General features: G+C 52.4%; 16 protein-coding genes across 22 annotated transcripts in view; 10 read left to right on the forward strand and 6 right to left on the reverse strand.

Moving 5' to 3' along the window:
• The window catches only part of LOC137903231 (ephrin-A3-like), a 20,805-nt gene extending 17,278 nt beyond the window's left edge, over positions 1 to 3,527 (reverse strand). Inside the window, 1 exon segment of the mRNA XM_068747372.1 lies at positions 3,418 to 3,527. Coding sequence (XP_068603473.1) covers positions 3,418 to 3,527 — 110 coding nt within the window.
• A 31,207-nt stretch (positions 3,528 to 34,734) lies between these two features.
• Positions 34,735 to 35,550, reverse strand: cks1b (CDC28 protein kinase regulatory subunit 1B). The gene is made up of 3 exons (XM_068747308.1): positions 35,492 to 35,550; positions 35,209 to 35,336; positions 34,735 to 34,784 (listed from the first exon to the last, which is right to left on the reverse strand). Exons 1-3 carry the CDS (start codon positions 35,548 to 35,550, stop codon positions 34,735 to 34,737), a joined length of 237 nt encoding a protein of 78 aa, XP_068603409.1.
• Positions 35,551 to 36,753: 1,203 nt separating this feature from the next.
• On the forward strand, positions 36,754 to 42,864 carry pbxip1a (pre-B-cell leukemia homeobox interacting protein 1a). The gene is made up of 10 exons (XM_068746990.1): positions 36,754 to 37,017; positions 37,661 to 37,789; positions 38,148 to 38,232; positions 38,312 to 38,367; positions 38,498 to 38,999; positions 39,364 to 39,606; positions 40,128 to 40,171; positions 40,298 to 40,393; positions 40,464 to 40,644; positions 40,732 to 42,864. The coding sequence occupies exons 2-10, from the start codon at positions 37,718 to 37,720 to the stop codon at positions 41,616 to 41,618; spliced, it is 2,166 nt and encodes a 721-aa protein (XP_068603091.1). The 5' UTR covers positions 36,754 to 37,017; positions 37,661 to 37,717; the 3' UTR covers positions 41,619 to 42,864.
• Positions 42,865 to 42,971: 107 nt separating this feature from the next.
• LOC137903375 (protein S100-A13-like) lies at positions 42,972 to 44,065 on the forward strand. The gene is made up of 2 exons (XM_068747526.1): positions 42,972 to 43,306; positions 43,931 to 44,065. The coding sequence occupies exons 1-2, from the start codon at positions 43,124 to 43,126 to the stop codon at positions 44,063 to 44,065; spliced, it is 318 nt and encodes a 105-aa protein (XP_068603627.1). The 5' UTR covers positions 42,972 to 43,123.
• Positions 44,066 to 44,877: 812 nt separating this feature from the next.
• On the forward strand, positions 44,878 to 48,990 carry s100u (S100 calcium binding protein U). The gene is made up of 3 exons (XM_068747100.1): positions 44,878 to 44,961; positions 46,745 to 46,875; positions 47,086 to 48,990. Exons 2-3 carry the CDS (start codon positions 46,756 to 46,758, stop codon positions 48,097 to 48,099), a joined length of 1,134 nt encoding a protein of 377 aa, XP_068603201.1. The 5' UTR covers positions 44,878 to 44,961; positions 46,745 to 46,755; the 3' UTR covers positions 48,100 to 48,990.
• Positions 48,991 to 51,899: 2,909 nt separating this feature from the next.
• s100s (S100 calcium binding protein S) lies at positions 51,900 to 52,770 on the forward strand. Its single transcript, XM_068746983.1, has 3 exons — positions 51,900 to 51,913; positions 52,210 to 52,363; positions 52,573 to 52,770. Exons 1-3 carry the CDS (start codon positions 51,900 to 51,902, stop codon positions 52,768 to 52,770), a joined length of 366 nt encoding a protein of 121 aa, XP_068603084.1.
• Positions 52,771 to 55,910: 3,140 nt separating this feature from the next.
• On the reverse strand, positions 55,911 to 57,500 carry LOC137903376 (SH2 domain-containing adapter protein E-like). Its single transcript, XM_068747528.1, has 4 exons — positions 57,380 to 57,500; positions 56,847 to 57,027; positions 56,636 to 56,755; positions 55,911 to 56,178 (listed from the first exon to the last, which is right to left on the reverse strand). Exons 1-4 carry the CDS (start codon positions 57,498 to 57,500, stop codon positions 55,911 to 55,913), a joined length of 690 nt encoding a protein of 229 aa, XP_068603629.1.
• Positions 57,501 to 58,286: 786 nt separating this feature from the next.
• pygo2 (pygopus homolog 2 (Drosophila)) lies at positions 58,287 to 61,662 on the forward strand. Its single transcript, XM_068747439.1, is given in 6 exon segments — positions 58,287 to 58,418; positions 59,251 to 59,305; positions 59,755 to 59,807; positions 59,894 to 60,389; positions 60,392 to 60,468; positions 60,470 to 61,662. Coding segments are annotated over 5 exon segments (1,764 nt in total). The 5' UTR covers positions 58,287 to 58,418; positions 59,251 to 59,253; the 3' UTR covers positions 61,556 to 61,662.
• Positions 61,663 to 63,663: 2,001 nt separating this feature from the next.
• On the forward strand, positions 63,664 to 76,006 carry cgnb (cingulin b). Its single transcript, XM_068747120.1, has 21 exons — positions 63,664 to 63,698; positions 66,353 to 67,326; positions 67,395 to 67,480; positions 67,559 to 67,616; positions 69,382 to 69,476; positions 69,551 to 69,683; positions 69,782 to 69,994; positions 70,868 to 71,016; positions 71,405 to 71,431; positions 71,847 to 71,958; positions 72,134 to 72,334; positions 72,405 to 72,503; positions 72,818 to 73,075; positions 73,154 to 73,324; positions 73,411 to 73,572; positions 73,657 to 73,746; positions 73,810 to 73,893; positions 73,970 to 74,088; positions 74,385 to 74,493; positions 74,965 to 75,128; positions 75,303 to 76,006. Exons 2-21 carry the CDS (start codon positions 66,379 to 66,381, stop codon positions 75,415 to 75,417), a joined length of 3,393 nt encoding a protein of 1,130 aa, XP_068603221.1. The 5' UTR covers positions 63,664 to 63,698; positions 66,353 to 66,378; the 3' UTR covers positions 75,418 to 76,006.
• Positions 76,007 to 78,003: 1,997 nt separating this feature from the next.
• Positions 78,004 to 84,449, forward strand: tuft1b (tuftelin 1b). The gene is made up of 10 exons (XM_068746965.1): positions 78,004 to 78,042; positions 81,951 to 82,025; positions 82,134 to 82,196; positions 82,285 to 82,359; positions 82,703 to 82,813; positions 82,964 to 83,187; positions 83,359 to 83,464; positions 83,887 to 83,970; positions 84,140 to 84,234; positions 84,317 to 84,449. Exons 1-10 carry the CDS (start codon positions 78,004 to 78,006, stop codon positions 84,387 to 84,389), a joined length of 945 nt encoding a protein of 314 aa, XP_068603066.1. The 3' UTR covers positions 84,390 to 84,449.
• Positions 84,450 to 85,739: 1,290 nt separating this feature from the next.
• On the reverse strand, positions 85,740 to 87,453 carry LOC137902866 (protein C1orf43-like). 2 transcript variants are annotated; one of them, XM_068746962.1, is made up of 7 exons: positions 87,100 to 87,453; positions 86,911 to 87,012; positions 86,716 to 86,824; positions 86,576 to 86,629; positions 86,313 to 86,479; positions 86,176 to 86,234; positions 85,740 to 85,957 (listed from the first exon to the last, which is right to left on the reverse strand). In XM_068746962.1, the coding sequence occupies exons 1-7, from the start codon at positions 87,160 to 87,162 to the stop codon at positions 85,750 to 85,752; spliced, it is 762 nt and encodes a 253-aa protein (XP_068603063.1). In that variant the 5' UTR covers positions 87,163 to 87,453; the 3' UTR covers positions 85,740 to 85,749. The 2 variants fall into 2 exon arrangements, with proteins under 2 accessions (XP_068603063.1, XP_068603062.1); XM_068746961.1 differs by having other exon boundaries at positions 86,313 to 86,629.
• Positions 87,454 to 88,438: 985 nt separating this feature from the next.
• On the forward strand, positions 88,439 to 105,155 carry ubap2l (ubiquitin associated protein 2-like). 5 transcript variants are annotated; one of them, XM_068746904.1, is made up of 30 exons: positions 88,439 to 88,480; positions 89,772 to 89,909; positions 90,625 to 90,702; positions 91,443 to 91,553; positions 92,006 to 92,180; positions 92,267 to 92,368; positions 92,534 to 92,579; positions 94,702 to 94,746; positions 95,469 to 95,578; positions 95,774 to 95,833; positions 95,930 to 95,982; positions 96,090 to 96,175; positions 96,409 to 96,586; positions 96,720 to 96,918; positions 97,022 to 97,329; positions 97,411 to 97,583; positions 98,323 to 98,449; positions 98,770 to 98,809; positions 98,929 to 99,118; positions 99,241 to 99,307; positions 99,508 to 99,811; positions 100,018 to 100,106; positions 100,177 to 100,230; positions 100,306 to 100,387; positions 100,886 to 101,103; positions 101,196 to 101,301; positions 102,063 to 102,188; positions 103,078 to 103,145; positions 103,238 to 103,435; positions 103,796 to 105,155. In XM_068746904.1, the coding sequence occupies exons 2-30, from the start codon at positions 89,814 to 89,816 to the stop codon at positions 103,889 to 103,891; spliced, it is 3,585 nt and encodes a 1,194-aa protein (XP_068603005.1). In that variant the 5' UTR covers positions 88,439 to 88,480; positions 89,772 to 89,813; the 3' UTR covers positions 103,892 to 105,155. The 5 variants fall into 5 exon arrangements, with proteins under 5 accessions (XP_068603005.1, XP_068603001.1, XP_068603003.1 ...); XM_068746900.1 differs by having other exon boundaries at positions 98,734 to 98,809; positions 100,177 to 100,387; XM_068746902.1 differs by having other exon boundaries at positions 100,177 to 100,387.
• Positions 105,156 to 105,318: 163 nt separating this feature from the next.
• Positions 105,319 to 107,301, forward strand: hax1 (HCLS1 associated protein X-1). 2 transcript variants are annotated; one of them, XM_068746907.1, is made up of 7 exons: positions 105,319 to 105,620; positions 105,889 to 106,112; positions 106,220 to 106,428; positions 106,511 to 106,574; positions 106,647 to 106,762; positions 106,906 to 107,026; positions 107,086 to 107,301. In XM_068746907.1, the coding sequence occupies exons 1-7, from the start codon at positions 105,556 to 105,558 to the stop codon at positions 107,157 to 107,159; spliced, it is 873 nt and encodes a 290-aa protein (XP_068603008.1). In that variant the 5' UTR covers positions 105,319 to 105,555; the 3' UTR covers positions 107,160 to 107,301. The 2 variants fall into 2 exon arrangements, with proteins under 2 accessions (XP_068603008.1, XP_068603009.1); XM_068746908.1 differs by having other exon boundaries at positions 105,326 to 105,620; positions 106,906 to 107,011.
• Positions 107,302 to 109,092: 1,791 nt separating this feature from the next.
• On the forward strand, positions 109,093 to 111,445 carry aqp10b (aquaporin 10b). Its single transcript, XM_068746909.1, has 6 exons — positions 109,093 to 109,167; positions 109,555 to 109,681; positions 109,751 to 109,888; positions 110,154 to 110,272; positions 110,341 to 110,558; positions 110,638 to 111,445. Exons 1-6 carry the CDS (start codon positions 109,093 to 109,095, stop codon positions 110,834 to 110,836), a joined length of 876 nt encoding a protein of 291 aa, XP_068603010.1. The 3' UTR covers positions 110,837 to 111,445.
• Positions 111,446 to 111,966: 521 nt separating this feature from the next.
• On the reverse strand, positions 111,967 to 117,756 carry znf687b (zinc finger protein 687b). Its single transcript, XM_068746906.1, has 9 exons — positions 115,488 to 117,756; positions 114,700 to 114,968; positions 114,442 to 114,626; positions 113,968 to 114,144; positions 113,699 to 113,861; positions 113,244 to 113,591; positions 113,032 to 113,132; positions 112,726 to 112,813; positions 111,967 to 112,641 (listed from the first exon to the last, which is right to left on the reverse strand). The coding sequence occupies exons 1-9, from the start codon at positions 117,751 to 117,753 to the stop codon at positions 112,024 to 112,026; spliced, it is 4,215 nt and encodes a 1,404-aa protein (XP_068603007.1). The 5' UTR covers positions 117,754 to 117,756; the 3' UTR covers positions 111,967 to 112,023.
• Positions 117,757 to 118,634: 878 nt separating this feature from the next.
• On the reverse strand, positions 118,635 to 121,611 carry LOC137902921 (26S proteasome non-ATPase regulatory subunit 4). Its single transcript, XM_068747026.1, has 10 exons — positions 121,502 to 121,611; positions 120,822 to 120,962; positions 120,602 to 120,716; positions 120,422 to 120,508; positions 120,232 to 120,300; positions 119,889 to 120,104; positions 119,622 to 119,730; positions 119,399 to 119,530; positions 119,241 to 119,293; positions 118,635 to 119,170 (listed from the first exon to the last, which is right to left on the reverse strand). Exons 1-10 carry the CDS (start codon positions 121,525 to 121,527, stop codon positions 119,000 to 119,002), a joined length of 1,119 nt encoding a protein of 372 aa, XP_068603127.1. The 5' UTR covers positions 121,528 to 121,611; the 3' UTR covers positions 118,635 to 118,999.
• Positions 121,612 to 122,434: the final 823 nt, after the last annotated feature.

A 122,434-nucleotide genomic window follows, 5' to 3' on the forward strand; every position in this document is an offset into this window, starting at 1 on the left:
TTGAATCCACGTCCAACGCCTCGGCCTCCACGGAGCGCTTTCCTGACAATCCTCCGATAATCAATCCTCCAGCACGCCGTTCCAAGGCAACAGTCGAGGAGCTGAGCCCCCCCCCCCCCACGCATCACAGCGATTTCCTGACCACCTTGAAATCCAATTAAAAATGCATTTGGACATCGATCGCCCGACGCACACAGATTGATCGTTACTCACAGAGCGGCCTCGTTGCATTTTTGTTCAGCCTGTTCGTTCACCTTCGGCCCATCGGCCACCACATAAATGCATTGATCAGCGCGCCCAGCCGTAGCCGTGGCATCCGTTCCACTGCAGATCCACGCCTTCTGAAGCCAGGTGAAAGCACCAATACTGACAAAAGTATAAGGAATATAAAAACACACACGTGTACCCAAGCACCTTAAATGGCTGCAAATTAGAGGTAGCGAGAGAGGGAGCAGATTTGCACCCTTAAATAAGTGTTATTCACACATTCTCACCGGGTGAACGCTGCACGCTATCTGAAGCCGTTTGAAGCGCCCGTGTGGTCGGATGAACGGCGCTGCAGGCGGACGGAGGGGGGCAGGTGGACGCCGGCGCTCACATCAGCACAGATCAACTCCCGCCAGCGTCATCGCTGAAGAACAAAGAACCCGCCTTCCTGACCTCATCAGTCTCTCGCCTGCAGACGGATCGCTCCACGTTCCCCGCGTTCCGTCCGTCTCTCAATGACGCCCACCCGCATCCCCACAGCAACACTCTTCACACATTCTTTCCCTTCGTCTCTTTACAGATTTTGTCTTCTCCATCACTCGCTGTCTGTGGTAATTAACGGGAAAAACAAAAACAGTTCCTCGTCTTCACCCGAACCATCACCCTCCAGCGTCCCTCCCCTCCAGACCCCCTCATCCAAACAGAGGGGTCGCAGTCGAAATGGTTCTCGAGGAAATGAGACGCGTCATCGTCAAGCCGTCAGCGGATCGCTTCCGTTCTGCCCCGGATAATTACCCCAGCAGGCGGGTCTCTCACTCCCACAGCACATTTCTTTCCTTGCTGGAAATCCGATCGGATTCCTGGATTTCCCAGGCGTCCTTTGAAATCGTTAAAGCAGCTCTATAGAGCGATCAAAGGGAGACAGATCTGACCTCGAAGAATAAATGAAAACATCACAAAAAGTGCAAAAACATCCAGTAACATTTTCATTTACATTAAATCAGTTTATTTTAAATATATCTTTTATATTGTAATTTGCAAATATATATAACATCTGTGCATTTCTTTGAGCAGAGAGGGAGGGGCTACTTGACCACTCCCCCTCCACCCCCACACAAAGTGGAGGGGCGGGGCCAAGAGGGGATTGGGCCTAAAATATCCTGCAACTTTCCCTGTGGGATTTCAGAATTCCCTGCCCCCCCCCCCCCCAAACAGGTTAATGAGCCTGTTGAGCAGGACAGCACCGCCGGGCCGCCGCGCCACAACACCCCCCGGGGACGCTCTTGGTCACAGCAATCATTTATCTCCTAGCACGATGATGGCGTCCTGGGGGCCGGGCCGGGGGGGGTAGTTTTCCATCATGTGGTCAGAGGAAACACGAGGCAAGAGAACATTCCAACACGCGGCGCGGTCAAAGGAACGCCAATTTAGCAAAGGGATGTGCGTTCCACGCTCCGCTCAGGTGTCCTGCGACGTCAGAGGCCGTTGTTGAGGCGCCGTGATTTAAGGACGGGGGTGGGAGAGTGAATGAAAGCCGGGGCGCCGTTTTGATCATGCCGACATGCGGCCTGCCATGAGGCCAAACGCCTAATGGCAGGAGGTGGCAGGAGTAACGGGGCGCTGCCCGTGGGCGGACGAGGCTACCGCGGTGCCCCCCGTTAGTCCTGCCTGGGTGCAAGATGTCCCCCCCCCCCCCCCTCTAATTGGCAGATGGCCTCAGATGTGAGACGATTTAATGGCCCGTGTGTGTTTTTCCCCGCCTCAGCCAGCCATTAGCAGAGACATCTGTAACGAGTTGGCCTGGCGCTCTGCTGAGAGCAAGCCAGAGCCACGCTTTCTAATGGGGGGGGGGGGCGTGATGGACTTGGGCCGTTATCAAAGCACTCGGAGCGATCGCTTTTGAGTTATGATAATGGAGACATCTTGTTTCAAATTGTCCGCGTCGGCGGGAAGAGCTCAAAGACATCGTTTGTGTTGTTTACCGCGGAGAAGCTGCGAGGAATCAAACGCTCCCCGACTGGGTCGCCAGAGGAAGACGCTCCCCGACTGGGTCGCCAGAGCAGGACGCTCCCCGACTGGGTCGCCAGAGCAGGACGCTCCCCGACTGGGTCGCCAGAGCAAGACGCTCCATGGGACGCCAGAGCAGGACGCTCCCCGTCTGGTATTAGGCTCCGAAGCGATCTCATCTGCACCAATCGCTGCCTCCGAGGGGAAAACAGGAAGCCTTTGACGGGCGTTCGACACCGAGGGACCCTGGTCTCCGGCTCCATTTCCACACCCCCCTCCCCGACGGCCGGATGAAGGCGTGAGCGAGGCCTTCAGCGGGTTCCATGCGGTGGGGGAAGCGTCAGGAAGCCCAAGGCCTTCTGCAGCCTGATGACCATCAGCATTCCTGCCGTCGCCGCCGAGGATTCGGCCGCTTCCTGCAAACTGGGTCAGTTCCTGCATTATTTAGGAGATTTGTATCTCACTGTGGAGGAAGAGGAGGAAGAGGAGGATCGGAGCATGCAGGCGTGGAGACCCACACCTGCACTTCCTCTCTCTCTCTCTCTCTCTCACACACACAGTATTTTGAAGCCATTAATATCAGCACATATTTGTCTTTTAAACGCATAAATCCCAACTTAAAGGCAGAAAGATCATCGACTATCTGCGTACGCTCAGCTGAGACCAGTGGAGGTGAATGAGGGACCAGGAGCAGATAGGGGAGGGGGGGGGGGGGGTATAAGAATGGATTTACTGTCGGCTAAGACAAAGGCAGCAGAATCCTCATCGATCTCTGCCCCCACAGCCAGCCGGCTTCAGGTGGGCAAGGGCGGGGGGGCGCTCACCTGAGGGAAGCCACCTCCCCCTTTGTGGGTGGAGTGGGTGCAGGTGCGTGATTCACGGTGTGATGGCGATGAACTAAACATGGGTACGCAGAGCAGCGCAGCGCTCTGGGGGCCCCAGCTGGGACGCAGCGCCAGAGGAACGCCCCCTGCTGGGATGCACGCTCAGAATGACTTCAGGGACCAACGGAAGCGCTTCAACCAAACAGCTGTTGATCGCATCCGGTTCCGTTTTGCAAGGACTTGCAAACTGCAGAAAGCGCGTCGCGCCGCTGCAGCGGACGAACAGCAAGACGCGACAAGTCAAGAGGAGCGGAGCGGAGCGGCGGAGCGGTGCGGCGCGGCGGACAGGTGAGGCGGACGTGCAGGTGCGGCCACTTACTGCAGGTTCGAGCTGTTCCAGTACACCGCGTGCCGGTCGTTGCCTCCCGATAGACGCACGCTTGTCAGCGCCAGCGCGACGAGGCTGAGGGAAAACGCCGACAGAGCCATAATCCCGCAGCAGGTCCCGGTTCCGGTTCCCCGTCTTCCTTCCGTTCTGCACCGGGCGGCGTGTCGTTCACAACATCCCAGAGGTCAGCAACGCGCGTCTAAGTTCCCGGCTGCCTCTGCGGGGCGTCTCGGAGCTTCTCCTCGCCGGTTACGCGCTCATGCGCGACGAGACCCGCTTGGACATCTTCCCTCGCTCCGAATCTGATGCGCACTTTTCCGTCACGAGTTTTGAGATTCGGCTTCCGCCGGAGAGGAGCGCTGACAGCCGAGGTCGGTGCGTGTCGGTGCGTGTTGGTGCGCGTCGGTGCGCGTCGGTGCGCGTCGCCGCTCCTCCGCTGGATGCTGTGGTACCCGCCGCTCCTCTCATCAGCAGCAGCAGCAGCCACGCGCTGCGCACCCAACGCCACGAGAGCCCGCCCTCTGATGGAGGGGGCGGGGCGTCACGTGCCCGTATATTCTGCAGCAATTTGTTCCTCGACGTCTCAGTTGTACACTTGCGTTTTGACCTCCTGTACATTTAATATTAGAGATATCCGCGTGTTCTGTCTTTAATACCCGAGGAGGCAGATCCAGTTGAAATCGGTGTAAACTTTCACAACAAAATGATTCTGTTTTAGGACACTTTCAATAATATCTCTGTTTTTGCTGGCCTTCACCAAGATGCTGAGGAATTCGTAGTCCTTGTATCTGAAAGTGTGCTTTTTGTGAATAACTTCTGAATGAGAATCCAATTGCTGAAGGTTTGTTAGTTAAGGAATCTAAAAATATAGACAACATAAATGTAGGAGAGCAATTTTAGGTGTAAATCACAATATAGTGCGACTGAGGCGCTTGGCGGAGGTCTGCGCTCTCAGAGTGTTCACAGAGCTGAGGCTGCTAGCGGCTGCTAGCGGCTGCTAGCTGCTTTTAAATCTTCCAGCTGTAGGTAGCACACATAGCATCTGTTTAGCATCACACCCACACCCGTCCTGCTGCCGGTACGGCGTCGTGCTTGTTTTATACAGATGTTGACTGAACAGGGCACAGATGCCATTATACCATGCTGGAAGGCGGCCCGATGCCGCACTGGGCGGCCCGCGGACCGGAAGCCGAGGCGTGATCGTTGGGATTGTTATGGGCAGAAAATGAAGAAGTACGGGTTTGACGCTGACACCCAATCATCTCCAGCTAATGCATTTCTGACTCTGGCGACGGACTTTTTTTTATTTTTAGCGTGAAGACACTTTACTTTCCCATCTTTGGTGGGCTGTCCAAAACGGATTTTTTAAAAAAGTATTAAAAAGCTGCTATGAAATGACGATTTCATTAAAATTAATGTTAGATTATTGTAATCATTAAATGCTAGATTCGCCATTCAATAGGGGTCACAGTTAGAATTTAGAATCGTATTAAAATCCTGAAATTAATGCAGCCATGGAAACCCCTTAGTCATAGAAATAGCACCTGTGTGTGGGTAATTCTGTGTGTGTGTGTGAATGCACACCCGTGTTTAACACTGAAATACAGAATGTGGGGGTGACTTTAATTAACCTATTTAATTTGGCCACTGGTGGTTTGACTCTATCTGTCCTAACGGCAGCCTGCAGTGTTCACAGCTCAGTTCATTCCAAATATTAAGCATTCGCCTCAGTTTGATTAACTCTGCCAATTTCATTTCTCGTAATGGCGCCCCCTTTTTGGAGGGGCTATCTGTGATATTCACACCCACAAACACGCTCCCAGTCGCTGCTGGTGAGACTTTAGCCGGGCGACCCCAACATTAATCCCAATGACCTCCAGTGATGAACAAATGTTCATTACACTTCTGCGATGAGTCCATGAAGGTCAGACTCCCGCCGGGGAGAAGGTCTGCCGCCTGCTTCCTCCATCGCCTCACCGCTTTACTCTCTGTTGTTTTTGTCACTGATGACGCCTCTCTTGAGTGCCCTCAGGCCTGTTGCCGTGGCGACGTGAGTAAAGGGGTGGATGAAAGAGCAAGCATTATGCCTCCCCCCCCCTGTCCAACTCTCCCTCTGTCTGTCCTGGCACCTTTCCGCATGACTCCACCGGATCACATCCGTCCATCCGATAACATTTGCCATCCTTTTTTCTCCGAGCTTCCCCGGAGGAAAATAGAGCGTATAGAGAGCGTATTCTAATATGTTCTAATGAACGGATCATCGCTCACTTCCTGTTGTGCGCGGCGAAAATGCAGTTCCAATGAAAGAGGGACGGGGAAAAAGAAGAAGTGACATTTCATATGTTTCCTGCACCTCAGCCCGCGGAGCATGTTTATGATGCGTCGTGTGCAGGAGTGTGTATTTGTGCGTGTGTGTCCGAGTGAAGCTTCCCAAATATACAGAACACATGAATTTTTGTACCTTTGCACCATGTGATGCGCCGATCCGAACCCTGGCGCTGGTGCAATAGCAGTAACCGACTCGTTACCCTGACTATGGCTCCCTTTGTGATTAATTCATGAACCGCAGCTGTGGGGCATATTGATTATTCCGATCATTTGTTATCATCAATCAGCCTCAACACCTTCATATATCCTTGTTTACTCCATATCGATTTCCTACCGACTTCATTCCCAGCGTAAGCAATATTCCAGCGCGAGACATGTTGATTTCTTCTTCGGTGGTGCTTCTTGGTTCTTCCTCCGTCCGGCTTCTGTCTGTGATTTCTCACATTTTCATCGCCCATTTGTTCCTCTTTTCTCTACGTCTCATTTTGGAATCTTTTCATCTTTAAAATTAACGGATTAAAAGAAGGTTTTCTCTCATTGACTTGTTTGTCCGGTGGCTCTGTCGGTAAACAAGATTAATCGGGTCATCTGCCGAAATGTCAAACTTTGAATATAAATCAAATGTGACAGAAGTACCGACAACAGAAGAAGAGCGCAAGCCATCCTCATCCTCATTACCTCACTTCTTCCATTTGGGTTTCAATTTGCATTTATAGAGTCCCCTTTAACCCTTTATTCTCCAAGCAACCAGGGGATGGATAAGAAGTTGAGAGGACGAGCTAGAAAATCCTGAATGCACAGATAGATGGAGGTAGGCGGAGTTCTGACATAAAGAGGCAGGTAGAGAAGGTTAAAGAAGACTTAAATGACATGTTGAGGGCGAAGATGCAGAAGGAGGCATGGCGCTATTAGCTAAATGGAAGACAGGCCTACAGTGTTTTTTTTTGTAATGGCATGGTGCTGAGGAGAGTGCTGGCCTGAGCTTCAGGTGGGCATCCATCGTTTCGTCCCCTCGGGCGCGGTGCTTAACCTGTCTCGCTTCAGTGAGTACCCAGCTGTGCAAATGGCTAATGTGATTGTGAAGATATAAGCCCAGGATAATGGCATCTGCCAAGCAATCAAGGACAATGTTCCTCTGCGTCGCGCCGTGATGAAAGGGCACGCCGGCAAGTGGGTGTCGGGATAAGGGCTGAGTGTTTAGGGAGAGGAGGGAGGTGCTGGTAAATGGTCATACAGGACGAAGGGGTGGAAGGAGCAAGGAAATGAAATGATATTCAGAGTGAGCCGGACTGAATTAAGGGCGTCGTACTTCTTAATAAATCCAGATGTGGTTGTAATATGAAGGATTGGAAAGCAAGCAGGAATAAACAGCAGATTTCCTTTTCTTTTATTAGAGGCCTTGAGCTGCTTCATATATTATACCCGGTTATGAATGTTATATTGTGCTATTTCTTACTATATTCACTGACTTAATGCTTGTAAAATTGAAATGATAAGTTATGTGTGCAGACGTGTACAGGTACTAAACGTTAGTGTCACGATCACTGAACATGTAAATCCCAGCGTCACTAGACTCACGGAGAATGATCATAGAGCATCAGGCGTCTGAGCCTCGTCCTGATGTTCCTCCTTTGTTTGTGTTGTTTGTTGTCCTGGAACTGGTGGCAACGACGCAGCGTTAGCAGTGGTGAAACGTATCATAGGGTCACATCTTAGCGGACGACCATGTTTTAGTAGAAGGAATGATGAGAACTATTCTGTTCGGTGAAACTTTATTCAGACAAGAAAGTTAAATTCCTTTCTGGTTTTCACGGCGGAAGCTAAGCTATAATTCTTTATGAACTTTTATGTCTATTTGTGGAGCACCAAGCTCATACAGCTTTACAACAAATGATTTGCGTGCACAAAGAGAAGAGAAAAAGTGGAATATAAATTAAATCTAAACTTTATAGACTGAACCTTATTGGCTTAGAAGGCAAACAAAAAAAACAGCCTCCACCTGGGATGCCAGGGGGCATACAGAGGTTTGGGAGAGTGGCTGGGTGTCGAATGGTAGAAAATGATGTTCTGACAATCAGACGGCGTTACATGGGGGGTGCCGAGAATAGATGCACGCTCAACGGAATGAAATATTGAGGAGAGGAGAGGGAAACAAAGGCGGAGCAGCGTGTGTCTGATGAGCAAAAAAAAAAAAAGGATGGCGGTTATAAAGAATATTTTTACAGCCGAAGCTAAAACAGAAACGCGCTGCAGGATTTAATATAATATAAGAGAGGTGGGAGGAGAGGCTGCAGCGAAAGACACATGGCAGCAGAAGGGGATTACATCGCTTCTGTTTCACTCAGATGAAGCAGAGAGCTTAGGAAACATGAAGCCCGAATGTCGTGGGTTTTATACTACAACACGTTAAATCGTGTTTCAGCCACATGAGAAATGCCTTTCATACAAGTTGGAACATGAAAGGCAACTGTCGTCGTCTCTCGGAAAACGAGGCGCTGAATGTTTTATAGCAGAGTGCCAATTAAAAATGCATACGTGAGCCTGATGCAAAGACATCGAGCGTGGGCCGGGACCGGTCTAGGATGCTAAAGGGTCTGTTCTTGTGAAGCTCAGAGGGGAAACAAAGAACAGCCGGGTCAATAAACAGGCGGAAATCAGCAGCCCAGACCGACCACACGACGAGCATCGATCCAGGAAGCATCTCACTGTAGTCATAAAGGATGGCTTCTCTCCTCATCCTCGCCTTCCTCCTCCCCGAGCCAAGACGGTGTCGCAGAGATGCTTTAATTGGCTGGAAGGCGGACGTCCGCCCGCCTCTCATTCCTTCCGGGCTAGCGTAACGACGTTCTCCGGGATGCAAAGATTTCGCTTTGCATTTCATCACTGCTAACGATGCTAACAGGAAGATGACGGAGCAAAGATGAGTGGCTGGCAGAGTGAGTCGCTGCCAACGGAAGAGTCGGGCGGAAGAGTCGGAGCCTCGGAGGCTGGACGGATCCTGCCTGTAGCGGGAGAACGGTTGTTATTATTAGCATGTAAACGGCTTTAAAACGCGCCTTTCAGGGCGGATCAATGTTTGACCACTTAGCCCTCACGTCCTCGTGATCCCATGTCTCCATATACAGACGTCGTTCGTCGATAATCCCATCCATCCGTCCGTCATCCAGAAATACATTAAGTATTTGTAAACCCGCCGCTCCTTCGCACCGGTGGCCATTTTTGTTTCCCGGGGCTCCTCCGTAAATGTTAGGTCAAAAGTTCACACTGAAATAATGGCGTATGCGACCTTTTTCTCGCCGACCAGACGATATTGCTCCTGAGGAATTGGAGCGTTTTGGATGAGAGGGTGGAGGAGGAGCAGGCCAAATCAAAGCCCCGAGGAGGAGTGGAAATGTCACATCACCACTGGAGCAAGTCCTGCCACGGGCATCGACCTTTACCTTGGGAAAAAGAAACGCAGCGGAGCGTTTGTGGCTTCGCATCAGCCAATGGGAACTCAGAAAGACAAGCTGGTTGTGGACGGTGACTCGGCGAGACACAAATTCCCTGAGTCATGATTTCACTGGGACTCAGTTCTGACGACGGTCCAAACCACAAACCGTTCTCATCGCCGCAGACTGTCTCATTCCTGTCCTCATCAGCAGATGGAGTTTTCCCATCTGGTGCCGAGCCGAGTCCAAGCGATCCATTATTCCGTGGAAACAATCACGCCGTCTCTCTCTCTCATTGTCTTTATGCGCCATGTTGCAAACTCCATCTGGTATTTGCATGTTCAAGAAAGAGCGAGGCATTATTTCCAAACACAATTTACCGTCCTTGCAAATTCCAGCGCAGATGTCGGCGAATGATCCGAGCTTATCCCCCAAAATCCGATTGATTGGGAAATGAGACTTCGGTCCTGGTCGTCTTGTATCTGTAGAGTTCCACAGCGACACATGGCAGACCGCCCTGAAATTCACACTCAACACTCCCATCATGAGTCACACGGAGGCTTTGGACCAATCCCAGCCAGCGATGCCAAAGCTCGCCCTCGTTGGGTCACTGTGTCAGCCCTGACCGTCTGCAGGGACGAAGGAGATGACTGACCTCATGAGCCGTTTGAATAGTCGCCATACTGTCTGGCGCGTGTGTGTTTCTGTGTGTGTGTGTGTGTGTGTGCGCGTCAGTGGGATTGACAGGAGGAGCAGATGCGTCCGAGACAAGCTAACATTATTGTCACCGACCCGCTAAGTACCGTTTTTGCTTCTTGTCTTTCGTTTCTGTCCCTGTTTTGAGTTTGATTTCTGGATGACGGTAGATTACGTGTTTCATTCAAATAGATTACGAACTTAATCCTCTTTTTCTGGTTTCATACCTTGCCCCCCCCCCCCCATCAGCTGATGCGAGCGCTATTTCGGTCGGCCTCACACTCTGTGCTGTAAGCGCTTGTCCAAAGGCCAGGAGCGGCGTCTCAGAGGAGCAATGCTAGTCAGCAGTCCGGCGAGGAGGAGTAATGAGCCGAGCAATCTCCGTGACACACAGCTGACGCTGTCGCACATGGTGTTGAACAAGCCTCGGGAGAGACTTTGAGTAAAGCATAATCTGCTTTAAAGCTCAGTGTGGCCAGATGTGCGGCAGCCATCTTGGGAATCCTGCGTCCTCCTCGTTTCTATTTCCTCCGGTCTCTGAGGAGGAGCGTGGACAAGGGCGACACTCCGGCAGAGACGTTGGACTTTCTTGTTCTAATTTCTGATTTAGCGCTCTGCCAGATTGAATTCCTTGCGGCTCGATGTGATTCTTTAAAAGCTGAGACGGAAAGCAAACGGATTGAAACCCCCGGAGAAGTCGTTTCTAGTTTCCTTAATGTTGAAGATGCCTCATTATTGGTGGTGATGTGACTTTCATCAAAGCAGCTTATTGTGATCATCGGTGGTCGATAGCGGAGACGGGGGTCCGTCTCCGCCGAGGACACGGCCGTGCTGTGCTATTGATTTGGCTGCTAAGAGGTGCTTGTGTTGCAAAGGGCACGCATCAGACTCTTCCATTAAGGTAATTATGCTTGCCGTTGCCTTTTGCACACCTTTCTAGCCCACTGGATGAATAAAATTGCAAATAATTAAGCTGCTCTTTGTGTTTATATATATATTTATTTATCTTCCGAGCTCAAGAAACTGAGCAGCTCTGGGCAGGTGACATTAGAGGAAACGAATCTCAGCAGGGAAACGAGAGCATCTTGATAAACTAGCTTCAGGTGGCGACCATTTTGTTTCGTGTGGGAACTTAATTGAGTATTTAAAGCGACTTATTTGCTGCAGATAAGATGTTCGGCGGAATAATGAATGCAGCCAGTTTGCGTTTTACTCGCCGCTTCCCTTGAAGCTGACACGGCGCCCTCTGAACGCACGCCGCTTGTCGTCCTCTTCCACCCTTTCATTAGACGCACCCAGGGCCTCCTCGGAGGACCCGTTTCGCCCGAGAACCGTTCGGTATTAGCATTTTCAAAAGGGCAATCGAGTCAGTGCGTCAGAAAACAGGGAAAGGTCAGCGGGTTTCCTGCAGCATAAAAGCTCCGCCCTCTATCGAGCTCTTACCTCGCCGCCACAGATCGGCTCGGGCCAAATTGAAAGATGGCCCATTGTTCTCCCCGGTGACATTAAGACGGTCATTTAGCACTTCGGTCGGTCTGAACAAGGTCTCTTTCGCCCAAAATGCAGCTGCAGAGAAGTCAGTGGAACACGGTGGCACGATCCGCAGACCCCCCCCCCCCAGACAATTAATGGGCTCGGCTGTGACGTGACTGCCAACGAAGCTCTGGGGTGAGCCGGCATGCAGGGTCGGGAACGGGCCGAGAGCGAGGGGTGCGTCCTGTGGAGCAAAGCCAGCGAGGGCTCCCACGGACGCCGTCGGGGAGACGTGTCGACACGGTTGAGTTAGCTAAGCTTGCAGATCCAGAGGGGGGGGGGGGGGCATGGGGAGGAGAGGCAGCCCCCCGGGGAGCTGCACGAGTCTTGGCCGTGGATAAAAGCGCCGCCTCGCAGGAGCCGATATCTCCGAGTACCCCGGGCTTGACCTTGGCGAGCACGGCCTCGCCGCCTACCCGTCTGGTGGTTTCAAACACGGGGAATTCCATAGCTAATGCTTGAAACAAATGGGGTTAATCATTCCACGCAGCAAGATTCACGCACTTCACGCTCGTTTGGATGCTTCGGCCGTTTCACGTTCGTGTACAATAGAAACATTCGAGGTCCGTTTAGAGCAGTGAGTTTGTTTTTATGCGATGATGTAAGTATAAAGAGCCGGTCCGACGGTTTAGACACGAATAACTTCCACCAATGAATCCTCTATTATTAATATGAAGCTTTAAATTTTTACATTTCTGTAAAAACACATTCCTGCTGGTGTGTATTGGAAAAGAGTGATGTCATGAACCAATCAGAATTCAGCAGCATCACAAACAAAAAGCTGCGCACCTTTCCGTCCGGTCAAAATGGACCAACCACAGTTGAGTCGAGCGGCTGCTGCGTTCGGTTGCCGTCAGAATTATTTGGATCGCTTCCTGTTTGTTTTACTTCCATTTCCCTCAGTGCAGCTTTTTGTCTTCTTGGGCTTTGGGTTTGTGCGGATTTGATCCCTTCCTGATTGGAAAGCTCGATGAGTTTCCTGAATCTCACTCGGGTTGTTTTCGTTTCTCCCTCCTCCTCCTCCTCCTCCTCCTCCTGCCTGTCATTGGCTCTCAGGCTACAAACAACAACCGAATGTCTTTCCACCTGCTCCTCTCATCATCAGCGTGTTATCATCGCCTGAACACTCTTTCTCGCTCATTGCCTCCCCCCCAATCTCCCTTCACCTGTCCCTCCTCCTCCTATTCTCCCCTCTGTCTGTTTCTCATCATCTTCTCTCCCTTTATTCCCCTTGTCCTTTTTTGCCTGAGCGGCATGTGGTGAGCAGGTAAATAAATCACGAAGCCGCTCTGGAGGAGATAACGAGGCAACGGGGGATTCTGCTCCTTCTGCAGATGTGTGCAGATGCTTCGCCCCGGAGCCTCGTGGAGACATGATGTGTCTCCACCGGACATCTGCCACGCCCCGAGGAAGACACGTGGACTCTATGCAGTCGCTCTGCGTAAACACCATTGTCATATATTTTGCATTAGATTGAGACTCTTCTTCGGATTCGACCGAAATGTCTTCGTCGTCTCCCGACGGGAGTTCAGGGAGGTTAAGGGATGGGAAGAGCGCGTCCAGGGGTGACGTGTCTGTCCCAGTGATTTGAATCCTGAGACAATCACCAACACGTAAAGGCCCAATTACGCTCTCTGACAAGAGGAAGAAAGAGACCAAACTGTGGCGTGAGGGTAATGAAGAGAAAACTCCACTAATGAGAAAAAGAGACGCTGACGGAGGGAGAGAGGGAGAGAGAGAGGGTTGCCGTGGTGACAGACGGAGGAGCAGAGTTCAAGAACAGCAAAAGACTCTGAGGAGGACTTTTAACTCGCAATTAATTTCCCGCTTTGGTAAAACGGTTATTGTCGTCGCAAGAAGGAGACGGCGAGCTTCCGTTCGGAAGAGGAGACCCAGACGCCGTCCTCGAACGCCACTAAGAAGCAGCTCGGTGGCTCGGTGACTCGGTGGCTCGGTGGCTCGGTGGCTCGGTGGCTCGGTGGCTCGATGGCTCGGTGGCTCGGTGGCTCTGTGACTCGGTGGCTCGGTGGCTCGGTGACTCGATGGCTCGGTGGCTCGGTGGCTCGGTGGCTCGGTGACTAGGTGGCTCGGTGGCTCGGTGACTCGGTGGCTCGGTGGCTCGATGGCTCGGTGACTCGGTGGCTCGGTGGCTCGATGGCTCGGTGGCTCGGTGGCTCGGTGGCTCGGTGGCTCGGTGGCTCGATGGCTCGGTGACTAGGTGACTCGGTGGCTCGGTGACTCGGTGGCTCGATGGCTCGGTGACTAGGTGACTCGGTGACTCGGTGGCTCGGTGGCTCGGTGACTAGGTGACTCGGTGGCTCGATGGCTCGGTGACTAGGTGACTCGGTGGCTCGATGGCTCGGTGACTAGGTGACTCGGTGGCTCGGTGACTCGGTGGCTCGGTGGCTCGGTGGCTCGGTGACTCGACCACAGTCCGGGGGGGGAGAGATCAATGAGAGGAAATCCTGTCACAGTTTGCTGTGATTGCATTATGCTGTTATAATTAATGCTGGGCTGGGCCTCCAGTATGAGAAGGCTGTAATTATAGCCATTGCGTGCGTGCGTGTGCGTGCGTGTGCGTGGCTGTGCTTCCTCCCTGCTGCTCGGGCAGGTGAGGATTAGCTCAGCTAAATGCTCCACGGCGTCGAGACAATGGCTGATTCATTCAAACACCGCCAAAGCAAATGGGAGCTCAATTAAGGGAATCAATTAGGATTTAGGCAGGAATGCAGCACATTTAATTAAATGTGTTTATTATTTATGTCATGGAAAAAGTCTGTGGGGGGGGGGGGGAGGCTGGCGGTGGCACGAACTCTGCGCACTTTCACGGTAAAATAGCTTTGCTGTCATTAGCAGTGATGGGGAGTTTAGAGGAAGCCCTCAGCCAGCCCCCCCCCCCCCCCCCCCCCCCCGCTTCTAAACACATTTATGATCCCTGCAATGCGACAGAGGGAACCGAATCCACACGAATTCATTCCTTTAAAGTTCCGCTTGGCGACGTTTTATGAGCTCCTACACAAATCATGTGAGATGAGTTGCCACTAAAACATTCCTTATATATTACTGCGCCTCCTCGCCAGGAGGAGGGAAGGCTAGGAGCACAGCGAGCGCCCCCCCCCCCCCCAGGATGGAGCGGCACATCGTTAAAGGGCAGAGCAACGCGCAAACATGTCATCGATGTCATGGCGGCGCGTCCCACTGTCTGGCGTGGGGGGGGGATGTAACCAACCAGGCGGCGTTGTAACGCGGTGCGGGGGGGTTCTCTCTCTGCATGGACCTCTAGTTATTCCAGGCCCGTTATGAAGTCAGCTGCTGTTTCTTCTTCTTCTTCTTCTTACATTTGCAGATGAATTGGACAAAACGCAATTGGCATGAAATCACAGTGAAATTTGATGCCAGAAATGCGTTATATTCCCCTTAAACTTGGCAAACATCGTTATGTTCTTGACAAGCGCCCTCAATCAGACGGCGAGGGCTTTGTTTTTGTCTCTTTATGCATTCATTATTTTGATGTTTTAATATCGACGACAGAAAAAAGAGAAAAATCGAGCACAGACTGACGAGACAACGGAGAACAATTTGAACCGCGGAATGTTTCGGACGTGAACTCGACGTGTTGCGTCCAACGCGCTCGCCGCTCCGCCTCCCCGTGGACGGCGTCACGACTTGACTCGTCTGAACGTTCTGAAACGCTGGCGGCGTGAAAGTTTGATTAAAACTGGATTGACAGACTTCTAGGACGAGGTAAACGCGATCGAGGAGCCCGTAATTACAATCACCGATGAAGATCTGTCCGTCACAAAAAACAGCCCGACGTGAGAAAGCCGCTCGTCCCAGGCTAATTTATGCTAATTGTGTTTTTGCTGAATGCAGTGCAGGACTAGCTTTATAAAGATAAATCTGACTTTCCTGACTGTTTAAACGCTCGGAGCTGGCGGCGGTAAGTTGCACCGTTACGTAAAGCCAACCCTTCGGCGTGCATTAGCCCCCCCCTCCAGCCCTGAACCCGGTAGGAGTAAAACTGTAGCCTCAGCAGCACTTTGCTTTGAGTGGAGTAATGACGTCCATATGTCCATTGTCTCCCCAGCAGGATGCGAGCATGCGTCCGCCCTCCATTAGACCTTCATGGGGGGGGGGGGGGGGGGCGGAAAGGCAACCCACGGGTTTCATTTCCTTTACGCTTTACAGCGACACGCCAACGCAAAAGGGATTCTAAAGACGAACCCGACAGTGATTTATCGTAGCAGAAACGGAGTGTGGCGCCCGCAGCCCGACAAGAATGGAAGCCCTGCGGGATTGGAAACACCTTGATTGGGGGGGGGTGTTGAATGGAACCCATCTGAGTATTCGAGTAAATTAGGTATTAATTCTGTGCAGCGAGAAGTTGACGGCGGCCGGCAGAGAAATTAACAAAGTAATGAGGTTTTTGGACAAAAGGAAAGACGAGAACGGAGAAACGGGCGGAGAGGAAAGGGAGTCATAAACAGCACTTATAAACACGTTTCTATAGTAACCGGCTGGTAATCTTGCTAGGAGCAGGGGGGGGGCCACCGTTTACCGGCGTGGCTGGAATCAGGCTGGCTGCGGGTTCAGAATTCAAGGCTGAAATGAAAGAAAGAGCTGCAGCGCTCTTTATTTCCTCCGGGCGCCATGATCCCATGATTGGTCTGTAGTTCGACTCCGCTGGAGGAGGCTTTCCATCCCCTCGTTTTACTGCGGGCTGCCGCCGCCGTTCCTCGGCAGCTTCAGGCGATGGAGGCTGAGGCTGAACACGGAACGCAGAGGCCGGCCCTCCGCGCCTGCAGCCCGTTGATACGGCAAATCAGCAGCCATTAGCTGTGCGTGTGTGTGTGTGTGTGTGTGTGTGCGTGTGTGTGTGTGTGTGTGTGTGTGTGTGTGTGTGTGTCTTACACCGTTAAAGTGCTGCTGACCCAGCTGAAATGGTTTCTAATGTAGTGTAAACAGAAGTTCTTTATGTGTCTTTGTCTCCCTAGAACACACACACACACACACACACTCACACACACACACTCACACTCACACACACACACTCACACACACACCTACACACACACACTCACACACACACCTACACACACACACTCACACACATATTGTGTAATTAGCCATGAAGGCGTGGGTGGGAACGTATCAAAGGATGCACACTGGACAATTGAAATAAGTACACCTATTACGTGTACACATCGCCGCGCACATGCAGGTTGGTGTGTGTGTGTGTGTGTGTGTGTGGGTGTGGGTGTGTAAGTGTGTGTGTGTGTGTGTGTGTGTGAGAGAGAGACATTCAGACAAGGAGAGAGGTTTTTAATTTCCCTTCAAATTCATGACAACTCCCATCGACCGGGAGTACTTTGCCGGGAGCGGAGGCTCCGTTGCTTTACGCTCAACCTCCATTTGCAAAGCCGGGGTAAAGAGAATCTGGTAAAGCTTCACCCCCCCCCCCCTCCTCCTCGTCTTCCTCGGCTCCCCTCTGTCTTTCCTGACAGGACTGCAGATAAGACCGGAGCGGTAACAATAAGACGGCGGTCTCATGCAGCCCTCGGTGTCAGCGGAGACCCAAGGGGGGCGTGTGTGGGGGGGACCCCCCCGAGGGAGCAGATAAATAACTCGACTCCTCGGACGACACGCAGACGCAGGATTAATCAGGAGCTGATCAGCAGCTGATCAGCAGCTGATCAGCAGCTGATCAGCAGCTCCTCCACGGCTGCAGGAGCTGCGTTGTTGCACTGCTGGTCCTCGCCATTCATTCAGGCAAATATTCAGACTGAATACCCCCCCCCCCCCCCCCACACACACACCAGCATGCAGCAACACTCGCAGCATTCGTCTCGCCATACGGCCGCCTTTCTGAGTGAAGCTGCAGCCATGCGGCCTCAGGCGAGATTTACAAACGGCGCTGAAACGGCTAATGACATACCCCCCCCCCGGCCCAGGTCCACATTCCTCGCCTTCCCCACTTCCTGCTCTGCATCCTCTTTACTTCCTCTCTCTCTCAGAGACAGATCTACTCTGCGGGGAACCCTCAAGGCAACACGCAGAGAACTGAATGCCAAGTCTGCATCAGCGATGCATGTAGATACACACGCGTGGAAACAGAGGGACTTATGGGGATTACGGCCGTAAAAAAAAAAGCCCCGACAAGTACACAACAGGCGCGAAGAAATAAAAAGACGAGAGGGGAATGTAATGATCTCTGAGAAAAAGGTATTAAATCACGCAGGGTGCCGTGAACGCGTCATTAATGCGTTCTCTCAAGAACAATCAAACTTGCTTTATGGCCGCGCTGCTTTATTTATTCGTTTGTTGTTTCTTTCGCACACATTTCTAACCATTCCGCCACCGATGCCGGTATTTCTTCCCCACGTCTCTAAAAAGCGGATTAAGGGCGGCAAATTCATAACACTTTATCAGAGAGCCCCCCCCCCCCGTAAAAGCAGCGAAGCCGAAAATAAGAAATCCTCCAAATAAACGGAGGTGAAGGATCCAGACGAGGATTCATTGGACCTGACGGCAAACGCTTGTCCGTTTTATCGCCGATAAACAAGCACGGGGGGGTTGGTGCAGCTGATCCCAGGGCTGAGAAATGTTTCACTGAGGCAACGCTGGGAGCCTGCCCACCTGACCCCTGATCAGCTGGTCCAGCTGCAAACCTTTGCATGTCTGTCCTGCTGGGATTAGTCGCAGACGCGATGGGGATGAAGTCGGTCGCATCCTGCAGGGAGGGGGCTACGTGTGCGGGTCACATGGTGTGTGTTCCGTCCATCTTTAAATGGAAGTATGACCCGACCCCTCCTTCAACCCTAACCCTACAAGGGGAATGGGACGCCCCTCGTCTTATCTTCGCTGGATCGGTTCCATTCTGGTTCTGATAATGATCCCAGACCGGAACGTAGCCATCTTTCATTTACGCAGCCTCTATTCCCAAAGATTCTGGGATGTTTCTCCTCCTCCGTTTTGATCCTGCGTCTGCAAACACAGCTTCACATTGAGGAGGAGGAGGAGGAGGATTCCAGCACCACTGACGGAGGTATAAGGAGGAGGGTGGATGTTTTATGTCCTTTTTTAACTTGTATTAACCTCCTTCCATCCGAGATGCCCCCCCCCCCCCCATGACCGAGGGCCTCTTTTATAGTCGGGGTGGCAGCTCCATATTGAGCCGAGGAATCAACTATAAAGAAGCAGTTCATAATAAGTGACGTGCAATCGAAGCAAAGGGAAGGAGGGATGCAGGAGGAGGAGGAGGAGGAGGAGTGAGAGGTTTAAAACGATGCGCCAGCAGCTGCCTGCTGGAACGAGCCCTCGGCATCCCGCTCCTCTCCGGCGGGGACGGCTTGGAGTGAAGCCACGGGCCTCTCATCCTCCATCTTCTCCCTTCATTTATCCCTTCACTCAAATATCTTCTTTCTTTTCCCCTTTTCCCCCAACCTCTCTCTCTCCCTGTTGGGATGTCATTACACTGGATGTGAATATCGCCTTGCTGCTGGTCACACTTGTGTACTGATGCCGCCTATATGTTTATCACCCCCCCCCCCCCCCCCCCGTTCTGTTGGAGCTGTCGGCATCGTCCACTTTGTTTGGTCTCCCGTTGTTCCTCCGTCGCCGTCGGGATTAAGGCCTCGTAATGAAGAGCAAAGGGAGCGAGGCGGACCCCGAGGTCGGGTCAGAACAGAACTCAAATGGGTCAACGCGGTGCGGAATGTTCGGCTGGTGATTCGACGAGCTCGTTCTCCGGGATTGTTCTCTGTCGGTCGCTGCAACGAGCCCAGCGAGCCTCGCTGAGGAGCCAGTCAGCGCGCGTGCACGGCGATGTGCGTGCGTGTGCACGCTGTAAAGCAACACGGGGCGATGCAACACGCACCCGGGGGGGGCGTCATCTAACGGTTTAGATGCCACATCCTCGGAATACCATTTCATCCGTTAGTGGGAATCTCTACAGACGAAAAAGACGAGGGACATAAATGTAGCTGATTCCCATTAGACATCCTTCAACCGCACCTAAAGGTGCCGGAAAAGCCCCACAAGCCCCCAAAGTCAGGTGCAGCCCTAATAAATACGGAGCCCCCCCCGCGCGGAGCAACGGTCCACTTTAAGTGCACATTTTCCCATCGTTATTGGCAGAATAATTAAGTCCCTGAAACCATCTGTGCAGGTAAAGAGGACAGGATGTCCAAGAGGACTGTGAGAGGGAGGGGGGGGGGGCGCTAAAAAGGGGGTGAGAGAGACGGTGCAAGTAAAAGATGGAGGGAAAAGCGGAGTGGAAGAGACGACCTCATTAGTATCGCAGTGGAGGCGCCGGAATCAGGTTCACCGAAGACGTCTTCTTCTGGTCTCCTCGGGTCCACCACCGTTTAGCGCCGGCGTGCACGGACGCCCGCGTGCGTGTGCACGTGCGCCGCATCATCCCTCAGCGTGGAGGACAAACGCCATCTTGGCCGCAAACCCGCCGGTCTGCCTCTGTCCACGGCAACGGTGCAAACTGTCTGCAGACACCGCTGACCGCGTGAAATCGGTTTGCCGCTGCGCCGCCATGTTTGTCTGCTGTTCCGTTCTTCCTCCCGGGCTCGCCCCCCCCCCCCCCCCCTCCGTCCAGCTCGAGTCTGCAAGCTGGCGTCCAGATGACTCGCTCCACCATTAAATACCAATTGGGCTGTGATTATGGCTGTAACCATAGCAACAGAAGGTGGAAACGGGTGCAAACCGATTTGGTGGAAGAGAGAATGTCACACCTCCCTTATCCTCCGTCTGCACCGAGCTGAGCTGCGGCCTCGCCAGAGAGACGGACGCCGTCCCACGGAAGCTCGTGTGGCGTTTCCATCTTAGCTCCATATGCTAAACCACAGGCTTTACGAGACGCTATTATTCCTCAGCTTTTCATAAGACGGATTGATGAGAAAAAAACGCTTCATCCAATCTGCGCCGCTTTCTCACAGTTTGGGAGATCTCATTGTTCACGTAATCCAATTTCTGCAGCAGCAAAGTAATCTTGGCGTTATTTTGGTCCGTGACACATAATCTGCATTTCCCTTTTATGAGACTTTATTGAACAACGTCAGCCTCGTGGTCCCCCCCCCCCCCCCCCCCCCGGCTGCCGTGATCCGATTCCGAGGCGTCTTCTCTCGGAGCGAAGGCATTAACCCCCGCAATAAAGACGGGGAGACGGAATCACCAGGGGTGGAAACGCATCGTAGTGGGTGGGGAAGGTAGGCAACAGGCTTCAGCTCCCACAACATCAAGGGAATCCCAGGGGGGGAGGCAAGCCGGGTCGGTGGGGGCCCGCAGGGAGGGATGGAATACATTACTGTCAATCCACGGCGGCGTCCGGATACTCACAGGGCTTGGAACTGATGGAGAGAGAGGAGATGGCAGGACCGCTAGCGGGTGGGGGGGTGGGGGGGGGCGTGTGTTAGCGTGCACTATAGGAAGTCCCACGGGTAAGGGTCTATTGGGTTAGTCATTCTCATTCTCAGGTGTTCAAATGAGACTTTGAGTCAAACTGGCATCCGGTTCAACGCGGCCAGCGAAGGAAGCAATCAAAAATAAAACCCGCCCTGGCCAATAGGCTGCAGCCCCCCCCCCCCCCCTCCCGCCAAATCCCAGCCGACGCCGGATGAGCAGCGGCGGGAAATGAATGAATGAAAACGTTGAACAGCGTAATAATCCACCCCAAGACCTGTAAAAAAAAAACTTTGATGCTAAAATATTAGCATCGTGTTTGATGGGTGAGAACGCTGATCTTAGATCCGACCTTTAAACGACGGAGGAAAACGTCTGAGCAGCTGTTTGAGATAGTAAAACTATCATTTCATTACAAACTCATTTTAATGTTAAAAGGTGAGCCGAGGCTGCCGGACCACGCCGACGTCCTTCTGCAGCTATTATTAGCACAAAGGAAATGAATATGGGCCTTGAAAGGAATGGGATTAGTTCCTTATTAATTCTGCTCTTTGCAAATATTAGCCAGATCCGACCGTCCCCGGCCGCTTCGGGTTATTAAACTGCCCGTTGAGGACATCCGTCTCCTCTGATCGCTGCAAGCTGCCTGCAAAGACGGTCCTTTTGTGTAGCAATTACACGTCTGAGATGTCCTAAGTGCAAAGACGAATGTTCCCTCATCTTCTCGAACCCGGTGTTCTGCTGCCGGGACCGAGGAGGAAGGCCAAAGGTCAGGACGGATGAGGCCGAGGAGAGGGAGTGTGGCGTGTTCGACACAGATCGGGGTGCAGCGACTGTGAAAGCGTTTAAATAAACTCCGAGAGGAGAGGAGAGGAGAGGAGAGGAGAGGAGGGAGGGAGGTGTTTGGGATTAGACTCTGAGGTGGAGGCTTTTCGGAAGGTGCCGCTAATGAAGATGAGTTGTGGCCGCTATTAAAGCTGGCAAACTAGAGAGACGGACAGTAAGTGGCTGAGGAGACGGGATGGATGGAGACGGGCGGGGCGGCGGCCGGAGGGGGGGGGCGACGCCTCTGGGAACGCTGCGGCCGCACAACAACAGAAACGCCGTTTACCTCCTGGTAATGACCGCGTTCGGTCCGGCCGGCGCTGCTTCCTGCGAGGAGCCAGTGGCACGACTCCACGGGGATCCGGCAGACCTATTTCCACCAACCGACATTCAGACAAACAAATGGCAGCTCAGCAGCAAGTCTGAGCGGGCGTCGTCGTCGGGTGCGGGCGGGGCAGATGGGCGTTGTCGTCGGGGTTGGGTCCGGAGCAGGCGGGGCAGAAACGGCCCCGCCCCGTCTGGATTCCTCTCACGCAGCCACGGAGAACGGCCGCCGGCGTTTAGGTGTGACACAAACGGGACGCTGCTTGCTCGCTTTAAACGTTATTCTTTTTCACGGCACTAATCAGAGGCTCGGACGATGTTTGTAGCATCGTCTTCATTTTTAAACGCCGTTTCTCCATCGTGTGTTTGCACACACTAAACACAACAAGCGTGGGACGATTGGGCTTTAATCAGCCGAATGTTTAACGGAACGGTCATTCACACACAGTGCACCTGCACGTGTGTGTGCGCGTGTGTGTGTGTGTGTGTGTGTGTGCGTGTGTGCGTGTGTGCGTGTGTGTGTGTGTGTGCGTGTGTGTGCGTGTGTGCGTGTGTGCGTGTGCGTGTGTATGTGTGTGTGTGTGCGCGCGCGCGTGCGTGTGTGTGTATGTGTGTGTGCATGTGTGTGTGTGCGTGCGTGCGTGTGTGCGTGTGTGTGTGCGTGTGCGTGTGTATGTGTGTGTGTGTGCGCGCGCGTGCGTGTGTGTGTATGTGTGTGTGCATGTGTGTGTGTGTGTGTGTGCGTGTATGTGTGTGTGTGTGTGTGTGTGTGTGTGTGTGTGTGTGTGTGTGTGTGCGTGTGTGCGTGTGTGCGTGTGTGCGTGTGTGCGTGTGTGTGTGTGTGCGTGTGTGCGTGTGTGCGTGTGTGCGTGTGCGTGTGTGTGTGTGTGCGCGTGTGTGCGTGTGTGCGTGTGTGTGTGTGTGTGTGTGTGCGCATTGCTTCCACGTCCGACCAAAGGTCAGCAGCTCAACTGTCACGTTTGTCCCGTCACAGCATCTGCTCCGTCTAACAACAAGGGTGTGAGATTCAAGCTCCGCCGACGACGCCCCCAAACCGCCCCCCCGCCCCGGCGTGGGCGGCGAGCGAGCCGGGACCAGAGTGACAGGCCCTGGTTGATGAATGGCAGCCAACACGGAGCCAAGGGGCCATGAAGAACGCCACAGGGATGGAGGTGAGGGAGCGTAACTCCTCCTCTAGATCGCATCCCCATCTTTCTCTGTCCTCCTTCTGTTTCGTGTTCCTCCCTTTCTCTCCGTCTCCTTCGCCGCTGCTTGCTCCACCGCTCCGCTGGCTCCGGGGCGACGCTGTCCGTTCCCCTCGCTCGCTCTGCGATGGAGGGACGCCTTGAGGAGCGAAGGGGCGATGATGCCACGGAGGCCTTCAAGGAAACACGACCTTCCATCGCTCCGTTGCTAAAGGGCCAATTCACCCAAATCACTCCCTAAACTCGTGACATGAAGAGGGAGCCCCCCCCCCCCCCCCTGCAGGGAAAGGTTCGCTTTCAGGGGATCAAAGGTCGTCATGGTGTTAGAACTGTGATCCGGGCGGCGTCAATCTGCTGATCAGACACTTTGGCTGTTGTAGGTTAGCTGTGTGTAAACACAGTGTGTGTGTGTGTGTGTGTGTGTGTGTGTGTGTGTGTGTGTGTTATTCACGCTTTTCACACCTTAGTGAGCCGGTTCTTCAGGATTGAACTAATTAGTCTCGCTAATCTGGTCAATTTAGCCACTCTGCTTCCTCCTCGGGGGTTTCAGCCGCTGGAAATCATGCTAACGCTCTCCTGCTCGATGCATCGAGCGAGGAGGCGCGAGGAAGAGGAGAGGCAGAGGGGTTCTGTGATGGGGGGGGGGGTGCGGCCTTCACATGTTCAATATCATAATGGTGCATTGCATCTCTGAGCGCGCCGGGGGGGGCGAGCGAGCTCCACCTGAGGTCAGAGAGAGTGTTATCATTTAGCTGTGAGAGAAGCATCTGGTTTAATTGCTGCTGCAGCGGCTACACGGGGGTTACCAGGGGTTACCAGGGGTTACCAGGGGTCATCCGCAATGCGAAGCGGCGCCGCTCTAACCGTGCATCACCGCCCAACGCCGGGTTATCGATCTCCGGGCCTCGTTTACATCCAATAGGCTGTGCAGTTATTAGAGCTCTAATGGCGATCTGAAATCTGCATCTGGATCTGCGGCGTGATGTGTGGTCCGTTCCCATGACGACCCCGCCTCATTAGACCGTGACGCCTGTGCAGCGAGCGCAACTTCAATCTCGCATAATTAGCTCCTACCTTTAATTAAGGCGCCTCTCGTGGGAGAACTTGCAAAATGGCAGGGTGTTCAAATACTTCCTGTCTTCACTGTAAATACTTCTGGGTACACGTTGGTGTAATTCTTCTGTAAATACTTCTGGGTTACACGTTGGTGTAATTCTTCTGTAAATACTTCTGGGTACACGTTGGTATATTTCTTCGTGGCGATGAAAAGCCGTCTGCGTTCGAGCGATCCAACCGCTCTATAGATAAAGTGGAAGCCATGCTAACCATGCTAACGATGACGTTGACGTTCTTTTCGTAGCGGGCGTTAGCTGAGACGCCTCATCTCTCATTTCGTAGCGGGCGTTAGCTGAGACGCCTCCTCTCTCACGCCGCTGCTCTTCGGGACGCACAGACGAGTCCGTTCATCAAAGCACGGCGCGGCGGAACGACCGCTTAATTGAGACGCAGAGCGGTCGTCTCGGACCGAACGCGCTAACGCCACATCGACCGCGAGCCATTGTTTGTGTCACATTTGACTGAGCGTGATCAATTCTGCCCTGGCACTTTGATTGATCACCAATATGCTGTCTCATGTATCGATTAGGGCTATGGTTAGAATAATGGCGCCGTGTTAAATTGGATGAAGAACACGTTGAGCCGCCCCCCCCCCCCCTGGAGGTCTTTGTGCTCAGTTCTTTTTTCCAGATATTTCCTGAACCTCCTCGGACTTCCATCTCTCCGCTGGCATCTGTTCCTCCTCTCCCTCCAATAAGCCCGTTTCCCTCTTGGCCTCCGTCTCTCCCTTCTGCCCTTCATCCTCTCCTCCTTTGCTCGTTATCCCTCCTTCCTCAACTTCTTGACTTGTCATTTCTCCGAGGCTTCTCCCAGATCTCCTCTGCGCGTCTGTGAATTGTCTCCGTCCCCCCGTCCCCCCGTCCCCCCTGTGCTGCCAGACTCCTCACGCCATCCATCTCTGTCTCTCACCTGCGTCTCCCCACTCCCCTCATCCATCGCTCCTGCTCTCTTTTTCATATCCTCTGAGCTTTGCCTCTTCTACTCCGTGTTGCATGTCATGGCAACCATGTTTCTCCTTGACCCAGTACAGAGAAAACACACGTACACATATCCCGTTCTGGGAATCTTAGCCCATTCCTTATGGATGAAGGCCCCCATTTCTGGAATATTCCTGCGTCTACCTGCTGCAGCTACGTCTTTCAATTCCCATCAAAGATGGTACAGGGGAGGCCACTCTAGAACAATCCCGGAGTTCTTCTGGACTCTGAGGTCTGCTTCCGGTCATCGTTCAGTTCGGAATGTTTTCTCCTAGGATATCTTGATGCCTGGCAGAATCCAGGATCAATGACAAAGATAAGGCTATTGAATTTACATATTTGACATCATTGCATGGGGGAGCTGGATGAAGGCATGCACAACAGTGCCCCCCCCCCCCCCCCTCCCTCCCTCCTCCACGGAGCAGGGCCAATTAGAGAACATCTCATGTTCTTTCTCGGCTCAACCAAGACACTCTCCAGGGCCGCTAATTAAACACAAACGTTCCCTTTCTGTCTCGTCCTCTCTCTCTCTCTCTCTCTCTCTCTCCCTGCACTGACACCTCGCCCCATCTGACTCTCATCCTTTCATCCCTCGCCCTCTTTGCCTGTTTGTCACGGCGGCGGTTTGATATTCACACCGGGACAGTCGATCTCTGCCGGGCGCCAGACTTGTTATCTCTTAGGCTGATGCTAACCACGCGGCCTTTGACCTCCGCCACGGAAGCCGGCGTCTGACAGCGCTGCTTCTTTTTAACAGCGTTCCTCTGCGGACGCCGCTGCCTGCTGTCTCTGTAACTGCCCTGCTTTCGCCGTTGTTCTCTTCCGGCTCATCACTTCCTCCGACTACGTCTTATTTAAACTTCCACCTGTCTTGTCAACGTGTCCGTCGTTCCTCTTGGCGTGTAATTAAAATATATGATGGCTTTCATCCAGATACGATCCTCTCGTGCCGTTTATTCCCACCAAGCAAGGCTATTTTTTACCCTTTTTTTGGCTGCTTTGCGAAGCCTCTAATAACCAGGGAGCTAGTTAGCAGCGTTCCTCGCCATTCTATTTATTCCTCTCGTATCTGCATGACTTTGAAGAGAACTTTGGACGCCGCAAATGGGGTGTTATTGCATCACCCCCCCCCCTCCCCCCCTCCATGTTAAAGGCTCCCCCGGATGCCCCCATAAAAGGGGAGAAGTGTCTCGCAAGCAAATCCTTCATTTTTAAAACCGGACGAGGAAAAAGCCGGAGACGGCGGTTGTGAGTCCGTGAAGGCGATTAGCCACGATGTTCGGTCACGCTAGTTAGCATGCTAACATGTAACGGAAGGAAACGCACGTCGGCGACACGTTTCCAGTCTTCAGTGGATTCTACAGCTGCAGTCAGTTTTTATTTGCCTCTGCATCATGACTGGCTGTGTGAGACATCCACTAAATATACACGTCCCAGTGGGCGGGGCCGAGGCTGAGGGGGGGGGGTTTGTTCTGAGTCTCACTTTATCAACAATAGATTGATACGCAGTTTTGTTTTCGTGATTCCAGCCCGATCGCCCGAGCAAAACTAATCCTGACTAAACTCCCAGGATTCCTCCCATCCGACTCCCCCCTTTCTCTCGCGCCGCCATGTTCTGTCATTCCTGAAGTGGCACTAATCCTCCCCTCTTTCCTCTTCTTCTTCTTCTCGTCTTTCCTCCCCTTCGTGTTTTTATGATCTGTCGTTACCGGAGCAAAACTAATCTCGCCCTCCTCCTCCTCATCATCTTCCTCTTTTCCGTGCTGACTTCCCTTCCTCCTCGCCTTCTCTCTCTTCCCCCCCCCCAACCAGGCTCTCACTTCCTCTTCTGACACCATCATTTTACTCACCTCACGCTATAAATGTATTTGCCTCCCTCCCGGCTCCGCCTCTCTACAAGTTATCCTGACAGACAAGCCTGAGGGCAAAGCTGGCGCCATGTTCTTAAAGCATCTTAAATAAAGGTCTGACGCTTTGTATTTAAGAGCTGCACTAGAATGAAGCTGCGCCTCATGATAGTCTTCCTCCCTGTTTCAAACAGACAGTACAGCAGGCGTAAACCCACATACCTCACATTTACACACACACGCACACACACACGCACGCACGCACGCACGCACGCACGTCAACCATCATTTATTTGTGTTACGGCCCCGCCATTTCAGCTGCATCCCGGAGTCCTCTGAGGAAGAGGAAGAGGAAGAGCGGTCGTGGCGAGAGCACGCCGCTGTCAGCTCGTCCTTCACAGCTCTGCAGCAGCCGCGTAATTACGGCGCCATCAGAGGCTTTCTCGGGCCCTCGGCCGCCGACGGCACATGAAAAGACCTCAATTAAGCAATTATCTTTAAAGGTGGGCGCCTAATTCAGTCATTCCAGCTCCAAAGAAGTATCGAGAAGGAGCCCACATCTGGCTGACGGCTAATTCAGGAAGTGTGGCTGAAAGCATTAAGGCTCGGACAAAAACGGAGCGGGCTTGTCATCACGGGATGCTCGGAAGGTCGCCATGGCTGCTGGGAAACCGCGGATTTCATCTCGCTGTGCGTTCCTCTCTTTGGATTGGTTAATCCCTGGACTTGTGTGGAAGAGTCGTCTTTAAGCGCCGCTGTTGTTTTTTACAATTCGTTCTGTTGCTCTTTGTCTTCGTCTTCGTCTTCGTCTTCGTCTTCGTCTTCGTCTTCGTCTTCGTCTTTGTCTTCGTCTTCATCCACCTGGTAAACACAACCCTCTTCAATCAGCACGCCACGTTGGCGGTTCTAATTCAGACGGAGAAATTGTTGCTCCAGCTTTCTCCCGGCTGATCATTTCTATCTTCAGATCTGCACATTTAGGCCCAATCTAAATCCCCCCCCCCCCCCCCCCCCACGCAGACTCAAAATGGAGGGATAGAGGAAACTTCCCAGGATGCTTTCCGAACAGAGACGGCGTGAATGAAATATCGCTAAAGAAAAGAATTACATAAATGTCGAGTATCTTCACAGTAACGCATGAGAAATGGGAATATCTGACTCGGTGCCATTTAGAATGAGGCTCCCCTGCGGTTTGGAACAAGCAGCAGTTTGTGTTATTTCCACTGTTCAAGAACTGGAACGTCTTTGAGGGACGCCCGAGCAAACCAGGAATCTGATCCAGTTTCCTGCTGTGGGAACGCCTGAGAACCATAAAGCAAACGGTCCATCGATGATGTGAGGAAGTGGCGTCCCAGAAACGGCTGCAACGAGTCCGACCGGGTTACAAAGGAGACCTGGGATTGGCCCCGAGGCTCCATCACTCGGCCCGAATCGTGTGCCTCGTCTTTTGGAAGTCTCTGCTGTTCTGCTTTGTCCGCCGCTTCCTGTCCGCGTCGATCACACAGCCGGTCCCTCGCCTGCCCCGCCGGGGCGGCGAAGTGATGAACGCCACCGGCTTTGTGCCTCTTCACTTCAGGATATACGAGGAAGCAACCCCTTCTGTGTTTTCCTGAAGTATATTCGAATATTAAGAAGAGACTGGAGACGTCTGTCTCCCCGTCCGCCGCGCCGAATGTCTTTTTACTCCGCCTCTCCCTGGCAATAACCAACGCGATGATGGGCAGACATGCTGCCATGCATTATTCATCCTGTGTCTGATTACCCGCTGCCATTTGACAACCATCACACTCCGATGTGTTTGGATTTTAAGCAGAAAGGAAGTCTGTCCGAAGGGAGGATGAGCAGCCTCACGAGCAGGCGATGATGGATCCACCGTGATGGATCCAACGTGATGGATCCACTGTGATGGATCCTCCGTGATGGATCCACCGTGATGGATCCACCGTGATGGATCCACCGTGATGGATCCTCCGTGATGGATCCACCGTGATGGATCCTCCGTGATGGATCCACCGTGATGGATCCACCGTGATGGATCCACTGTGATGGATCCTCCGTGATGGATCCACCGTGATGGATCCTCCGTGATGGATCCACCGTGATGGATCCTCCGTGATGGATCCACCGTGATGGATCCTCCGTGATGGATCCACCGTGATGGATCCACCGTGATGGATCCAACGTGATGGATCCACCGTGATGGATCCACCGTGATGGATCCACCGTGATGGATCCTCCGTGAGGGATCCACCGGGATGGATCCACCGTGATGGATCCTCCGTGAGGGATCCACCGTGATGGATCCACCGTGATGGATCCACCGGGATGGATCCACCGTGATGGATCCTCCGTGATGGATCCACTGTGATGGATCCTCCGTGATGGATCCACTGTGCCGATGCAATTCATAACGTTTGACCCGCGTGGGCTCATTTAACCATTTCCATTGATTACTGTCATTTTCGGAGAGTGTTGCCTGAATAGAGAGGCTACTTAAGGCTCCACACGCTGATCAATAACGCAGTCTCCAAGTCCAGGCGGCATCTCACGCACCGGGGGAGGGGGCCGCGTGGAGATAAAGTATGGGGCCTGTCCGGCGACACCCGTCTTCAGCTTCTGCGGTAATTAAGGCTCCTTTGAAAACCTTAAAGCACTTTGTGACAAGGTTATGCAAAACTTTGCAGGGGAGCCAGCAGGCTGCCTCGGCGGGCCGAGCTCACTTTCTTTAAATGACATTTTATGCAGAAACTAGAAGGCGAGCCGTGAAGCTCTCAGCGGGGATTTCATTAAGACTTGAAACAAGTTATTTTCCGGTCCTCTTTGTCTCCTATAATGTGTTCATCCGTGCGCCTTTGCCTCCGGACTTATCCCACTGGGAGCTTTAATTCAATATATGACACTCATTTCTGCCGGAGTCGCCCGGCCGGCAGGTCCCGCTTCACGTCCCCCCCCCCCCCCCCGATCGGTAAATCACATTAACTAAATTATACATTTTCTGAAATGTATTATTCAAGGATTAATTTGTCACGGGCAGTTTGTTGTTTCACAGAATATCACCCGTAGAGATGAATTGCTCTTTTTTTGTATACTTTGATAGATTAGTCTTATAAATTATTTTGTGCTGTTCTGAAATTTATCTTTAAAATGTCCTCCGCCGGACACTCTAATGGAGTCATTTGGCTCTCTTTGTTCCATCCCTCTCTTCCTGCGCTCCCCGATTCAAACCCGCCTTCCTTTCAGACGGCGCCCCGCTGTGCTCACGACCCCCGGACACACAAATGGCTTTTCTCACCAGAGCACTTTCCATCTCTCTGCTTGACCTTCATCCTCTCCTCTTCGCTCTGACTTTCTTGTTTGTGTTTACTTTCTATTCACATCTCTCCTGTAAAGATTTGCTTTTAACCCCTTTGTCTCCGCCTCTTTGGGTCTCACCTTTATTTGCCTCCATCACTCCTCTTGTCAGGTCTTCCTCGTCTGACACATCTTCACACCCGTTTATCTCGCCTTTCATCCCACTTCAGTTACACTCCAGAGATTTTCTGGACTGAATGGACAATCCTTGCTACCGGAATGCTAAAACAAAGATGCTGAACCAAACCGCGAATCGTTCTCAGCAGAGTCATCGGCCGCCGCCACCGGTGGCTCACCTTCATTCAGTGTTCTCTCCTGAGTTAAATGCTTTTAGTTCTCCGTTTCTAAAGCAGAAGTTTACTGCTTTGTCAATTACATATCCGCAATGAGGTTTAAAGATTAGGGATGCAATTATATATGTATAAATTGCATATCTTAAATTCTTTTTTACAAATTACAGACAAATTCTTGGACAATTAAAAATAGTACAAATGGGCTAAGGTTTACGTTTGCAGAGCCTCGTGCTGTTAGACTATATGTTAGATACTTAACTTGAATGATTCATGAACAATAAGCAAAAGAAGTGCGCTCTGATGTATCTCAAGATTCAGGTGAGAAAGATTTATGTAGGCAACATCAAAACGTCCAAAAAAACAACAGGAAAGAAAAATGAGGCGCCATGAAGCAAAACTGATTCTCACACATTCTTCAGCGCAAGATGTCCTTTTGAGCATCCGTGTCTGTTTGAGAAGAGTTTAAAATAATCCTTGACTTGAGTTTCTCATTTTCAGAATGAGAACATTAAATCAAATCCTTTGAGTCGCAGCGGCAGGGATGAAGCGCCGTTTGTGTAATCTGTAAGAGCTCAAACAAAGACTTGGATTCTGTTTTAGAGGACTTGTTCAGGATTTCAGGTCGATGTCAGCAGGTCTTTATCATCTCCAGGGTTTCATATTTAACCTGCAAAATTTGTACCCGCCCACCTGTCGCCGCTCTTTTAACTCCCTTTCATTTGACATTTTACATCATGACGTTGTGTAATTTGGGTTTGAGACCCGTCCTAGAAGCTGGTCTGGTTCTGGTTCTGGTTCTACTCTGGTCCTTATTGGCTGGCTGAAGTCTCCGTCCCACTGGCCTGGACCAATCAGGTGCTACTCTGCAAAACCTGCATAGGTGGCCTTGGGTCCTTCATCAAAGAGGAATTTGTTTAAATCAGTCATTAGTTATTGATTAATTGGATGCACTTATGCTCTGATTTTCCTTGGCGAGGTACATCCTCATTGAGCAGAGAATAATGTCTCATTTTTGTAATTAGTACATGAATTAAATGAATTAATTCGGTTAATTTAGGAGTAATTCACACACGACTCAGTCTGTTAATGTGATTAACAGGAATGAACTCAGGATCTGTGTGTTAGTTAAGTGTGATGTGGGTATACTAGTAACGCGTTCGTTAGTTAAGCGTGATGTGGGTATACTAGCGACGTGTTCGTTAGTTAAGCGTGATGTGGGTATACTAGTAACGCGTTTGTTAGTTAAGCGTGATGTGGGTATACTAGCGACGCGTTCGTTAGTTAAGCGTGATGTGGGTATACTAGTAAAGCGTTCGTTAGTTAAGTGTGATGTGGGTATACTAGTAACGCGTTCGTTAGTTAAGCGTGATGTGGGTGTACTAGCGACGTGTTCGTTAGTTAAGCGTGATGTGGGTATACTAGCGACGCGTTTGTTAGTTAAGCGTGATGTGGGTATACTAGTAACGCGTTTGTTAGTTAAGTGTGATGTGGGTATACTAGTAACGTGTTCGTTAGTTAAGCGTGATGTGGGTATACTAGTAACGCGTTCGTTAGTTAAGCGTGATGTGGGTATACTAGTAAAGCGTTCGTTAGTTAAGCATGATGTGGGTATACTAGCGACGCGTTTGTTAGTTAAGCGTGATGTGGGTATACTAGTTAAGCGTGATGTGGGTATACTAGTGACGCGTTCGTTAGTTAAGCGTGATGTGGGTATACTAGTAACGTGTTCGTTAGTTAAGCGTGATGTGGGTATACTAGTAACGCGTTCGTTAGTTAAGCGTGATGTGGGTATACTAGTAACGCGTTCGTTAGTTAAGCGTGATGTGGGTATACTAGTAACGCGTTCGTTAGTTAAGCGTGATGTGGGTGTACTAGCGACGTGTTCGTTAGTTAAGCGTGATGTGGGTATACTAGCGACGCGTTTGTTAGTTAAGCGTGATGTGGGTATACTAGTAAAGCGTTCGTTAGTTAAGCGTGATGTGGGTATACTAGTGACGCGTTCGTTAGTTAAGCATGATGTGGGTATATTAGTAACGCGTTTGTTAGTTAAGCGTGATGTGGGTATACTAGTAATGCGTTCGTTAGTTAAGCGTGGTGTGGGTATATTAGTAACGCGTTCGTTAGTTAAGCGTGATGTGGGTATACTAGTAAAGCGTTCGTTAGTTAAGCGTGATGTGGGTATACTAGTAACGCGTTCGTTAGTTAAGCGTGATGTGGGTATACTAGTAAAGCGTTCGTTAGTTAAGCATGATGTGGGTATACTAGTAAAGCGTTCGTTAGTTAAGCGTGATGTGGGTATACCTGTACTAGTAACGCGTTCCCATTCTATCAGTGAGAGGACATAAACATGAACCTGGGGGGGTAATGATGCTCCAGGCTCAGGATAATTCAGACGCTGTCTCTCCTTCAGATCTTTGGGTCTCAGCAGGGGGGGCTCAGATTGCTGACCATCACAGCCCCGTGATTACCTCGGCAGCATTTTCCAGAGATTGCCAGAAATCTCTCTGTGATTCACAACACATTTTCTCCCCTCCATTACCCGCGACTTCTAAAGTTGGGCAGTTACCGCCGACAGCGGTGTGTGTGGGTGTGGGTGGGGGGGGGGGGGGGGGTGTGACTGTGACACACAGGCTAAGGTTAGACGAGATTACAGGAAGCATTTGTGATGGGATTCAGGAAAAAGGGCAGATTCCTTCTGAATGAAATGAACATTTGTCCTCAGTCCAGGTTGTTGTGTTGTACTGCCCCCCAAAGTCCAAACAGGGAATCGCATCAGAACCACGTCGCCGGGCTGGTTCTCGCCCCATTCATGTAGTTATAAATAGTAATCGAGTTATTGATACATGTGACGTTCATGGATCTTTTTATCGTGGGATTTTACAGCGCTGTCAAACCGGACTACAGGATGTTCTCTAACTCAAAGCTCATCGCAGGATTGAGATGTCGTGGAGATCAGTCCACCGGAGGATGAGACGCTTTACTAATCCAAAGCGAGATACTCGTCGTCAGTAATCACAGGGGACGAGGAAAGAGCAGCTGCGTTCACTTATCAGATCGATTCTTTAATTCATGAAGGTAGAGCAGACATGAAATACTTTACAAATCAAAGCACAAGTCCAACAAAGCGAGCCTTCAGAGCAGCGCTGTGTGGCACAGAAAGCACTACAAAGGCAACTCAATAGTTCTGCTGGTCGTTTGAAGCAGGAATGTTGAACTGTCAAAGCAGGGATATTTTTCTTCATCATCATCGTCATCACTGCTGAAGGTTACGTTTTAATCATCGTGCCCATCCTAGTTTCCTTCCGTGTAATACAGTACTTGTAAACCCAAAACATCCAACAGTAATAAGTTGTCAAAGTATATATTTATTTCAGAAAGGGCAACACATTCATAAATACTGAGCAGCTAACCGGTTCTACCAAAGCCCTCTGAAACGTTTTCAAGTAAGCCCAAGCTGATGTCGCACTCCGAGAGGAATAAAGAATGCTTCTGGACTTTCCGTGACAGAATGGTTCAGTGCCAGTTTACAGCGGCATTTAAACCCAGCAGCAAGCCGGTGCTCCAGAGTCCTCACGCAGGGTACGAGCCGTTAGAATCCCTCAGCTGCTCAAACAAGTTTACGTTTCTCATCTCTTCAAGTTGTTCTAAAAAAAAAAAATCAGGAATGCCCAAGCAGGTTCAGTCAGGACAGACGCACCAAGTCAAGTGTGAGCGAGATCAAAGGCTCGTGGGAAGGCGCCGTGTCTCGGCCGAGTCTTTCCCGGAGCGGGTCCATGTCCTTTTTCTCCTTTCAGTGTTTTCTTCATTCCTCGACCACGGTCCATAGACGAGATAGTCCTCCTCCAGGTCCAACAGGATCAGCCCCAATGCCCCCCCCCCCCCCCAGCACCAGAGATCCATCATCCTACAGCATGATCCTTATTTCGATCAGTCGCTCTGTGGTGCATTCAAGGACCTGGAGACTCCCTCCCTTATGACTTCTGCGCGGGCAGCAGGCGTCTGAACAGCAAGATGTGTGGCTCTGAAAGGACAAAAGAGACGAGGACACCCAACGGTCACGGAGCTTTCAAGCCTTACGGAGAAACTCGACTCCTTCTGTCCCAGAGAGAGAGGAGCAGCTGGATCCGACACGCACAGACCATCCGTTTGCGGTCTCCATTTGTTCGCCACTAATCTCTACCACCGCTCCAAACATTAGGACGGAAGAGTTTGCTTTTGTTTTCTCGTTGAAAGATAAGAAAGTCCAGTGCGCTGAAACTAAAAGTGGTAAAACGGCAAATTAAAAACACATCGGGCATCGCCGCCGTCTTACTCGCATCTCGCAAAACCAAGATGAGAGCATGAAACATTGCAATCACAGAACAGATTATCAGAGTGTGCCCCGTAATCCCAACCAACTCAGTAGGTGATTATTATTCCCGTGGACAGACTTAACGTAAACATACCTGGCTGGTGGATCATGTAGTGGACCCATCCCTGGCTCTGCTGGACTCCCAGGTTCCTCCATTCAGTCTCCGACATCAAATGCGTCTTCGGGACGCGCTTTGCAATGTCTTTGGGCAGCATCACGTGCCTGGAGACGAACGTTTGGGCAGATACGCAAAGAAAATGAAGTCATCTATGACGTGGTGTGATTTCTAAACCACGCCACTAGGTGACGACGTTAAAATAAGAGAATTACGTCGACACGATTGGATCGCTCGATGCAGAAACGTGACGCGCACGCACCTGTACTCGTACTTGTCGTCGTCGTACTTGTCAGAGTAGTAGATCTGTTTCGTAGACATGATTAAGCCTGGTGCAGAAGTGTTAGCATTAGTGCGGAATCAGACACAAATCAAACTAACGTGACGTAAACTTTAGCTCGGGTGGCTAACAGCTCGGCTAGCGCAGCTCAAGTTAGCGTTTCTAGCCACTTCGCGTTCTTATAAAAGTTAAACTAGCTGCTTCCGGCTGGAGTCACCGAGTTTCAGCCGTTACCTTATTTTACTGCCGGATTGTGGCGGCGAAAGAAGATAATTCCGGCGTTTCGCGTCCGAAAGGAAGCGAGAAATCAACTCCCTTTCTGCTTCCCTCTCGAATGCTTGCGAGCCCGCTTTTCATCGTTCAAATGGACGACGTCTCACCCCATTGGTCGATCGGTCCGTGGCTGTCTCTTGCCATTGGTTAGTTCTGCCTGTCGCTGGAAAAGGTCGTCATCAAACAGAGTCGCTCCCAATTGGTCAACAAACTTTACTCGCGGCAGGTTTGTAGTACAAAGAAACGTTTTCCACAACTAAATGAAGTTTTACCATATTATAATGTGTTGCCAGGGTTACGGGTGTATTATGATGATTCTATACTACAGACAAATTACAGCACTGCAATGATAAAGTGTCTTTATCTTATAAAAATAAATGTCTTAAAACAACCATGACTATAGGTTTATGTATTAATAATACTACTACAACACCATTACGACACTAAATAGAGGACAAATGGACACCTTTAAATAAAAAAAAATAAAAAAATCCGAAACAGCAGATTTTATTAGAATCAATTCAAATTGGATGACATAACTATGACTTATATATATACAAAAGTCAAATAAGTCAGTGATCTGCAGATATTTGCCCTCACAAAGATACTGAATTATATATTTTCCAAATGTTTACATTTACATTTAGCAGTCATTTTAGAGTATCATTTCTACTTGGAATCACAATCTTCAAATGTCCGTAATAATGTGTGTTTGTGTGCGTTCTAATATCAAACACGTAGCCCTGTGGAAGTAAATATGATGAAATAAATGCCCACGCTGCAGCAACCACAGTGAATTAGTGAGTCTGGTAAGTCCCGCAGTTCAGATTTAGCTCTGCAGACGTGTCAGTGTGCGGCTGGTGCTCGTAGCCCCCCCTCTGTGTTTGTGTGAGTGTATATATACGCGCACACACCCTCGCATCTTCGCTCACGCATCTTCTTGTGTTGCTAAAGGCCACCCAGCCGTCCTCATCTGTGAACGTCAATCAAGCGGGGCTCCTGACACGACGCTTCTATCTGATTGGGCCAGCCTCGGCGAGGGGGCGGGAGGTTCGTGCCTTCTCCCGGATGCTCATTGGAGGAGAGGCGCATTGGGTCGACGTGACGTGGTGTGACGCGGCTTGGAATTCCCAAAGTTCCCAAGTTCACGGGAAGAGAAGAGCGCTGGTCCATTCTTCAAAAACAAAACGTTTCGAGGGCAAAACAAAAGAGCGGAAGAGGCTGAAGGCAGAGGGGTAAATAAAATAAACAACTGCCCCCGTGTTCAGCGCGACGTGCGCGGAGCTGGCGCGTGAAGGGCCCGGTTACAGCCGGGCCTTTGTTTACCATCACGGACGTGTTAGCCGCGGCGGCCGCTAGCCCTCCGCGTCGCGTCCCTTGCGCGTAAAAGGCACGGAGCGAGTGCGTGCGTGCGAACCTTTAGCTTTAGCTTTAGCTATCGACGAGCTGCTGGTCTCTGCGGTTCGACCATTGATTAGCTGCAACCCCTGATTGTGTGGACGCGCGGGGTGGCTAGCTGAAAGTAGCCGCGCTAATGAAGCCATTTGGGATTGTCCGGATGCTTTAATGTAACTGCGCAGCGGTGCGTCGTGGATGCCGCCGCGCCGTGACGTCACGACAATCTGCCCTTCATCCCGCGCGTGCAGGGAATTATAACGTCATCGCATAACTGTGTCCTAGTAGGGTAGCATTAGCATTAGCATCAGCGCTGCACTGCAGACATTCAGGCTTATTTAACATATTGTGTGTATTTTCTGAGCTGTATATACTCATACATTTAGAGATCAGCGTACTTATACATATATGTGCTAAAGATGCTACCATGCTATTACACATAGATCCTATTAAACGACTTGTGCATCGTGTTTCTGTCTGCAGATTATCATAACACCGGAATCGGCGCCGTGTTGTGCCAAATTGCGCCTGAAGGGGGCGATGTCGGACAACAGCAGCAGCACAGGCAGCAGCGGCTCCTCGACCAACAGCTGGACCCTCCTCTCCCCGGAGGTGAGACACCAAACCGGATCGGGGTGGGGGGAGGGGGGGCTCAGCTTGAGCTCCTGCGCTATTAGACGGGATTAAGATGGTTGCTTGCCCCTCCTTCATGAAAACGAGTTCACACACGCGTAACCATAGTGATGCAATAGTGCCCAGCGTGAGCCGAAGCGCCAAACACTGCAGTCGCTCACTGCTATTGGCAGTAATACTACAAGTATTTAATATACATTCAAGGGTACTTTTATGGTTAATTTGAGCTTATTCCCAGCTGTTTTATTTGTTTTGCATTCTTTGTCCTGTTAGTAATAATAAGAAGCGTTATTTATTTTATCGGTCTGAGGTTCCGCTCCGATCTCTCGTTCCACAGGAGGCTGCCGTTGAGACTATCGGGCCGGCGGATGACGGCGGCGAGAGCCTCGGCGACGCCCCCAGCCTCTCTGAGGAGGCGCCGGGTATTAACGGCTCTAAGATCTGCAGCTAATCGATTCCCGTGGCTCTTGATTCTGACTTGGTGTGAATCTCTTTATTCAGAGTTCAAACCGAGCGACATCTCACTGGAAACTGTGTTGTCTGAAGAAGGACACCAGGTGGGTGCACAGTAACATGTGCTCTAATCCAATCAGCTGTTCAGAAGCCATTTCGGGGTGACCCCCCCCCCCCCCCCCATGTGAAAGTGTTTTCACGTAGGAGCTTCCTCTTACCGGTCTCGATGTTTAGGTGTGTCAGGAGACCTCTCCAGGGTCCAGCGAGGGTCCCGTCCCGGTCCCTCCGGATCTGGACACGGAGAGTCAGCCTCCTGTCATCCACGACATCGTCACAAGCTCGCCCGGCGACAACGAGCACCTCGGCGCCACGCCCTTCCTCACCGGCATTGATCCTTCTGCATCGGCACTCCTGGCCGATGAGCCTGAGGAGTCCTGCTCCGCTACTCCTCCAGTGGAGACCGCCGTCTCTGAGGAGTTCTGCTCCGCTCCTCCTCCGGAGGAGACCGCCGTCTCTGAGGAGCGACCGCCGGACAGGTCTGGAGAGGTTCCCGTCTTCACCGCTGAACCCGAGCTGGACATCGCCGCGGCGAGCCTCCCCGACCTTCCTCCTCACGCTGCAGACGGGTCGGAGCTTCCCGGCCGGGACACGGGGAGGACGGGAGGTGCCGGCGACGACGCTCCCGCCCCAGAGACCGGGGGTTCGGAAGAGGAAGAGGAGGAGGAAGTAGAAGAAGGTATGGCTGCAACGTACAGGAATCACAAACACACCAAAGAGTCGAGATTAGAGTCTCCCTCTTCTCTAGAGAACCCAGTTTAGCACATAGAGGTTGAGATCATCTCACTCTGCCAGAACAACAGAACCCGTGCGTCGTAGGAACGTTGTTGAAATTAGAAAATGCTCTTTAAATGCTTTTATTTTGAAATCACCATCATTCGTGTGCAAATAAATGAGGAGACGTCTCATTCAAGGTCCACTTTCATGCCGTGGTCGACCGACGAGCGGTTTACCCGTCGTGCACCTTTAAATGTGCCGACTCGTCTCTTTGAAGTGATCGCGGTGTCTTTTCCTCTTCCTGTTTCCTCTTCCTGTTTCTTCAGAGCCATCCGGGAGTTTTGATCCAGGCGACGCGAGCGGCTTCGATGACGGACTCAGGAGGAGGACCGTCCCCTCCGACCAGGCACCGAGGCCGAGAACATCAGACGAGGAGGAGGAGGAGGAGGAGGAGGAGGAAGTTGAGTTCAAGTTGGCTGAGAGGAAGGAGGAAAAGCCATGGTTCTCCGTGAACAAGTGCATTGTGGGTGCTGCCATCCTGCTTTTCTTGGGTTCCCTCTTCCTCTCAGGTGAGATCGGCTAACGGCTAACTTCTTCCGTTCTTCTTGGTGGGCGCAGTAACCACGGCGATATAACGTACTATTATGTAGTATAAGTATTACCCAGATTATAATCCGAGCGCCGTTCTACGCTCCCGTTTACAAACGGAACGTTTGCTTATTTGACGGTTCCGGTGTTTTCGAGCGACGCCAGCGCTTTTCTTTTTTTGCGGCTGTAGGCGGACGTCCGTCCTGTTGACTAAGCGTTGCCGTGTCAACGGGCGTCCCCTCCGACCTGGATAGTGGTAGGTCCGGTGCAAAGATAAGACACTGGCGTCAGCGTTTGTCCTCGCTGCGTCCGAACGCTGACCCGCTTTGACACTTTAGGCCGGTGGCAGCAGAAAAAGCCAAATAGCCCCGCCTCCAAATGACAAACGGTCTGTATCAGCGTTTGGGAGGACTCTCCAAGGCCACTCGAGGTGAACCGAAGGTCTACATGTAGCTTATGCGGCGGTAACAACGTGTGCGTTTGTTGTTGTTCTCTCTGACAGGTGACTTTGACGTTTCTGAACTGAGCAAAGGAGATCAAAGCCAGGTCGGTTCTTGATGTCGCTCGGCTTTAAGCTTCTTCTTCTTCTTCTTCTTCTTCTTTTGAAACGGCTAAAGATAGGATTGTTTGAACGTCTGTGCTTTATTCTCCTTCCAACTGGTTCCGATCCAGGATCGGCTCAGCGGCGATCCGCAGGATATGAAGCAGCTGCTGGATAAACTGAAGCAGGAAAAGCAACAGATCTCCGAGCTCGAGGCTCGCCTGCAGGTCAGTGTGATGCTAACGGCGTCGTTTAACCCTTCCATGTCCAGAGTCTGACTTTGTCTTTGCTCAACAGGCTCAGAGGGAGGAACTGGACTCGGCTCTGAAGGCCGCGGCCGTCAGCGGCGACGAGACGGGCAGAGCCGATCTGGAAAGAGAAAACACGCAGCTGAAGGAGGAACTGGCGTCTCTGCCCGAGCTGAAGAGGGAGCTAGAGAGCCTGAGGGCAAGGGCCACCGAGGTCAGCCGGCTCGCAGGTAGGATGGGGCGGGGCTTCGGGGATCTTTAGAGAGAAGGAAGAACCTCCAAACCCGTTCAGTGACTTTGATTTCTTGAATCCACAGATGATGATCAAAGGACGCCCCCGGCCCCTCAACCTGGCGACGACGGCGGTCAAACGACCCGGAAAATGAGTGGGCCCGCCAAGAGGAAGGACGCAAACAAAGACGGAAGACTGAAGGACGAACTCCAAAGGCAGAAGCTCCTTTTGGAGGAGAGCAGGAAGAGGCTGGACGGGATGAGGAAGGACGGGGGGGACAGGAAACGAGTGAGGGACAGTTTGGAGGCGATCCAGAAGAAGCTTTCTGACCAAGTCGAGAGGTGGGCTCAGAGGAAGCCCCGTGAGACCAGACGGACGGGGAAGAAAGAGGAGAAGAGAGAACGGAAGCACAGCAAAGACAAAGAGGACACAAAAGAGGAGCGCACGTCTCACAAGGAGGCGTGGAGGAAACACCAGGATGAGTGGGAGAGGAAGAAGGGAGAGCGGAGGGTGGACCGAGAGGAGAGGAGGAAGGAGAAGCCGCGGTCCGGCCGCCGCCCTCACCGGCACGACCAGAACGACTTCTGGAGGGACCAGGAGCAGAAACTCCGGCGCAGCGTGCGCCCCCAGCCGGGATGCGTCTCCGTGGAGGACTGCGCCGGGAAGGAGGCGCTCTATCCGGTGGAGCTGCCGGAGTTCGAGGAGCTGCTGGAAGGCTACCTGAGCAAGCTGGAGGGCTCCTCCCCCGAGAGCAAGGACGCGCTCAGGAGGCTGACGGCCGAGTACTTCGAGGACGGCGTGTTCGTCCACGACAGGGTTCTGTTCGGGGACTTCGCCGAGGACGTGGCGGACATTCTGGAGGACATGGCGGACGTCTCGGAAGCCGCCGGACAAAAGGGCGCGGGCGCCCTGGAGGAGGAGATGGAGGAGTTTGAGCGAGAAGCTCTGTGGAAGTTCGCCGCCGCGGCCTGAGGCGCGAGCGCGGCGCCAGGTTTACGGGACGTCTCTAGAAGACGTCCCCCTGGTCAGAGCTGTAGTAACTCCTGGTTGTCTCTCAGAGACGTGTCCCTCCGAGTCTTTCGTTCTAAGCTAGACTCGTACTTGTTGTTGTTTCCCCGAAGCGTAGCGCATGTGGCGTTTCACCAGACCGACGGCGTTCCCGTCCCAAAGCGGGACGTTTCAGGAACGCCGGCGCATCGAGCGCGTTCGTAGGACTCGCGCGTCGGTTGGCGTTCCCGACCAGGCTGAAACGAGCGCTGGGAAAGTTGCATGTTGACTCCCAATCCCGCCCCCCCCCCCCCCGGATCGGATCAGGTCCGACCAGTTTCGTGTCGGCAGGTCTTTAGTTTTCGTCAAACAGAGACGCTGTTTGTGAGCCCGGAGCGTTTCGGAGTCTTTCCCTCCCCCGACTCCCGTTTATCAAAGCAGGAAAAGGGAAAACAAGGAAACGGCAGAAGAGAAACGGAGCGGCGTTGAAAACACGTTAGCGCCTTCCTCAGAAATCCAGCTTGTTGTCGTGTGTTTGTTTGTTTTTCCCTCATTTCTTCTCCTGCTGTTCTTTCGTGTTGTTGCCGTGGGAACCGCCATTACATCAGCTGCGTGAACAATCGCAGCAAAAACCTGAACTGAAGACATTTAAGTCGTCCTAAGTTTCTGGTTTCTGCTTCTTTGTTTAATTGTAGTCGTAGTTCTTGACGAAGCCCCCCCCCCCCCCCCCCCCGGGACGATGTGAAGGTTTAAGCCCACAGATTGTGGTTGTTGGTTCTTTGAGGTGTTCCACGTTTATTTATTCTGTTGGTGCGCTGCCGTTAGCGTGGAGAAACTAACGTTTGCTTCAGTGTTCAGAAACGTCGTTTGGAGCGACTTGCTTCACGTGCCTTTTAGTGCCGGACCAATCAGAGTCTGAGATTTGATTTGCTCCTGCGAGGAGGAGGAGGAGGAGGAAGGTTCACACTCCTTTGCAGGTTTGCTGTTGCTAAAACGCCAGCGGTTCAGCGTCGACACAAGATCGTTGTTCAGGCGTTCCGGACTGTTTGTTCCGACAGAACAAAGGGAGAACGTTTCATTCGTATCTGAAGGAACCGCCATGGGGCGGGGCAACAGCCGGACCCGGCGTGCGACCCCTGGACGAAATGTCCGCTGGAGATATTTATCTATTTATTTATCCGTGTTGAAGGAGTCGGTGTGTTCAGATCAATAAAGTTCCCTCCAATGAAAACGTGACGTTTGTCCGTTCCTCAATTGATTCCGGAGACGATTCTAGAACGTCTGTCCCACAGCTCACCTGAGGGACGTGCGTCTCCTGACTCCCGGCAGGACGGAGCGTCCTGATGAGACCTCTGAAACGGGTCTCGCCCTTCACGGGACACTTGGTTCCGCTGTGCGTGTGTGTGTGTGTGTGTGTGCGTGTGTGTGTGGCGGTGGGAACCAGGCGGGACGTTTTTTCCGCTGATGCGTGCAGCTGATGGGGCGTATAAATGTCGAGGCGTCGGTCGCCGCCGGAGCAGACGGCAACCCGACCCAGCAGCACCATGGAGGCCGCCATCTTCACCCTCATCACCCAGTTCAAGGCTCACGCCGGGAAGGACGGCGCCGCCGGCACCCTGAGCAGAGACGAGTTCCGCAGCCTGGTGGCGTCCCAGCTTCCCACCTACGTCCCGGTGCGTCCCGGTTATCGTTCTGTCTGTCTGCATCCGTCCTCTCATCCGTCCTGTCGCCTGCGGTGATGCTGCTTCACATCAAACGTCGTAATCTCTGCTTTCATCCTGACAGATTTACCGGCTCTGGATTGTTGTTGTTGTGAGATGAAAGCTGCAGCTATATAGTTGTTGACGTGACAAATTGTTATTTTAATCACAGATTCATCTGCGGATTATTTTCTCCGGTCATCTGTGAAATACTTTGGTTTGTAAAGATCTGGAAAAAATTCTAGAAGAAATGACTCTTCATTGTGGAGAAGTCGAACGGTGGAGTATTTATATCCCGTTTTATTTTCAGCGGAAGTTTGATCGAGGATCAATTTTATGTTCTGAGAAGTAAAGAGATAGAAAAACAAGTGGCAGATTTGTACTTCAGTAAAGTACTCGAGTAAATATTCTTAGTTACATTCCACCACTGCTCCGATGGGGGGGGGGGGGGGGGGGCACCGTTTTTGTTTGTGTTTATTTACTTGGTTGTAAACGTAAACACCACTAGGTGGCAGGACAGTCGTGTTCGTGTTGCCCCCCCAGCCCAGAATCACTCCACGCTTCTGACCGGTTCTCCCCCCCCCCCCCCCCCCTCAGAACCCCCACGACCCCGCGGCCGTGGATCAGCTCATGGGCTCCCAGGATCAGAACCACGACGGCGAGTTGACCTTCTACGAGTTCTGGCAGCTGATCGGGAAGCTGGCGAGCGAGCAGGGGGGGTTCGGCCTCTAGAGCGCCCCCCCCCCCCCCCCCACGCGGGACACGTGCCACGGATGAGTTGAATGCTGTGATCTTTGAATTAAAGGCTTCACCGTCTCCTGAACTCTCCTGTCATTCATTCACCACATCAAAGGACGCGACCTTCAGGGGGCGTGTCATCCGGTGCGTGTTGTCCACGGAGCGTCGTGACGCCGACGGAAGCCTCAGCAGGTCACGGACGCGTGGAGCAGTTCGTGCCGTTCGATTCCACAGCGCGCGCATCTAATACTCGATGCGGGTGTAACCGGTGTGGTTTCTGTTACACGGGGGTCAAGTCGCCTGGGGCACGGCACCCAGGTGGAGGAGGGGGGGGGCTGAGACCCCAGAATAAGCAGAGGTCACACTGCGAAGAATCCTGCGAAACTGCGCCTGCACCCCCCCCCCCCCCCCCCCAGCTGCCTTTACACCATGGGGGGGGGGGGGTTAGAGGCTTTATGCGTTTGTTCTTGTCTGTATTTCTTTTGTAATGCTCCTTTAAACACGAGTTCGACATAAACATAAGATTCTGTTTGATATCAGAGCCTAGTATAAAGTATAATAGTATTCTATTGTACTTTATTCTGTGAGCCTGGATTAAATAATCCCACTCCTCCCCGGGGTCAAAGATAATTCCTTAAAGCCCGTTTCCTCCCGCCGCGCGCTTCCACATTCCCGGTCCTCCCGCGCGCGCGCGCGCTTCCAGGTACACGCCCTTTGACTTGTCAGGGGAAAAGTTTTAAGGAGAGGAAAAAACAAAAAGAGCCGAAATCACGGAAGAGATTCGGTCGTTCTACGAGTTTGGCAACTTCTGTGCGCGGAAAGGCGGAGAAGACGCACGAACTCCACTTCGCGCACATTTCTCCACGTCTCTTCCACGCGGACGGTTTACGGTGAGTCTCCAGCGACGTTTTGGACACTTCCACGCGCGTCTTGCGGGACTTCTTGCGCTCCTGAGTTTGATCAGCGTTTTGCCACGTTTCGAGAAGCCGTTGCCGGAGCCGTCCCGGGACGGTCGTCCCGATGCGGGGGGGTCGGGAGGGGGGGGGGGGGCTCCAGCGCTCCGACGGGCTTCTCGGCTCAAAGTGCACTTTTACAGAACTTTGCGGCTGTTTGTTCTGTTTTAATGGACGTGTTTGATTACCCCCCCCCTCCCCCATCGGAAAGATATTTGATCTTTTGATGTGGGTCAGCTGTCAGGATGACGATCAAATGCCGATAGACGCAACCCGAGGTGGCGCAGGCTGACGTATAGAGTTCCATAGGCGCGCCAGCTGCGCCTTCTGCCTCAATTTTGCGCTATATCGACGCGTTTCGCGCACCGGAGAGGCCCCGCGCAGCGAGGACTGGACGCATCCGGTGCGTGTCGGTGAGGACGCGTCGCTCCGTCGGTGCTTTGAGGACTCTCCCGGTGTTAACGGCGCCCTGACGGTTGACGGTGTTGCGGCACCGCGTTGGATGAGAGACAAACCGCTTCACATCTGCGCAGCGCAACTTGTTCCTCTGTTAATATTTTATGGCGCACGAGTATTGTCTTTACTTTGCGCGCACGCCGTCTCACATTCGCCCGTTTGGAAACGCAACACTCTGGGGGGAAACGGGAAACCTCTGATTGGAGGCCTGGATATTTAATTATTTGCGCAGGGGGGGGGGCAATAACACCGAATAGTTTGTCTCCAGAGTGGGACGATTCGCAGCTCTGACGTGGGAGGATGATGCAAGTCCTGAGTTGGTTTGTGGAGATCATCAGGGCACGGTGTTGGGATTCTTTTCCTTTCACGCAGGGCTTCGTCATTAAAACAAATTTTCTCAGAAGTGAATGTGAGAACGGGCAGAAATGTAGACGGGAATGTGTGTTTCCTGGGACGGGGCGCGGCGGGGGCTCGGCGGGGGCTCGAAGCCCTCGGATGATGGGTGTGTCACCTCGCGGGAAGAAGTCGCCTGAAGTTCCTGCACGTCTGTAAAAACGTAAACGCGTCGGGATGGAGGGATGGAACGCCAGAGAGAGAAGGAGCCCGTCCTTTTTACGCTAGGTTGGTGTTTGAGGATCAAACGCCTCTAAAATAAAAAGGCGGTTCTGTTGTGGGTCCAAGTGAAACGAACAGACGTGCGTCCCGCGGAGGCGACGGGTGTTTTCTCCGCAGCACAAACGCTCGTTTGCTCTGCGGCATTTGAATACCGAAGCCGACAGACGAGTAAAGTCGCCTCGAACAGATCCTCTCGCTGCTTTGGGGCAAACTGGCGCGGAGTCGGCCGGCGGGCGGATTCCGGTCTCGGTGATCTCCGCAGATAGCAATGACTGGAATCCCTGCGGAGACGTGCCGCGTACCGGGCGTTCCGTTCAACCTGGATGAATGCGTGCGTTTTTATTACGCTGCATGCGGCTCTTCATCGTGCCTCTTCGTCAGACTCGCGAAGGAGGGGAGACTCTGGCTCGGGTGGCAGAAAGATGGTCATCCCTCCGGTCATCTGAAACCTCGTCTCATCCGCGGCTCAGATCAGATGACCTATCAAAGATCAGAATCGGGGTTCATCTCAGACTCCCTCTTGTCTCGCGCCTCAGCCAAAGGTCTCTCAGGAACAAGAGGAGAGCCCCCGTTTCATTTTCCACTTCGTGCGTCCGTCACCTGTCTGTCCCGCCATCGCCAGCTTGACGTCTGTCTTTCTTCCTTGCAGAGAGAGTAGTCATGGAGTCTGCTATTAAAACCATGGTGAAGGTCTTCCTGAAGTCCACCAAGGGACAGGACAATCTAGGACAGAAAGAATTCCAGCACCTTGTCAAGAGCCAACTGTCCAACATCCTCACGGTGAGGAAGAGATGTGGCGCAACACGTAGCTACAGATGCTAGTCCAGGATTAGCGCCGACTGGCCTTGACCTGTCTGACCCCTGATTCTGTATATCACATTAAACATCACCTCCATCCAGCATATTTCACTGCCTGATCATTTCACCTGTACAGGTGGAGCTCCTCCTCCTCCTCCTCCTCATCATCATCATTGTGTTTGTCTGTTACAGGACACAGACAGCAAGGAGGCCATTAACAACATGGGTCAGGGACTGGACGCCAACAAAGACGGGAAGGTTGGTTTTGAGGAGTACATGAAGCTCGTCGGCTACCTGGCGGTCTCGCTCAGCGAGCAGCGCGTCCTCGCCGGGGCGGAGAAGTCCCAAAATGCCGCAGGAGCCCAAGTGGCGCAATGCGCCCCGGCCAAAGAGGAGAAGCCGGAGGCAAGTGGAGAGGCAAAGGCTGAAGCAACTTCCGAAGGAAAAGTAGAAGCGAGTGCAATGCCGACGGTAGCAGTAGGAGGAGGAGGAATCACGGTGCCGAAGATAGGAGGAGGAGGAGGAGGAGGAATCACGGTGCCGAAGGTAGAAGTAGGAGGAGGAGGAGGAGGAATCACGGTGCCGAAGGTAGAAGTAGGAGGAGGAGGAGGAGGAGGAATCACGGTGCCAAAGGTAGAAGTAGGAGGAGGAGGAATCACGGTGCCAAAGGTAGAAGTGGGAGGAGGAGGAGGAGAAATCACGGTGCCGAAGATAGGAGGAGGAGGAATCACGCTGCCGAAGATAGGAGGAGGAGGAGGAGAAATCACGGTGCCAAAGATAGGAGGAGGAGGAGGAGAAATCACGCTGCCGAAGATAGGAGGAGAAGGAGGAGAAATCACGCTGCCGAAGATAGGAGGAGGAGGAGGAGAAATCACGCTGCCGAAGATAGGAGGAGGAGGAGGAGGAGAAATCACGGTGCCAAAGATAGGAGGAGGAGGAGGAGAAATCACGCTGCCGAAGATAGGAGGAGGAGGAGGAGAAATCACGCTGCCGAAGATAGGAGGAGGAGGAGGAGAAATCACGGTGCCAAAGGTAGAAGTGGGAGGAGGAGGAGGAGAAATCACGGTGCCAAAGATAGGAGGAGGAGGAATCACGCTGCCGAAGGTAGAGCTAAACGTAGCTCCGAGTGGAGAAGCAACAGTCGGAGTGAATGCTGAAGCAGCAAGCGAGGAGGTGGAGAAGAAGATGGAAGAGGAGACCTCATAGGGGACGATCCATTCCTTCACAAAAAAGAAACCACACTACAGGCTTACATCCAACACCACACACACACACACACACACACACACACACACACACACACACACACACAACACAGCATGACAACATGACAACATGAACGCCAAAATATGTTAAGTCACTAAAGAATGAATTTCAAATGCAAAAAAAATACTAATTTAGAACTACGAGCGATTGTGTCCCGACACGCCTAGTTCTGGAGAACCCCAATCGATTTGATATGATCAATAACGCGTGTAAATGTCTCGTTGTTGCTTCGTACTAACAGTTACCACTATGTTCATATGTACAGCATGTGCATTCCACTATATAGCCCATTTACCTCATTATGCTAATACACTATGATAGCATGCGGACGTACACTATCGTATAGCTACATGTGAAAGCAGAATGCCCCCCCCCCCCCCCAGCAGCACGCTGGCTAACATGAACAAAGTGTCCCTGTAAGTTAAAACGCCACCGAGAGCCAATTCGCTCGCTTGTAGACGCCGTTCCCGCTCCTTTAGTCAAACGGCGGCATGTTGTTTAGCACACGGCGCTTAAATGCTAACATATTGAAGGGTGAGGGGGGGGGGCGGTTTACAAGCTTTAACATGCTAACTACAGGTGTGTGTGGACTTTTTTCGGATGGCGCCGAGCTAGCCATTTACTCCCCTTCTTTTCCAGCGTTTTGTGCTAGGTTAAGATAATGCTAACGGGCGCGGCTTGATTTTCATCCGGCGTTCTGCAAGACGGCTAAAAAAAAACGGACACGTGAAAACCTGTGGAAACTTGCATGCATTTACATTCTCCTCTTTTGAACTCACACTGTTGCTATGGAGTTGGTTGGCATGACAATAAACAAGTTGTTTTGCTGGAGATTTGCATCACCGCAGCTCATTTTGTGTACTCAATGTCCCATCATGCCCTTTTCTTTGCTCTCGCCTTCGTGGGCTCGTCGTTTTTTTAAGCGTTTCGTGATATTCTTTTACGCTCGTAGCCGACTGCGGATTGGAAACGAGGAGATCGGGTGTGACCCTGGGCTAAATAATTAAGGTTCCGCGCTGGAATCCACACCGCGCAGTCAGAAGGGGAGCCCAAAATAGTCCTGTGGGAGTGGGAGGAGTTTGAGTCACTTAACCTACCTGGATTAGGACCGGTAGACACCATTAATCTAACGTGTGTCACCCGGCCCCAGTTTTTAGCTACTTAAGATGCATTTAGTGCTTTTTTTCCGCATTTCTTCATATATGTCAATTTAAAGGGCGGGGATTATTGATTATTGATTACCCTGAGCGGTAAATCCTCTCCCGGTAGTTCTGGGAGAGGATTGCGTTTTTTCGTTTTAACATCATGGCGTGTTTTCTGCCGCCGCTGCCGCCCCATCCAGGTGTGTGTCTGTCGGTCACACCTTCACACAGTCCAGAGACCCTCTTCGATCTGAAACTGGACCCTTTGGTTCTGTTGGGGATCGCTGGATTGGGCCTTTTGATGCGTAACGCGTCCGACGAGGCGGATCTTCCTCTATTTAACTCATTCTCCTTATGACCACTATAAAAACACGCTTTATTTTTATTTTTTTTATTACTATTTAATGATTTGTAAATCGTCTCAACATAAATAATGCAGCCTTGAGAAGCGGGGCTCGCGTCCCAGCTTCACCTGGCCGGCCTTCTCGGTGCTTAAGGCACACCTTGTGCACTTTAGCAGCACCTGGCACTTCAAACTGCTCGGCAGTGAAACGATAAAGACAAATAAACCCGGGTCATGTGGTCGCGGCGACACTCCCATTGCAAATACTCTCGTTTCCACCGGCTCTGCTCAGCCAGCGCACGCCGTGCTTCCTGCGTGCTCGCCAGGGCGCTCTGGCCTTCATTAGCGCTCGCCTTCGTTGGACGCCGCCCTCTCGTTGCACCAGAACCTTCTGTCATGGTGAATAAAGTCAAACTGAATCACTCGTAGATGCTTTTAAATCTGCTGGGGCGAGAGGTGGAACCGTCCCAAAGCGTCAGCCCCACCCAGCCTGAAAAAAAGAAGCATGCCGCAACAAAGCGCGGCCGATCGCAGCCGGGAGTGTTTGCAGTCAGACTTTCATTCCCACACAATAGTCTTACTCATGGTGCCGAATAGAACCCAACGGGACCGTTCCTGGGCCGCCGGGCATCGGGACGCTTCCTGCCAAGCACCAGAGGGTGTGTGTGTGTGTGTGTGTGTGTGTGTCGACGTGTTTAGCATGTCATAAACTCCATTATGCGAGTATTTCGTCTCCACATGTAACGCTGTATCATTCCGTTTTGTTTGTATTGCTAATTCTCTGTACCGTGCGTAACGGCTAATAATAATAAAACTGTAACGTGTGTCATGCGTGTGGCCTGCTGCTTTCAAGCGCGTGTGTGTGTGTGTGTGTGTGTGTGAAGGGGTGGGGTGACAGAAAGCACCTGTGAAGATGGGGAGAGGGAAGCAGACACCTTGTAAGTGGGGGAGGGAGCGCGGGGGAGGAGGCGGGGGGGGTGATATTTAAGCTGCTGGACGTCCATCCTCGCATCCATCTCCGCCTGGACTCCGTCTTCATCCACGAAGGAGGCCCCCCCCCCATCAACACTCAGGTGAGACGGACGACAAGGACAGGTAGTTATGGAAAAGTTCCGAAAACGGAATTGGCAGGAAGTGACGACTTAAACGCAGAATTCTGGACCTTTTCTCTGCTAGAGGTCGTTTCTACTTCCTGCTGAACGACGCGCACCTTTAACAGATTGATCCTCTCTTTCCTTAGCAGGTTTTTAGCTCCACCCCCACATCCTTAACTTGATTGTGCCCTTGCGTTTGACTTTGAACTACACTGAATGTTGTGACACGCCGTCCCTTTGTGGCGTGAGACAGACACGGCGTCTCTTTGTGGCGTGAGACAGACACGCCATTCCATTGGTGGCGTCAGACAGACACGGCGTCTCTTTGTGGCGTGAGACAGACACGGCGTCCCTTTGTGGCGTGAGACAGACACGCCGTCCCTTTGTGGCGTGAGACAGACACGGCGTCCCTTTGTGGCGTGAGACAGACACGGCGTCCCTTTGTGGCGTGAGACAGACACGGCGTCCCTTTGTGGCGTGAGACAGACACGGCGTCTCTTTGTGGCGTGAGACAGACACGGCGTCCCTTTTTGGGGTGAGACAGACACGCCGTCCCTTTGTGGCGTGAGACAGACACGCCGTCCCTTTGTGGCGTGAGACAGACACGGCGTCCCTTTGTGGCGTGAGACAGACACGCCGTCCCTTTGTGGCGTGAGACAGACACGCCGTCCCTTTGTGGCGTGAGACAGACACGCCGTCCCTTTGTGGGGTGAGACAGACACGCCGTCCCTTTGTGGCGTGAGACAGACACGCCGCCCCTTTGTGGCGTGAGACAGACACGCCGTCCCTTTGTGGCGTGAGACAGACATGATTGTTGTCCCAGATCTTTTGTTTCTTGATCAACTTTTAACTTAAATGCGACCCGGCAGGTGTGAAAATGAACGAACGCCCTCACCTGTGCACACAAGCGAGCGCCGGCCTTCACGCCACCTTAGCTCCAGCGTGTGAGTTTCGGGTTTCACTCCCGGGAATGTCTTTGCCTTTCACCGATAAGACGCTGTTAAGCGAAGCGCAGACGTAGTTCAGGGTAGGAAATCTTCACCCTCACACCCTGAATTATTGATAGTGACTTGTCTGTCTGTGTGCGTGTGTGTGTGTGTGTGTGTGTGTGCATGTGTGTGTGTCCAGTCTCGCCGCGAATCCAGCACAGGAAGCTCCAAGATGCCGGACACAATGTGTGTAAGATTGTTCAAAATGCTTTTCCCAAGCTATCCTCCATCTTTCCATCCCAACCTCTGATCTGAAACACAGCGAAGGCCAAACACGCACACACACACGCACACGCACACACACACGTGCACGCACACACTACCTCAGCTCGGTGCAGCATCAGAGCGTTCTCCTCACCCTCTGTCCCCCTCGTCTCCGAGGTTGCTCCACCCTCGCTTGCTAATGTGGCCGCGCATGCAGGCGGGGGCTGGAGCGGGCGTTGACCAGCAGGGTCTGACCTTTTGACCTCACCTGTTTCCAGCATGTCCAAGGAGCCCAGTTCCGACCTGGAGAGCGCCATGCAGATGCTCATAAAGACCTTCCACAAGTACTCCGGGAAGGAAGGCGACAAGTACACTCTGAACCGGGGGGAGCTGAGGGAGCTGCTGGTGGAGGAGCTGGGGACGTACCTGGGGGTAAGAGAAGTGTGCGTGTGTGTGTGTGTGCGTGAAACAAAGCGTGCACGCTCACACGCTCGCACGTTTTGCAAATATGCGACGCACAAGCGGAGGTATTCGCGCTCACTTACTCAGACACGCAAGTTACGACAAGCTTGTCGCCCACACACACACACAACAGAGAACGCATTCTTATCGCTGCCCCCCCCCCCCCCCCCCCCCGTCAGAACTCCAAAGACAACGACGGCGTGGAGAAGGTGATGAACGACCTGGACGCGAACAACGACGGCGAGGTGGACTTCACCGAGTTCATCATCCTGATGGGCGCCCTCACCGTCGCCTGCAACGACTTCTTCCTGGAGTTCAAGCCCGAAGAGAAACCGAAAGACGGATGCAAAGGCGATTCAGCAGAGAAGAAGGAGTGAGCCAGCAGGAGGGGGGCCGGGGGGGGGGGGGGGGGGGGGCTGAGACAGCTCGATGCCGTGATTGATTGATTGATTTGTGCAGAGCAGGGTTCATATCAATATCTTTCAGCTCAAATGTCGCAGCATTGGGATGTTTGAGCAGTTCTCACATGAATATTATCCCGTTTTGTGTACTCGGATATATTTACACGTTTTCTCTGCCCTGTTTTGTGTACTCGGATATATTTACACGTTTTCTCGGCCCTGTTTTGTAATCTTTTTGGTAATAATCAATGCAATCTGCAACACAATAAAGACGACATTAACCACCGTGGCGTGTTTGGTTTCACGCGTGACGCGAGCACCTGGAAATCGAGTTGAATGGTGCAGAGAGAAACTGTGTGTGTGTGTGTGTGTGTGTGCGTGCATGTGTGTGTATTGGGGATTCCCACCGAGTAAACTGCTCCAGCTCACATCCTGCCAACAATATGCTGCAAGTCTTGTTCCACAAGATATAAGCTGACCCAGATGTTTGACTTGGAAAACAGAAAGATAGAGGGAAGAGAGAGAGAGAGAGGGAGAGGGAGGGAGGGTGTGAGGGGGGAGATAAAGGGCGTTTGTGTGCGAGTGTTTTCTGCATGGAGGGATTCAGTCCAATTTATGGAATACATTAGGGAAGTATGTAACTTGGAAAACAGCAGTATAATCACAGAGGAATGTCCAAGCTGTGGTGATTTGCACACTTAAACACGCACACACACACACACAAACACTCACACACACACACACACACACACACACACACACACACACACACACACACACACACACACACACACACTCACACACACACACACACACACACACACACACACACACACACACACACACACACACACACACACATCAGTAAATCAGCTCATCTTTTTCCACCTCATTTTCTTTCCAGCTGCTCCTAACGGTTAAAATATGACAAAGCACCCCCCCCCCCCCCCTCAGCCGCCGTGACCTCGGAGGGTGCCTTCGGATTGGCTGGTTTGAATATTTGAGTCGCAAAAGCTCCGCCCGTGGACAGGTAAATAACGCCTGGGGGGAGGGGCCAACGACTGTTAATGATTCCCCGCCCCCTCATCCAAACAGGTAAACAGGTGTCTGCTGTGGGACAAAAGAGAAGTGGAAGATAATGAGATGAGATAAACACCTCCCGGGAAATGAGGGGGGGGGGGGGGGGGGGAGTAGTTTCAACGCATCTGCAGGTAGAACAGGTGAAAAAGCTGACGTCACATGTTGTGTGTCATCGTACTCCTGGCGGATCCGTTCATGAACAGGGTTTTAATCCCGCACCTGGAGCAAATATTCTCTCTATTGATCCAGAAGCTGCTCCTCGTGTCTCTTATTAATGCTCCATTGTTCCGCGGCCCGCCCCCCCCCCCCCCGCCTCACTCCGCGTGTTTACACGCTACTCTGCACTTTGCACCTGCGGTCAGGTGTTCAACTGACGTTCGCCATCTATGTGCTTTAATGTCTGCGTGTGGTTGGTTGGTTTATGGCAGAGACACAGAAATTACGAGGGATTGGAGGGAGGGAGCTTTATAGAGTCACAGGTGAATAAAAATAAATAAAAAAAACTCCAGGTGAGTAAATGGGAATACTCAAGTAAAAAACAAAGCGTGGTATTCGAGTACACACTAAATATTTACACAAATGGCGGGGGTGATCTATTAATCGACTTTATTGGAATAGATCAATAAGATCTTCGGTGCATTGTGGGATTACGTCAGTCGCCCAGGTGCGTCACCCCGGCTGTAACACCCGCCACCTGATAGGGGCGGGGACACCTCGTCACCGTCCATCAGACGCAGTTGTAACGTCAGGCTGGCCTCAAGACGGGCCTCAAGTGCATGACGGAGAGGAGTCCTGAGGCCACGCCCTCCTCGCGCACCTGTCGACTTTGATACGACCGACAGGTGCGTGTGAAGTATAGATTATCTCGTTCACGCAGCTCCTCTAATAAACATAGTATTTGCACAGTTCTTCTTCTGTGGTTTCCCCCCTGCTGACGTCGTGCAGGTGGAAGTCACGTGCTGCAAGGCATCGGGTTCAAAGGCAAACAGGCCGGAATGTGTCCAGGGTGATGAAACCGAGCCTTCCTAAACAGGAACCAGACGGAGACGGGCGGTGACTCCGTCCTCGGGGTGTTACAGCTAACACGATCCTCAGGTAAACCCAATCTCCCTCCTCTTCCTCACCGTTTCACTCCCAATCCGACCTCGATTAGCTAAATGGAGGAACGGCAAAAACTGACGCGCTAAAAGCGCACGATCAATCGAGATCATCCTCCTTCTCCTCCCGGTTCCTCCTCGGAGGAGGAGGAGAAGGAGGATGACACGGTGGAGAAATGCGGAGCAGGTGTGTTGAAAAAACAAGAAACAAAAAACTTCTTCACAAACCAAACAGAACTTCCTGAGCGGAGTTTTCAGAATGAATTCCAGCCCGGCTCTAAATCACGCACACGCACACGCACGCAAACATGTGGAAGTGTTTGACTTGGATGCAGAAAACGTGAGGAGTGAGAGAGCCTGAAAAAAGACGAGGCGGACACATTTAGACAAACTTCCGGTTCATTTATTCTCCTCTGCGAACATCAATCACCGTTTCACTATCAATAATCACGATCGATCCAGTTTATCTTACAGATAATGACCGAAAACCCGCCACGCGCAGCGCGTCAGGGCGCATCAGTCGCTCTTCACAGCAGATAATGGAGACAAAAGCCTCCATTCACATGTAAGCCAGAGGTCATCCTCAAGGGCAGGCGGTGACGCGCAACTAACGGGGCGCGTAAACCACAAACACGCCGCTCGAATAATGTGCGTGGAAACAAGGACGCTCTTTGTGTGGGCGCGTCGGTGCAGTTTGCGTGCGCGTCCGTCAGAGGGAGAAAGAGAAGCGCAAGAAGACGACTTCAAAGCAGGATGATTCAAACGTCGGACGGAGCCTCGAACGCGTCTGTGTTCGAGGCTCCGTCCGACGTTTGAATCATCCGTCCCGAACCGACTCGAAGCTGAAATCGTTGCAAACTCCGCCTTGTTGATATGCAAACCAGCCGCTTTGGATGTTTCGCATTACCATGCGGGAGGCGGGGAGTACTGCCGGGAGTACTACTGGGAGTACTGGGAGTACGCGCTGATCAAGGGGTGGGGCTGGAGACTTTCTGTCCCTGCCGTCCCCCGAGGCGGGTTTGTTTTGCACACCGGAGCCGGGCGGTGCATGGGGGGGGCACCGGGTGGAGCAGGCTCATGCGCTCGGCGCCGGGCGCGGTAGTGACGCACCACCTCCGGGATGGGGAACACGCAGCTGCTCCGGTGCAGGGTGTAGCCGCTGCCTCTGGTCTGGGCGATGATGATGTGGACGCAGCCTTGGCTCGTCCTGCGAGGAAGAGGAGAGCCGGGAGGAAGAGTTAGCGAGGCGACAGGCCGTAGCGTTCCGGCTAGCTGGATTCACATCGTGGCCTCCTTGGAGGAGGTTCTAGATTGTTCTTGGTGTCTTCCAACCAGGAAGGTTTTTGAGTCCATAAAATCGTTTTAATGTTGAAATGTAATATTTTGTTCCTGACCTCATTCTGGATCAGAACCAGAATACATTGTTCATGATGATTCATATCGGACCCCTTTATGACTGGGATCTTCGGTGACTGAATTGAATGCAGATTTTTACAAGATGGGATTTTTGGAAAAAGCCTCCATTATAAGTAAATGGGAAAATCCAGATGGCGATCCGGATTGCTCTCGGAATTTAATGGGATCTATAGACCAGGACCCATCCAGCGTTTTTCTGTCATCCTGAAACAAACGCTCTTCTCAGATGCACTTCCAGGTTCACTCACTTGAGGGCGATGGAGTACTTGCTGTGGTCCGACTCGCTGTTCCTGACCAGGAAGCTGGCCTCTCTGCAGGACTGCAGCTGGGACTCTGCCTCCTGGCGGATCACGCAGCCGTGGTACCAGCTGAGGGAGGATGGGGGGGGGGCGACGACACACCTGCCTGGAAGTGATCGTCGTTGACCCCGTTCGACTCTGTGGCTCATTCTTGCCTCACCTCTGTTTCTCCAGAGGCAGGGAGGCGTCGCCCTCAGAGCTGCTGCTGGAGGTGGAGGACGCTGACGGGGGCGGAGGAGAGCACCGCAGGATCTTCTGCCTCAGATGCTGCTGAGGCCGCCCGCCGAGCGCGGGGGGAGGCGTCTCGTCTCCGGCCGGGCGTTCGGGGACGGCAAACGGTGCTAGAGAGGGAGAGAGAGAGAGTTTTAAAGAATTAGAACTCAATAAAACCTTCACCAATCATCTGGCTTACACTCGCGCTGTAATTTAACCGGCTCCGCGAGGAACCGCTGCAGACCGAGGTCTTTCATCCGGGACGGTCCGATTCCGTCTCCTGACCTGACCGATGGCCCGGCTCGATTCTTCTCGCCTCGCTCGCCCGTTCTTGTTTCCTCCGTTTGATTTAAGCCTCATAAATCGACTCGTTTCCTCTGCAGACGTCTCTGGAAGTAAAAGTACACGAAAAGTATTCCTTAAAGGGTCGTGGCATCTTGTGTCTTATTTTAATGTTTGTACTTTATTTATTATTTTGACCGATGCTGGCCATCAGTCCGGCTTTGGGGATTCGCGTTCGAGGGCCGGATTCGGAAGATGAGCGGCTCCGGTCGGCTCCGTTCTTCAGATTGATGGGGAACTCCTTGGACCACTTTGCCATTGTAACCCAGATGGAGTCCAAAAATCCCTTGAGCCGGCTCGGACACCTTTCAGCGCCATAAACCAGAACCCCATCAGAGACGCACCTTCAGAGAAACTAACGAAAGACTTCCGATGCTGGTGGTTCCATTCCCGGAGTGGCTTCTGTGATCTTTTACGACCTTCCACTGTCACACCCGACTGCGAGTATCGAGGGGGAGTGGGAATCTGAGGTCCAGATGGGGGGGGGGGGGGGGGCAGGACCACGGGCGTCATGGGCAAGTCCCAAGTCCAAAGTAAAGATAATTATTATTTTATTAATATTCAGACCTTGGCCTCTAAAATGCTGTTAATTTAATTCATTATTATTATTATTATCGATTTATTATGGCTCATGAATCAGACACCAGTTGCTACTTCCAAAGTTGACGGTTTCATTAATATTTTTTATTGGTGAAAATCAATACAATTGTAATCACGACGTCACTCCGTAATGTACTTAATTGGATGTTTAATTAATCGAACGTCCAATCCTGGTTCGGTTGTCGAGGCAGGGTATCGCTCGGAAACGGTCCAGTGAGCTGCTCCACACACCTGAAGGAAAGGTAGAACCTCAAATGTACACATTTAACAGAACAATACGGAAACCGTGATACGTTAATTTACTTAAATGTTGCATTATGATACTATTTATGTAAAGCAATGCAGGTACTTTTTTTTGTTCAAACATTTTGAATATACTTTTAAAAGTTAAAAAGAAAATGATCGACACCCCCCGTTTTCTGCGAAGAGTTGTAACCTTCCATGGCGTGCGATGCTCTCGCTTGTCCCTCTTTGTCCGGTGGCGACGGAAGGCCGCGATAATTATGGCGAAATGTGCGTTTTTTGAATGAATTATAGTTGAACGGGTGACCGACGAGCGGCCACCGAGCGAGGACGGGTGAGAGTTTCAATTTAAAGGACAGCAGAGCAAGCAGCGGAGAAAGGGTACAGTTTGCGAGATGGCTAGCTATCTTCAATGGCATGCTAACGTTAGCTAACAAGCTAATGTTAGCTAACAGGCTAATGTTAGCGTAGTAAACAACAGTCAAAACATGGCCGATTGCTTTAATCTTATCGTTGTTGTGACGTTGAATTTGAATGCACGTTTCCACAAACGGACGTAGAAGGCTATATTAAACTCTCGGCTAGTGTCCCAGTGTTTTCGCAGCTGCCGGGTGGATCCTCAGCGCTGCCAGCGAGCCGCACCGAGTAACGTGGCTAGCTAGTTAGCCGCGGTAGCGACTAGCATGCGCCGCTAGCTGGTCTAGTTCTTCGCAACACATCTGTAAATGATCATTTAGGGAGGGAGGTGGGGTGTTTCTCTCGCTTGTTTGCACCGCCAGTCGAGTTAAATAAACAGGCAACCAGTTTCACGTCAGCTGAAGTTGGCAGAAATGTCTTAAACGGGACGAACTCGCGCTAATTGCGGCGAGCCAGCTCGGGTTTACCTGACGTTTATTCGGCCACCAAATCCCGGCGTGACAAGACACCGAGAGATTTGCAGCTGGAGAGGAGTTTTTTTGCAGACCTGGGCCGGCGTTACAACACGATCTCGTTACAATCATACGTGTTAGCCGTTTGTATGACGTCACGATTTTAACACGATTGACGCGACGTAAGGGGCAGATTCCTTCTCCTCGTCTCAGCCTTCAAGACGTCGGCGTTTTTAACGTTTTTTTTTTTCTTGCTTATGAACGGGTGATATGCGACTTCACCGACGGTCATATTAGCTAATGGCTGCCGAATCGGGGAGACTACTGGCGGGACAAGGAAAACGAAGCAAAGGTGAGTTCACCCATCTCCCAATCGGATCGGAGTCCTCCATTACTGTCGCCTCTTGTCTCCGTGCGGACCGGCTCTGTGGACGGGGTTCATGTCTGTCCTGCTGTCGGTGTCCTTCCAACTCCCATTTCCTTGCTTCTCATGTCTTCGTCTCCTTCCCGTCTCCCTCCTCTGCCTCTGTTTGCGGCCTTTCTCCCTCTCACCTGGGCCATCGTAACCATGCCGATGATGACCCCTGGATGTTTAGCATCTTTGTCTTCACGCCAGTTTCTGTCCCGTCGTTGAATCCGCTCCAGCTGAAGAGGCCCGAGGTCTGAAGCGGCTCTGCTCGGTCCCTGAGGGGCCGATCCGAACGGGACGGGGCTATTCACTGGTGGTGGACCAGTAGCGGGAGATGTTCCACCCCCCCCCCCACCCCCCTTCATATGACTGTTTGCTCTTCTTTTTTCCAGCTTCACAGATGAAGAGCCCGGAGAAGAAGAAGGCAAGGAAGTCCACCTCTCAGGTAAGTCGGTTTCCTGATTCCTGGGAATCTTTTCCGTTATTCAAATGGATTTGGTAGAAAACGGTCTTTTATTTTCCGTGCTTTAGGCGGCGGGGTTCTCCCACCTCACTGAGTTCGCACCCCCCCCGACCCCCATGGTGGATCACCTGGTCGCCTCCAACCCCTTTGACGATGACTTCGGGCCCCCCTCCAGACCCAGTGGGGCAGGTGGGCCAGGTAGCGCACCATTTCTTCCAAGCCCAGGTGCAGGCGGAGGAGGAGGCGGGTATGGGGGTGGGGGTGGGGGCAGAATGGCGGGGGGCATAACCTTCATAGGGGGACCAGGTGGTGGCCAGCCTGGGCGAAGGCCCCCATTCGGCCCCCCGTCCAACGCGGGGCCTCACCACCAGCTCGCCTTTGGAGGAATGCCTGGCTTTGGAGGCGGGGGCGGGGGCGGCAGTGGAGGAGGCGGGGGCGGTGGATTCCCCACGGGTGGGCCGTCTCAATTCAATATGCCACCAAACTTCAGTCCGCCCATGCACCCGGGGCCGGGGTTCAACCCCATGCTGTCACCAGGAAGTATGGGAGGGCCTGGGGGGGGGGGGCACCACACCCCCGGTTTGGGATGCCTCCACAGCAGCAGCACGGACCGGGTGGACACCCCTTCAATAGCCCACCTTTACCCCGGAGGTGGGGGCCCGAGGGGGCCCCCCCATGGTCCCCTGCCTCCCATGGGAGGAGGCATGGGCCCTTCCATGAACATGATGGGTGGCATGGGTGGGGGCCCCGGGGGGCACATGGTGGGAGGCTTACCAGGCATGCCCCCTCAAGGACAATTCCCACCCCCCCAGGACGGCCCCTACCGCGGCCCCAGCCCGCCCGGACCGGGCAATGACGATGGAAAGAACTTTGGCGGAGGGGGGCCCCCGCCTGGACCTCAGCAGCAGCAGCTTAACTTAAATCCCAACGGGCCCCCTCCTAATAATTCCACTCCTGCCCCCCCCCCAAACTCTGGCCCGCCGCAGCCAGGAGGGGGCTTCCCCGGCCACCCTGACGTTCAGCAGCCCAACGCCGGCACGCCTGGTCAGCCTTCCTCGGCACCCCCCCAGCCGAACCCCAATTCTTCTCCCACCGGTCCTCTGAATGGATCGGGTCAGCCCCAGCACCCCCCACCCAGTCAGCTGCAACCCCCCAGCAATGCCAACACCCCCAACTCTAGCAACTCTTCCCAGCCGCAGCAGCCCAACCAGTCCACCCCTCCTCACTCCGGCCCCGCCCCCGGCCCTTACAGCCAACAGAACAGCACTCCTGGGGGGGGGGCCATGTCGAGCGCGGCGCCGATTTCAGGTCAGAACAACATGACCAACAACAACAACGGCGGCGGCGGCAACACTCCGGGCAGCAACCCCAATCCTCCGTCCAACGCCGCCTCCACCCCGACCACGCAGTCCCCGCTGGCCCCTGGCCCGGCGGCCCCCACGGCCGGGCCCGGCTCGGGCCCCGGGAAGCTCAGCGGCAGCGGGATGGTCTTCCCCTGCGGCCTCTGCATGGCGGAAGTGCACGACGACCAGGACGCCATCCTGTGCGAGGCGTCGTGCCAGCGCTGGTTCCACCGCGACTGCACGGGCCTGACGGAGCCGGCGTACGGACTCCTGACTCGAGAGAGCGCCGCCGTGTGGGCCTGCGACTTCTGCATCAAGACCAAGGACATCCAGGCTGTGTTTGTGCGCCAGGGGTTGGGCCAGCTGGTGGCGGCTAACGAGAGCTGAGGCGTGGGCGCTCTGATCGGACCGAACGGCTCCTCCCTCCGACCCGGAACGCGCTGATGGACGTTCACGCTTCTGCATCGCAGTTTGCGTGGCTTCGTCCCTGACACCAACACTCTACCTCACAGGCGCTGTGACTGAGAGGCCCCCCCCCCGTACCGAAACCGACTCGCTACCGGCGGAATACCCCCCCCCCCCCCCCCCACCGTGTCAAAGTGTCACCTGTTTTTAGATCTTTTTTTTTTTTTTCATCTTTAAATTGAAGCAGACATATCAAATCTTTAAAAGCGAGAATCCGGCGAGTCGCGACGTTGCTTTGATTTGTTGATTTTCAGATTTTATTTCGCCTCGTTTTGTCTTTTTACTGCAAGAAAATGGGAAAATAATCACGATTTTAACCTGCATTTATTTCACCTCAACGTTTCATTCGTCGTCCCGTCTCAGTGCTGGTGATTTCTGAGGAGCCCTGTTTGAGTTTTGCTCACAGCTCACAGAGAAGATTTTACCCCCCCCCCCCCCCAAGAAAAAAAATAAGTTGTGTATATATATCAGGATAAAGCATTTGCCTGGAGCTCCCACCGGTTGAGTCGACCGTTGAACACATGATGGTCGGACTCGTGTCTTGGCTGTAATCGCTGTGATGTTTTGGGCTTTTATACGTTTTGAGTCGACGGTTTTATTTTCATCGCCGCAGCACATGAATAGTGAAGTCAGAGCTTTCTGGATGGTGTTGGCATCAGATGTGCATAGTCCTTTCACAAACGGGGAACGGGGGGGTTGCATGTGAATCAATGCAGTAATTGATCCGTTGATGTTTATATTCTGACGCCTTGGAAGTAGACCAAATAACTTGCGAGTGCAGAATAGCCCGTCTCGGTATGAGCTGTTAATAACTCCTCTTCCCGCTGTCCTTGCTTTTCTTTATTCAATGTCCGAGTTGCCTTTCTTTTCTTGCTCTCAGCTTTGTACTGGTATTGTGCTGTGCTCTTTGCTCTGCTCTGGCGCCTCCTGGTGGAGCCATGAGGAAGCGTTAAGTCTCACCAGGTGGGGAAGGGAAAGGTACTGAACTCTGAAGTAAAGGTGTTTTGTTTTGTTTTTTACTTGCTTCTGTTTGTTTTTATTCACATTTTTTAAAAATTGTTTGCTAATTGTTGTATTAAAAAAAGGGGAGGGCTCAGAAAACCCAGTGTTTTAATACGCAGGTCTACGGTAGAATATATTTACTGTATTTTAGCTTCGTATATTAAATGTAGAAGCTGGCTACGCTAACAGGGCTATTAAGCACCGTGGTTACGCTGCGGATGCACAGACGCACTGAAGATGAGTCAGCATATGTTCTAAACCTGTCTTGCATGATCTCGGTAGTACAGTGTGTGTGTGCGTGCACGGAAGTCCAACCAGTCTGGTCTGTTCAGGGCTGAGAAGCTCCAGCACAGCCCACGGCAGTAATTTTAACATTAACATGACGTTCTGTGAATGTTAAGATGTGTACACACGCGCACACACACACACACACACACACACACAGGTGCAATTTAATGACCGTACGGGATTATAGCACTTTTGTCAATAGCTAATTTGCATTACGTCACTTCCTGTTTATGGGAATGTTTATTGTCCGAACCCGCCGCGCAAACATGTTCGAATCGATTGAGGATCGTTTCCCGCAGCGCCGCGGTGGAACTGGGTCAAACAATCCACCGGATTATCCAGTGTGTGCGGAGTGGAAACTGATTCCGCAGCAGGCCCCGCCCCTTGCTTCAGCCTCCAACCAATGGAGTCCGTCCGGAGGCGGGGCGATGGACTCCGCCGCGCTGGCAACAGGTTGCGCCGGTCCGCTGGTTGTAAAAGCGAATTCCCGATGTCCTCGATTCGTGGAGAAACGTCTCCCGCATCCTGCTGCGCCGAGAACCGACGCGTGATCCCGGATTAAGGGAGGAGGAGCCTACGGATCCGTACAGGTGACGTGAAGAGGAGCGTCCGGATCCGTACAGGTGACGTGAAGAGGAGCGTCCGGATCCGTACAGGTGACGTGAAGAGGAGCGTCTGTTCAGGTCGAGAAAGTTCAACTCCCGTAAATCCCGTATCGCTAGTTGCGCGTAATAACGGCCTGACGCGCACACCCGCGGCTTTAGTTCATGTGACGGTAAGTTTCCCGGAAGAAAATGATTCTATTTGTCGCGTGCGTGTTCGATAATTGGACGCGAGCATGTTGCTAAAGGCTTCCGGTGGGAGGCGACGGCGCCTCGGTGGGAGGCAGGTGCGTCGCGCGGCTCGCGGGCTCGCGGGCCAGAGTAAACAACCTGGCGGTGGTTTCGACGCGCGCGCACCGAAACTGACTGACCGACCGGATAGGTGGGTGTGACGCAATTGTTCCAGGAGCGCACAGGTGCGGAGAGGATAGTCCAGTGAAGTCGCGTGGGTCCGAGTGGGCCAGGTGAGCCTCGCGTGGGTCCGGGTGGGCCAGGTGAGCCTCGCGTGGGTCCGGGTGGGCCAGGTGAGCCCCGCGTGGGTCCGAGTGGGCCAGGTGAGCCCCGCGTGGGTCCGAGTGGGCCAGGTGAGCCTCGCGTGGGTCCAAGTGGGCCGGGTGAGCCTCGCGTGGGTCCGGGTGGGCCAGGTGAGCCTCGCGTGGGTCCGGGTGGGCCAGGTGAGCCTCGCGTGGGTCCAAGTGGGCCGGGTGAGCCTCGCGTGGGTCCGGGTGGGCCAGGTGAGCCCCGCGTGGGTCCGGGTGGGCCGGGTGAGCCTCGCGTGGGTCCGAGTGGGCCAGGTGAGCCTCGCGTGGGTCCGGGTGGGCCGGGTGAGCCTCGCGTGGGTCCGAGTGGGCCAGGTGAGCCTCGCGTGGGTCCAAGTGGGCCGGGTGAGCCTCGCGTGGGTCCGGGTGGGCCAGGTGAGCCCCGCGTGGGTCCGGGTGGGCCGGGTGAGCCTCGCGTGGGTCCGAGTGGGCCAGGTGAGCCTCGCGTGGGTCCGGGTGGGCCGGGTGAGCCTCGCGTGGGTCCGAGTGGGCCGGGTGAGCCTCGCGTGGGTCCGGGTGGGCCAGGTGAGCCTCGCGTGGGTCCGGGTGGGCCAGGTGAGCCTCGCGTGGGTCCGGGTGGGCCAGGTGAGCCTCGCGTGGGTCCGGGTGGGCCGGGTGAGCCTCGCGTGGGTCCGGGTGGGCCGGGTGAGCCTCGCGTGGGTCCGGGTGGGCCAGGTGAGCCTCGCGTGACGCGTCCTCCGGGAAGGTGTCGGTTTCTCATCTTTCTTTTCTGCCCCGCCGTGAGGAGGCAGTGGCGTTGCCATGGTGTTTCTGTTTGACACGCACGCGCACGCGCCTCCTCCACGCAGCTCGCAATAGAATTGCTCTGAAGAGTTTGCAGGTAAAACATTATTCCGCTGCAGATCATTCGCTGTTTACCCCAAAACAAGTAAAGATAAGAACGCTCGGGCTCGTCGTGATGCTCGGTGGTGCGTTCAGGGTCATGTTAAGTGATTACGAAATGCTCCTGATGGGGAATCGTCACTCCCCAGATTACTTTTGTTCTTTGCTAAATACCATGAATATTCAAAAGAGAGAGAGAGACAGAGAGAGAGAGAGAGAGAGATCCCCGTCGACCAATGACGGACAACCGGAGAAGGAACTTCCTTTAAACATGAGGCTCGTCCTCCGCTTCCAACATGCCTGAGCAGAAGGCCATTTTTAAAATGAATTCTTCTGATGTCCGACAGTCTGCATAAACGGGCCGCCTGGTTCGGGGTTTGTTTGTGTTATTTTTAGTCTCCCATTTGTGGTTTTTTAATTAGCCCCTCCTCTTTTTATTTACTGCCTGTGTGGACGGTTTTGTCGGCTTTATAGTTGCCCTGGTTCTCGGTTTCCTCTTGATCTGTGGAATATGAATGCAAAACACACGCAGCACCTAAAGGGAACGCCGCGCGCAAAGGGAACGCTGCGCGCAAAGGGAACGCCGCGCGCAAAGGGAACGCCAGGCATCCCAAGAATGTTTTTTTAGTTGAGACAAAGACCGGCTTTCATTCGCTGATCTGAGCTCCCGGCCAGTTGAAGGGACATTCCAGCAGCAAGTGTTTCAGCATCTTGGTACCTGGAACACCTGATTCGTGTTCCAGGTGTTCCATCAGGTGTTCCAGGTACCACTTCCTGACATTTAAAAGACCAACCGAGAAAATACTGACGAGAATGATCAATATTATTCTCCCTGAATGCAAACCGGTGATAAAGATGACGGCTGTCATTAAAGTGGGCTCCAGTGAGGCCATGTTGGACTCGCATGTAATAAACATGAGGCTGACCTGCCCTGATTCTATTGGTCCAGCTCCAAATAGGACGTCTCCTCCGTTTCCCAGCATTCTGTGTGACGTTCCCTGATGGAACCCGACACCACCGAAAAAGAAGCACAATTTGAGCTCGGGAAATGATTCGACTTCATCTTTGTGCGTGTCTTTAATGGCGTTTGCCTTGATTTTGTAGCATAGAGGAGGCGTGCTGGCTGCTTCTGTGTGCGTGTGCGTGTGTGTGCGTGTGTGTGTGTGTGTGTGTGTGTGTGTGTGTGTTTAGATGAGGTCTCGACCTGCGATAAGAGGATCGCGGCGCTCCTGCAGCATATTTGACATGATGTGAATACAATCCATTGTGCCTGCGAAGGAATGAAACCTGTAGAGCAGCCAGAGACGAGCGTCGGCTGCGGCGCGTCGGCTGCGTCCACGCGCACCTGCGGTCCACCTGAGTCGCTGCACCTGAAGACGCGGGACGTTTCCTGGTCTCGTTGCTGACTTGCATCTCTCCGTGTTTCCCTTCCCCGTCTGCTTCAGGCCTTCACCGGACCCAGGAAGTCAGCATGAGCGCTCTCTCCTCTGACAGGAAGCCTCTTGTGGACTACGGCGTTCAGATCCGCTTCATCAAGGACCTCCATGACACGGGGGGGGCGTACCCCGATAAGTCCCGGGGGAACGCCAGCGCCACGCCGCCATCCAATAAGTACGGCGTTGCCGTGCGGGTTCAGGGCATCTCCGGGCAGCCGTACGTGGTCCTGCAAGACGGCCAGAAAGGCGACTCTTACGGCGTCCAGTTGAACACCCCGGCCCCCAGCTCGGCGCCGCCCTCGCCCCCCCACAGCCTCCACAAGGCAGCGGCGGAGGTCGTAAACCCCTACGGCCCTTCGGCGCGCTCGCCGGTCCCCGCAGCGGAAGATGAGGATGGGGAGAGCTTCGGGAGTCCTCTTAGAAGACCTCCCGGGGACGGTCAAGCAGGGACGCAAGGGGAGGAGTCAGAGGAGTCCAGAGCCGGGGCCCAGGAGGAGGAGTACAATGAAGCGGGGCTGAAACCTGTCAAATTAAACGGCGTGGGAACGGGAGGGGCGAAGCCAACCGCCGCTGGTCTCACCGGGTCGTTGGGGAGACGCAGGGAGAGAACCCCCGTTAGAAACGCCCCGCCCAAGCCGGAGGCTCCGGGGTCAGCGAGCGGCGAGCCCCTCCCAGCGATCGACACCGACTCCCTGGCCCCCATCAACAAGCTCATCAGTAAGTTCAACAGGGGGCGCCCCGGAGCGAGGCAGCGGCTCGGGTTCGAGGAGCGCGAGCGGTCCAGAAGCCTCGATGCTCGGCGGGATCTCCAGCCCGAGACGCCGCCCCCCTCCCCCACCCCGAATCCCTACGCCGCTCATCGGTCGACGTCGTCCGGCTCCAAGCGGGCCCCACCCGAGGCCCCGCCCGGGGCCCCCAGACCAGGCCCTCAGCGCAGCGGGAAGTTTGTCACGGAGGCTCCTTCAGCCGCGGCGAAGAAGCCTGTAAGTAGTAAAGAGCGAGGTCAGAGGTTAACTTCAGGCGTTGAATCATCCCGTTGTTCCGTCTACAGGAGGTTCGTCCGAGGAACCCGAGTCAAAGCTTCAACGGGGGGGGAGTCCCGGTCAGGGAAACGGCGCTCAGCGTCCGTAAAGAGAGGTAGCTAAAACCAGATCGATCGCGTTTGTTAATCCGGGCCTTTCACCGATTGGATCTTCTCCTCCGTTTGTCCGTCAGCACCGGCGCCGAAGACGGAGCCGTCAGACGGAGCGACGAGAAAACGGCCGGTTTGAAGGTACGACGGAACGTTCGTGTTTGATGGATGCTCTGATTTACAAGCCGGAAAATGTTCGACATTCTGGATCAAACGAGACGCTTTAAAGGATCTAAATGAAGCAGAAGTTTAGCCTCAGAGGCGTTTAGAAAGTAATGGGATGAGTGAAGAATAACTTTTCTTGTCATAGAATGAATAGATTTTTGGCTCCTCCTTTCTCCGTGGACTCAGAGTTTTCTATTTTGTCCTCTCCGTCTCCGTCTTCGTCTCCGTCTCCGTCTCCGAGGATCCGCTGAGCTCCTTCGTCGGTTTTCCGCGCCGGCTCATCAGAACCGATGGCCGTGGTTCACGTTCACATCCCTTTCTGTCCGCCCCTCGTTTTACGTGCGCTCGTTCGTGTCTGATCTGATCCCTTGCTAAGTGCTTGTGGCGGCGGCGGCCTGTGAATCATTCGGCCCGTCTCGTCTCTTGGCAACGATGCACCTGCAGAGGAAATGGTTGAGGGCTCAGTGTGAGTCGAGGAGGCATCAATAATTGAGTTGGACTGGAACCCTGCACCGGGGGGGGGGGGCTGGCTCGCCGCATTAGGACGGATCTCTCTCCGAGGGCTTTTGTGCTGTTGTTTTTTAGAACCATTATACGTGATGATGTAACATCCTGTCCGTCTCTCATTCGGCTCTTCAGACGCTTCCTACTTCTCTTTTGTGTTCTCGAGCTTCGCCTCTAAACTAAAACGTCAGATCAGAGGGGAGTGTCGTATGGGGGGGGGGGGGGCTCATCCAGGGGGCTTCTGTTTGTTGTTGTTGTGTAATGTGGAGCAGGTTTCAGGCTCCCTCCGAGCGCTGCGGGGGTGTTTAGCTCATGCCCGGCTTAATGCGGCGTCGCCGGTTAATGGCCGCCGCTGGGAGAGCGATGCAGCCGACGCACCGACAACCTGTTTTTCCTACCGCCTGCTCGTGTTCCGGTGTGTGTGTGTGTGTGTGTGTGTGTGTGTGTTGTAGTCGGAGCCCCCCCAGTGGTGGAAAAACAGGCTTTCTGAAGCGCTAATTAAAGCTTCAAGCCGCTACGTTGCCCTCGCTCGTCTCCATTCTGTGATCTTTTAACACTCGATTCCTTGGAGGCTCCGCCTCTCACCTGCTCTTCACTTTATCAGCCGTTGTTATGGATGAGCTTTTGATTGAGTCTCCTTTGCATTACACAACCCCCCTCCCCCCCCCCTGCCCCTTTCATCGGGGCTGAAGGATCCAGCCCGTTCACGGCGCTGATGCATGCTTTGATGTCATCTTCATCTAATTATCTCTTGTGAGGAACGGGAGATGCGGAAGTTTGATCTACAAACTGACCTACGGGGATGAGATCTGCACAAAACACGTCCTCATAATCCGTCGCTGATGACTGGCAGCGGCGCCGCCGTCCGTGAACCTCGCTTCGTCTCTCCTCTGAGTGTGTAGGAAGAGGAAGAGGAAGAGGAAGATGAGGGAGCTTTCATGGGCTGAAGCTGCGCTCACACCTCCCTCCGGCTCCCCCCCCCCCCCCCTGCAGCCTGTCAGGAAGAGCTGTTAAAAAGGAGACGCCGTCTGAATGCAGCGGCACGGCCTTCTCTCCCAAAAGTCAGAAACTAGGCCACGGAGCCGTTACGTTTATGCAGGGTCGGCTGTCAGACTCTGCTGTAAAGTTTCCTCTGGTTGTGTTTGTGCTCTTAGAATGATCTGTGTGTGTGTGTGTGTGTGTGTGTGTGTGCGTGTGCGTGTGCGTGTGCGTGTTTGTGTGTGTGTGTGTTAAACAGGGAGGATCCGGTGGGGAAATCAAAAAGATTAACGTCGAGGAGCTTCAGAAGCAGCTCGACCGCTGCAAGAGAGATCTGCAGGAGGCCCACGATGAGTAAGGAGCTTTCCCTGTGTGTGTGTGTGTGTGCACACTCTGCAGCCAATGAGCTTGTGTGTGTGCGTGCGCAGGCTGTCCATGGAGCGCATGTCCAGAGAGGTCGCAGAGTCTCGTCTGCGCCTGCAGGAGGATCAGCTGGCCGAGCTTCAGGAGGAGCTGAGGAGCGTCTCTGAGTTCTCCACGCGCCCCGACTCGATGCAGACGGTACTCACGCACACACACACCTGCACGCCGGTCCAGGATATGACATCACTGCACGCCCTCTTCCTGTCTGTCTGATCATCCGCCCCCCCTCCCCCCAGGACGAGATGGCCCTGCGGGCCGACCTGGCCGAGGCCGTCATGCTGCGTCAGCGCCAGGAGGAGATCCTCCACCAGCGGGAGCGGGAGCTGACGGCCCTGAAGGGGGCGCTAAAAGAAGAGGTGGAGTGCCACGACAGGGAGATGGAGGACCTGCGGGAGCAGTACGGCCAGGATATGGAGAGCCTGAGGAGGACGGTGGAGCAGGTCACGCAGGTGGAGCGCTCGCTCTCTGGATTCGTGCACAGAGTCGCTCGGCGTGGGACGAGCTCGCGTTTCTATCGTTTCTATCGTTTCTATCGTTTCTATTGATGAAAGACAGACGGATAAATGCAGAGCAACACGCGATGCTTTCTGAGTCTGTCTTAGCTCGGGCTAAATTAGCCTGCGGATTACAGGAAGGATTTAAAAGCTGCAACGCAACAAACCCAAACCTCAGGTTCTGATCACCAACATGATCAGAAAGGATCTGTCAGGCTGGTTGAGGCGATATTAAATTTACACCCAGGCTTTGTCTCGTCGTTCCGTTTCATGTGTCGCTTTGTAGTCGGCGTTCGGCGGGGGGGGGGGGGGGCTGGCAGGCTGCTCCCAGCCAGCAAAGGGAAGTTTTGCTGTGCGTGTGAAACTTTCCCCACTTTTCTGTTTTGGAGGTTCTGTTCCTGTCAGTGGATTCTTTTTGTAGTGCTTGCTGTGTCGGATATCGGGGAGAGGAAATTTGAAGCATATACGTACAGAAATAAGTCATTTTGAATTTTAGAAACGGCAGCGTCGGGAAAAAAAACATGACATGCAGGCGAGGAATAAGCAGACGGGTTGGCGGCCGCTTCTTGATGCGCTGATTTCTTCGGCACGAGGAGGATTAAGGTATTCGGATCGTGCTCCATCTCGTCTGATGTTTCCCGGTGTCATTACTTATGTAGAAGGTTGTTGTTGTTTTTTAAAGTAGTTGAAGAGGCGCTGGTCAAGGCGTGAAAACCAGCGCCTCAGTTTCCTCTGTTCCCCTGCACCGAGCGTTCACAAAAAAAGGAAACGGCCTTGGTTTGAAGCCCCACCAATCACTAATTTATGTTGCGTGTGCCTTTTTCCCAGTCCCAGGACCAGATAGAGGAGGAGCGGGAGCGAGTGAACACCTCCATCCTGACCCTGGAGGATGAGCTGGAGAGCTCCAGAGATCGGGGGGAGCAGTGGAAGGAGCAGCAGGAGAGCGCCAAGCAGGAGCTGCACAGAACCACGCAGGAGTTAGTGTCTCGTTTCAATGCTATGGAATTGTGTTTGATTGTGAGTCCGGCTCCCATTTAAGGGAAGCAAAGTGAGCTTCGACGTGCTCCGAGCGTTCTGCAGCATCTAAAACGGTGAATCCGTGTCTATTTTAACCGCCCGAGATGGTATTTCTAATCTCTTGCGCTGAATTGAGCCCATTACGGTGCTGCAGCATCGAATTAGAGCCGCACAAAGACGGACGGACTGGAAACGGGCTCGGGTTCACGCCTACTCTATTGTTTCCAGCCGCGGACGCGTCGGAGGGAATTTATTTCAAGGTGCTGCAGAGCGCTCGGGAGAATACCTTCATTTCCACTCGTGCACGATTCTTCTTAACGCATGCATTCTCTGGCTTGACTCTGGCAGGAGCAGGAAAGACATCCGCAGTCGCACGTGAGAGGAAGGAACGCCGGCGTTGTCGTCTGTTGGTTCGCTTAGATCTCGGTTCCAATCGACAGATCTAACGTTGAACGGGGGGGTTTCCTGAAATCCTGTGGATTTGGAAACTCCGATCTCTAACACAAGCAGTCGATGAAACAAATCAGCAGTCAGACATCGTCGTTGATTTTGCATTGATCAAGCGTGATACCGTTTTTAAATCTCACTAACACGTTTCCTTGTTTGAGTTCTGATGAAGCGAACTGGATTCGTCTTTGTGCGGCTGTTTCTTACCGTCCTGCTTGGCTGTTTCGTCGCTGCCGTTTTGCTTTGTGTGTGTGTGTGTGTGTGTGTGTGTGCGTGCGTGTGCGCGTGCATTCCTTACCCCTCAGTGATTCGCCTTGCTCAACGTCTACCTTTCTCCCTGCAGGCTGCTGAGATGCCGTTTGGAGAAAGAAGATTTCCAAAGCAAAATTGAGGATCTTCAGAATTCAATGCTCACCGCGAAGAAACAATTTCCTGTGTCTGATTCTTCAGCGGAGGTAATTCACACCGGCCCGGGGGGGGGGCAGGTTGCGCCCCCTGTGGGAGCCAAACGGACTGCCTAAGAACAGCCTCTACTCGTTGCTTCATTCGTTTTTCCTTGTTGTACACCCTGGTTCATCCCTTTTCTTCACGCACACACATTTACTCATCTCTAATTGCTCATCCTATAAGGAGCTCCGGCGTTGCCGTGACGATTTGCAGCGGTCTCGCGCCGACCTCGACAAGCGAAAGAGGGAGTTGGACGAGAAGAAGGAGGCACTTCAAGCCCTGAAGAAGGCCGGCGGAGAGAGAGAGGCGGAGCTTCTCTCCGAGATCAGCCGGTTGAGGGAGCAGTTCAAGAAAGACAAGGCGGAGCTGGAGAAGGCGAAGGAGGTGAAGCGCGGGATCCGCAGGTCGCTTTTTAAAGTTGAGGCCTTTTCTAAGGTGCGTTCCTCCTCTGCAGTCGCCGGCTGGGTCTTCAGGGATGACCGTGGTGGACCACAGCGCCGCCCTGGAGCTTCAGGAGGCGAACGCACGCCTCCGAGAGCGGCTCGCCCGCATGGTACAGCGCGCACGAGAGCACGTCAAGTAATCCAAACGGACGCCATGAAAGAAGCGGCCTCCCACGCAGGACTCTATTTATAACCAGGAGATCCAGAGTAAAGCTGGAATAATCCCTTCTAGGAGCACTTAAATAAAGAATCTGCTCGGCGCGACGTAGAGAAGCGCCGAGTCGGTGCAAAACCGGAACGCACCGGCAGACTCCCCTTTAAATCTGAAGTTGCCCCATCCCAAAACGGAACCGACGGGACGAATGCAAAGGACCGAATGTTGGGACAGTCCTCGAGTGAAACTTCGTCCTCCTTCTTTTCCCAGACAAAGTTTCATTCCAGCTCGGCCCGGACCTCGGGTGCTGAGGAGGAGGTGGAGGCTCTGGAGAATGAGAACCGCTCCCTGAAGTCTCAGCTGGAGGAGGCCAAGAGGGGGGCCGCCCGCCTGCTCAAGGAGCGGGAGGAGCTGACCCGGAGGGTGGAGGAGAAAGACCAGGAGAGGGAGGCGCTGAGGAGGGGCAAGGGCGACCTGGAGGAGCAGAAGAGGCTGCTGGACCGAGCCCTGGAGAAGATGACCAAGGAGGTGTGTGTGTGTGTGTGTGGGGGGGGGGGGGGGGTTACGATGCATCGTTCACCGCCGTGTCTCTCCTCTCGCCGTCAGATGGAGGTGATGATGGGAGACTCCCGCCAGTCGGTGGCCAGCCTGCAGGCGCAGCTGGACGACTACAGGGAGCGCTCCAGGAAGGACCTGCTGGAGGCCCAGCGGAGCGGCAAGGACAGGCAGGCTGAGCTGCAGCGGGTCCAGAGCAGCCTGAAGGCCCAGCAGGAGGAGGCGAGCCTGGAGGGAGGGAGGGAGGGAGGGAGGCGCCGCGTCTCTCGGGTTCTGGCTGATCGGGTCTGTTGTGTTCTGGTCTCCAGGTGTCCCGTCTGAAGAAGGAGCTGCTGCTGTGCAGCGAGGAAAGAGACGGCGCCCAGCTGGAGAGGGACCTGATCAGCAACCGCTTCCGGCACCTAGAGGGCGAGATGGACACGGAGAGGAGCGCCCACACGGACCGCAGCAGGGAGATCAGAGGCCTGGAGGTGGGGCTCAGAGGTCGAAGGTCACGAACCGAGTCCAGGCAGGCAAAAAGGAAAACGGGATCGAGTCTGTTTCTCTGCTCGCAGGATAAAGTGAAGACGATGGAGATCGAGCTGGACGAGGAGAGGAGCAGCGCGGAGCTCCTGAACGAGCGCGTGGGCCGGACCAGAGATCAGGTATTTGAGGTGCTCCTACCTGACGGGCTGCGTCATCTTCATCCTGCCTCGCCCTCCTCTCAGGTGGACCAGCTCAGGTCGGAGCTGATGCAGGAACGCTCGACGAGACACGACCTGGAGATGGACAAGAGCGTGCTGGACCGACAGGTACGGCGGCGTTAACGGGTGGAAGCCGCGCCTCTGGTGACGTCGCCACAGCGTTCACGTCCCGCTCTGCTCCCAGCTGAAGGAGCTGAGGTCCCGCGTGGCGGACATGGAGGGTCCGACTCGACCCTCGCCGACACTCGCCCTGATGGAGAGCAGGATTCAGGAGCTGGAGGAGCGACTCCGCAGCGAAGAGAGGTGCGACGCGACAGACACGGAGCCTTCGTTTCATTTTTGTGTCGTCTTATTTTAATATTTTCTTTATCTTTTACAATCACATTTTTATTTGTATTTAACTTTGTTTGTTGATATGTTAATTGGTTTATTTTGTTGCTTTGTTTTTTATTTTTTTTTATTTTGGAGGATCATCCCTCATCAGGCGCTTTAATATGACACATGACAATCGGCCTGTATCTCCTGCGCTGAGGAACCAAAATCCAAAAATAAATTGCTAATGTTTTCGTGTTTTTAAAACTTCTTCTGAATCCCTCCAGAGAAAAAAGCAGCATCCATGCGTCTCAGAGACGAATGGAGAGAAAGCTGAAGGAAGTGAACGCCACGCTGGACCAGGAGAGGAGCCAGCATGTCGAGCAGAGAGATCAGGTAGACGCTTCAGCTTCAACGTTGGCTTTCAAACTATTCATAAAAATAAAAAATAAAACCCTCCAGCTGCATCCGACCAATCGATGCTGCTGGGAGTTTGTATTAGCAGCCGAAGAGGATCGCTGCCTTTATGCTAAGCTAACCGGTCAGTTACTGTTTGACCTGTTTGTCTGTGCAGGTCAAACAGCTGCTGCTGATCCAAACTAATCTCCTTTGTCCCCCCGACCCGTCCCCCTGACCCGTCCCCCTGACCCATCCCCCTGACCCGTCCCCCTGACCCGTCCCCCTGACCCAACCAGAACACTCCGTAACCGTTCCCGCCTTTCTTTCTTAGAACATTAAACTCCTCCCACACCTGTCCACCCCTACCCATCTGGATTCTCCTCCCTCCTCGCCAGGACCCGCCTCTCCGACCCTTGACCTCCTCCTTTCCCCTCTAACTCCCCTGCCTGTCCCTCTCTCCGCGTCCAGCTGTCTCTGCGCGTGAAGGCCTTGAAGCGTCAGGTGGACGAGAGCGAGGGCGAGGTGGAGCGCTTGGAGGGAGTCCGCCGGAAGTTCCTCAGGGATTTGGAGGAGCAGCAGGAGCTGCAGGAGGCGATGCATGCCAAAGTAACGGCCCTGGAGAACGAAGTCAAGTAAGCGGCTCAAGGAAATGCTTCATAAATGCTTTTTTTCTTCTTTCGTTTAATTGTCGTGTGTCTTCCTTGCACCAGATGGCGCTCTATTCTAATACCTGGACGCAGGCCTGCATTGATTGAGCTGCAGCGTATGAAACTCTAATAATCTGCTGCTATTCTTTCCCCCAGGAGGAGGAAATCTCATCGTGCAGCTCTGGGCTCGTCCACCCTGAGCTCCGAGGAAGAGGACGGTTTCTATGACGCCTCCATCCTGAGCGAAGGCCACCTGCCGACCGGCAGCTCCTAAACGAAGAGTATTACTGTAGGACGGCCTTCTCCTTTGTGCGCCTCTGTCGGAGAAGCTCTGAGGAGCTCTGAGAAGGCCGAGCTCGCGTGAAGATCTGGGCCGCCTTGGACGGAGCTTTGTCCCGACGGAGGCAAAGAGATTAAAGTACACTTTGAGGTTTACCTCGTGTACTTCAGCTCAAAACGGCTCGGTACTGTATTTTACCTACTTCTCAATTTGCGTATTTGTTCCTACGGCTCGGAGTTTCTTTGTGTTTTGAAGGTGATGTTTTGTGTACTTTTTGTACCTTTTGAATGTGACAACGGGGCATTTCATCTGAGCCTTCATTTACACTGTATTTGCTGTATTTATATATATATATTGATCACTGAAGACAATCAAACACACGCAGCGCTGATTTATCCGCCCCTGTAGGATTTCCCACCTGTTGGGTTAAAGTTTATTTCCGAGTCGTGTGCACGTTTTCACTGAAATGCCTTATGAATGCGTATTCCTCTTCCCTTCATGCAACGCCTGCATGCTCGCTATCGTCTCGCAGAGATTTGCAAGTTTCCCCAAAACGTTTGACAGATATCCAGTAAATTTTGGACTGTGTGGAATTAAAAGGCGTCTTGTATTTTTTGCCGTAAATCAAAAGAGGAGCGCTGACAAAGTGAGAATATCGGTGTATGTGGAAAATGTCTCGAGGTTTTATTCCCCGCTGCCTGAAATGAGAACGCATTAAGGGGATTATTAGTGGTCAGGAATAACTGTTCCCGTTTGAGCCCGTCTTTTTGTCCTCGTACTTCAGTTCTGTCGACTATCTCAGGCCGAGCTGTCGATTTTCGAGTTAATTGCAGCCAAATATTACAGAATCAATGGCGGCGTTTGATGAGCTAGATTTTACGACCAGCGCATCTGAGCTTGACGGTCGTTCCCCGACCTGAATCCTCCTGATTGACCTTTGACCCTAAACCCTACATCCTCGGAGCTGTAGCGTGCGTCTGCTCAAACCCTAACGGAGGAGAGTGGAGGTGTGAATCCTTTTTTTTTTTACTAACCCTCCGAGCAGTCGCCACGTGAACCAGCTTGTCTGCCGGATCAAACGTTGCCCCCGGATGTTGGCACCTAAAGGCGCAGGGACGACCGCAGATGTGATGCAAAACTCGTATCAAAGACACCGAGGCAAGCCCTTGCAGAGATGCAGAGGACGCCCGCCTGCTCCTCTTCACAGATCTTCCTCCCAGGAGTGGAGCCGGACTAATGGTTTAGTGGTCAAAGGGGGGGGGGGTTCATCAGGAGGCATGGCGTCAGAGGCCTTACTGGAACCAATCACACTGAAAGCTTCAAGCCTCACATTTAATTCCATCTTTAGTGCTGTATCCGGCTGAGGGTCCGAAGCTGCTCACACTGCAAAAGCAAATCAAACCTGCAAAAAAAAGCTCAGCGTCAATATTAATATGCAGAGAAAATGTCTCCTGAATTATTGTAAGAGGATTTTGATGCTTTTGATCAAGAACACTTTCAGCAGAAACACCTGGTTGAACATGAGACGTGACCTGAGCAGCAACAAGAGGTGGCGACTGAAATAAACCCCCTGTTTTGTTCATTATGGGATGGGCCCTTCAAAGCGGCCTTTGTTGCATCGGTGTCGTTCAGCAGATGCCTCGTGCACGCAAAGCAAAGCGAAACACGTTCTGTTTACTGGGGGTTGTTGTATCGACATGTACAAGGCGGCGTCCTGGAACAAACGGCTCGGGAAATCAAGTTGGGTTTAAAACGTATCTAGATCGGTTCTACACTATAATCACATAGATGTGAATATAAATATGAATTTAAGTAGATTTAACAATGTTAAACTACCGGTACTGAAGAAAGTTCTAAAGGTTTGTTCAGCATTCAGACAAATACAAAAAGAAAATTCATTTCTATAACATAATGTAACTTTTTGAAATGTGAATACTGTCAGATCATGTATTTATATGAACATAAAACGTTTCACATTAAAACAAAATATTGCTATTACACGCTAGTTTGAATATCATTATATTCGGAAAACAGACAAAATAAAAATAATATATCTTCTAAATATCTGCTACTATTGATTATGTATTATCTGTGTACTGTACTTCACAACGAGAGTAATTTATCAGAAGGATTTCATCCGGAAAGGATTTCTTTCAAAACAGGAAACGCTTCACTTCATTTAAAACAGGACGTTAAAACGTCATTACGTCATCACGTTAAAACTACTACGACTACTACCGTAGTGTACTTTCGGCTTGTCAACGATTAAAAAAAACTATAAATACACAATAAATACTTACCGGTATTCATTAGGATATTAAGATTTATATCTGAATGCTAAAATACAATTAAGAACGGAAACAAAATATAAAACCGGTAAAAAAGAAGAAAAGGAAAAAACGCGCCGTAGTGAGAGAGAGAGAGAGAGAGACGCGACACGTGGTTTGGTGTAATTTGTTTGCGAGGAGGAGGAGGAGGAGGAGGAGGAGGAGGAGGAGGAGGAGAAGAAGGAGGATCTGTAAACACTAGAAAGACAAACTCACTTTTTTATTCCTTTGCTTCACGTTCCGGACCCGGAAGATGAGCGGAGGTTCGCAGCGGACGGAGGAAACCGGGGAAGTGAGTGATGAATGAGAAGTATAAGTACTCGCTCGTATATGATTGATTCAACTCGTCGGTTTGTTGTTTGATCTTTATTAACAATCATTTAATAACTTCTTTGTCTGGACGTGCCGTTTAGCGTGAGGATAAGCTGATAGAAATTATAGTGTAGATTTTAGCTACAAAATATTAAACATCTATATTTATGTTATGTCAAAAACCTGCCTTTTTTTTTTTGCGTTAAAATGAAAACCTTAGAGCATCCAGGTAGATGATTGATCAGTCACGTGACGTGATGTCAGCGATATGCTAATTTTTGACTGTATGTGTATCTTCTTTTCACCAAAAGTCAAATATGTGTTTTGTCTGAACTTGCATTTCTCTTTTCATTATGACAGTGTTGCCATTACAGCTTGCTTTTCACGACTATTTAAAGTTTAGTTTCATCAACATTTCATGTCTTTTAATCGATTGTCGTGAGAACGATGTGTCGTGGCGTGAGAACACGAGGACGCCGCAGCCAAAGGTGGCATTAAAGCAGCTTAGTCGGGTGTTTTGTTAACAGACATGGCAACGCAATGCAGGCCTGCTGAGCCTGTTGCGTGCGTTTACAGAGTAAACAAATATAAATACACACAAGCACCGTCGTGGAATGCAGGGTTTGTAGTACAAACACCCACTCGAGGTGGACGCCTGCTCTTTGTGTGAAGAAACGCGGGAGGTGCATTATGAGACCTTCATGTAGGATACACGAACCTCGTGTTTTAACGTCGTACTGCAGTAAATGTTTCTGTTTTTGTATAAGAAGTGAGTCATTTTACTTTTTTGAAGGAACGGCGGATATTTTTCTCCCTATTTAAAAAAAAAATCTCCACAAAACAAATGCTGTAAATATCAAAGATATTCTTTCTTTACATGTTTATTTGATCAATTCATGATTTTTGCGTTTTAAATGACGCAAGCAGCACCTCCTCCCAGGGTTCGTTGCTTATTGATGAACGACTGGTCCCGGTTCGGCTGCGGGACGGGCGTGAGCGGCCCGTGGGCTCGCGTTGGGACGGAGGCGTTTCACTTTTAGTCGCACCGTTTCGTTTGTTCTGCGCGCCCGGACGGACGGTGCCAGTGAGGGTTATATAAAGACTCTCATACGCGTCGCTGCACACATTCCTCAGGGCGCTGCTACCCACCGCCGTCGCCACGGGGACGACAAGCCAAGCCCCCTTCATTCCACGCTCGCATCTGTCGGTCAGTTATCGCCATAAATAAGCTGCGTGTCCGCGAGGACATCCAGTCCACACCGAAGTGTGGACATTTTCTCTGGACACAACGGCCCTGCGGGGGAGGCTAACAGCCCCCTGTGTGTGTGTGTGTGTGTGTGCGTGTGTGCGCGTGCTGGCTTTGTGGAGAGAGAAAAGAGGGTTGGGCAGCCGGTGGCGGCTCACCCAGCCGCAGCTTCCCAGGCGTTTAATCACGTAGACGTCGGCTGTCTGGATCCCGAAGCGTCCCGGGACAGCGTCCCCCCCCCCCCCCCCCCCGGCCAGGTGGAGGTCACAGCCAGGTAACGCGGAGGGCTCGTGGGACGTCCTCTCTTGGTTATCTGGTTAACGGATCGCTTGGTGGATTAGCATCAGTCGTCCGGGACAGGCGGGCTGAGAACCGGATGCCTTGAGTGGCGCTGGAATCGTATCGCTTATCGTGCTTCTAGCCGAGCTGCTTGGAAATCGTTCAGACCAAGATGCATTGATTGGAGTCATTGCTTTGATCTCTGGTGGCCTTTGGTGACAAGGCTTTAGCTGCAAATGTCCGTGAGCCCGTTTTCCTTTCTCCTTTAGCACACAGATCTATTTGTGGGTTTGTTCCTCATCTGCAGCTCGATGAGCCGGGCTGGAGGCGCCTGTATTGATTGATTGGGGGAAGTGATGGGGGCGACGATGTGATCAGCTCTGTTCTATTTGAGCTCTCGTACCGGTAGACGTGTCCTCCTCTGTTCCTCCTGACAGCAGAGGACAAGAGAGAAGTAGAAAATAGCCCTGAAGGGCAGAGCTGTGATGCATTCAGGGGCAGAATGTTCATTTCAGGTCTTCATTTTTCCTCTTCTATATTAAATTCGGGTGCATCTATCGGGAGCGTGGCCGCGGCGGGATGCCGGTTTTAGCACGGCTCCTTCTCATGATTGTAATTGGCTGCACAGAACAGGAATGTTGTCGACCGACTCCTGACTCGTCAAAATTGCTTCACTTCTTGGCTCGAATGCAGGTTTTATAAAAACCATCGGCTGCCGTCGCCTTATCTCATGTAAAAAAGGTGCGAACGTTTTTATCATTATATGCAAAGTTTCATGAGCAGCCGGTTTGGATCTAATCAGAGTCACTCCTTCTCAGCGGGAATGGAGTTGAACCAACAACCTGTCCCGCGAGGCCGCCTTTAGAGGTTCCCGTGCCGTAGTTCTGTATTGTGGGTGAATTTACAACGTGTTTGTACTTAAACACGCTCACAGTCTGCATCCTCCTGCCGCAGACTGTTGCCTGAAAGGATCATCATTATTTTCACAGCGAGCGCCTCCCAGGGTGTGTCCGTCCCATAATCCTCGGTCTTGACAGAAGCCCTGGAGACGTGGCGTCCTCGGATCAGGTGATGAAACGTCGGTTTACCTGTCGGCGCCTCGGCTCTGATGGTTTTTAGACGCCACGGCTCAAAGCGACCCGTTTCCGCCCGTGTTCTGGCTGCAGAACGCGTCGGCATGCGGCGACCTGGGCTGGCCTTTGACGAGCCGGGCCTTTACGAGCCGGGCCTTTACGAGCCGGGCCTTTACGAGCCGGGCCTTTACGAGCCGGGCCTTTACAAGCCGGGCCTTTACGAGCCGGGCCTTTCCGCGCTGCGTGGGCCTCAACATGAATTATCTCAGGCATGTTCACACACATTCTGAAGTTAAACTAGAAAAGCACTCGGAGAGCACAGACCTCCCCCGAGCAGCTCATTCCCCCCCTCCTAACTGGGTCTACATGGTGATCTGGATCAGCACCTGTTCTGGGACACATCCTCGCGTTGACCGATGCTTCTAGATTAATGCTTATTATTTACGCTCTGACGACATCCAGAAAACGCGTCACCGAATCGTCGTCATTCCTGTCTCACGGCCCGCAGGCGTCGTTCTCACGGGGAGGCGCTAAGAGGCGCTAAAAGACGTGCGAAGCGAAGACGAAATGTTTTTCTCACTTTGCGTTTGCCAAACGAGTCGACACGATAGCGACGTTAAAGAAGAGCAATTCAGCAGAAACAGACGCGGAGGAAAGACTTCCAAGGATGCAAGATTTATGTGAGCAGTTTCCACGGAGTCAGGAAAGTCTCATTCGTGGCATTAAAGAAAAGAACAAAGACGACGAAGGGATCGAGATTAAAGGCTGACATGACAACAGAACAGAACAGAACAGAACATCCAGCCCGGTGAGCCACGCGAGCGGCTTTCTCCAGCCTCGTCTTCTCGTGTTGCTCTCCGATCACGTAGAATCTCCTTTTTGAAGAGAAGTCGTAAAAACATGCGGGACAGATTCCTTTCTTTCCCCTGTTTGTGTCGCCAAGGCAACGGCGCTGAGGATGACTCAGCAGTCATGAAGGTTTTTGTTTGTTTCGATTTACTGCTACTATATTCTGGGCCGGTCTGTGGTGGAGCGCCGGGCCGCAATGTGCCCCCCCCCCCCCACGGATGCGATGGAAATGTTCCCTCGGCGCCGGTTGCTAGGCGCCCACTGTGCGACTGTGTGGTCTCAGAGCGAGGAGGTCGCCTAAGGTCCCTCTTTCCCTCCTCTCCTCTGCATTCGTCTTTCCTTCCAGGATCGTCGCAGGCGCCTTAAACTCGTTCTGCGAGCTCAAAATCGAGCGCGTATCCCAAGGGTCGTAAAGCTCTCCCGTTTTCTCCGGCGCTCCAGGTTTTCCTTGAAGCCCGTCCGCAGGCAGCGGAGAGCGTCAGGATGCTGAGCGATGAGGTGTCTCAGATTCAGGAGGTGAGTCATCGCTCGGCGGCGGCGGCGGCGACTGTGAGGATGGCGTTCTCAGGCTGTCTGGAGTGAGGCGGCGTCTGTTTCTAGCTGACGTGCGTTTGATCCTCGTAGGTGAGGTACTGTCTGAAGACCCTGAGGGAGCAGATGGCGGCGAGGCAGAGCAGCAGCAACAAGGTAACGCCCTCCGATCGGAGGCTCCGCCTCTAAATGTTGCTCTGATCGATAGATGGATGGATCTTTAATTTTCCGTTGCTTCCCTCAGTGTCCGGTCAACGTGCCCAGCAGCCAACCAGCTGTCGCCAATGGCAACGCGGTTCTCGTCGAGTCAGACCCTCAGGTGAGCCAATCACAGCTCGGCGTCCTCGAGTGTGTTTTTGCTAAACCGCGGGGAACTTCAAAGGCCGGTTTGAATGCATTCAAATCAGCTAGTTTGAATGCATTCAAATCTTTATTGAAATGACAGGAATAACATGTATGATTAAAAAAAAAACATTTCTCACCTCCAGGACGTTTCCCGACACAGAAAATGATCTCAGCATTGATCACGCTCAGACTTAAACGCTTTTCTCACCTCGGGGGAATAACTTTCTGAGCTAGCAGCAGTTCGTTAGCTCCCGCCTCGCCCTCGGGAACAAGCGGGTCCGATTCGGTTCTAACTGAGTCTGACGGCTTCTCCTCAGGGCGGGGCCAGCCAGGAGGAGACGAGGAGGCTCAGGGAGGCGACCAGGCGTCTGTACGCGCAGCTGAAGGACATGGAGGAGAGGCACCAGGAGGAGATGGAGACGCTGCAGGTGGAGATTCTGTCTCTCCTTAAAGTCGCAGGTTCAACGTGAATGTTGTGAATCTTCTTTAATAAAGTCCAGAGACTAGTGATTCGCAGCGCAGACGCACAAAATCAAACCTGACCCCGCCCACTATGGACCCCCCCCCCCCCCTCTCAGGCTGAGTCGGACGCGTCCGGCGTCCGCTTGACCGAGCAGTCGGAGCGGCTGCGGAAGGCGGCGGAGCGGTCGGAGGGGCGGGACCGGCAGGTGGAGGAGCTGCAGAGGCTGCTGGAGAGCATGGAGGTGGAGAGGGACGCCCTCAAAGAGGAGATGGAGGCGGGGCAGGCGGAGCTGCTGCACCTGAAAGCGTCCGGGGAAGAAAGGCAGGAGGAGGAGGAGAGGTGAGAAAAGTAAAAAAAAAAAAACACCGGTGCAGTAAGAGGTAAAAGTTGTTTCGTGACCGGATGAAAGTTATAAACTTATTAGATGAGAAGACGTTGCGTTCATGGCTTTATACAAGTTGTACGTTTGTGCTTTATAGTCGAGTTGTCTCACACCTTTGTGTGTTCCAGGTGTGCAGAGCTGGAGAGGGAGGTGGCCGCCCTGAGGGAGAAGATCCATCACCTGGACGACATGCTGAAGAGTCAGCAGAGGAAGGTTCGGCACATGATCGAGCAGGTATTTACACACACGGGCCCGCTGAGGACTGCTGCCGAGAACACACACACACACACACACACACACACACACGGGCCCGCTGAGGGCTGATGCCGAGAACACACACACACACACACACGGGCCCGCTGAGGGCTGATGCCGAGAACACACACACACACACACACACGGGCCCGCTGAGGACTGATGCCGAGAACACACACGCACACACACACGGGCCCGCTGAGGGCTGATGCCGAGAACACACACACACACACACACGGGCCCGCTGAGGACTGATGCCGAGAACACACACACACACACACACGGGCCCGCTGAGGACTGATGCCGAGAACACACACACACACGCACACACAAGATGATGCATAAGAGGAGCTGCGTCTCTCCTGAGCCTCATTTATGTTTGTTTGTTTGCTTGTTTGCAGCTGCAGAACTCCCGGACGGTCATCCAGGAGAGAGAGCGAGTCATCGGGGACCTGGAGGAGAAGGTGGCCTTCCTGGAAGCTGAGGTGGGGATGCTCGAGTCCCTGCAAAGGGAATCCGGATGACTTCGCGCCGCATCTTTGTGTTTCCTGCGCTAATGCTAAAAGCGGCGTCCTTTTGAAACCCAAACGGAGAGCTGGCGCCCCGTCCCATTATCCCATTATCCCATTATCCCTCGTCCCTTTCTGTCTGCAGAACAGAGAGTTGCATGACCACATCGAGTACTTCATGGCGGGTCAGGACCCCCCGCCGCTGACGCCCACCGAGAACAAGCCGGTGGTCGTATACAGGTGAGCAGCCACCTCCTGGTTGGCCCCGTTTTCTCATTCCCCGTGAGAAGAATGAATTCTACGTTCATTTCCGCCTCTGCAGCAAAGCTCTCACCCCGACCACGCAGAGCAACAAGGCCCTGCCCTTCATAAAGGTCATCGAACTCAAGTCCTGAGGGAAGCTTCAACCGCGGGAGCGATCAGAAGTAAAATAGTGTACATAGTAATTTAAACTCCAAAGCTCATTTAGGTACGTCGTAATGACGCTTGAGGCTGTTCTGCCTAACTTTACTGGATTTCCTAGCTTTAAACAGAAAGGAGGAAAAAATAGGAGGGGGGGGGGTTCCTGGAAAGGGAACAAGGAAGGAGCTGAGTTTTCCAGACATGCAGAGACACAAACCTGACCAATATGAACAGAAAGTGTTCTGGAGACCTTCAGCAAAGTTCCCTGTTTGCACAATCCGTTTTTTAAAAACTGGTTGAGATTTGCTTTGCTATGAATCATAAATCATTCTGAATGTCTGTTACACATGCGCAAATGATAGCGCCGAGTGTTTGCAGCTCTGCTTGAACCGACAGCCTTCATGACCCCCCCCACCCCTGCCCCCGTCCCGTCCCGTCCCAGCAGCAGGGCTCAAGGTCACATTCCTCAGTGCTTCGCACCTCGGTGGCAACGACGACGGCCATTTGGCTCTTTCACAAATATTTACTCCAGTTAAATATATTTCTGGTATAACAGTTGAAATAAGAGTAATGGCGTTGTCTTTTAAATGTTTTAATTTGTTTTGACCTTTATTTAAGTCATGTCGGAGAATATCTGTTAGAAGCTACTAAAAAAGGAAGCAAGGGCTAATTCACCTCAACATCCTTATTTAACCAGTTTTGTGCTAAATGGTGCCTATTTAATAGTTTCTCATTAACTCATTTATATGATGCGTTGTTTGTAAATTATTGTTTCAAGCCAACATTTTTTTAGAAACTACCCAACCGCTGTGAACATTGCAAACGAGCATATCGAAGTTTGGACGGTTTGCTTTTATCGTAGACTCTGTTAAATATAATGTAACTCCTGGTTTATCTGACTTGTGCTTTTGTAAAGTTTCACAAGCCTTCCTGTCATCTCTACTGTGATGTCATGCTATAAAACTGTGCTGCCACCTGGTGGACAGATTAAACACACAGCAGGTTGTAAGGCCTTTATCTCAAAGCATCTCACTTAAATACAAAATAAAATATAAATATTAGATCTGTACAAAACACACAGAAAATTAAAATACACTTTTTTTTTTCTTACAACCAAATGTAAATATGAATGTATGATTTCTGGTAAAGAATGACAATGAAAATGTGTCTACAATCAGGTTTGTTCTCTGAATATTCAAAATAAGATGTTTTGGGGTTTCAAATGACCAAAAAAAAAAGGATATTTAGAGAAATAGCATGTCTGGAAATGTCCACACCACATTGTTTCCTGTCCCAACTTATTTGGGTAGAAACCAAACGGCTACAGGACGTCCAACCATCGTCCGCACGGCCTCACAGCGTGCTCTCCAGTGTGTTGTAGTTGTCTTTGAAGCTTTTGAGCTCCAGGAAATGTTTGGGCCTCTTGCTGCGCTGACACGTGGAGGGCAGGTAGGTGACCTGGATGGTGGAGGGAGGGCTCCGGGAAGGAGAGCCGGTCAGGCCCTTGGCCGCGGACTGGTGATGCTGGTCCAGACTGGTGGTGCTGGAATACGCCTTAACCCTGAGCGAGTCCGGAGAAAGAGGCGATTACTGCGAGATGTTTAGCACGCGAGACGGACGGAGGTCATTTAAGTACAAACGAGAATACGCAACGATATTCATCCATGTTGTTGGAGATCAGCTTGTCGTGTTTTAAAAGTCGCAGCTAGCACTGTGGCGCTGGAGAATGGAACGACTGGGCTAACAATGTCGCAAGGCCGGAACTGGAGGAGCGCTTACACGTCAGCGAGTTCGCCGAGAGCTCGCTGGTATCCGAGGAACTCGGCTTCCCCAAACGCCTGAAACAAAGAGATAACGTCAGCGCCACAGTATTCCATCCGTGTCACCAGTCACGCAAAAACACGAGCCGCACGCACCCCAGTCCCGTGCCGGGCTCTATCGTAGCCGTCTAGAAGGCGATCGATGAGGACGCCGCGGCTGCTCTTGATCAGGGAGTGAGAGTTGCGCACCTCCAGCAGCCAGCTCCGGAAACCGCGTCCAGTGAACGCGCTGGGGCTGCGGCTGATCTCCTGCAGAGGGAGGCCTGGGAGGCACAAACGGGAAGGAACGCTAGAAACGGGTCTGGGACGAGGCACAAAATGTGATCCGGTAAAACATCGGATAAAACGTGACCTCCGACCTGAGTCACGAATGGCATCCAGAGCCTTCATTCTGTACAGGTAGTTGAAGCAGCCTGAAACAGGGTGCGGTTTGCAGAATAGATTATAAGCACATAAAACGGGTTACGGAGGCACAAACGCCTCTGAGGAAGAGACTCACTGATCTGTGATCCCTGCTCCAGCCTGTCATCCTCCTCCGACAGGAGACGGGGCTCGAAACAGATCTCCTGGACCCTGGACAGCCTGGAATCGATCTCTTCCTTCAAACCCTGTGAAGAGACAAGACACTGGAGTCGCGCCTCCAGCACCTGAAGCGTAGTGACACAAGACAAGACAAAGGGACGATCCACTCCACCTTGGGTGCATTGTGGCCGATAGGTGCGTGGGGCCCTCTGCGGGATCTCATCGCAAAACGCATGATTTGCCTCTTCACGAAAATGAACAGCAGTACGAACACCTAAAAGCAAAGCAAAGCAAAACTTCACATAAAGCAGCAGCACACGAGCCACCGGCTAGGCTAACCGGCTAGCACAACTACACTTACCAAGCTTCCATAGGCCATAACTAGAACAACATTGACCCCTGACAGCGGATATGACTCTCCCATATTCTTCAGTGTGTATGGTTCCGTTATAACGTACGTACTGGTTGAGGAGCTAGCTAGCTAGCTAGCAATGTAAACGCGATGTTGCTACATTAGCTTGGAAGCTAACCGTGGCTGTACGGCTACCACAGCACTCACACAACACTTTCTTTATCCCGTAGCAGCTTTAAAAAAAGGGTTAATGAAAAATAAATTATACAGCGACCGTATCAAAAGTAAAATTAACGTTCAGAACATCGTTCATAGAGTACGCAGTTTAGCTTAAGCTCTGAAGAGGCGATGACAACAGACAACGAGTCCGCGACAGAGACAGCCGCTTTACGGACACTCTAAATTACCGTAATAACCATGTGAGGATCGATTTACGTTTCGTGAATTCTTTTTTTCACTTTATAAACGCAATTTTGTTTTTGCCATTTAGGTTTTTTTCCCCCTTCCGTCGATAAATGTTGAATTCTACCTTATTTTACATTGGGAGTGGGATTTGTCCCAGATGTACGGACACATCTGCCAGGTCTTGGAAAGGTATTTTTTATACATATTTGTGGGATTTTAAGCATTTTAATTATGTATTAAATCAATAAAAAATATATCACATATACAATGTATTTCTTCAATTAAACTATATTTATACCTATTTAATTTAAAGTAATATTGTCAGACATCACTATTACGCATCAACTACCTAACATATGGCCGAAGGAACCTGTTTACTTGGAAAAGATCCCAATAAAAAGTGGGTGGATCCTCGATTCTCCATGAAAAGTACCCTGAGGGCAGCCATTTTATGTCTTCTTGGAATTTGGTTTATACTTCAATTTAATTTAAAAGGCTTGCTCTGTTATTGCCCTTGTGTACACTTATACATATATGCTGTATTTATGTTTTACAGTCGGGTGGCTCATAGCACATCTTTACCTCAGGGCGGAATTTAAAGTTGCTCATTTCCCCATGTGTGCAATCAATTTATTATTTGTATAGCTGCCCTATGTGGTCTATACTGTATACACACTTTGCTCTCCATTTAAGACATTTATTTTTGTTTTCCTATTTTTATTTCTGGTTTTTCATCATTGTTTTCTCACTAAATAAGTCTCTCCAGCTGCTGTTATTTGCTACCTGAGTATTTTTTCAGTCCTGCATACTGTCAACTTCATTTACATGCTCCATAAGAAATGCATTTAAACTCCTAGCATGACCTAAAACCTGTTTTCATCTGACATAAAACTGTGTCGTCACATGTTGCGGGTCCAGTTTCCGCGAAGCGCTCCGTGAGTCACGTGACACAGCCCTCCGCGGTGTCAGAGTGGAAAAGAAACAGGTAAATTCAGTCTCTCGCTTATTGCGTGAGCGAGTAGGTTCGGTAATCGGTATATCGCACCAATTTAGTAGTACCCATTCAGGGTTCGGGAACTATATACTGTCCTAAACCCGATTAGAAGGCCGGCAGCGAGACCACTTGTCGGTCGGATGTGTAGCAGTGTCAAATATTAAGCCGGGTTTCTGGTTAGTATCGCCTGTATTTTTTTTTTCGCGGCCTGTAGGCCTTCATTTGGCCTTGACGATTCCTACGTCGAGAGGCCGGCGACCAGGTTATGCTGGGGGGGGCACAAAATGTTTCTGAAAGATCGTGAGTGTCGGTTCAGTTCGCGAGGCTGCTACCCTGCTAACGTGGCTAACCAGCTAACGCCTCTTAGCTATGCGTAGCGCTCTTTGGCTAGTTAGTTTGGATTAGCATAACGAGCAGATAACTAGCGCTTGTGGCAACGGATGGAAACGTTTTTATTGTGTGTGTGTGTTTTGTGCTGTGGTCGGACATGGGAGCCTTGGGGTTAGCTAGTATCTGGTTAGCTCACTAACAAGTTGGCCATCTAGCTAACGCTAACAACATAGCGTCGTGCGGCTGTGTGTTGCCGCTCCGTTAGCTGGTTAGCAACCAGCTGCTGAAGCTAGCCTCGGTGCAGCCATGAGGTGAAGCTCGTGAGAAGCGGAAGTCCGCCGAGACCTCGCCGCTGGATGCGTTCGCCCCAAGTATTAGCTAGTCGGCTACCATTTTGGCCATGTGGCTTGGTGGTTGGGATGGGATGTGCCCCGCAGGCCCTGGGTATGGGCTAGTTAGAGCGCTAGTCCGAACGGGGTTTTACGTAACACTAGAGGATTAAAGAGTCGATAGTAAAGTTAGTTAGCTATCGAATATTGTTGGAGATATCTTTCTTGACTGCGTTTGCATCCTCTTTGTCATTTGATGTCCGCTGCAGCGTTTCTGTAGCTATCGTTGGATCATAATGTTGTTGTTTTGACATCTGAGCACCGTCACGGCTATTTTGATAAAGAAATCGTTGCATAATGTTCTGAAGGAGGTAAACAAGTTGTCCAACGCGACGCACCCATGACACTCCTGCACCCCGGGTCGATCCTGGCTGTTGTGGGTTTGGCTTTAGCTGCTGCCCGAGAATGTGTCTGAATAGCACCCCGTTTAGGCGTCTGTTGATGGCGTCACCATGGGAGTGCAAGCTTCCTCATTAGGCAATTTAAGGAAGTGCTTTGTTTACCGGACGCATGGAGTGACACGAGTAGGTCACTTAACACCTCTCTCTCTCCTCTCTTCTCAGGTGTTATTTCTTTGTAAATACTGTTATTTGTATATACTGTAAATGATGACGTCCATGGGCGGGAACCGATCCCGGGGCAGCTGGGAGCAGACACAGGGCCAGACACAGAGCCAAACACAGCACAAGCAAAGGCCTCAGGTAACCGACCGGTCGCACACTCCAGCTGAAACCTGGGTTTATTAAAGGCCGGTGTGGCTGCATGGTATATGCTCTAACCGCGTGTATAGCTCTGAGAGGTTGTGCATACTTCTGGTACTTTACAGCCCTGTTAAATAGCAATTCGGTAAGTTTCCTTACAATCTTGGTAAAAACAAAAAATGTATTCCCAGGTTTGCCTGAGCTGCCAGTACCATCTTTTATAATTTAATGATGTGCTTGTTCAGCACATTGTCACGTCTCATGGGTTGTAGCCCATTATGTTTTTAAGTCTGATTGTGCGTCTATCTCAGGGCATTAACACAAATAGTGTCTGCAAGATAATTTGGGTGCACTGAGCCTTGTCCTGTCAGCTATTGTTAAAACAAGGTGTGAGCTCAATCAAGAATGAGCATGCAACAGTTGTGCAGGATGCGCATGTTTTTGTGTAAGCAACGTGACGCGTACAGGAAACGCGTTTCCTCACTGTTATCGTGCAGACTTGAAAAGCAGATGCAATATTCGCAGAAAGCGTAACAACAGTACGGCCTGCAGCGTTTACAGACAGAATAACAAAGGGGTGTTTTAGCATCATGCTAAATGGGATGTTGTGATTGCTGCACGTTGAATCATCACTTTACAGATGGGTGTTTAACAGGAATGCGAATCCTGTTCTTCCATTGTTGAAATGCGCGTCCTTCCCGTCCTCTTGGAACAGGCCACCGCGGAGCAGATCAGACTCGCACAGATGATTTCAGACCACAATGATGCCGACTTTGAAGAGAAGGTCAAACAGGTGAGCGGATGCATCAGCTCGGATCCCACTTTAGGTTTCCTGCGTCGCCATTCATGATTGCTTGCATTGGGCCTGTATGTGTCTGATATTATTCATATTCGGATTGATGGTGAGCACAAAGTCAGCAACACTATGTTCATTGCTTTGTATGAAAGATGAAAGGTTGGTGTATTTTCAACAGCCGACCACGAACGAGGGGTTCTCATCGCTTTCTTCCTTTTTGCAACGTGCCGGAGCGACTGCAACTAACGATCGCTTTCATTGGTTATGAACCTTTTGACTGGTATTGATAACTATTTGTTCTATAAAGTAATTATTTTATCAGTGTCTGGAGGCCTAAGAAGACGTCCATGAAGGTCCACATGCCAAAAATATTCAGTTTTCTTTCATTGAGTAGTGAAGAAAAGAGCTGGAATCAAGTACTTCGGACTCAAATATTGAACCCATTAATCAGTTATTGATATCTTGGCAATTATGGTAATAGTTGAAAACCAACACATTAATCATTTCTAGCTCTGTCATTATTACTAAATGATATTCAGCCTGTTTATCTTGTGTTAAATCCTAGAGGAACTGTCCAAGAGTTTCCTGTTTGTAGCAGCTCTGTTCGGAGAACTTCTGCATTAATCTTCTTTGCTCTTAATTCTACATTAGTCTGCATTAGAGCCTGTTTATAAACGGGATGTTGAATGTTTCTGCCACTGGTCGCGCGCTTCTCATCATCACTCCGCCTTTTCCAGCTGGTTGACATCACCGGAAAGGACCAGGACGAGTCGATGATCGCGCTGCATGATTGCAACGGGGATGTCAACAGAGCCATTAATGTCTTGTTGGAGGGTAGCCCAGACACTGTGAGTATTAGCTTTGAGGTTGCGCTTAGCTCTGCAGCACACATTTTCTGCACTAACCCTAATGTGAGTATAGTTATACATTCAGACTGCAGAAAGAGCTAACCGAGGTAGCATCCTAGCGTTGGTAGGTGTAAGCATAGCAACTAGAATGTACTGGGGGGGGGGGGGGGGGGGTCACTTGGATTGTCGTACTGAGGTCAGAGCGAATCACGCGCGTCTCTCCAGGAAACACTCAAATCGTCTGTTTTATGAATGTGTCTTTAAATTTAGATTGTACTTTGGACATGTTGTCCTGTGTTTATGCTAGTGATTTAAATCTGCTTAAATTCAGCTCCACTCTCCTTCAGTGGCTGTGTTCTCTCTCTCTCTCCATGATTCTGCACAAAGTCAGTGGGTCCATTGCGTGAACATCAAGAAAGAACGGTGTAATGGTGTCTTTGCGTCTTCCTAAGGACTCTTGGGAAATGGTGGGGAAGAAGAAAGGGGTGTCGGGCCAGAAGGAGACTAGCCAGGCAGAGACTGGAGATGAAGGAAAGGAGAACAGGGAAAAGGGGGGAGAAAGAGATGTGGCACGTCGCAGAGGCGGAGCTCCGCGGAAGGGCCGTGGCGCCAGCAGGGGGCGGGAGTGTAAGCGTGACTTTTAAGATCTTCCAAGGTGGGATTTTCGTGTTTTGTGCTAAATGTGAAGCCGTTGTCTTTTCTCTCGACTGAAGTCCGCGGACAGGAGAACGGCTTGGATGGAGTCAAGGCTGGGGTTGCCGGAAGAGGTGCAGAACGGGGCCGAAGAGGACGAGGCAGAGGAAGAGGAACAGCAGGTAAGTGGCCTTGATACAGGTGGCCTAATTTGTGAGGAAAATCCATATAATTGTCAACAAAGATAAAGGAATCGTTTTGAAGTTTCCCTTAAACCGCTGCCGTTCTTTCTGATGGCGACAGCCGTCAAAGTCAGGAAGTGCCGTCAGCTTTTCTTTGTCCCTTAGGACCATCTGGCCGACGTGGGGGCAGGTTTTCAGCGCAGGGCATGGGGTAAGAGCACACCTGCTTTTCCATTCAGTACATCCCTTACTTCCACTTCTGTTGCCACGGTCACCAGAGAGCAGAACCTCGGCCTGTTATTCACGCTTGATCCAGAAGAAGGATTACATGTCAGCCAAAGGAGACGGAGCGGTGTGATCCAAATATCTCTGCAGAGATCGTTTAGTGTCAGAACTTCTGTATTTCGAGTGATTTGACGTGTCGGGAACCGGATTGTCTCTGGTCTTGGGCGACAGAGGAACGTGTTTTATTTTCGTGTTGGACCTTTTTAGCGTTTTCTGTTTGCCAGTTGAGGCACGTGTTTCAGAGGAATCTTCGAGTGTAATTCTTGCTGCATTCTCTCGTCGTTTAACGATGGACTTTAGTCACGGCATGTTTTCTTCCGTGTAGTTCGGTGTGACGTCACTTTGAAGCTCGAGATCTTTAAATGTTTTTGATGTTTGCAGTCGGAGCGCCGAGGCGCCGGGCCTGCGATCGCACGCAGCACGATCACAGTTGCTTTCAAATGGAGTGTTTTGCTTCCTGTCGCTAGCAGATGTGAATTAGCAGCTTTGCTTTAGCACCGCCTAAACACTTTGACTTTAATGAAAATGTGTGTGTGATGTGTCGAAGCAGATGCGGTCTTTGATTAGTTTATCGCGTGATGAGAAGAGACGAGTGGCTAAATTTAAAGGGTTGTAGCAACACCTGAGAAGATGGTTTACAACTTCCAACATCCTCAGGTCTCCTCTTTGTCTAAATTCTGATCTTCTTCCATTCAGCTTGTTCGGGGTTAAATATTTGAAGATTTTAAAACCATGATGATGCTAATTAAACGGCGTAATTCAGCGTTTAACTTTCACCGTATGCTGATATCACAAACAATACGCAAAGTCTTTGATAATCCTGTGAAAATTAGCGTGTCTGCTTATTAACAAGGAGTGGTCTGTTTGTGTCGCCTCTGAAACTGCTCGACTGAGTACAGGGAAGGTTTATGCGTGCTTCTTTTTTGCCAATGAATTTCAATTCCATTCATGCATGATTTGAAGCACTGATGGAGTTTTTCCCAGTAGCGGGGGCTTTCGTGTCCTCACACGTTTTTTCGTTTTGGATGTTTCACAGCGTTGTCTTAGGAGGATTTTATTATTCTGTCTTTTAATTCTATATTAAGTAGTGACTCATCGTGGCTTGAATTGAAATGAAGTTGCAATATTGCACTGCATTTAAAGTAAAACACAGACAGGAAATGGGAGCCAGTTGGTTGTCCCTACAGGCCTCTGGAAGCTGGAAAGGATTCGTAGCGTAGCATGGAGCTATCGTTTCTCCTTGCTCCTCCTGTCTGAGGAGACTGAACACACCGGGGTTGTTTTATTATTTGTGATGCAATAGCATTGCGGTCCAATCCTGACCTTCACATATCTGAAGGTGATGCTTTTCAAAGGAGCTACACGCACAAATCGTTTTTTTTGTTTTTCCTTTCCGGCTCTTGCCAGGATTCCTTTCGCGTGCTTATTTTACAGAAGTGCATGGATTCAAGAAAAACTTTATTCAAGCTATTCAACGACTGGCTCGTTCCTTTATTTGTGACAGCTGAATACCTGGAAACGCAAACACGGCCTCGTGTTACTGTAGGTCAGGGTGGGCGTGGCCTGCGGCTTGCTAGCTAGCTTCATGACATTCTTGTGTTTGCTGCGGGACCTTCTCTGTGTCCCTCTTTAGCTTGCTTCGCTGACATTCTTCCCTTTGCTGCGAAGGTGAATGAAGTGTGACGTCTTGGGACTAGCGCCGCTGGCGTAGCGGCAGTAAGCTAGCTACTTGTGTTAGCAATCCGCAGCCAATCGAACGGCACGCTCACTGATTTGTACTGCGAGCGTTCTGATCAGGCGCCGGTGTTTTAGGCTGCTTTGTGTGAACTTGTGACGCCTTGGATTGGACTGAACCTCATCCGACTAAAAGCTAGCTTGCGCTGCATTGTGGCATGACTGACAGGTGAGGCGTGTGTGTTGCAGTGCCGGTACAGGCACATCCTGCTTCTGCTGTTGCTCTGGCTCTGGACTGTGGTCTCAAAAACAAATTGATCATCTATTTTACCGTTTTATCCCTTGTAATTGTTGCCATTGTTTTTCTTCTAAAGCCAGATTGATAAGGGACCCAGATATGATATTGCAGGAGTTGAGAGGTGAGTGCATCACCTCTGGTGTGTCTGTTGTTCTTCCTTTCTGTGGGATGATCTTTTAGCACCAACAAACAGAATGATTTGGTACAAGATGTTTATAGAAATTGACTATTCCTCCTCATTCTATCAATGGAATCTGAAAGAAGAAATGTTATTCCTGACATTCAACGTCAAATCTTTTTACGCAAGCCATAAACATCCGCAGATTTGCACTTGGACAAATAAAAGCAGCTCAGCTCAGAAGGAAACTTCTACTTCATCATTTTGATAGGTCGCACTAGATGCAAGTTTATTCCCTTTATTGGGATCTAAAATTAAGGTGTGTTATTGATGAACAGTGTTAAACGTTCACCTCCTATTTGCTTGTCTTGAGTGCGCACACACTGGTTTCACTTTGGACTCATTTCCTCTTCCTGTTCCAACCTCAGTCCCTTCTCCTCTGAAGTGTGTATTACTAGCTAAAATGCCTAGAGGATAAAAGCCGTGCCGGGGGTGTGTTCCGTGGTGACGCGAAAGGTGAACATGTCAGTGGTGGTTTGGTGTTAAGGATTGGGAAACGTTGTGTACTTCTGTTAAATGATTGGCTCCGAGGAAGGTAAGTTCAGAAATGGACTCCAGGTCCTTGCCGGTGGGCGCCCAGCTGTTGGGTGACGGGTTTGCCCCTCCAGCTGTCGGTCAGAAGGCAGACCCAGGCCTTCACTCCGGCATTCGCTTTCTGTCCCCAGAACGTTCAACCCGGCCGACTACGCGGAGCCGGCCCAGACGGAGGAGAACTACGGCGGCGGCGGCAGCACCTGGAACAACACGGGAAGCGTGGATGTGGAGGAGGGCGCTAGTAAGTTCATCCCACCAAACATCCTGCTACCGAACCCAACGCCGTAAGAATGCGCAGCATCACCGTGACGACGGAAAGCTTGGCGGCACTTTTTTTTTATATTTTTTTTTAAATGCTTAAATCCCACATCTTCTCCTTCCATCCACGTGTTTGCATCTGTCCTCATTAGTCACTGCTCTTTTCATTTACTTTCAGGTTTGGAATATTCTGCGGCAGAGGGAACAAATTGCCCCCCCAAGTTTGACTCTGCTCCGGGTGAGCCTGGGGTCTCGCCTTTGGCGCAGGAAGCGCTCTTTTTGTGGCGTCTCTTTTCCCGTCGCGGTGGTTCTGAGCTGTTGCTCTGTCTCCTAGGTGCTTGGAGGTCTGCCACAGAGGAGTGGGGCACCGAGGACTGGAATGAGGATGTGAGTGTCTCCGGACTTGAGCTCACGCCAAGCGGCTGTGAATATGGAGCTTCTAGTAAAATCCCAAGTTGACAGGTTTCAATGCCGTTTCCGTTGTTCCTCTGCAGCTTTCAGAGACCAAGATCTTCACCGCTTCCAGCGTGGCATCCATCCCTCCGCCTCAGGAGAACGTCACCATCACCAAAGGACAGAGGTCACCTGTGCCCTTTGTTAGCGATGAATTGCGTGTCCCTATTTGAGGGAAACGTGCCTCTACTTTTTCATCAGAGCTGTAACTCGAGTCCTGTCGTACGTAACGGCAGCCTCCGCTTTATAAACTTTATTTTACAGTTTGAAAAGTTAATCGATGCGCAAGCGAACACATGGAACGGACCGCTTACGTTGATAACTGTCCTCGCTCTCATAATTATATTTACTTTGCTGCAGGATTGATCTGGCGGTGCTGCTGGGAAAGACTCCCCCGTCCTCCTCTGAGACGGAAACGCCCCCCACGGAGGCCAACCAGCCCACGTCCGTGGCCCCGTCGCTGGTTTTCAGCAACTCCAAGCAAGGGGTCCAGCTCCCGCAGCCATCCTCCGGCGCCCCGTACCCCCAACACGGCATGGTGAGGAGGTGTATAAAACCGCAGAACTCGGCCGCTCCCCGACCGCACCAGGAAAAGACGTGTCAACACGGAGCGTGTTTACAGCTGGTTTTATAACCTCGAGTGTTTGAATTATTGTGATCTCACTTCGCAGGTCGGCATGCTGAACAAAGGTTTTGGGGATGCGGGGGACCCAAAGGTAGCGAGCACAGGGACCACCGGCTCGCAGTTCCTGGAGCAGTACAAAACCGCGCAGGCGCTGGCCCAGCTAGCGGCCCAGCACTCCCAGACTGGACCCCCCAGCGCAACCACATCATCCTGGGACACCAGTGCCACCTCACTGGGGCAATATGGTGAGTTCAGTTGTCAAACTTGTATTAATTTTTTTATTTTTTATTTAGGCCAGTCGAAACTGATCTCGGGGTTTAGCTTTAATTTCTTCTTTTCTTCTTCCAGATCTGAAGACTCAGCCGGACTCTGTGGTCCACCCCCCCTTTACAAAGCGGGCGACCTACCAGGCTGCCTCCTCGACCTCGTCCATGTTGGACGTTTTCCTGCAGGACAAGGGCCTGTCTCCTTCCTCGTCGTCTCCCCTACCCTCACCCCACGGGGGGCCTCCGCCCGCTTCCTCCCTACCCAAAATGGCAGCAGCTACTTCTTTAGGTCAGCAGGTGTCCCCGAGTTCCTCCGACGCCCAGAGTCCGCTGCCTTTGCAGCAGCACAGACTCAAACAGCAGAAGAAGAGGACGTCCATTACAACGAAGGTAGCGTGAGAAATGCGGCGTTGCGTGAACGCGCGTCTCGTTCGGTGCTTTCATCCATTCCTCCTTTCTGATGTTCCTCAGATTCCCGCGATGGCTGTGGAGATGCCCGGATCAGCAGACATCTCGGGCCTCAATCTTCAATTCGGGGCGCTGCAATTTGGGTCAGAGCCCGCTCTGCCGGGGTACGAGTCGGCCCCCACCACGACGGCACCAGCCAACCAGGTTCAGAACAGTCTCTACACGAGCCCCGGCAGGTTGGTGCATCCCAGACCCTGTCTCTGCAACCGTGTGCTCGCATACGTTTTCCTCTGATGAATTATTACCCCCCCCCCCCACACACACACACACACACATCAAAGGAAACCTGCGGAACTTTAAATTAGCTTCACGGAACTTAATTTCCTGCTGCTTCCTCATCGGCTGACATTAACGTGTCACTGATGCAAAGCTCCTCGCTATTCAGCCTCTCACGCCGCGTTCACGCTCGTCACATGGCAACCAGCTAACCGATACACGGCTAAACAACGCTAATGTTGCCAAGCAACCAGGTCCGGTGTGACTGTAAAGAACGGCGCCACGCCGCTGTTGCTAAGAGGGGCAGAAGGTGCTTCTGTGTGTTTCTAGAAACGGTTTCTCCATGGTAACCATCAGCTGTAGGATTTACCTTCGTTTGAAACATTTAAATGTTGTAAAAATGAGTAAAAAAACAACTAAACTTGCTCTCAGGCGGCTGTGATGAATGAATGAATCGTAATCTGATTCAGGGAGGAGACGCTCTGCGGCGCAGTTCGCTTCTTTCCGCGCGTTTCCCGTTTTTGGGAGCGTGTCCCTGTTCGATGCGGCGGCTGCAGTTTCCCTCGCGTGTCGCTTTTAATAGAACTCGAAATGACAGTTTTCATTTCTAGTTCTCGTCTTGCTTGAAGTTTTCTTGTCGGAGCCCGCCTCGCTCTCTAGGAACCCCCCCCAATCAAATGTGACCATTACAATCTGCAGCGCGTCAACTCCAGCTCTTTCCAACTCCAGCCAGATGGACCTGTACGATCAGAGGACGCCTCAGGCACGGCGCTACCCCCCCTCCGCCTCCGCCTCCTCCTCCCCTCAGAAGGACATGCAGCCCAAGGTAAGCCCGACGCCTTCCTGGTGTTTCTGGTTAAATATTCACTCTGGTGTCGGTTATCTTTCCGTTTACTTCCCCTCTAAAATGGTACAAAATATGGAATTACAGCGATTTAAGGACGACCCACATAAGTATCTTCCTGTGGGGGGGGGGGGGGGGGGGCATCCTTGAGTGTTTTGCACCACTGGAGCTGACCAGAAATTTAAATTCTTGGCGTATAAAACGAGGTTCTCAGTTTCCGAGAACCCAACACCCTTCAGCTTCTTATCAATGGCCCGTTTCCATAGAAACCTGTGAGCTCATCTTCATTGTTGGTTTTCCAGAATGGCTTCAGTTCAATACAAGCGACACAGTCTGTGGAAGGTAAGCGGTATTTCATTCTTTATATCGATGAGATATTGCGCACGTGCACACACGCGTGCGCACACACACACACACACACACACACAGGGTTGTAATCCAGCACTCTCCCGTCTCTCCAGCTGCAGCAGGCTCTGCAGTATCGATCAAGCCATCCTCTGATTCGGTCACACAGGCGTCCGTCTCCAGCATGGGCACTTTAACTGACAGTCCCGCCTCCTTGTTGACTGCATCCAATCAGGCGTCTCTTAGTGCTTTAGGACACGGCGAGGAGCTGCATCAGAGCGCCGTCCCCCCTCCTCAGCACAACAAGTGAGATTAGCCTTATCGAATAACTCTGTCACTGTCGTGCTGCTCAAAGTACGTTCCTAAGGTTGTGCGTGTGTGTGTGTGTGTGCGTGCGTGCGTGCGTGCGTGCATGTGCGTGTTTCCAGCTCTCACCCTTCACAACAGAACAGTTTGACGCCATCGTCAGTCCGGACGTCCAGTTCCAGTTTACTGGTGAGCTCAAACCTGCATGGCTTGAACAAATACACGCGTCGTGTTTGATCTTTATCTCTGGATACCTTCAAACGTGTAAAACATAAACACGCAGGCTCGTTTTACAAAGCCGCACTTCCCGTTTAGCATCCACGCACTTCCTGCGTCTGCAATGTAATCTGTAATCTGCACCTTCTTTTCGTCGCCCTTCGTCTCCGCAGCATCCCAACGTGGACGGCGACTCGAACCTGCACTCCACCTTCGCGTCCTCCATGGCAGCTGCTCAGGCTTCGTCGGTCCCCTCCTCCTCTTCCTCCGCGGCTGCGGCGCAGGTTTCGCTAGGAGCCCCTCAGGCCTCTCCGGTCGCCATGGTTTCAGCCCCAGCCGGCCTCGGTCTGGCCATGGGCCTCAACGCGGCTTCGATGGCCATCCCGGCTGTCAACGCAACCATTTCCATCGCCGCGGCGACCTCCGTCATGCCGTCTTCGGCTCCTTCGTCGGCGCGCGGCTCCGCAGCGTCCTCAGGTCCGACTGAAACGTTCTGCGCGTCGTTCGCTCTCTGAGATGAGATCGTTTCTGGACCCGCTCCGTCTTCGTTCGGTTGTTCATCTGAAGCTTTGTTTTAGTTTCTCTCACGCTCTCGTCTCTTTCGGTCGACTCATTTCACGTTTGACGCGTTGTGAGAGCTCCTGCGTCATTTTAAATGGCTTCCTGGGTTTTGTTGCGTGCAGGGAAAGCTCCTCCGAACCTGCCCCCCGGAGTGCCCCCTCTCCTGCCCAACCCGTACATCATGGCCCCTGGACTACTGCACGCCTACCCGGTAGGTTCCTGCCGGGTCGGACGTGCGCGTTCTCTCGATAGCTGTTATGCTAACGCGTGTTCCTTCTCAGCCTCAGGTGTACGGCTACGATGACCTTCAGATGCTGCAGACTAGAATACCACTGGTGAGCTTTGATCCCGAAGCGCCGCCTCTCGTCCTGTGTTTCTGTTTTTACTCACAAGTGACCTCCTCTCTCCAGGACTATTATAGCATTCCCTTTGCTACTCCCGCACCAGCGCTGACCGGGAGGGAGGGCAGCCTGACCAGCAACCCTTACTCTGGTGAGGCAGCCTCTCAAAAATCTATTCTGCTGGCCCAACGTTGCAGCAACGATCGATCGGCCCCGATTTCCTTCCTTTTGGGAGTTATTTTTAGATTGAATCCATGAAGCTGCTGCATTTGGCGATTTTTTTTTTTTTTTTTTTCTGCACGACAAGAAGGAAAAGCTCAAACTCGGGACGCCATATTGGCGGTTTAGCGTCTTTTGTTAGTTTGTCCTGTAGATCGTTATTTTATTAACGATCTCATACATTGTGATTTCCTTTGATCTGTAAAAGCAAAGTCCTGCTGTGCACTTTATTTTTGGGGAGAGGCTGAAATCAGGTCTGCAGTGTAACCTGTAACTATTATTATTATTCAATAAAATAAGATGGGGACATTGAAGGCGTTTGCGGCCGGCCGGTTAATTAAAATATTGACAGGTCAGGACTTAAAGATTGGTGTTTGGCCAGAAAATAATAATTCTGGAATCTTGCGCCTTTTCCCTCTTTTTCTTCCAGGTGACTTGTCGAAGTTTGGCCGGGGCGACGCGTCGTCGCCAGCTCCGGCCACCACGCTGGCTCAGAGCCAGCAGAACCAGACCCAAGCGCATCACGCCGCGCAGCAGCCCTTCCTGAACCCGGCGCTGCCGCCCGGCTACAGCTACACGAGCCTCCCGTACTACACGGGCATGCCGGGCCTGCCCAACACCTTCCAGTACGGCCCTGCCGTGTTTCCGGTGAGACAAGAGGACGCTTCTTTCTGTGTCGACCGTTTTAAACTCATGACTTTATCGTGTCGATGTTTTTTCTGGCGCTTCTCTTTACCCAGGTGGCTCCTACCTCATCAAAGCAGCACGGTGTGAACGTCGGCGTCAACGCCTCCGCCACGCCCTTCCAGCAGGCCAGTGGCTATGGTTCCCACGGATACAGCACTGGTGAGGCTTTGACCACGGGGGGGGGGCTCATTTGAGCACTGCAGAATCGAGCATGAATGTGGTCGTTGCTGCGCTCGTGTCCTAAAGACTGGCCGGTGAACTCTCACCTGAACCGTTGACCTCCAAGATGGACCAGACGTCTCCCAATGAGTCCATGTTCGGGGTTCGGAGCGTCAGGAGGGCGGGAATGTTCCTCCTTGTGTCCGGTTTCGTTTGTTTGTCCTCCTTAGCCTCCAGGCTTCCGTAGCTTTGCAGCAACGCTTCGTCTCCACCGTACGGACCGAGGCGCGGCCATCGTCCGCCGTACCGCCTGATGCGGTTCCCCTTTCAGCCCCCGTGTCGTACCCCCCCCACCCACCCTCTTATGAGCGCTGCCGTGTTTTATTTCCCGGCTCCAAATCCACCTTGGATTAGTAAACGTGCAGCGACTTGTTCCGAGCTCCACCCTCTGCTGCTTTCTGCCGTCACCCACCTCGTGCTCACTCTCCAGCCCGCGCCCCCCCCACCCCCTCCGCCTCAGTAGTGCTTGCAAATGACATTGGCGTGATGCTTCCGTGGCACCGGATGGGCGGGCTTTGCCGTTCTGATGAAGTCAAACCCTCGTCAGAGTGTTTGACGCGTCGTCGGCTGAGCCCCGCCCACGTGCTCCACGCTGTCCGACCGGCGCTGCGAGTCATTTGCAAACGCTCCCCGAGGCGGGTCTGCTTCCGCCGCCTGGTGTCTAACGCTGTGGGCTGCGGCTGTGTGTCTGACTGTTGCAGGCTATGAGGATGTGGGCCAGGCTTCAGGGAGTGTGGATTTCTGTAAGGGCGGATACGGCACTGCCGTGGCCGCCGCCGCTTCTGCACAAAACAAGCCAGCCGGCGCCGTCACCGGGCCCGGAGTCGGTGAGTTCTGCCACATGCCGAATTAAAACGGACACGAAAACAAAACCGACCTCCTCGCCGCCGAGCCGCGCCTCTGGGGAGACTCATCACACCGCATGCTACGCTTTTAGACGGCCTGCTGCCCCCCCCCCCCGAACGCCTCGGCGGCCATGTTGTGTTGCCTGTTCTCCTCCAGTCCAATCCGGTTTCTAACATTCAGACAGGCCGGGTTCTCGCCTGGTTTATATGCAGCTCCTCTGGAGGCCGTCCCGGGTCCCAGGTCCCGGGTTCCCTCTGTGCTGCCTCCTCTTCACTCGTGTGTCATTGCTGGTTTGTTCATCTCATCACGTTCTCTCGATCGATTGATCGATCGGTGCTCTTCTCCACGCCGGTATTTACCGATTCCTCTTTCAGACGGGCGCCTTGCTGTCATTTTGACGGGACTTTTAAGTCGGCTTCGTGGAGTGTCTGAAAAACCTTTAACACATTTTGTGTTGCGGAGAACTCGGGCAGCCTCTGTTGTGTGTGTTTAAAAAGACTAGACGCGCAGTAATCAGGAAAAGAACCGAGATATGAAACTTTAACGGCTGGAAGTAAACACGGCGTCGTTTACCTTCAGTCTGTTTAGGATATAAAGCGCGGTGTCGCCGTGGTTTAAGGCTGAACTGCTCCCGGAGCTTCGCTGGACGGCCCAGAAAGCTTTTCATTTTGCTCATCGGTGTAAATATTTAGACACTCGGCCTTTAATGACGACGAGTGGACTCTGGCTCTTCTGTTCCTTCCTCTCGGCATCGGGACGCTGGACGGTGCGCCTCAGACGAACGCCATGTCTGACGCGTCCCTTTAGCATCCTCTGCTTGTCCCGTTTTCGGACTCACCCCCCCCCCCCCTCCCGTCTCTGTCTCCTCAGGAGTCTCTGTGACATCGAGCAACACGGGGGTACCGGATATTTCGGGGTCCGTTTACACGAAGACGCAGGTAATTCCAGGCCGTCCGTGTTCGGATGAATGTTGGAAGCGCTTCTTAAATGAGCCGATGATGGATGAAGGTTGTTTTGGTCCGTCTCCTAGCAGTCGTTCGAGAAGCAGGGTTTCCACACCGGCACGCCGGCGGCTTCTTTCAGCCTGCCCTCGGCTCTGGCGAGCGGGGGACCCATCAACGCCCCCGCCGCTGCCGGCTACGCCCCGGGCCCGTTCATGCACATCCTGGCGCCGCATCAACAGCCCCACTCCCAGATTCTGCACCACCACCTGCAGCAGGACGGACAGGTAGCGTGCGCGGGCTTGGGGGTAGCCCCTCTACCCTTATTTGGTATTTCCTGGGCTTGTTGACCTACTTGTAGGGTTGGAGAACCTTGGGACCCGTTATTTCTATTTTAGGGCCGTCAAAGAAGACTTCTTAAATCTTAATGAGAGCTTCCCGGCTGAATGCGGGATGTATCTTAAATATTTCATCTTTCCATGCATCCTCGGTGGGCGGAGCTAAGGTGCAGAGAAAGTAAAAAAACGGCTGCGATCCAACGTCGCGCGTCGCTCAGATGGAGACGTAACGATGCTGGGTTGCCAGTTTGTGCAGCGTACGCCGTTTCCGCGTGGGGATGACGGCTGTGATCTGTCGCCCTTTAACAGGGCGGCGCCGGACAGCGCGGCCAGAGCGCCTCCATCCAGCAGAAGGCTCAGATCAACAAGTCTGCGTACAACAGCTACAACTGGGGAGCCAACTAGCATCCGACCCCCCCCCCCCCTACACTGACAGGGGCTCGTCGCTCCTTCCTGCGAACCCTCTCCCCGTGTGAACTCCCTCTTCCTCCTGCAGAGATTCCCTCCCCGGTCTCTCGGCCCAGCACTCCTGCAGCTCTGAGGAGGAGCTGTGCCGAGAGGGGAGCGCCGTAGAGACGCCCCGTCGGGTGGGAGGGACGGGAGGGACGGGAGAGGCTATAGAAATAATACGCCCTCGAAAGGGGACATCTTGAGTGTTGGGAATTTGTATCGTGATGAAACCCCGCCCCTTTTATTGTCACTCTTCTGTAACATAGATCTGTTTTGTAAAAGAATGAATGTTTCTTGTATGGTCTTTTTTTTTTTTTTTCTCTTTCTACTTGGGAGGAATGAAGTAATACCTGAAGGTGGGGGGGGGGGGGCAGGCTGGTTTTGTATTTCTCACCCTTAACTCCCTGCTCCCTCACCTAATTTTGGTGTAAAGTTACCCCCCCCCCCCCCATCCTGCACAAAATACACACAAAAAAAGACAGTTTTTCTAAATTGCTGTTAAATGTTTTTATTTCCTTTTTATGTTTGAAAGCCAATTGTCTAAATTGGTAGAGTTGTGAAGTTTATTTTTTACCAAATCTAGATATATTATATATATAAAGACATATAAGCGAGCGTTCCGCCTCGGCCTGTGAGGAAGGCGTGTTTGTGTGGCGTGCACGCCTGCGCGCACGGAGGCCGCGGGGCGTCCACTGTGCTTGGGTTTTCTGTTGAGCACAGCGTTTTCATTGTACACTTGTACAGTAGCTGTTCCATAAAGGGCCAACTTTATTCTGCAGGAGACGTGGAGAATCATTTACCGGACCAGTACACACCCAGTCTGCCTTCCATTGGTTGATTTTAGGCTCTGAAGCCCCCCCCCCGCTCCACCACCTGTCCCCCATTACAAGGAAACCCACAGCAGTGAATACTGATGGACATAATTGTACTATGGGTTTTTTTTCATTTTGTTTTTTTGGGTCAGTGATTTTTTTCTTTTTCTTTTTGTACTGTACGTTTTAAAACAATTTAAATGGATAAACTTGTCTTGTACATATAAAAAAACACAAGTACTGTAGTCCCCGTTTGTTCAATGGCTTTCTCCTTTTCCTTCTCGATTCATTGCCGACTTGTTAGCTTTTTGTTCCACATGTTTTTTATTTTGTAAAACTATAAATATTAAGTAAATAAACAAGAAAAATACATTTTCATCATTCTGGATGTGAATGTTTTTAAATTACTTGTTTCTCGTGTGGATTTTGATTTGCATTTAACAAAATACCAAGACTGGAATCATAAGCAAGGTGAAAGGTATAAATCAATATAGCAGAATATTAGCGTGTAGCAGCATGCTGATGTAGTTGAACAAAGTGGAGCTGACTTCAAAAGAAAAAACGCGCTCCCGGTCATTTAAAATGCAGCAAAACGTTTGATAGAATATTTAATTGCCGTGTGCCAGGAGCGTCGTAATTACAGCTGCGCTTTTATTCTTGTAATTACGGTAAAGAAGCTTTACGACTGGTTGCGTTATTGGAACGCTTTACGGCATTGTTGATATGCGGTTTGTCAGCGCGGTTCCGCTGCTGGTAGATTTGTTATCATTTAAGCTATGATTCGTTTCCTATAAAACCCGCCATTAAATGAGTGTTTTTGACTTATTTCGCGGGTTCTTCGGGGATCCTGGAGGACATTACCGCGGCCGAAGGCAAGTTCACCGCCGCTAAGTTGGCAGGAGTTAGCTAGCTAGATGACAGCTGGAATGATTTGGATACAAGTTTTTATATGTAGTATTTTACTAAGATAATACTAAAGGCTACGCACGGAGTCAAAACGAGTATTCCCAAAGCGGCTGCTGTTATATCGGTGAAGGAGGGATCGATAATGCTTAAAGCTTCATCAATGCAACTGCTTTGACACGTGACGTGACGACAACCACGAATAACGGGTCACCTTTGGTTACCGCGATGACCCAGGGACCCGTTCTTTGACGCCATGACTCATGACGATGACGACGACGACGATGATGAAGATGCGTTCCGCTATGAAGGCTTCCGCGGGGACCAGCAGGGACCCTCTGACGGTCCCTGGAGGTTCGGGTTCAGCGTCGGCCCCGGCGGGATGCGGATCCAGGAGCCTCCTGTGTTCGGCGGCGTCTTCAGGGAGATGGAGGAGATCTTCTCCGAGCTGGGGCCCTATGGTAAGAAGCCTGAGCTGTGATCCAGGATCCAGTACGGTCCTGCCCCCCTTTGCCCTGTTGCTTGGAGAGGAGATCGGTTTCGTAGCTGCGTCTCCCTTTTATTCTAGGAGTCCCCGCGCCGCCGCCGCCGCCCGAGGACGGAGCAGAGAGGGGTGGAGGAGGATCCGGTGGCAACCCTCTACGGGATTTCATGTTCAAATCAGATGATGACCCTAAAGCGGGACCGTCTCGGGGGCCCAGATATGATGGCCCCCCCTCTCATGAGTCTCCAGAGATTCCAGGTTCACCTTTCCACAGTTGGGCTCCTTTTTCGAAGGTACGTTTTTTGGGGTCCATTTCTCCTACAAGAGGAAAGTCTCGGCCGTGTTCTAATCCCAACCGTCTTATTTTTGAAATAGTTCAATGATATTTGGAAAAAAGGGCCACAGAAAGGTCAACGGGACGATTGCAAGGGAGACGGGGGTAGGAGCCATTTCTGATCCTCTAATAATGACTTGTATGATTTGTCTAATTGGACTTCTTGTGGTTCTCCAGATCTGGACTCTGCAGTGTCTTCTGGAGGCTTGGATCAGATTCTGGTGCCAAACCAGCCCAGAGTCCGATCATTCTTCCAATCGGTCACCGTCACCAAGGTGGTGAAACCCGACGGGGTGAGCGGGACCGGGCCGTCGAGATAAATCCACAGGTTTTTAAGTGTTGGGCGGCGCTTGAAGTGGATCCTCGGTCGGAGACGAGAACAGAATCGGCCCGATTCGATAGCAGAGCCGAATCATTTCTCTCTTTCCTCCGTCAGACCGTGGAGGAGAGGCGAACAGTTCGAGACGGCCAAGGCAAAGAGGAGACCACGGTGACTCAGTCAGGAGGTCCGGGAGTCCTGGAGGGACCGGACCGCCCGACGGGTCCGTCAGCTGACGGTAAATGTTTCTGTGGCGGTGCGTTCTTCCGATCTGACGCGTTGGTGTTTTCGTTTCAGGTGGTCAGCACCCCTATTCGGACCTGCGGGACGAAGACGCGTTATTTTCCAAGTTATTCGGGGGGTTTAAATAACTTTAAAAATGAGGTTTCTTCTCCAATTGTTGCTTTAGGTCTGCCAGTTAAATGGTTCATGGGACGTTTAGAACCAGGCCGGGTTTCTGTCGTCTGGAAGCTGCGGATGTGAGCGTGTGACATCCAATAAAGAGTTTTAATTTATTTACACGCTGGTTATTTGTGATTTTTGACCGCTTTGAAACCAAATTAGCTGGATTTGTTTATTTTTATCTACGGGTTTTAATGTTAAAATGTAATATATATTCCTGACCTCATTCTGGATCAGAACCAGAAGGCCTTTTTCATGATAGTTCTTATCGGACCCCTTTATGATTTTTGGTCAGTGAATTGAATCCATATTTTACAAGACATGACCTTCTTTAAAAAAAAAAGAAGAAAATCTTCCATTATAAGTACGTAAATGGGAAAATCCAGATTTCTTTTGTATCCGGATCGCTCTCAAATTTTTATGGGATCGAAATTAGACCAAGAGCCCATCTTCAGATTTGTATTCATGAAGATCCATCCAGCAGTTCTTCCCGTAATCCTGCTAACAGACAGACAAACGGCGTCAAAGACAGAACCTTCCTGGCCGAAGCAAAAGTTCTGCAGGTACAGTTCTGCACTTTACCTTCGCAGAGCAGCAAATATACGTCATCAGAAGAAACGGCGCATTCTGTCCTTTGCTCTGCAGGTAATGTGATGTTTTACCTGTTCAGCGTCTCCGTCCAGGTGTGTGTGCAGCTGCAGCGAAGTTCACCTCCCCGCGTTTAGTTAACAGGCCCGACGCGACGTCAGAGAAAAAAAAGATGCGTCGTGTTAAACTAAAATTAAAAACACGCAACCCGTGTGTGAAATATTCAAAGGTCTGATTGGCTCGTTTCTTTTTCTCCATTTAGAAGAGCGGGATGAATTCCCTGCTGATTCTTTGGAATCGTCTTATCAATGATCAGAGGTCGTTGTCCAATCATCATTATGACTCATTCAGGAGGAACCAAAAGAAGCTGCCTGTAAATTATTGATCCAAATAATTTATAAAAACAAACAACAAAGAACATTTGTATCTGGATTATACAGGTATAAAAATCCTAGTTTCTTTTCGGTGTCCTTTTTGTCTTTTGTCCTGCCTGCGTTGAATCGTGTGTGTGTGTGTGTGTGTGCGTGTGCGCGTGCGTGCATGTGGCGTTAATCTCGCTGGTATTTTGTCTATTTGTCAAATATTTTCGCTTTCATCATTAATCGTTAAAAAAGAAGACGGAGTGATCACAAAGTTCATGACGTCATCAGAAACACTTCGTCGGCACTTTCGCTGCCAGATTATTATTTTTGGTTTGTTTTTATCACTTCTTTGATGTGCGTGGAAAAAAATGTTGATTTGACCTTTTTTTTTTTTTTGGAACATAAACCGTCCAGAAAAGAAGAAGCATCTCAACCAATCAAATGAGAGGAACAATCAGGTGAACTCACAGCAAAACCACCGTGGGAGCCGGACCCGCGTGGGGGGGGCTGTTTGTCCGGTGTCAGGATGTCCTCCTACCTGCGCTTGAACGCACCTCCACCTCCTCAGCGTGTGACGTGGCCTGCAGCTCCGGTATGAAAGGGCGACCTCTGGTCGGCGGGCCAGACGGTGCAGCGGAGCGTGGAGCGGACCCACCTGACCCCGTCCCGCCTCCGGATCGGACCCAGACCCGTTGACCCCGTCCCGCTTCTGGATCGGACCCAGACCCGTCGACCCCGTCCCGCCTCCGGATCGGACCCAGACCCGTCGACCCCGTCCCGCCTCTGGATCGGACCCAGACCCGTCGACCCCGTCCCGCCTCCGGATCGGACCCAGACCCGTCGACCCCGTCCCGCCTCTGGAGCGGACCCACCTGTCGACCCCGTCCCGCCTCCGGATCGGACCCAGACCCGTCGACCCCGTCCCGCCTGTGAAGGCTCACCTCCCGCGGGGATGGAGCGGCTGCGGATCAGGAACAAAGTGGTCCGGGAGTGTTTGGCCGAATGCCTCGGAGTCTTCGTGCTGATTGTGAGTCCATTTGTGTGTTTTTGTGTGTCGTTTTTTAAAAGCTGAACGACACAGAAAGGACTCGCCCCCCATCGAGAACTTCACGCCGTTTCTGCTCGCCGGCTCGCTTTTGTGAATCCAAACAGCGGAAAACGAAGGACTTTGGCCTGAGAGAGAGATGGACCAGAACAGGGGAGAGTGTGTGTGTGAGGGGGGGGGGGGTGGACGTGGACGCTGATGTTTATTCAACGCTGTTGTCTTGAGTTTGTGTGTTTGTGTGAGGCAATGAACATTTACAGCGTCATAAAGCGGCGTCCTTGGAAATGATGCTCATAAAGAGATAAAACTCGCGCGCCGCCGCCGCCGCCCGATCCGCTGATGCGGCTCCTCGTCTGGTTCTGATTGCAGCTCTTCGGATGCGGGTCCGTCGCCCAGGTGACCACGACTCGCGAGGAGAAGGGCGGCTTCCTGTCCATCAATCTGGGCTTTGCCCTGGGGGTGACGTTCGGGGTGTTTGTGTCTCGGGGAGTCTCAGGTGAGAGCGCCGCCCTGCAGGCAAACGCGAGGTGTGAAACGTGAACCTGTCCTTGTGTTCCTCCGCCAGGCGCCCACCTGAACCCCGCCGTGACGCTGAGCCTGTGCGCGCTGGGCAGACACCCGTGGACGAAGCTTCCTTTCTACGTCTTCTTCCAGATCCTGGGCGGCTTTCTGGGCGCCGCTACGGTCGGTCTGCTGTACTACGGTGAGTTCAGCCGGAGCGAACGTTCCCCAGGAGCAGGAAACAGGAACAGGAGCAGGAAGCAGGAAACAGGAGCAGGAAACAGGAACAGGAAACAGGAAACAGGAGCAGGAAACAGGAACAGGGAGCAGGAAACAGGAACAGAAAGCAGGAGCAGGGAACAGGAGCAGGAATCAGGAGCAGGAGCAGGAAACAGGAACAGGAAACAGGAAACAGGAGCAGGAAACAGGGGTCACCCTTTAACATCAGCACCGTGTGACCTTTGCAGACGCCATCCAGGCGTACAGCGGGGGCGAGCTGACGGCAACGGGCCCCACGGCCACGGCCGGAATATTCGCCACCTACCCAGCCGACTACCTCAGCCTGTGGGGGGGCATCGTGGACCAGGTCAGACTCCGGGCCTAAATGCGCTCCCTCGGGTTCCGGCAGCGTCTAACCGGCACCCCGTTACCTAGGTGATCGGCACCGCTGCACTGCTGCTGTGTGTCCTGGCCCTGGGAGACAAGAGGAACACCCCCGTCCCGGACGGGCTGCAGGCCGTGCTGGTGGGGGCCGCGGTGCTGGTCATCGGCATCTCCATGGGCTCCAACAGCGGCTACGCCATCAACCCGGCCCGGGACCTCGGCCCTCGGCTGTTCACCTGCGTCGCCGGCTGGGGGGTGGACGTCTTCGAGTGAGTGTTCCGAGTTCGGACTGGGTTTCCCTCCGGCGAGCGATTTCCGGCGTCTGATTGGCTGCCGTCGTCTCTGCAGGGCCGGGGGCGGGTGGTGGTGGATTCCCATCGTGGCGCCGTGTATTGGGGCGCTGCTGGGAACGCTGGCGTACGAGCTGGTGGTCGAAGCGCACCACCCTCGGGGTCCCGCCGGGCTCCAGGTCACATGCGAGGAAGTCGTCGAAGGCAGAACCGGCCTGGAGCTGGAGGGTCGACAAGACGACAAACCCGGACAGTAAACGGCGTCCGGCCGGCGCACCGGCAGCCCGGAATCCAGCAGAAGAACCAGGCAGACAACCCACTCGTCTCTTTTCCCACATTTATTTCCAAACAGCACGAAAGTGTCAGCAAGCAGACGACGAGCATGAAAAGAAACGGACACGGTTTGTTTGTTTTCTTCTTTCCACTACGGAGCTATAAATATGACATCATGACATATAAAAGATACAAACGGAACAAAAGTCACTCTTCAGGCCGTGACGGCTGTTTTTGAAACGTACAAAAGAAATGTGATTACAGCAAGCACTGATTATTATTATTATTATTAAAAAAAACGAATAAACGTTTGTATCGATACACATTAAGACGACGAAGCACCGAAAAGTCACTCTGCTTCGTAACTACGACGGGTTTAGCTACCTCTGAGGGGATGGGGGGGTGAGAGGGGGGGGGGATGTTTTTTGTTTTCTTTCTTTTCAACTTCAAATAGTTTGGAAAAAGGGGGAACAGTACGAGTACAAATACTACATGTATTCACATTAGCATAGCGAGTTACTAGAACCAGTACGCGTTCTTTTAGTGTCATTAGATGTATTTACATGGCAGAACTCTCAACACGTTTACTACCCCCCCCCCCCCTCTAGCTTAACAGTTAACATCACACATTACTCACACTACACAGGTTACACACCTCCAAAGGCCCCGCCTCCTTATGAAATGTTGGACTCGTGGTTTAAAAAACAGAACAAAAGTCACCCTCCGAGTCGGACGTGATCCGACCGACTCGCAGCAGCGACGCGTCGTATAAAGGATATGGCAACATAAAAAAAACACAATAAATCAGTGTCAATTACACCTGAAGGACGCCGAAACATCGAAGGAGGGCGTGTTTAAAAAAATAAATAAGTCGAACGGTCCGCGTTTTGACGTGGCGCGAGGAAGCAGGCAGGCGAACAGTCAGTGCAGTGAGGCTGAAATGAAAGGGCGTAGCGAGACCGATGTACGGCGGCGACCCGTCCGGCGTGGGGGCGGGACGCCGGCGGCGGCGTGATCGAACATGCAGTTTACAGTAAGAAGAGGCGCCATGGATTTCACCGAAAAGTGAAACTGTTCAAAGCGGCTAAAAAAAAAAGCCGCTTCGTCTCGGGATAAACATTCATCGTCCTCTTTTAGGACCGCCCATCGGCCCCAGCGGGCCCCGCCCCCTCTACTGGGGCTTGTCCGTCTTGTGCGCGGTGAGGAACGCCATCCCGTGGGTCCTGAGGTGGGTGTTGAGGTCCGAGGCCTTGTCAAAGCGCCGGCCGCACACCTTGCAGCTCATGTTCCCGTCGCCGCCGTCCTCGCCCAGCGCCCGGGGCGAGCCGGCGGGCGAGCCGTCGGCGTCGCCGTGAGAGCGCGGGGCGCCGCGGTCGGCGTCGCCCTGGGCGTCCCGCACGCGGTGGGTGATGAAGCGGTGTCTGCTGAGCGAGCCGGCGGAGGCGAAGCAGACGCCGCACTGCAGGCACTGGAAGGAGGCGGCGTCGGCCCGGTGCTGGGGGATGTGCCGCTGGAACTCCGCCCCGTCTTCGGTGGCGAAGCCGCACGGGACGCAGCGGAAGGTGCTGTCTTCCTCCTCCGGGTCGTTGGCGCCCTGCGGTGCAGACCCAGCAGACGCCCTGGTTCTTTTAGCGGGAGCGGGAGCGGCGCCCTCCTCGCCGTCCTCGCCGCCGTTTTCCTCCTCGTCCCCTCCCTTGCTCCCGGGAGGTCCCGCCTCGCCGTCTTGTTCTGAGGAGCTTCCTGGTCCTTCTCCGCCGGTGGCTGCGCGCTTCCTGGTCATGGGCGGACCCTGAGCGGACAACAAGGAAGACGTTTCCCTCAGCGTCTCCTCCGCGGTGCATTGCATTGTGGGACTTCCCCCCGCCCGACTCACCTGTCCGTCTGCGGTCTTGTGATGCAGCCGAACGTGTTTGTCCAGTAAGAAGCGGCTGCCGAAGGTTCGCTTTCCTTCCGTGCAATATCTGAGAAACAAAAGTCCATCGCGGATCAATCGAGATGATCGATGATGAAGGTCCGTCGCTGATGAAGAGTTCTGGAGACGCTCGCGGCTAATATCCGAGTCGTACGATACATATTTAAAGAGCCGACGGATGTAGAAACCCATCAGAGCTTCTCGGGGAAGGCTTCTGATTGGCCGGCTGCGGGTTGGCTCCGCCTCCACCGCCCCTTTGATACTCACTGACAATGGAAGACTCTCTTGTTGCCTTCATGGATGACTCGCTCGTGACGCCTCAGGCTGGACGACGTGCTGAACGTGCCGCCGCAAATACGACACGGGAACTTTGCACACAAACGAGAGGGAGATAAGATAAAAGGACGTAAAGCGGGCGGCGCCGCGGCGCAGGCGGGGAGGCCACGAGCGCCGCCGGAGGCCGCGTCGGGGTCCCGTACCTTTCCGTGCTCCATCTTCACGTGACTCAGGTAGTCGCCGTTGTCCGTGAAGGTGGTCTGGCACTGGGGGCAGGTCCACTCCGTCTGGGCGGCGGGCTGGGCGCCGCCCCCAGCGGAGGCGGGCTGACTCCCCGGGGCCGCGTAGTCCTCGTCCCCTTCGTCATCGTCGTCATCTTCGTCCTCCTCGTCCTCCTCCTCCTGCTCCCGCCCCCAGTCCTCGCCGTCCGAGTTGTCTGGTTTTCCCGCCGGTTTGGATTTGAGGCCGGAGGGCGTGGCGGCGCCGGCGGGGGCCGAAGAGGCGTCGGGCTGAGGCTCTGTTTGTTTGGCTGACGGCCCTCTGTGGGCGGTCTGGGGGGGGGGTCGACGGCGACAAAGCACAACCACACAAAGTGACTTTCTGACCGGATGAAACACACGGTGTGTGTGGGGGGGGGGGGGGCAGGGGGGGCACGCACCTTAATGTGCTCCATCATCGACCCCTTCTGGGCGTACAGCTTGGTGCAGTCCGGACACTTGAACACGTGCACTTTCTGCTTGGCTAAATGCGTGTCGAAGTGCATGTACAGCAAGGGCTTCTGGGTAAACACCGTGTCACACATCACACACTTGTAGATCATCCTGCCACCGGGGGGGGGGGGGGGGGGGGGGGAGAGAAACAAAAACACGTCAGGGCTCCGTCCCGGGCCGGAGGCTGAAACGCTGCGCGGGGCGGGGGGCGCCGTACTTGGCCTGCCCCCCCGTCAGCGCCGGGTGCTGCGTGCTGATGTGGCTCTGGGCGCTGGGGGCCGACTTGAAGGCCATGGGGCAGCTGGGGCACTTGTGGAAGACCTCGCAGTGGGCAGTCTGGATGTGGGACTTGATGGAGTTCAGCCCGCCGAACACGACCTGGCAGCTGGAGCACCTGGACCGGACCACGAGACACGCCGTTAGACGAGCGGCGTCCATGCGTGGACATTGTGTGTGTGTGTGTGTGTGTGTGTGTGTGTGTGTGTGTGTGTGTGTCCGAAAGTATTCAGATCAGAACGCTGGAAGACATTTATAATCATCTCAAAGCCCTTTAATGTCTTTATTTGCAAAAAGAAAATAAAGGGTTAATAAAGTTAAAGATAAAAATAACAGCTGCTAATAAATAAGGTTTTAAATCGCGGCCGAGCCGCCAGGCGACAGCGGACCCGTCGGGTCTGGACCGTCACCGTACCTGTAGCCGATGCGCCTGGCGAAGTGCAGGCAGGCCTCCTCCAGGTGGGTCTGGAAGCTGGCCTGCCGGGCGACGCCCCCACACTCGGGGCAGACGTGCGGCGCTCGGTGTTTGTGGATCCTCTGGTGTGCCGACACGGCGCAGGAGTTGGGCAGCATCATGGGAGGCGAGCATTGCGTGCACGTCTGAAACGGGAAGGACAACGACGTCACCGCCAGGAGGACGTCACGGCGCCGGGGACGGGAGGCGGCGACCCACCGAGTAGGAGGCGCCTCTGATCTGCTGGAAGTGGGTCACCAGCTCGGCCTTGCCGGAGAACTGCGTCTGGCACTCCGGGCACTTGAAGTTGTTGTACTGAAGACCCTCGGCCTTCTTGCAGGGCAGAGGCATCAGCGCTTGGGGGCCCTGAGGGGCGCGGCGGAGCGGCTGGGGAGGGGGCGGGGCGGCCGGCGGAGCAGAGGCGTCCTTCATCGGGCTGGAGTTGGCAGAGGCGGCGGGGCCCCCGGTGGCGGTGGAGGGGGAGGAGACTAGAGGACGAAGAGGACGAAGAGGAGAGCAGGTCAACCACGTCAAATCAGAAACGGGACGCGAAGAACGGTCAAAAACGAGCTAGCAGCGCTGCTACTTGAGAGGAATGCTAACGTTTAGCATTCCTCTTGAACGCTTCTCTATCAGCTGTTTGATGACATCATCAATAGGGAGGGAAAACGTCCCGTTTCAGCCTCATCTGATAATAGAGGATCAAAGGAAGCGATGTGGAGACGCCATGTGTGGCAAACGGAATATTTCTGATGTTTTATGGACCGGCGGGAGGAACCCGGGAGGAACGCGGGAGGAACCCGAGAGGAACCCGCGAGGAACCCGCGAGGAACCCGCGAGGAACCCGCGAGGAACCCGGGAGGAATCCGAGAGGAACTCGGGAGGAACCCGGGAGGAACCCGAGAGGAACCCGAGAGGAACCCGGGAGGAACCCGAGAGGAACCGACCCGCCGACCTCGCCGTCGAGGTGCGATACTTAAACATTCCTTCATCCGCCGCCCTCAGACCAACGTTTGACCTGAACGGTGCGAGTCGGGCCCACGTACCGCCGCCGCCGCCGGGCGTGGCGTCCTGCTGCCCGATCATCTGCTCCACGGTGACGGGCCTCATGACGAGGTGCGAGCACTGCATGACCAGCCCGCGCTCCTTGTGCTCCCTGGCGTGCAGCAGCAGGCTGCACTTGTTGAAGAAGGCCAGCCGCTTGGCGCAGTGGTTGCACGTCACCTCGATGCGAAGCGACCGCCGGTCGTAGTGGCGGGCCAGGCTGCGCTCCAGCGCGAAGGCGTCGCCGCACTCCAGGCAGCGGTAGCCCGCGGCCGGGAGCGGGAGCCCCCACTCGGGCGGGGGCGGCGCCGAGAGGTCCGGCTTGTAGCTGGGCAGCAGGTTCTTGCTGTTCAGGATTTTGTTAAACGCCTCCACCAGGCTGGACTGGCTGCGGGAGATCACGGCGCCGGTGCTGTTGACGATGGAGGCGGGCTTGTTGGGCTGGAGGGCGCCGCCGCCGCCGTTGGCCGTCTTGCTGCCGGCCGTACGGACGCTGATGCCGCCGGCGGCGACTGAGAACTTGGGCGAGGACGCCACGGCGGGAGTGACGGGCAGGGAAGCAGACTTGGTGATGCTGACGGCGGTGGCGGAAACCTTGGCCTTGTCCGACGCCGCCATCTTGTTTTGGACCTTGGTGGCGGCGGCGAGCATGACGCTGCTGGCGGCCAGCGTGGACACGGGCAGAGCGTTGAGCGCGGCGACCTTCTGGGAGGCCGTCCCGGCGCCGGGCGGCGCTTCGGCTTTTTGGGCCTTCCGCTCGCCGCTTTGAGCCTTGGCGTCCGAACCTTTCCCTGCGGCGCCACCTTTGGGCGCCACCCTGGTGACGGTTCTGGTGATTCCACCCGTGGAGGTCTTAATCGTTTTGATCCTTACTTTGAGGGGTCGGGACGGCGCCCCGGAGGCAGCGGGGGACGCAGCGGTTCCTGCGTCTCCCCGGACCAGCTTCGGCTTGCCATCGCCTTCCTCCATCTTCTCCTCGCTTCCTCTCGCGCTTCCTCCCCTCTCCGTCCCATTTCCTACTTCCATCTCTTCCTCCTCCTCTTTGGGCTCCCTCAGCTCACGAGGAGGCGGCGCGGGCGCGGAGTGTCCCCCGGGGCCGGAGCTCCTCTTTGCTCCGGCCCCTTGGGCGGTGGATTTCGGCAGCTCCGGTTCGGGGCTCTCTGGTGAGTCCCGCTCCTCGATGACGTGCTCGGGGTGCCGGTCCTCCAGGTGGGGGCCCTCGGCCGAGCCACGCCGGGGCGTCGACGAAGCCAGAGTGTCCCCCGGTTTGGGGTGCGGTGCAGCGGAGGGCGCGGGCTGGGCGGAGGCCGACCCGGACTTGTACCGCTGGCTCAACCCTGGAGACTCCGGGTTCTCCTGGATCACCAGCGGACTCCCCAGATCCGGGTCAGAGTCCTCCTCGTCCATCTGCCGGCGCTGGAATCCAGCAGGGCCGCTTCTGGGAGCGCCGTTAAAAGGCTGAGACGAGTGCGAAGAGAGGGCAGGAGGGGGGCCGGAGAGCGGGGGCTTGGAAGGAGGGAAGAAAGGCGGCGGCGCTACCCGGACGGGCCCGCCTGCAGCGAGAGGAGGAGACCCCCCCGACAGGGAGGAAGACGCTTTGACCCCGTCCGCCCTCTCCTGACCCGTATCCTGCTGCTGCTGGTGCTGCTGCTGCAGAAGCTGCATCTTCCGGGCTCGGCCCACCGGATCTCCAGAACCCTGCGCCACCAGCGGTTTGAGTCTGTTGAAGATGTTGCCGCCCTGTTTGTGGGACTTGGACGCGCCGGCGCCCGCCGCCTCGGACCACGACGCTCCGTTCGACTGGGACTGGCTGAGGGGAAGCGGCGCCGAGACGCCAGACGCCCCGAAACCGTTGTGGTTGAGAGCCTCAGATTCAGTCAATCCAGGGGCGCACGCCCCCAGTCTGGGGCCCCCGTCGACCCCCCCGATCACATGGATAGGGTCCTGGTCTATGTCTCCTTCTGCACCGTCCGCGGCCTCGAGGCGGACTTTATTCTTCACGATCACACTAACAATCGAGGTGTCCGCCTGGGGATCCGAGGGGCTCGGCGGTCTCAAAGACGAACCGACGCCCACGACGCCATCCGACTTTCCCAGGGATGCGCCCGGAGCTCCGTGGGGCCCCTCAGCCTCGTCCGGGGCCGACTGGATGGCCTCTTTGGCATCTATATCGGGAATGTCAAACGCTGCCAACAGGTCATCGAAATCTGGGGTCTTCATGTCCCCCATGCCGGGATGAACTCCTGCAGAAAAGACATTCCCAGACATTACTGCAGATGGCAACAGACAACAATAGCACCGATCTGTGATGTTATCCATCAGCAGTGCTAACGCAACACTAAATCAGAATACACAATAATTACATTGATAATATTCTGTAATAACCTTGTACTTACGAGGAAAGCTCGGTGCCAAACAAAGCTCATGTGAAATGTCGCGTTTCAGCAGGTTAGCTTGTTTTCAGATGGGCTAGCGAAGTAGCAAGCATCCTGCAGTAGCTTTTATGCTAGCCAGCTAGCGTTAGCGCGCCAGCGACGGCGATCCCAGAACCAATCCCGCCTGTAGAAACAGGCACAGCGCTCATTAGCTATGAATGGAAAACACCGCTTCAACAATGTTTTAATGCATAACAGGTATTGAAATCGTGACTATTTGAGAAACCGTTCAACCGGGGCTGCGACCTCGTTTATCCCGAGCTAGCGATATCCCTGTCCGGACTGAGGATGGCTATCTGGCCGCTCCGCTCCCAGTCAAGCAGAGAGGGGGTCATTTAGCTAGCTAGCTAGCTAGCGCTCGCCATTAGAGCACAACTGGAGCGGTTTGCTATGGCGTGGTTTGATCGCGGGGTCGGGACGGGGATTGTCGTTTAATATTTTCCTGTATTTTCATTGTTTACCTGGATATGCGATCCCCGATTGTGCTAGCTCGATTTCAGATGAAAATGTTGCGCTTCCCGTCACGTGACGTCAACAGCCCTATCGGGATGCCGAGGCGCGGGGGGGGGGGGGATAAAAATTAATCTGGGATGCATGAAATCACAATGCGCGACAGAAACCGCATTATTCTCAACGCGTTTAGAAGATTCCGAGGACAACAGAAACACAAAGGCAGCATATTTACACGCAGTTTTTATTGCAAAAACAAAACAAAGACATAACAGGTGTGTGGGAGAAACAGTTTTCATCACAAACTCTTTTAGTTTCACGGGTCGATATACCAAGTTGAGGAAATTTAGGATCAGGAACGCACAAGGCATCAAGAAAGTAGATACATTTTACATTTTGAGTCAGTCAGATTGACACTAGTTATCCTGTTAGAGGCCTTTGTGCGTCTGACGTCATCCAATAGTATCAATCGCTCGACTCGCGTCATGCCAGGCTGTCAGACCACACACCAACATTTTTTTTGTGTATATTTAAGCAAATCTTGCCATTGTTAACTTTGTTTCCGGCCGGTGTCGGCGGTCCTCGGCCCCTCATTTCTTCTTCTCTTCGTCCTTTTTGTCATCCGGCTTGCTTTCTGTCTGGGAGGCCAGCGAGCCCATGGCGTTGCGGATGGCTTCGTTGTTCGGGTCGACACCGGGCAGGTTCTCCAAAACGCTCTGAAGGAACTCTGGATCTTGCATCACATCATAGTCGTCTTCCTCCTACTCACAAAAGGGGGTGCGATCAGTCAAGGCGGATTTGGTCTCCCGAGCCGAGACTCTGATGACTCACCTTGGTAGAATCTGCCGTGTCCATGGGGGCGCCGGCGTCCATTTCTCCATACTCTGTTCACACAGCAAGCGATATGGACTCATCTCATTCCAGTAAATATGAGCGGTAATGGAAGACGGCAAGAACGTAGATTTGTACAACAAACAAATGGAAGTCACCTCCTCCAGCGAGAGACATTTGCATGGCGTAGGCGATCTGCTCCTCCTCCGTCATGCTGCTGAAGTCTGGCAGAACGGCAGCGCCGCTCTCAGGCTGGGACACCGACATCTTCAGCAGGGCCTCCTCCGAGTCTGTGACAGTCAGTCAAAACCGAGGAAAGGACCAATTAGTATCATTTTGTCCCATCACATCTCAGAAGACGGTCTCAGACGGTTTAATCACCATCTGCGCTGGGCGTGGCCACGCCCGCCTCCGCTGCAGAGGCGGCGGTCGCTCTGCGGGCTTCTTCCTCCTGCCGCTGTCGCTGCTCTTCCATTGAAACGCGCAACGCCTGAAGAAATGCGAAGACAGCAGATGCACAGTATTTCACACCCTGGCGTTATCGCAGGGACATTTCTAATCCAAACTACGACTGGCATTCACATTTAAAGTTACCATCATGTAGTAAATAAGTTCTGCGTTTTGTTTTATATCCAATGTACAGCTTACCAGGGCGAGCTCTGGATCAGCACTGGGATCCACACCGAACTCAAAGTCACTGGCACCAAGACCGATCATAGAACCTCCTTCACCAGCCAGGATGGGAGAGGAGAGCAGGGCGTCAGCCAGACTGGGCCCCGGAGGGACTGTGACCAGGTGGGATCCCGTCCCCTCCTTCCCATTTAAAGTATTTATAAAGGCAGTCAGCTTCTCCGTGTTCACCTCCTGTATGAACGGTTGAAAATAGAAGGGAAGGTCAGCTGAGGAGCAAACTCGGAAAAGAGGAATAAATGTCGTGCTTAAAACCCCTCTGCCTTACAGCAGCGTGACGCAAGACAAGAATTGCCCTCACCTCTTCCCCAAAGTTGATAATGTCCACATTCACTCGCTCCTTTTTCAAGCGCTTGGCCAGCTTGACGAGCTGCAGGATCAGCAGGTCAGGACAGAAGAATAAGTAAAGACGTCTGTTTCTGGTTCACGGCTGCATCGATGGGAAGAGAGAATTTCTCTTGTATTAAATTCTGCACCGCCCACAAACTTACGTCTTTCTCATTGTCTTCGACAGGACTCCCAACAAAAGCAATGATCCTCATCTTGTGATTCTTTCCTTGTCTGTGCTTCAGGGTCAGCTACACAGGAAAAACAGCGGCAAAACGTCAATGAATAACACGATAAAGCTGCTCTCTTTTAACTTAGCTCAAATACGAATCCTCGTTACACACGTAGGCTACTCTGATGCCAGTGCAGAAGGAGATCTTTCCTTTTGGCTGGACGGCATGGAGTTTGGACAGGATACGGCCAGAATCTGGTGTCAGCGTGGTTAGGACCTCACAGTTGCTGCATGAGAAACAGCAGACAACGTTCACCCTCACGAGCAGCCATGTCAAACGGAACGAATCTAAATGTTACGGATGGCTGAACATTGGTCGGATCGGAGCTCACTTCGCCATTGTGATGAGACCGACGTTGTTTTCTGGATTGCTTCGTGTTTTAGAGTGGCAAACGATGTTGACTGCATCTTGTTGAGCCTGCAATCTCGTTGGTAGAAAGTCTCCGTTTCTCATATATTCACTGTTGTCCACACTAAGACGGGAGAAAAAAGGCTGACCGTGGCTCTGACACGGAATCTGCCTGGCTAAAGCTAGCAAATTGACGTATCATTAGCATTACAAACAAAGGCCATATCATAGAGGGGAGGCTAAATTAACATGAAAGCTGTTTGTTTAAAAACGGGCGTCATTGTGTAAAAAACAGTATTAGCATGACTGGCTAGCATTAGCCAGTTTAGACACCAAATATGCCGCTGGTTGACAATCGAATCATCCTAGTTGTAGGTAATCAATTTAGAAAGAAAATACGAAATCGTAAACAATAGAAATTCTAAATGTGGTACAGCTAAAATGTTTTTAGCACCGCAAATATAAGCTAAGTGTAGCTACAATGACTCAGCCAGTCGACACGTAGCCGGCTAACTGTCCATCATCAGCCCTTTAAGCAAACATATTTAAACCAAATTCGGGTTTATGAACTGTGTAATTAAGTGCTTATATATGATATCTTTGCGTGATCCACTGACAAAACACAAAAAAATCACAAAATAGGTTAAATAATGTACTTCTTACCAGACCATAGTACTTTCAAGCACCATTTTGAAAACTTCTTGTTGCTTTCTGTCGGGATCGTACAAGCTATCACGCTATTGGACAAAGACTAAACAAAACGATATATGATTGGTCAGACGAGTTCCGTGTTCCCGACTAGCGCAGAACAGACTGGGATGTTTCAACAGCAACTTCAGGATAAAAGATGACTCCTTGTATCGAATCGCTTACCAAAACAAATGTTTTACGTATTTATTCTTATTTACCAGCTTTAACTATGGCTTATGGAGACGTATCATCATGAAACCGGATATAATTTTACACATTTAGAATAGGATTGAGGTAAAATCTCCATCATGGTAGATGTATTATTGTATTACAGTATCCATGATGTATATCTCAGCATGATTTCAAATGTTTTCATGTAAAGAAAGTAAATGCAAGATTCCCACAAACCAGTTATGTTTATTAATGAGCAAAATCACACTGTAAGAAATATAAAAGTGAACGCTGTTCATTATTAAAAGAATAAACACCAAACCCTCTTACAGTGTCAATCACAGTCACACTGCATCGTTGACAGAAATCAACATGCATAATGAAATATAAATGAATACCAATGTGTATATTTTATTGCATAACATTTAAATGCAGCTTGAAGATTAATTAACAGCTATGAAAATGATGAGAATCAGAGGAAAGGATTTCATATTTTTGTTTTGCACGTCAGCTTGTGCTAGGAACAGGCACATTTCCAGTATATCATTAAAAATAATCGCATTCAATAATAAATACTATAATACATACAACTATTTACACGCTTGGCTCATGAGCTGCATGTACAATTGGTTTAAGGATTAACCATAAGGCACAGATTCACTTTAAATACCGACCTTTGACCCAACAGCACACAGAATCATTCCTAATTCATACTTATGCCATTTAGGATAAATA

The sequence above is a fragment of the Brachionichthys hirsutus genome, chromosome 13 (assembly GCF_040956055.1).
Source record: "Brachionichthys hirsutus isolate HB-005 chromosome 13, CSIRO-AGI_Bhir_v1, whole genome shotgun sequence".
NCBI lineage: Eukaryota > Metazoa > Chordata > Actinopteri > Lophiiformes > Brachionichthyidae > Brachionichthys > Brachionichthys hirsutus.

What these genes read in the sequence shown, in the direction of transcription:
- cgnb (XM_068747120.1), top strand. Translation starts at nt 66,379, where the DNA reads ATGAGCGCTCTCTCCTCTGACAGGAAGCCTCTTGTGGACTACGGCGTT. An exon ending in CAGCCGCGGCGAAGAAGCCT is followed by an intron (nt 67,327 to 67,394) that starts GTAAGTAGTAAA and finishes TTCCGTCTACAG; the next exon opens with GAGGTTCGTCCGAGGAACCC. An exon ending in GAGAGCGGCTCGCCCGCATG is followed by an intron (nt 72,504 to 72,817) that starts GTACAGCGCGCA and finishes TTCTTTTCCCAG; the next exon opens with ACAAAGTTTCATTCCAGCTC.
- tuft1b (XM_068746965.1), top strand. Translation starts at nt 78,004, where the DNA reads ATGAGCGGAGGTTCGCAGCGGACGGAGGAAACCGGGGAA. An exon ending in AGGTGTCTCAGATTCAGGAG is followed by an intron (nt 82,026 to 82,133) that starts GTGAGTCATCGC and finishes TGATCCTCGTAG; the next exon opens with GTGAGGTACTGTCTGAAGAC. An exon ending in GGCAGAGCAGCAGCAACAAG is followed by an intron (nt 82,197 to 82,284) that starts GTAACGCCCTCC and finishes TGCTTCCCTCAG; the next exon opens with TGTCCGGTCAACGTGCCCAG.
- s100u (XM_068747100.1), top strand. Translation starts at nt 46,756, where the DNA reads ATGGAGTCTGCTATTAAAACCATGGTGAAGGTCTTCCTGAAGTCCACC. An exon ending in AACTGTCCAACATCCTCACG is followed by an intron (nt 46,876 to 47,085) that starts GTGAGGAAGAGA and finishes TGTCTGTTACAG; the next exon opens with GACACAGACAGCAAGGAGGC.
- LOC137903375 (XM_068747526.1), top strand. Translation starts at nt 43,124, where the DNA reads ATGTCGAGGCGTCGGTCGCCGCCGGAGCAGACGGCAACCCGACCCAGC. An exon ending in AGCTTCCCACCTACGTCCCG is followed by an intron (nt 43,307 to 43,930) that starts GTGCGTCCCGGT and finishes CCCCCCCCTCAG; the next exon opens with AACCCCCACGACCCCGCGGC.
- cks1b (XM_068747308.1), bottom strand. Translation starts at nt 35,550, where the DNA reads ATGTCTACGAAACAGATCTACTACTCTGACAAGTACGACGACGACAAG. An exon ending in GACGACAAGTACGAGTACAG is followed by an intron (nt 35,337 to 35,491) that starts GTGCGTGCGCGT and finishes GTTCGTCTCCAG; the next exon opens with GCACGTGATGCTGCCCAAAG. An exon ending in CTACATGATCCACCAGCCAG is followed by an intron (nt 34,785 to 35,208) that starts GTATGTTTACGT and finishes TTGTCCTTTCAG; the next exon opens with AGCCACACATCTTGCTGTTC.
- aqp10b (XM_068746909.1), top strand. Translation starts at nt 109,093, where the DNA reads ATGGAGCGGCTGCGGATCAGGAACAAAGTGGTCCGGGAGTGTTTGGCC. An exon ending in GGGGGGGCATCGTGGACCAG is followed by an intron (nt 110,273 to 110,340) that starts GTCAGACTCCGG and finishes CCCGTTACCTAG; the next exon opens with GTGATCGGCACCGCTGCACT. An exon ending in TGGGGGGTGGACGTCTTCGA is followed by an intron (nt 110,559 to 110,637) that starts GTGAGTGTTCCG and finishes TCGTCTCTGCAG; the next exon opens with GGCCGGGGGCGGGTGGTGGT.
- LOC137903376 (XM_068747528.1), bottom strand. Translation starts at nt 57,500, where the DNA reads ATGGCAAAGTGGTCCAAGGAGTTCCCCATCAATCTGAAGAACGGAGCC. An exon ending in CTGCCTCTGGAGAAACAGAG is followed by an intron (nt 56,756 to 56,846) that starts GTGAGGCAAGAA and finishes ATCCTCCCTCAG; the next exon opens with CTGGTACCACGGCTGCGTGA. An exon ending in AAGTACTCCATCGCCCTCAA is followed by an intron (nt 56,179 to 56,635) that starts GTGAGTGAACCT and finishes TCTTCCTCGCAG; the next exon opens with GACGAGCCAAGGCTGCGTCC.
- pbxip1a (XM_068746990.1), top strand. Translation starts at nt 37,718, where the DNA reads ATGTCGGACAACAGCAGCAGCACAGGCAGCAGCGGCTCCTCGACCAAC. An exon ending in GGACCCTCCTCTCCCCGGAG is followed by an intron (nt 37,790 to 38,147) that starts GTGAGACACCAA and finishes CTCGTTCCACAG; the next exon opens with GAGGCTGCCGTTGAGACTAT. An exon ending in GCAAAGGAGATCAAAGCCAG is followed by an intron (nt 40,172 to 40,297) that starts GTCGGTTCTTGA and finishes GTTCCGATCCAG; the next exon opens with GATCGGCTCAGCGGCGATCC.
- ubap2l (XM_068746900.1), top strand. Translation starts at nt 89,814, where the DNA reads ATGATGACGTCCATGGGCGGGAACCGATCCCGGGGCAGCTGGGAGCAG. An exon ending in TGGAGGGTAGCCCAGACACT is followed by an intron (nt 91,554 to 92,005) that starts GTGAGTATTAGC and finishes CGTCTTCCTAAG; the next exon opens with GACTCTTGGGAAATGGTGGG. An exon ending in CGTCCAGTTCCAGTTTACTG is followed by an intron (nt 99,308 to 99,507) that starts GTGAGCTCAAAC and finishes TCGTCTCCGCAG; the next exon opens with CATCCCAACGTGGACGGCGA.
- LOC137902866 (XM_068746961.1), bottom strand. Translation starts at nt 87,162, where the DNA reads ATGGGAGAGTCATATCCGCTGTCAGGGGTCAATGTTGTTCTAGTTATG. An exon ending in TTATGGCCTATGGAAGCTTG is followed by an intron (nt 87,013 to 87,099) that starts GTAAGTGTAGTT and finishes CTTTGCTTTTAG; the next exon opens with GTGTTCGTACTGCTGTTCAT. An exon ending in GGAGCAGGGATCACAGATCA is followed by an intron (nt 86,630 to 86,715) that starts GTGAGTCTCTTC and finishes ACCCTGTTTCAG; the next exon opens with GCTGCTTCAACTACCTGTAC.
- znf687b (XM_068746906.1), bottom strand. Translation starts at nt 117,753, where the DNA reads ATGGGGGACATGAAGACCCCAGATTTCGATGACCTGTTGGCAGCGTTT. An exon ending in GCCAGGCGCATCGGCTACAG is followed by an intron (nt 114,145 to 114,441) that starts GTACGGTGACGG and finishes GGTCCGGTCCAG; the next exon opens with GTGCTCCAGCTGCCAGGTCG. An exon ending in CGATGATGGAGCACATTAAG is followed by an intron (nt 113,592 to 113,698) that starts GTGCGTGCCCCC and finishes CCCCCCCCCCAG; the next exon opens with ACCGCCCACAGAGGGCCGTC.
- s100s (XM_068746983.1), top strand. An exon ending in AGCTGGGGACGTACCTGGGG is followed by an intron (nt 52,364 to 52,572) that starts GTAAGAGAAGTG and finishes CCCCCCCGTCAG; the next exon opens with AACTCCAAAGACAACGACGG.
- hax1 (XM_068746907.1), top strand. Translation starts at nt 105,556, where the DNA reads ATGAGTGTTTTTGACTTATTTCGCGGGTTCTTCGGGGATCCTGGAGGA. An exon ending in GGACATTACCGCGGCCGAAG is followed by an intron (nt 105,621 to 105,888) that starts GCAAGTTCACCG and finishes GCGATGACCCAG; the next exon opens with GGACCCGTTCTTTGACGCCA. An exon ending in AGGTGGTGAAACCCGACGGG is followed by an intron (nt 106,763 to 106,905) that starts GTGAGCGGGACC and finishes TTCCTCCGTCAG; the next exon opens with ACCGTGGAGGAGAGGCGAAC.
- LOC137902921 (XM_068747026.1), bottom strand. Translation starts at nt 121,527, where the DNA reads ATGGTGCTTGAAAGTACTATGGTCTG. An exon ending in CTTGAAAGTACTATGGTCTG is followed by an intron (nt 120,963 to 121,501) that starts GTAAGAAGTACA and finishes CTCCCGTCTTAG; the next exon opens with TGTGGACAACAGTGAATATA. An exon ending in AATGTCTCTCGCTGGAGGAG is followed by an intron (nt 119,294 to 119,398) that starts GTGACTTCCATT and finishes CTGTGTGAACAG; the next exon opens with AGTATGGAGAAATGGACGCC.